Source organism: Teleopsis dalmanni, chromosome 2, assembly GCF_002237135.1.
Source record: "Teleopsis dalmanni isolate 2A chromosome 2, ASM223713v2, whole genome shotgun sequence".
Classification (NCBI taxonomy): Eukaryota; Metazoa; Arthropoda; class Insecta; order Diptera; family Diopsidae; genus Teleopsis; species Teleopsis dalmanni.
The window spans coordinates 162,386,573-162,501,806 of record NC_051847.1 but is presented as its reverse complement, the minus strand read 5'-3'; the positions used below and the strand labels follow the sequence as shown (position 1 = coordinate 162,501,806).

Below are 115,234 nucleotides of genomic sequence, written 5' to 3'. Positions count from 1 at the left end.
ATCTTCAATTGAAACCACGCTCACCACTTTTCCCTAATCCTTCCACCATCAAGCAACCCCCATTCACATCCATGTAATTGTTTTGTAAATCCTTTCGTGTGATCTGCTTTCAGTTCCCCATAGGTCACAACAACTACAACACAACAAAGATTAGGATTTGATAGTGTGTGATTAGAGTGAGAAGAGGGAGTGTTGTTTGTGATAATAGCTGGAGTGAATGCTTCGTTTATTTTTTCAAGTTTCTTGATTTTAACGATAATGCCGGCAATTGTCAGATAATAGAGTTAACAGATAGAATGCCTAAGGGCACATATAGAATATATAAACCAAAAAATTAATAAAAGGTTACTGAAATCTTCCTGTATAGAATAATTAATAAAATGCAAAGAATTTCAGACATTTATATGTAAATGTGATTCTCTCGCATTAAAAAATAGTTAACGAACACGAGATCCCATCAAGGTATCAGTCATACAGTAGGGATTCAGGTTATTCTCAATTAAGAGATTTCATATTTCCTTAACTGATTCCTGCCACTGTTGTGAAAAAAATTAAAAAAGAAATTCTGAAAATGCTGAATTGAAGGAGAGAAAAGTTTTTTATTTGTAGTAAAATAGTAATTAATAGGTTATATGGCTTCCAATGGAATTGAGTACTATGACTATGGGAAAAATTTGTGCTTAACAGTAATAATATAGCTATATGCTTATATAGAAACTTGACTGATCTTCAGTCTACTCCAGCTAAAAACAGGAGTGGCACGTCTTCTGCATTTTGTGACAAAGTAAACCTATCCGTGAAATTGGGGTGTCAATGCTCCTGAACGAGTGATTATTCTGTCTGCTTATCATTATGATTAATATAGGTACAATATGTATTTAAACTTCTTCGACATATGAGTTTTAAATTACAAAATTAATTTAAGTGACTGCATTTGACTGCGTTACGTTTTAATTTAATTTAAATAAATTCATAGTAACTAAGACATTATAATGAAATAAAATATAAACTTTTCTAAAACAACTAATATAAAACAAAGTATGTAGGAGTTTTAACATTAATCGGATTTAAGCCATTCACCTATATTGACTGATAAAAATGAATGCTAATAATACCCATCTTTAATTTCTCTCCTATAACACTTCATACTCATATCTCAGAAAATAGAAAAATATTATATCTAAATTTTACTCTCTAATTTAATTTTACTAAAATATATAATTTATTACTCTAAAATCGGTAATAACGAATGTGGAACGGCTTCTTTACAATGAATTTATATACTAGTATATACTTCTTCTGATTATATTATCCTCTTTTCCCATCAGGCCTCCAACTAGTATGTACTGATAGCTTTGAATTAAAACTTGTTGGAAGCACACAAGTTTTATTATTATTTTATTATCATAAAATAATATAACTGAACATCAATTGATAACATATTATTAATAATAATTATTATTATAATAAAAGTGTTATTACCAAATATCGGTTCGTTGCCAACATAATAAAGTGATTAATAATAATTATGTTTTTTTTTTTTTATTTTTAATATTTTCTTAATAACAATGATTCACTATAATCTAAATTATCTATATACAATTTTTACTATTGACTATTTTGTATGACTACTCATACGAAATATCCTTAAAACTAAGTCTTAAATTAAAGAAACGATTAACGCTTCAAAAGGAAGCTAGTGTTGGAATTTACAGATTAAAATATTGCACAAATTATAAACGAAATTATTTAAATATAAATTTTATATAAAATGTTTGTTGGTTTCTTGATGAAGTTTTGATTCTTCGACATCCCGCTGCCATTGATTACGTGCTGCTTGCATAATTAGATCTTGGAAGGAACCAAATTCAGTATTGTGATGGGTTTTAGCTGGAACGCCCAAGTCTCCTTGATCTTCATACAAATTTTCATACATATAATCACTATCCTTACCGGAGGACAATGGCAATGCATGATCTTTATAATCCATATAATCATCTTGATCACTTGATTCCGCACTGGAATCAATGTCAGAGTCAATTCCATGTCGTTTATTGAATATTTTCAAAAGTTGATCAATTTCATTGGTTGGCATATCAGAAACCATTTTTACAGCAATTTTCCTCGGCGAACGTTTTAGTTCCTTTTTTGGTTTATCAGCTAACTCAAATCTTAACGATGTTTTTAAGGTCCTCTTCGACTTTTTCAATTGGTTGAGTAGAGATTTATAGAAATCATCAAAAGAGTTTGTGACTTGTGTCCTGCTTTTAGTGTTGGGAATTGTGATGTACTTTGAATTTTCATTAATATAACGCTTCACCAAATCCTTGATGGCTGGTTGATCATCATGTGACTTTAATAAATCAACTGTAAATAATAAGAAATAATTTATTAGTTTATTTATATATTATATTGATTTATAAGAAAAATAAAAATTCTAATTGTTTAAATATTAACTATGAAGTATGACAAAACTTTTTAATTATACAAAGCTTACCTTTATCTTGTGGTAATCCGAGCATTTGTTGAATACTTTTCCATTCGTCGGTATCCTCATTTTCAGTTTTAATTTCCGGTTGTTTAGCAGCGTTTTTATTTACAGTTGGTTTTATATATAATCCAACTGCAGAGTGCGCTAAGCACATTAATAAAATAATGAAGATATACGTATTTAGCATTGTTGAAAATTTTTAAATCTTCGAAGTTGTTACTTCTGCGATAGTCAATTTTGAACTGATGTCCAAATTCTATCAACGGTATGTTTTATACCCGTTCGATGTTCTGAAGAATTATGCTCAACTATTTTGCACATACAGCTAAGTCCGCTAATTACGCGTCCGGCCGGTCGGTCGCCAGTGTATTTTTTTACAGATGTGTCTATGTACACATTTAACAGTAGCCGAACTTGTGCCAATCATTGCGCTCACCAGCCAGACAAAAGCCAAATTAATTTATTTTACACAGGAGACAAGTGCCGTGAATTGCTAAATTGTATCCCGTATCCCGAATCACTTTTACTCACTTTTCGCTAAACAAATCCGTTTCAAGGCAATTAAATGCTGCAAGTAAATATTAATATTTTTATAGATTGCAGTCTTCGTGCAATAGCTACAGGTAACCATCAGTCAGGCTCGACCAAACGTACCCATCCGCCAGGCTAACTGCGTAAAGTGTGTGTACAATATTCGCGTCTCTTGTCTCTTCGGCTGCTTTATTGCAGTATTTTTAATGAGGGTTAAGCGGTTTTTATCAATGCACGGCATTACTTTTACCGAACAGGTATATAAACACATACAATTGTCAACTCGCCAGTACACAAGCGACACTTGACCTGAACCAATTTTACAGAAGTGAAGGAATTAATGCCGTGAGTGTTGTAGCGCCAGTCATAAAGGACTCGATTGTTTTGATCTGTAAATGGCAGATTAAAAGTCGTTAAGATACAAAGTGCTGGTCGGATTGCTCAAGTTAATTGAAGTCGGATTGATTGCAAATATTTTGGTTATTAATAATGCAACCACCAAATGGATTTTAAACTACCAATTGAGAGGAATAATTACGTTAAAGTAGATATATATATATATATTAACAACATGCTAATATATATAAATGTATATTAACAACATATTAATATATGTAGATATATATTCATAGATATATATGTATAGAAGAACACAGAATATTATATCTAAATCATATGTTTTATATATTAACAACATGCTAATATATATGGATGCATATTAACAACATGCTAATATATATGGATGTATATTAACAACATACTAATATATATAGATATACATTAAAAACATATAGCGGAGGAACACAGAATCTTATTCAAATCATGTTTTAAGCAAAAAGTCTATGCCATGTTCTTATTTATGATTTAATGAAAATATTAAAAATAAAAAAATTTAATTAATTAAATTAATTAAGAAAGTGAAATCTTTAAAAAATTCTAAAAATAAAAACAATAATTAATCAATAATCTATAGTCAATGTAGTAATATCCCAACAGTAAGATCGTGTCCGAAGAGCTATTAAAAATGGCTTCGTTATAATAATAAAATATTAATATTTTAATATTTTTTTCAATATGAAAAATAAATATTATATTATAAATAAAAATTATATTATTTGATCCCATCAAAAAATACATAAAGGATAGAGCCCTGAAATTATTTGCGAAATCTGACAGACTTACCAACACCGCGTTATCAAATCTTAGAATGGTTACAGGCTCCTCGGGGAGGTATGCAGATCTGAGGTCAATTATTGCTTAGTCTGATGAAGTGATAAACAATAATCTAGTCAAGGCGCAAAGAGGGGTTTTGAAGAAACCTCGCAGTTAATAGAGAGTAAAAGTGCTCAGGTGCACTGACTCAACTAGCCTTAACATAATTAATTAACATATAAATATGACAGTATATGGCAATAACATATCACGTAAAAGGATGCATAGAGTACAATTAAATATATATTAAATTTATATTACTATTTTTTATATTTTATTAGGAGATATTATTTTTTATTTTATTTTTTATCAGGAGTGCAAAATTTTATCCCTTTGTTGAAGGCGTATGTCAGCAGCATCAAGCTCCAGAATTTTACGTGAATACTTGCCGTGAAGGCTTAACACTACGGTGTTCTTCATCCACGCATTAGTATATTGCGCCGATGGCCGCCCCATTGTAACTCCGAGGAACTCCGCCAGTACCAGTTGAAGTTATGTATTTGGATACAATTTCCTCCTTGGTAAGGAGCAAAGCCTATCCAACACCTCTGGTGATTTTGAGTCACAGTAACCGTTTGGAAAATGCAATTTTACATCGAATGATTTTAAATGAACACAATCATTCTGGTCGCGTAAGTTTGGGTTTTAAATACAATACCACCACACCCCCTTTAAGAAGCCAACCTACTTGCGAAATCAGTGATAATTTCCGCAACGATTATCATGTCATAAATATAATTGACGCTTCCTTCTATACCTTTCATAAGTTACTGTAAATATATAGAACAGAGCTATCCAGACCAGATTCGATCGCGAGCCAATACAAATCCCAGTATACGTAGATTGGAGGAAAAAAATAAAAATTTTCATTATTTATTTGGAATAAAATAAAAACACGGTGATAATGTTGTATTACAATAATAATGTTATAATGTTACATTTATATGTGATACCATTTAAATGAAATACTGACATTACTAAAATATACTAAAGGAAAATTAACGTAATTATGGTGGATTAGAAACATGTCGTGGGCCGCACAAATATAAGGCACAGGCCGCATGCAACCTTTGGGCCGTGCATAGGACAGTCCTAATATAGACCATAGAGCGTTAAAATATAGAGCATTATGGTAATATATAAGTTCTATAAGCCAAGTGATGACACTGAAAAGCCTAAGTGGGAGATAGACCATTAAAACTTTTAACGCTTCCTCATCTAACTCCATTTGGAGGACAATCTTCAAGTCGATTTTAGAGAAAATCTATGAAGTACGCTTTTGTGAATCGGCAGTGGATATTAAACAACAACAATTTACAAATACTAAGAGAGTCAACTGGTTTTGTTACTAATACAATATGTGACATCCACACATATTGGCTTTCAAATACCACTATCCGTAAAGCATTTTGCTTTTGTTTTAAATTAAATGTTTAAATTTTGAAAAATTTAAGTTTTTCAAATACGTATGGTTGCAAATATATACTAATTTTGATTTGCTTGATTATTTATATATTATTTATATTACAATAATGACACATCTTGCTCTAAGCATTATTATCTCTATTCGTTTAGGATAATCTAATTAACCTAGACTTAGAGCAAATAGTGCTTAGATTATCCTAAGTTAACCTGAACCCAAATAAGCTGTATTCACAACCTATTAATATCCTTTGAAAAACACTATGGACCTTCTCCTTATCAATGTGATATTCATTGACACTGGACACATAAGCAGATAAGATAGGAGAATGTGTCACACTACACTGTTAAGCAGTCGCATTGCTATTCGTTAAACAGAGGTTCACGCCTGAAAGGCGACTAGGTATATATCTATACAGATAGTGAAATTAATATTTTACTTTAAAACGGTAATTTAAATTAAAATTTATTTTTCACTAAGTGTTAGCATAAGTATGTAAATCAGTGGATTTCAATTGAATAGATAAATACACCAAGGAAACTTGGAAATTCTCTTCAAGACTTCGAAAACATTATTTTCTAGCACTATCGCTATCAGCGAACCTTATTAATTAGATTAACTAATTATATGTTAAGTTAAGCATCACTCTGGAATTATTGGCAATATTTCTATAATTTTTTAATTCATTAGGAAATTGATATGCCACAATTTCTTTGATATTGTTTAGTCTAACATTATATTTCTTGAAAAATAATTATAAAGACAATTTGTGTTCAATTTCAGTCCAATAAAATAAAAAAATTGATAGTGATTTTAATGGAAGATTATTTAAGATATTAATATGCAATCAAAAATTTAAAATTTAAATTTTTAATATCTGAGGTTACAGGCTACACAATTTACTGTGAAAAAATTCGCTGAAAGTATTTCAAGCGGTGAAATCTTCATGAAATTAAATAATTTTGGTGTTGACAGCGCTGATTGGTTTTCCGCTTACACAGACAGATGATGAATTTCAATATAATTATTTTGTAGGTTTCGACTGAGTTTTTATTTTATTTGTACATTTTCCTTTTATTAACATCATGCTTACGACTCCAGCAATCAATGCTCCAGCCATCACATCATTGCTCCAATCACTTCTCCACTCTAACTACGCAATCCAATGCACTGTTTATTTTGTGAAGGTCTGACTGGGCCTGATTCATTTCGAGAAATCGAGGAAATTGAAACGGGAATGTAAATGGAAAATGTGGAATAATATTTTCGCAATAATTCGATTGAAACCAAAATTGCACTTCAAATTAAATGTGACATAACAATTTTTATTTAATTTCTTATTTATTTCGACTTTAATAATATTAATTTAATTCATTCTCACATTCCCGATGCTCATGAGTTACTGCGAAATTGATTGATATACGAATATCAATAATATTATTTTGTTTTGGGATTGTAGTTACTTAATCACATGATATGATCAAGTAATGATTAAGTAGTGGGGTCTATCACTGAAACCAACTTAAACGACCCTTTAACTACTATACAACAGTCCCTAAGTGTAGTGGTAGTGATGTTTTAAATCAACTGACTTAATATTCAAATTTATATATAATTATTATAAAAATTAAAAAATATAAATTAACATTTACAGAAATCTGCAAATCATCATTGTTGAAAAGTCCATCAAAGAACAAAGCATTAAAACTATTTAACGAGATAGATAAGTGAAGGTTCTTCACTCTGTGCTCTTTTCAATAAGCTGGTTATCTTTCCCTATATAAAAAGAAAGATATATATCTACACGCTACCATACAAAATCGTATATCATAATACTGAACAGTGAGACATAACTATTTACGTCTCTAAACAATAAAGCGTGAAGTATATACTGTTTGATACCAACTGGACTCAACCCAGGCTTGAACTTATACATTTAAAATATGAGGTTATGCAGAATGAAGTGTTTTTAGTTGTGGGGCACTTGGACCTCTAACATCAAGGTGCTATTGAGATCATATTTCTTTTGCTCTATTGGAAGTATCATTAGTTTTAAATTGTTATTATTATTATAAAATAAATTATTTATTTAGTATAAAATTTATATCATTAATTTAGTCTATAATTCATATTTATATGTTTAGAATACACTGCACAGCAAGTGAAATAATTGCTAATGATTAAAATTATTAAAACTCTGCATTTAAATATATTACTATTAAATTAATTGTATAGTAAATAATTTAAACAGTTAAATTAGTTATATTGACTTCATCTGTTTACACACGGTTAATAGGTTTTAGTTTCTGACCCATGTAATCCAATTATGTAAGTGCAATCACATCAATATATGTTTCCAAAGACCACTGATAATGGATATTTCGCGGTTCTGAAAAGGGTTGAAAGGTATTTGACACTCCAAAAATTCAGTTGAATAAAACTCTTAAAAATTTTTTAGTATTCCTAAAAATATTGCAAATTTAAAAAAAATTTTTTTTATTAATACTCCCATTCCTATTTAAAATAGATTTCCTATTGGAAAACATAAAAGTCTTACTTAAAATAAATTACTTTTAAAAAATAATGTTTTAATGACGAATTAAAAATCAGTCGGTTTATTAATAAATTAAAATCTATAAAAAATTATAAAATGATAAAATCATACATATAATCATATCATATTGTAATATGATGAAACTTTATAAAAAATTCATACTTATGATGATGTCAATTTAAAAATATGTTGAGGCAATATCTTCATATGTACTAATCCTTAATTGTCTAATGGAAGCATTTTGTAACAAAATTACTGAAGCATCAGATGCAGTTTTAGCTATCATGACGACAAGTGCAGCGGTCGTAAAACAAATAGTGAAGTCCATCAAGTTTGATTTTGCCCATGACAAAATCCTAAAGCATTTATGGTTTCCTAATTATGGATAAACTGATGCCGGCAGAAATGGAACCAAAAATATTAATACGTTTAGCAATGCGATACATAATAGCATTGGCATTCACAGGGCATGTCAGATCATTTTCGCATAGTCCAAAACGAAATTTTGTAGTGCGGTATCAGTAGAGGTTGAAAATTGAGAAGAAAAAAAAACTAATTAAAATTCCCACGTTGGTAGCCATTTCAGGCCATGCATTGTCGAATTGGGCTCATTAGCAGTCGGTCCGCTCATTCCGTATGCAAGCGGCGAGAATAGTATGAAGCTGTAAGCCAATATCGACAGCAGAGTACCGAGCAGTGCGTGCTGCAGCCATCTTGGCAACCAGCCAGTTAAAAAGTTGAACATGACACCTAAAAATAAACAAAATTTTCTAAAATTAACAACGGCAGGAATTCAACAAAAATGCTGCAAAAATTTCAAATAATAAAACGAAATAAAATTCTAAATTGTTTAGCTGTCTATGCTAAGCGTTAAAACAAAACTCGAAACTCTAAACTCCAAATTATTCAAAACCATTTTACTAATTGATGTTCCCGTACTCTCAAACCCCCACAAACCCCACACACAGTGCACTTTATTTTTAAAGACAATTATTGCGGGGTTGGGGAGTATGGTGGTTGAATTTTTTACACAAAACAATGCAGAAAAACCACCAAAGTTCCCGTCCGATCTGCTCTGGGTCTATAGCAGAGCTGGTGAAAATTAGGCGCCTGCAGCAGTGCGTGAAATTCAATAAAATTGCAAAATATTCTGCCGGTTTCATGCCTAATTTGGCACTTAAATATATTTTATAGATTAAATTTGCTTTAATAGCGAATTTCCTTTCGAATTTATTGCATTTCATTGACGCTGTTTTACTTGACGCCGTTGAAAAATTTATTAAATTTACATTTCGGCTCGCGCACCGAGCATTCGCCACTCGCAAAAATCCTTGCAGCCATTTTAAATTGAAATTTCTGCTGTTGTGATTGCGTCCTTTGCGTTCATCTGCACGTGTGCTCCCTTCATTTACATAGGAACTCATGCGGTCCTGCGTGAGTTTGCCGTAGATATTTCGCAATTTCCATATAGATATTCGTATTTGCTTATAACTTTCAAAAATTCATTTTATTTGATATTTTTTTATATATGTTATTCTTCTTTCTCTGTTGCATTCAATAAAACTCTTCATCACCTCCAATATTCCATACGTTTGGGTTTTTGTTGCATCTGCATGGTTACAGGGGATATTTATATTTGATATTATAATAAATTTAATACATTTTAGAAAAGATAGTGGAATGAGTTGAAATTAGCCGCCTTCAACTGTTCAAATTAAAGATCCCACAAAAAGGTAATCTATTCCATATAATGTTAGATAAACTGCAGACTACTTTTTATTAATTTTATTTATATATTTAGATGTAATATTACAACATATCGATACTGTGTATTCATATTAATAAAAACGTGAGATTAGGTTTTTTCTCTGTGCGGAAAAAGGGTCTAAAAATGGCAAACGCATTGTCACTATGCTGTCACAATAGTAACATAGTATGCTCGGTTTGTACGGACTAAAAACAATCCACCTCGTGGGCCAGATGGTTGCTACCCTGGGAATACAATTTCAATTCAATCATTTTATATAAATTTTCTTGTTTTAGTAAATTTTGCTTCAATTAAATTAAATACGTTTTGTGATACCTGTCGCGATTCTAGAAAAGACGTAAAAAATGTCTCCCTCCAGGTTTAACATAGTCTGCGCATTATGGCATCGACAATTTATCGTGCCAAGCTCCTACGTTTCACAGTATCTTAGTCAGCTCTAAGATATGTCTTTAAAGAACATTTAAGGTTTTGCCATGGGTACAAGGTTTAAGTTTTGTTAGATGTCACAATGGGCCAAAGACCGAAGTGAATCATCTAATCATCAGGATCACCGATATAACCTAACCTATATCATTTAATTAATTCTACCACTGTTATTTTTTTTACACGGTATTTTATAACATATCACAATAGACGCAAGATTGTAATAGATCGCCTAGAAGATCGCCGGTATAAGCTAACATAACCTATTTTAATTAATTCTGCAGTTATTATTTTTATATATTTCATTTTTATATGGTATTTCGTACGATAGACGCAAAACCTAAGTAAATCACCTAAAGAACCGCTGGTATAATATAATTTAGCCTATTTTTATTAGTTTCATTGTACGATCGTTATTCTGTTTATATGATACTTTATCAAAATTCCATAATATATATTCATAGTCCTAAGAAAATTACTTGATTTATACTTTAATCAGAATATTTCGAAGGGAAAATAGACAATAGGTAATAAAAAAGAAATGTTCATGATCAATGAATTTCTCTTTAAAATATTGAAGAGATTTCAATATTTTGCAACTAATTGCTTAGATTTTCAACGTCATAAACTAAATTGTATATTAATTAGGATGGATAGACAAGAAGCTTATCACATAGAAATCACGTTAAATATTACAAAATTACCAATTTCTCTATCCGAAAACCCTATGTTCAGGTGCTAAAACTGTTGAGAATACTTTTTTATCTTTGGCATTACTTGATGTTTTGAGCTTTGTTCAACGTAATTAATATTTTTTGTTCTTATATGAATTCACCTGTTAACATGGAGTTAAATATTAAAGCTGGAAAATAATGATGAAAATAGAGCACACGTCCCATCCCCCAAAATGGAAAATAATGAAGCGCCCAACCAATGAACAACCAGGTGGCTGCTTTGAGTGACCTTCTCTGGGAACCTGCAAAAGAATAAAAAATTAAAAATTTTATTTAAATTTTAAAAAAGCTAATGGTACTTTATGCTCTTATTTTATTATTAATCACAAAAATTATTTATACTTTTTTGTAAATTAAAATTATATTTTACATGATGCTTCACTACTCATCAAGGTTGTATTCGTTTAAATCAAATAAAATGGGGAGAAATGTTAAGAATATAATTTTTGTTTATATAAAAAACATTTATATATTTATTTGTTTTATTTTAAATTAATTAAAATTTTAAAAAACTCATAAATTTATATGACGATTTATGATTTAATGAAATAAAAAATATAGTGTATTAAAATTATAGACTTTTCTTATAACTGATAATATAAATAAAGAGGTTTTATGTATCAAATTTATACCGTGTTTTTAGCGCTATTAGCTAGCACTTTCATAATACACATTTTTTTAAATCTTATTTTAATTTATTATTTTTTTTTTATATTATATATATTGTATATTATATAAAAGTACAGTATATTAGTATATTATTATATTATATATATTGCGATTATAACATATTCCATTATTTTAATATATAATTATAATTACATTGTGACCGAAAGGTTTTCGGAGGTTCTCATTTAAAATTCGCGCGCTGTATATTTTTCGATATTTTAAGTTTATGTAGTTTTGGCAGCACTGTCCTTAATTACTATGCCAAAAATGAGGCGCGATCTGTCAGGACAGTTCGTTTACGGCAGCTGTTGAAACCAGTTCACCTCAGTAGTGCGTTGCGAAAAAAACAATGGAAAAAAATATTGAACAAAGAGTTTGCATCAAATTTTGTTTTTCGAACGAAATTTCGTGTGCAGAATCGTTGCGAATGCTACAAAAGGCTTATGGGGAATCAGTTTTATCGAAAACTCAAGTTTATGAGTGGTACAAAGCCTTTCAGGACTGTCGTACGACCGTCGAAGACATGCCGCGTTCTGGACGACCTTCGACCTCTACCACCGACGAAAACATTGAAAAGGCAAAGGAAATCGTGTTCAAAAATCCTCATGTGAGTGTTAGAGAGATAGCACGAGAGCTAGGCATCGGTCGTGAGATGGCTCGTTTGATTTTGGTGGACAATTTGTGTATGCGACGTGTCAACGCCCGGCTTGTTCCGATTCACCTCAATTTGTTCAACATTATCAACGATTTTAAGGCCAAACATTCAATAAATACCATCGAACAGCCACCGTATTCACCTGATCTTGCACCGTGTGACTTTTTCCTGTTTCCCAACCTCAAATTACCACTCAGAGGAACGCGTTTTGAATCCATAGAAGACGTAAAACAGAATTCGCAGAGGGAACTCAAAGCCATACCGGAAAGCGCCTATAAAAAATGTTTTGATGATTGGAAGAAACGTTGGCATTTGTGTATCGCTTCTAATGGAGCATATTTTGAAGGAGATAAAATAAATATATTGATGAAGATTAAGAATTTTGCGTTTTATTTATTTATGACCGGAAACTTTTCGGTCACAATGTATAATAATTTTTAATATATTGTGTATATTATTCTTAATATATGTATATTATAACATATAATGAGATATAAGAGATTACAGAAAAATTCAATTATAAAAAAGCTTAATTAAAAAATTCTAATATAAGCCAAAAATATATACTTCAAAACCACGATTCCTACATCAGTTAATAGTTAAATAAGATTTTATATTACAAAAAAAAATATTTTAGAAATCTTATGTTTCACAGTTGAATTTTCTAAATATTCTCTGCATACATTTTAATAAAGTTATCTCAAATTTTATTTATATTTCATTCAACGATGTCTGATCACCAACTAAATATTTTTTTGCAAGACCTACTTACACTTATTACGACTACAAATGATTACAAAGATAGCTATATATTTAAATGGAAATTCTTTTAATCACTCTCTAGACTCACAGTTCTACGAAAGAGGAAGTACCTTCCGTAAGTCACTGCTAATGAGGTGCGTTGACGGTACAATTATTTCCCTTAAAATATCTAACTCGATCAGTTGATGAGGCAATATTGGGCTTTTACGACTTTTTAATTAGTCTTCACACAGGGATTATTTTTGATAATTATTTTATATGCAAACGAAAGCGAACAAAACCTCATCAGTTAACATAGATAATATTATATTACACCGTATTTTTATGGGAGCTAAACGCTGGTTCAGTTAACCCGTACACGTCTCTCTTAATATCTTTTAAGTACGCCTCAACAATAGTAATAAATTGTTACCATAGCACTATTCATATCTTTTAAAGGATGGTTTTAAAAATAAATTTGTATGCGAACTATAGTATATAACTATAGTATATCTGGATTTATAAAAAATTCTTACACAAACTGTTACTGGTGTGTCTCAAAGACTCTGTGCTAATTTTTCTAATAAGTTTATCTGCAGCGATTCAAACTTACGACAGAAAATCAAGAGAGGTAGAGAATTAAAGTAGATAAACTGGTTGACAAGTTGACAGGCGGGTAGATAACCCGATAGACAATTATCACCCCATACTGATGAAGAGCAGATTTATGTATAGAATTGGATGATATCCGACATTTGTGTCAAGTAACTAACCAAACCTAATAACGACTTAATATATAATATAACAACTTTTATTGTTTTAATTATATTAATAATTTTTAATTAGAATTTAATTATTATTCAAAATTTTTTATGTTTTAGAATTTAATAATTTTCAATCTAACGAACAAAAATTTTAAACTCATGGTACCAAAATAATAAATTAAATAACAATATTATATCTAATACCTTAGACCTACCTAACTATAACAAGTTTTTGGACAGCTATTTATCTATTATGAAGTTTGGTCACACAATCTAAGTCAGCTCTTCTCCTGTACAATTTATTGAAGTTTCGGTCATCAGATCAGAACAGATAAGTTATGATCTGACCTTTGAGAAAAATACACTATTTCATTAAATAGATTTATTCTTTCGCAATATTCAAGAAAATATACGTAATCTGCCCTATATTTTTCTATTTCCGTTGCAAACTGAGTGACAAGGTTAATATATCTCTCCTATCGCGGTGAAGATAATAAAAATTAAAAAATTTAAATTTTTTTTACTGCATCACCAAATTGGAAGCAAGTCCATCCATTTTTAATATAAAAATTTTTAAAACTGCAATGAAAAGTTGCTCATGCGATATTTCATTTCTATTTACTTTTTATAATTATTTTCCTCTTTTGTTTTATTTTTTCATGTTTTTTTTTCTTTAGTGAATAATAACCTTTTTTAATGAGTGTTAAGTAAGAATAGTTAGCAATATTTTACCGTTTTCATTTCCATTTTTATTATTAACAGCAGAATTGTCCACATCCGGTTCAAGTGCCTCACAGGCGACATGTCCTTTTGGAAATTCATTAAAAGTGTTTTCTTTTTCTTGTTTGCTTGCCAGTTCTTCTTGTTGTTCTTCCTCTTGTTGTTGCTGTTGTTGTTGTTGTTCGTCCTGTTTCGACTTCTGATTTTGACGCTGTTCTACTTGAAGTTGTTTCAGTCGTTCCTGTAATAGGCGTTGCCCCGCCATCCTACGTTCCTTAATAGCCATAACAAAGAAAACGATTAAAAAGAGCGCCAGGAAAACTAGATTGCTCCACCAGATTATTGGATTTCCTAACAAGTAAATGCGATAAACACTACCCGAGAAAAATTGGCCCTGTTACATCATCATTGTTTTTGTTGTTGTTTTATAATTTAATGTTATTGTTGTAGTAGTAGTCGTAGTAGTAGTAGTTGTTGTTGTTGTTGTTGTTGTTGAGTATATTATAGAACGGTGTTATAATTTTTAGAGTCAAACAACAATGCAATTTGTGTTCATTGACGGAAGTAATTATTAACAGCAAATGGGATGGAAAATAAAAATAAAATTAATATTTATTATTTTAAATTATGATGAAAAATATTAAATTTATGTTTTTAATATCAAAAGGATATAATATAGGATATACTATAGAAGTCCTTATAAAGATATTCTGTTGAAAAGTTGAAAACATACAATGTACAATAATAATTAACTTATAATCTTATATTTATTGTTAAATAAACTATTAATTAATATAACATATAAATTATGTTAATTAAATTATTGAAATTGTTAAATTAACCAATTTATGTATTTGATAATATTTTGTTTATATTACTTTATTAACTATTACTTTGTTTGCTACTTAATATATAATCCATTTTATATATGCTGACTTATTTTAATAAGCTTTATTATAGATGAATGTTGGGCTATTAGTCACATTTTTTTGATTTGGTTTTTTAATAAAAAAAAATCGAAACGTCGGAAATATATATTAAATAAACAAAACAATAAAAAACTTTTATTAAAAAGCCAAATCAAAAAAATCTGACTAATAGCCCAACACTCATCTATAATAAAGCTTAATATATAATATATATCAATATATTTAATATATATATTATTTTAATATATTTTTTCAATATAAAGTAATAGTCCAAAACAAATTGAAGTTTTTATCAGTGACCGATCAACTTGGAGAAATGACGGAATTATTTTAAAGCACTTGTACACTGATGGGTCCAAAATGGAAGATAGCAGTATAGGAGCAGGAATTATAGGACTGAAATTCCAGGCAAAGGTCCATGCCTTAGAGCTATGACATAAATTAATACATAATTGCTTAAGAAACCAGCTGTAGTTTTGGCTCGAACTAGGTAACAAAAGAAGTATTCCTTTCTCCTCCAACAATTTTCATTAATTATCTCTATTGTGGTGTATTGGGTAAATTGGTAAATTATATTCAACTTCTGTTTCCTAAACATGAGTTTAGACTAAATAAAAACAAGTGAGAAATAATTTAAGTTATTTTATTATTTTAAAGCCTTAGTTTAACGAATTTGACCAATACGATCAATACGACATAATAATAATAATTTTGATTATAAAATAATATATATTCAATATTTCTTCAATAATAGAAATAAAAGCAAGTTTTAACCATGACTTATGACATTTGAAAATTTATTATATTCATTCTCCTTATAGCAAAAATAGGCTACATCGGGGTTTGTAATATATATGTGGCAAAATACATATTTCTTTATCACTTAAAGATAGAAAGAAAGCATCCTATTACTCATTAAGAACTCTTAGTTACTCCATGAATGCTTATATATGTATGTTTACTAGCACAGAATATAGAGTTACAATAATAAATTAAAACATATCAATATATGGTATAATAAATTTTAAATTGAAATCTTCATTTTCAGCAGACCCATTGTAATTCTAGCATCAAGTTTACCATTTTATTTCCCTACAATAGAAGTCTATTACTATTGTTTATTATTGATTCAAAAAATTCATACAGCATTTACAAAAATTATAGAATTTTACAGAAAATCTAAATTGACAATAACATATTTGTTCTGTCTATAGTCACACAAGTCTATTGTTAGGAGTCTATTGTTAGAAGTCTATTGTTAGGAGTCTATTGTTAGAAGTCTATTGTTTTCAAGGAATATCTACCAGATTCTTTATAAGCAGGCCTTTTTAGTCTTGAACCGTAGTCATTGTATATCCAAAGGTTTTACTTCAAGTGAGACTATATTGAAAACTGTTCATCCATTATCTATACTAGAAAATTATTTTTGTTAGTTAAGTCTGTAAAAATGTCTTGCATCCAATAAAAGAAAATGAAAATAATAAATTAATTTCAAAATTGTTGGTGCCATTAATCAATTTGTGTTTATAATGCATTAACAACCATAGATCTTCATTTGTATATAAAATAACATAAAAATCAAATATAATAAAAATTTAACCAAATACTTCATACTGTGGTCATATATCAAAATAATAAATACCACAAAAAATATATCTTTCCATTTCAGTGCAATTTCATTTATCCACTTAGTATTCTACACTTTAGCTATACCAAACCATATCTGTGAACTCAATAGTGTTTAGTAAGACAAAACATACTAAATTTCGACATCCCTCCGAAATACTCTCAATTACTGCCTTGTAGGTCATTCAAACGACACATCAATTTCAATTTAAGAAAATCCTTGTCAAATTTATATTACACGCACAGAATCACAAAACCTAAAAGAAACTTTTATTGCTCGAATACTGAATAATTTCCGAACACTTCCATAAATATACTTCTAACAACTTTTTTCATTTAAAATAAATGCTTATATTCTACATATGTTTTTCCCCCCTCCACCAAAAAGTATTACTAAGTTTTTCGTCTATTTTTTTGCATGAAGAGAAAAAATATATGAACGTTGCTACTTACTTTACGCACAGACAATACTCATTCATTGAGTGCATTTAATATTCCCTCATACATACCCGGTAATTAATAGGCCATTGCCATGGTCTGCTGGTAATTTCTCCTTCTTTCGGTTTAAGTCCAGCGTTGCCTTGAAACATCACAGCGTGCGATTCAATAAATCTCGCAAAAAATCCTGGTGCGTAGACATTAAAGTTCACTTTGGGCACTGAAATTCATTAAAATTAGTTAAAGAAATTATAAAATATTTTAGAGTGTTAATATAAAATAAATATAAAATATATGAAGGTGTGACTTCATGTCATAAAACTTGACCGCCAAGAGAAAAAAGTTCAAATGAACTAGGTAAGGTTTTAACTACCATATTAGAAAAAGACAGCTTTTACGTTGCCCCTTTATAGGTATCTACTGAAGATCAATACAGAAAACAAATGTAGAAAATCCTCCAATTATAGAGTTTTCGGAATTGAAAGAAGTTATAACTAACATTAACGCCTGGGCAAGACCAAATAAATGGGAAAATGATTAAAAACTTGCCGCACACAGCGATCGTCTTAATTCTCACCATTTTTAACAACATTTTGTCACTTGGGTACTACCCGACGTATTAGAAAACATCGTCGATTAAAATGATCCCACAGCCTGGAAAAGATCCTTCAGTTGCTACATCATATCGACCAATAAATCTATTACTACAAATTTCAAAATTTTCGAAAAACTTCTAATAAAATAAATTCTGATTTCCTCATCGATAGAAAACTTAATTCCGGACCATCCATATGGATTTCGCAGAGGCATGCAACAATTGAACAGGTCCTTAGAATAGCTAACGAAATACACTTAGCTTTATACTCAAAACAATATTGTACAGCAGTTTTTCTTGATGCAGCGCAAGCATTTGATAAAGTGTGGCTTAAAGGACTTTTATTTAATATAACGCACTCGCTTCCAGTAAACGTTCATAAACTTCTAAAATCCTACGTGACTCAACGAAAATATAAGGTTAGACACAAATCTTTTACTTCGAAAGAGTACGACATAAACGTTGAATTTCCTCAGGGTAGTGTTCTTAGGTCGTTTCTATACTTAATCTATGGAGCTGACATTCCACAATACCCAAACAATTTGCTGACAACGTTCGCTGACGACAATGCTATAGTCAGTACCGATCGTGACTGCACTATAGCTTCACATAATTTATCCAGGCATCTTGGTTTGATTGAAGAAGGCTTGAAGGCTTGCAAAATAGAGAATCAAGGTGAATGAAACTAAATGCGTTCAAGTAACTTTTACAGAGAAACATGCACTGCTGTTAAAATTATTAATGAGGTTATAGCTGAATCACATTCTGTGAAATATATGGAAATTCATCTAGATAGAAGGCTCACGTGGACAAGTCATGTTGAACCCAAAAGATGTCAATTGAATCTTAAATATAAGGAATTGTACTGGCTTTTAAATCGCAACTCTAAACACAGTCTTGATAACAAATTGTTAATTTACAAGTCAATATTAAAGTCACTTTGGACCTATGGTATAGAACTGTGGTGTTCAGCGTGAAATCCACCACCACAGTACACAAATATAGAAAAAATCCAGAGAGTACAAAATAAAATTCTCCGTCAAGCTGCGCTAAAGAAGAATATTTTCATAAAAATATATCCTGAAATATTGTGCTCTTTTTATATCTTTTATATCATAACCTTTTGTTATAATGTACAATATTTTTTAAGGTTTGTGATGAACAGAGGGACTGCCATCGTCGGAACGGTGTGCCTAACATATTAATATGTAGTATACAGACTTAAACACTCTCTCTTTAGAGACACTTATTTCCCACTAAACCGCTTTCGCATTTCTTCGGGTAATAATGTACAACATTAACGAATAAAATGGAATCCAACTCATTCACTAATCGCTAATTGAAGTCAATAGAAAGTTATTTGTGTGGCCTGCCACTACAACCAAATAATCAAACGTCCACTAATACTTACACTTTTTATGATGATTGTCTTCAAAGTTCCAATAGGCGTATTTATCGCGTAAGTTTGGATTGCAAGATACTTCCTGCTGTTCGAAACCCCACTTTGGTAACTGCTTTCCACTTGCAGTAAGAGCGCAATTCTGAAGCACATGGATGAACATGACTTTGGTTGTAACCGTTTTCACTGTGTTATTCACTTTGCCACCAACAATGACAACTCTCCAAATATCATTTGCATCGCCAACTCCATTCTACAAGACAAAATAATTAAAGAAAAATCAAATAAATTTTTCATATACAAATACTTTTTTGTATAGGAATCGAACCACTTACATCCCCATAACCAGTCACTTGTATGTGTTTTTTGGTCACTGGCGCCGGTTCAGCATGCGAATGTAAATTCCTCTTGGTGGCAACGTGTTCCAAACGTATTTGATCGCCGTTTTTCAGTAATTTCAAATCAGTTACGGTTTCCTTATTGTACGGTTTCAAAAGCCATTTGTTGTTATCGTCCTTGTGTGTGTATGTGGTAATCTAATCGAAGAAATGCCAGTTTCAATATAAACAATAGAGCCATAGAGCCATAAACCCATAAACCCATAGAGCGAAGGCAGCAAAGAAGCGTGTATGCAAAAAATTAAAAAAAATATTAAGCAAAAAAAGAGTAAGCAAAGTAAAGACTGTAATAAAATGACAAAAAGGAGCGGGCAAACTTTTCGAAGGATATTGGTTTAGAATGTGGCATGCACATACGGACTGAACAGACTGAACAATGCAAGGAGCGGCAGGAAAAAGTCACTGCTTTTTTCGTTTAAGAGGCACTGTTTAAACAGGATTAAAAAGCCAATTGAGCTGTAACCTCATGCACTGACCAAAAGCCGTGCGACACTAGAATTAATTAAATCCATTGGAGTTCCTTTTTGCTTTATTTCCTTGTACTTGTCATACAAGTACCACCAATTTCGAGGCTTTGTATTTATTATTTTTGCTCTTTTACTTTTGAGACGACATAGAAACAACAAAAATAATGGGTTACTCTTAAGTTACTCTTTAGTTATATAGTTACTTTAGTGGATGGCAGTAAAAATCTATACATGGAATTTGATTTGTAGTACCACGAAAATTAATAGTGCGGGTAATGGCGGTAATAAGTAAACACTTTAGAGTTCTAAAATGCTCGATATCTTGCTATGAAAGATATATTAATATTATTACATGTTTATGTATGGTATATGTCTATTCTGTGTTATTCTCTTATCACCAACAACAACAACTATCCAAATAACATTAGCCAACTCATATATCAATATATCAAAAATACCTAAGATTTCATTTTGATGCTGAAATGAATCAGACATTTGAAGTCTGAACTAACGAAGATACACACTAAACCGCGTCGGTGGCTACACCAATCCAGGTAGAGTCCTTTCTTATAAGAACTCTACTTGGAGTCCTTATAAGTGCTACAAGCACTTCAAAAATCGAAAATATCTCTTCAAAAAAAAAAATTTTAAATTGAGTAATGAAAAAAGTAGAAAACGGTGATGGCGTTATAACGAGAAGATGTAATAGCTCAACAATGGACGCAGTATCACGGGAAGCCCATTGTTGCCCAGTATCTAGTGAGTTAGTGGACTAGTAGTAGTCTAACGTAAATAACTGATATTAAGGATTAAAGCCGCGATGCTCTGAACGCACTTATCAGTAAAATGCAACGATAAACGACTCTGTTGGAGTTTTAAAGAAGTTCGCCGATACCAATTAAAACTATATGTTTGGATATAGTTACCTGGTTATAAAATACAGTTCCACATCGAATGAAAGTAATGAAAACAGCCAGTCCAATAATTCCACGAGTCTCATAGTGGCCTCAATTATGTTAATTGTGGTCAAGACAAACAAAGTTATGGGTCCTGAAACCCATGGTATCATATTTACAACTCAAGTCGAGTGCCACAAATTGAACCCACTCACAAAACAATTATACGTTAAAAAGTGTCAGATGGTGCCTTCTGAATTTTAATCGCATTCTAGGACAGGCATTGCTTACCGCAACAATATTTTAACCTCCTTCCAGCGGGAGTAGCATCCCGATCAAATAATTTTCCGAATAACAATAATATTAAGAGATATTCAGAGCATCTATGAAAAATAAATAGTCCACTTCCAATAATTCTTAAGTTTCCCTAAGAAGAACTCAAACTATGGGGGGAAGATTTTCCAATATCTCTACTGTCATTAATCAAGAAAAGGAAGATTTTACAATACATTGAATTTTTTTTCCTCTAAGAGGGGGCAGTAGATATGCTAACTGTTACCAACTCCATTAATTTACTATTCACAATACAGAAAATGAGCTGAATATTTTCTGAAGAGTTGCTCAAATAAATAATTTTCAGATGAATATAAATTTCAGATGAAAATAATATAGCGAAAAGCACTAATTTTCCAATATAAAAATTAAAAAAATATTTAAAATTAAGTGAATACTAAACATATTCTTTGAATTTTCCTTAGCATTTACCTATACCAGAGTCATTTTAAAATAGCCTGCCTATTCCAAATAAGCAGCCCTCATTTCTTCTTAAGTCCATGGTTTTTATGTTTTCTAATGAAGTTCTGAGATTGTTTAAAGGATTTATTTTTAAAGATAAGCTTTTTTCCATTGAAAGCTTAAATAATTTATTCGATTACTCGCTTAATAACAGATGACTCATATTTCAGTGTATCGTAGCACTATTTTCTGTAAGTGAACGTGTATCTGCATACCTAGAGAAAAGTTTTTTCATTCACAATGTATCTTTTATTTGCAGAGTGATAGCAGTTAAAAAGTTATCTGATGAAATTACTTGGTCTGTGAGTTATCGACGTTGTGTGTTGTAGTAAATTTGTTGGGTAATTGTGGTTGCGTGGTTAGTTTTCAATTAAGGTGATGTAGCCATCACCCCAGAGGATGACTAATTGAAATAGCCACTTCCATGCTTTTAATGCCCCAAAAATTTGTTCCAGTTCGCATTACTAACAAAATTTCAATAAAAATCAATTTCGACATAAAAGAGAACATTCAAATGCACATTTTTATGGAATAAACTTAAATGCCAGTAGTGAAATGCATAAAGCACATATTCAGGAAGAGAGAATGTTTACACTTAAGTACATTCCGGAGTTTCAATTATTAAAAATACATACTGCACCATTCCCAATTAATATCTCTCAATAAAGGCATGAGGCGGCTAGATACTGAAATGTCAACTAGAATTAATAAGTCTGACTCTATTTTGGTTGTAGGGAATGCAAACAGAACATGGTATTACAGTAAAAATTATAAATAAATTATTTAAATCAATAGATACGTCTCAATAAATTCTCATCTTAAATATTGAATAAAATCAACTAATAGGAAAATTAATTTACCTGCTGTTGTCTGGCTCCAACACCTTTCGGATAGAGATGAAAATGCGAATGCAAATATCCTCCTCCAGTTTTATGATTCTTGATAGTTACAAGCGCGCCATATGCCACATTTCGTGGCAATGTTGCATTATACAAATTATTACCGATGAGACGAGACTGAAATGCAGAACTGTAGAAGCCATCGCCGTTTCCGCTGTGATTAAGCACAGTCAAGTGAATGTAGAAGAAGACCATGTACAGCAGGATTGGCCATAAAATTAATGTCAACGCACGACAGACAATTTGCTTAATAGTCTCCAGCTGAAAGGGAAATGGAAAAGCGTAAAGTGTAAAGTATAAGCAGAAGAGTAAGGAAATGGAGCAGGAGCAGGACCAGAAGCAGAAGCAGAGGAGTGAAACTAATGAAAACAGTTTATTTTGTTACACGGAAACGTTCGATATGTACGCCAGCTTCCATGCTCTTTTTGTGTGCAATTAATTGAAAAGAATGACATAAAACTCACAATTGGCTTACGTAAATCACCCAGGATAATCCACAGTTCGTTGGCTGTATTCAAGCCGACCAGCAGGACAACGAAGAGTCCGACAAATTTAACGCTGATGGTGCAAGATATCATAGTACCAGTAAAGAGTAGCCATAACCACCAACTGAACGTATACGAAGCTCCGTTGCTTGTAGTTTTTGACACCTTCACCATGCCCCACACAGAGGCTGTCATGAAAAACAGCAAAATCGGATCCAGGAGTATGTACTGATTAAGTGTCAGCATACCCACATCTGCGAATATTTAATCAATTTAAATTTTGTCATTCAAATTAACATTTTTCATTTAATTTTTAATTAATTAAACACTTTGGAAAAAAATCAATCTATAATTCGATAAATTAAATATCATTATTTATTATTGGACACTTATTGGTCTTTCCCTTAACTAAGCAACTGAACTAGAAATATACTTGCATTGATAAATTAACAAATATTTCCTTGATTAACTTTTGATTTAATTAACAAATTAATTAACATTACTAAATACCATAGTCTCGATTCATTATAGTGGAAAGGCAAGTATTTTATGGTTTGTTATTTAGAAGTCAAATAAAATCTGTATAAAGCAAAGTTAAGAAAAAAATCCAGGTTCAGGTAAAGAAAGGAGCTAATCTCAATCATCACTTAAGGCAGTGTCCAACATACAACATTTCAATTTATATTCAAATTTTTGAGAAACCTTTTGAATATTTATATATTATCTGGAAGACCAATAAGGAAATGGATGAATAAAACTGCGACTCTTCAATAAAGGAAGCTTTCTATCTCCTTTTCTTAGGCAGGATTATATGCTATTTATCCAGTGTATTTTAAAACGCACAGAAGAGAAAAAACAGGTTTTTTTTCATATAAAATTGGTATTGGAAAATGACATATATATGTACAGATATATGATATTATTTCTTAGTAGATAAAAATGTCTTTTAAATATACTCCTATTCCTTATTATTATTACTATTAATATTATTATTATTATATTTTTGTTATATTATATTATTATATTATTATACTACTATTATTATATTGAGGACTTTGCACTGAAACCTATAAATCTATTACGTTCCCTTTATGAATATTTTATCAAGTTTGATTTCCTCGATAAATTGTAGTATTCAACCTTAATCATTCACTTAACTTATTATTTTGCTTCTGCATCAATATCTGGAAAATACCCATACCATCAAGGCGTTCTTTGAGATCTCGTTCTCTTCCCTACAAGTCGTTCAAGTTTTATTAAAGTAAGTATCCAGTTTCGCAAAATGATAGTTTAACTTACAATTAAAGTCAAAATTTCTGTTATCAAATCTTATTTACTTAGTTCGATATAAACCTAAAATCGTTTAAGGTTGAACGTCCCTATAAATGATTTTGATAGAGTCATCTTTGATGGATTTCTTAGTATATCTTTCTCTTAGTTTCGAATTAGTGAGAAGAAATTACCTCTTTCCAATCCACAGATTGGTTTTGAGTGTACAAGAAGAGAGGTTGATTCTGTGTCAGGGTCTACAAACAGCGATGCTGCTTCTCTCCTGACAAGTTTGTTTCGTACACGATAACTATAGCGCGATCCTAAATCTATGTGATCCATATCTGATTGTTTTCGTCTAGGATATACAGCTCATCAAAACACTATATCACTTATCTTGATGTTATCTGGTGAGAGTTTAGAACCTTTATTGCTGCCTAGCTACTACTTAGGATAGCTCTTATATAGTTCTGATATTTAAGTTCGAGGTTGAACTATTTTTGAATGTTTTGTTTAAAAAATAGTTGTGCATTTACAACAGATTTCACAGATAGTGCTGTATTATTGTATTTACTAATAATTACAATAATAATGAAAGCAAAGAAAAGCAATGTCTTGGTTGAGAAACAGTCCTAATCAAGATAAAGCTAAGCAGGACTTAATTTATAAATTGTAATGAATAAAAATTGTTAGTATGCTGAAATGTTGAAGGAAAACAGATTTTTCATTAACATAAAGACATGGTTACACAGACTATATCTAATATAAAAACTGATGGTATTCTTAACTATAATATTATACAACTTTTCGTATAAGCTGTCAACTTACTATAAATGCTATTTACGCAAATTAGAAATTTTTGAATTCAATTATTTAAATTATAAATTTTTTAATTTAATTATATTTAATCTTTTGTCAGATGCTAAGTTTCTTAGTATTAATAGGTATGACAACCTAGTAAAACTGTTATAACCTCATTGTAAGTTTATTGTACATATATTAATAATCTGAAGAGATCTTTATAATTGATATTTCATTCCTGTTTTCCGGAAAACTTTTTCACAATTAGCAGAATAGGCTTTATTTTTCTTTTTATATACCACTTACCAAAAATTAGATAGGCCGCCGATATAACTGCCGCCACATTGGATCGCGTCATATCGTGAACAATGTCAAAGGCCATCGGCATTATAAGTGCACCCAGTGTTGTGCAGAACTAAAAAAATAGAAGATATATTATTCAAATCAGACAAGGAAATATAATAAAATATGAAAAAGTTATATAGCTAATGCAATATGTAAATATACGCTAGGATAATCTTATGAATACCTTATAGGTAAATCTTATTATGTGTTTTATATGTTATATGTATTATTATATGCATGATATTATGTTTACATTTCAAATGATCGAACTTCTGTAGCATATCTGAATTTTGTATAAATATTGTAAAAAAAATAACATATATTGCCACATATTTTTCCAGATAGGTACGAAAGGCTAAATACAGCAGTGAAAGCCATATTATAGGTAGGATATCATTTTCAAATTAGCTGAATATATTATCCATATATTGAAGTACTAAATGGCAAATGTGATTTTAATAAGCATATTCCCAGCAAAGAAAAGAAGAGGACAACTCATAACAAGATGAAACTATGAAGTAAGTTACTCGAATCATTGGTATAGACCGCTGGAGACACTCATCAGATAGCTTGAAGTCGACTATTGATGAATTTCAATGCTTAACTAGTATAATTGCGTTAATAGAAGAAGAATCAGTTTAAGATCCCCTCATTAGTTTATCGATCTATAACTTTCCACAGTCCGTACTGCGATTTTATAATAAAAATATCATGAAATAACAGCTTCGACATAGAAGTCCCTGAGCTATAACCGTGTTACAATTAAATTTTAAAAAAGGGACAACAGTTCTTATAGCTTACATAGCGCATTCCTTCATATTTCGTGCCATTGTATTTGTCACCAGGTTTTTCAAATGGATATGTACCATTGTACCCTGTAAGGTAGCCGGAGAGACCAATAAGCATCTATAAGATGAGATAAAACAAAGTTTAACTCAATGTTTTTGGAAGGCTAGGACAGAGATACTCACTTTACCAAGTGGCGGGTGCACATCGAAGAAAAAAGTTCGATTTATGTACCAACTGCCCATTTTACCGAAATGCGTCTCATCCCAACTGAAATGAAGCATAATATCTTTTTCTTTATTTTTTCCAAAGCAGTAAGACTTAACACTAACAAAAAAGACTCACCATATATGGTCGGGTTCTGTTACCTTGTAAAAGCGGGTACTCAGTGTCAATAAGACAACAACACCGAAGATTAGCCACCAATTTCTGTACAAAAAACAACAAAAACAATATGTTTTAATTTTTTTAAATAAAACAATATATTAAAAAACATAATAATTAACTCTCAAGTTTATCTTTTTATGTCAAAAAATTACTGAAGCTTATTTTAAAGTAAATAAATAATTGTTCTAGAAAAATGTTTATAAATCATTATTTAATATATGTTTGCTTCGCAAAATATTAATTCACTTGTAACTATAATTATTGGCACCATCACAACACTATTGGGAACTAGAGGGTTAATTAGAATGCAAGTTCGTTGCTTAAGTCTTCTGTGGCGCAGTTAACTTACAATTTGGCGTCCATAGTTTTGGCCTCAACTTTTGCTATATTTTCCACTTTTGTGGCTGCTGTTTTAGATTTGTTGTGTTTATTCATTTTTATTTAAAATATATTTTTGAAATTGAATTTCATTTAAAATATTAATTCCAATAAGTAAACAAAACCAATCAGAAAACCACGAAACACTGCAGCAAATGACGTGTCGATGAAGAACTAAAAAAGACTTTCTTATTATGTTGTGCCGTTCTTGTATTTTCTTCTTCTCTTCATCTTTCTTTTGCTGTCTTAACTTTCTAAAACGCAGCTGATCGACGCTTCAATGTAAAAACAAAAAGCAGAAAAACCGTATCAAAATGGAATAACAACAAAAACAACACAAAAAACATCAGAACAGAAATGGCAATGTGACGAAATTTCTGTTATTTTAATTAATTTTTAACTAATTTTTAAAATTTTTTATTTAATTTGTCTTTGGAATTATATTTTTCGTATTTTAAATTTTGATTAAATTTTATTCAGAAATTTCCAATTCTTTTTCTTTGCGTGTTTGCTTCCATTTATTGTGTTCCTACTTAGTTAATACACACACCTTCATGTGTGTAATGGGGAGAGTTTCCACCACAGAACTTCTCGTTTGGAGTTAGCACATATCGAAACCAAAATTTGTGTGCTCTGCGATTGAATGTAGCGCCATATGCATGCAACAGGGAATAGAAAACCCTACAATGTATTTAAATGAGTAATGACCGTAATTGTAGTATTTTATGACAGCAGACAAAGACCGTAATATTGTAAAAGGACTGTCAAAGACCGTTATATTCTGATACGGTCTTTGACTTAACAAGTCAGTAACGTGGGTGGATTTGTTAATCATTTTTGAAGTTTTTTTATACTTAAACGCAAGTTAAAGCAACTTATTAATATTAATATACTTATAATATATCTACCCGTTGCTTTGTTTATCGTTTGTAGAATATATATCACGTATTATACATACATATAATATGATAGTCACCAATATGCTGATAAGTGTGTTACAACACATTACAATATATACTTTTGCAGTCCATCTAATGATAATAATAAGGTTAACGTTTGAAAACGTTAACTCACCGTATTATATATAGCTTAAGATTATAATTATATATAAGTAATTATATATAGCTTAAGAATGTACATTTTAAATATACATATATAAATATTAAAAACATGCTAAAAAGCAAGTGAATGATTGAAAATAGTTTACTATGCTTTTGTTAATCGAGAAAATACTCCGTCAACTCATAAGGAAATCAATTGAAACTTTGCGAAAAATCTTTTCGTATACAAATTATGAAAAAAGATTCTGATTTCCCAAACACCACGATTTGATGACGGATTTCTATAAAACTTGGTACTCTATGCAACTTTTCCATCAAACTCTGTATCGATATAGATTGATTCTTCAAATATTGAAGCTTAAAGCTGTCTAATTTATATGAAGAACAACAAAAGCAGATATTCCAGCTATACGATTATTGACAATCATTGTGTGTGTTATAAATAATATATTAATGTGATTAATATATTAATATGTAAAATAAAAAAATAAATAATAAATATTTGTTGCCACTAGATAGCGCATGGAAGTGCAAAGACCGTAATGTCACTGTCTCATAAAAGCGTTTAATGTTTAAAGTTCATAACTTCAAAACTCTATGTTCTATGTATATGGACATGTGGTGTGGTAGAAAAAAAATTATAGGAATATTGAAATTTACAAAATTGTAATAAAAACCAAAGGTGTTTAATCGGAAAATAATCGGCCTTCAAAAGTAATCACTTGAAATGTTTAAAAACTTTCCGTTTAGGTTTGCTAAATAAAACTTTTGTTCAAGATTTAGTGGTTCTAAGCTCAACTACTTTTTGAAATCAGTTGCATTCTTACCTTCTTTAACTAACAGTATTTTTTACATTCAGTACTAGATGGCTCACAAATATGTACTAAAAATGCAATATCGTAAAAGTGAAATTAGTTTCATAATCCGTAATTTTTAATCACATACACAAACCCACAAATAATTTTAAACGCATTTTGTGGTTCGGTCAAAATCCACAATATTACGCTCTTTATTTGTGTATTAATACGGTCTTCCCATACAGACAATATAAAGACCGTATTAATAAATTTTCTTGTACGATATTTGATGGTTAATAATATAATTTATATCCCAACAAACCAGAACACCATAAATCTATCATTAATGCATTATTACTTGAGAATAAAGTACGTGACTATTTTTTATCAGGGAGTTGTGCCGTAATAAAATGACAGCCAATTGGGAAATTCATTTCATCCTATTTGAATAATCATTTGTTTTTTCTTATCATTTTTTATAAAACTTTAAATGTGATCATCACCTGAACTGCGTCCTGGATACCCACACAATAGCTCCAGTGAAAACATTGAAGACAATATTAATACCAATCAAAGCTTCTCAAGCTTACGTTATTCTATATATACAAACAGATAGTTGTCTCGTTTGAATTGATTGAATTTAGACATTTGTCTACATACGAAAGCAACTTGAAAAAATGTTAAAAAATATCAAAAAGTTGCCACTTTTTAAAATTTATATAGGTTTTTCATTAGTGAAACTGCCAGTGTATAGTATTATCCTACGAACTTATCAGTCACAATCTGTTATTATATATATTTTATAATCAACTGACTCGACCCAAGATATATGATATATAAGGAAATATTAAGGATTTGTTAACTTTTGTGTGCGTCCTCGTTACCGGTTCGGATGCAAAACAGAGCGAAGCTTGATTGCGTTCTGTTTTTATACCATCCTTAGGTTGTGATACCACAATGTTGCCATCATGCTTTTCGCGTGTTATAAACTATTTGTGGTTGCCGTATCCGCCACAAGGTCTTCTCATGTCCCAAATGCTGTAATATAAAATCCATAAATGAAAACTAATGAAATAGAAAACTGTTATGAATTAAGACACAATCGTTGTATCTACGGATGATTTGCTGCTTCTTGCAGACAACGAACACGTTTCCTTGTTGGTATTTAGCTTTGAAACAATATCTTACATATATAAAGAAAGCCTAAGCAGAAAAATAAAGATCTAAAGGATAACCAGCTACTTACTTATATGAAATCCAACTATCTATCATTAAACTTAGCAACTCTTTTAGTTTGCATCTTTAGAGTCTTTACTCTTGAAGCAAAATTGATAATATAGCGATGTCTTGAATAGGGATGCCTTTAAAACTGCTTAAAGTCTTTGATACTTCAAACCCGTTTATACTCCTATACTTACATGATTGTTGAAATACACATCCAGAAAGTCAGTACAACAATTTCACCTAAAATATCCAGCCCATATCTTAACTTCCCATCGTAAATGGTCGTGACATTGAATGATCAGTCGTGTATATCTCTTTTAGGGAGCGCATATACTATTTAATGGTAAATAAAACGTATAAAGTAGTTAGCCGTAAGAAATTAAAATTAATTTAATAATAGTAATATTTATAATTTTTCCAATCCATTATCTTTAAAAGTAAATTAAATGCTGAACTCTATATCACCTTGTACACACCTTCACTTCTTTTACCAGCAGATGGCGTTTTTGCTGTCAAATTAAAAAAAATAAAATTCAAATTACGTTGACGACGAATAAATAAAAATAAACAAATTTTGTTTATTTTTTGTTGATTGTGTCTTCTTGGCTTAGTTGAGTTTCGAAGCAGTCGGGTAACTAAACATTCACTGAAATGGCTCCCAAACCAAAGCAAAAAGTGACGATTCATATCGATCCAAATAAATGGAGTGAACAAATCAAAGAAATTGAAAAGTCTCACTTGGAAGAGGACCAATCAGCAGGGGGAGAAGGCGACTACGATTTGGAATGGTTGGATAATGAGGAGGAGGAGGAGGAGGAAACCGTATTGAAATTGTACGAACCTTCAGAACCAAGTGTTAATATTGGTCGCATTGACTTGTCATTTCCAGAGACCACACAAGAGTTTGCAAACACTGCAGAATGTTATCTTCCAAGTTATTATACTCATTCGTCGAAGGAGCGACTAATTCTACTCTATGCTGAAAACTTTCGTAGACAATTTTGTTTTCTATTCCCAAAACGTCGTCCACTGGTTCTTGCACCGTACAACGAATGCAATATACAGGTAAGATAATGGAATATAGTTCATATTTTGTACATCGATTTTAATATTTTTTTTTCATATTTTCAGAAATTTGTTTGCACAACGATTCGACCAACCGCTTTTGCTTATGTGCCACTGATTGCAGACGAGGTGGGAATCGCTAGATTTGTATCGGATTTTATAGTCTATGAACCATTGAAAGACATTATTGAAACCGTAAGTTAAACAAAGCGATTGCTCATTCGAAAACTTTAATATTTAATGAATTAAATAGAATTTTCGTCACATTTTAAAATAATATTAAAATCATTGTGGATCATTACAAAAAAAATAATGATTTAGTGATCCCTGCAAAAATTGAAAGTTCGTCTAATTCTAGACAGATGTTAGATTGATATTCGTTTGAATATTACCCTCAAAATTTTCTGAAAGCAGTATTTTCACTAAACTAACAAGTAAATGGTTTTTTTACTCTATTGAAAACAATTTGAGTCTTTATAGTTTACAGAGATCTCTCACTTAACTACGAGAAGTAAACTACCCACAGATAATATTAAAAATATTATGTTTAACTAGGGTTGGATCAGTGGGGTTTCTACATATATAAGAAGAACACGTTTTTGATTCTTAAAAATTTGTAATATAAAATAATTGTACATAGTATGTGAAAAATTAAAGCTCAATTCTAGTACAATATTCTCCAGTTAATGTGAATGTGTCCTGTCCTTATCTCTAGCACAACTGTGTACTATATTTGTATGACGTATGACATTCTAGACCTATATTTTCAACTACTTTTACGTAAAATTGTAGTAGATTTTTAAAGTGGGTGCCTTTTAGTCCTCGGCCCTCTATCACTATCGCTAGATAAATCAAGAAAGACAAAATAACGTTTCTGTAACCGAAATACGAGGGGATTTGATCAACTTAAGGATTAAAAAATGTTCAAAACCTTTATTTCAAAGAAATGGAAACATACAAGCCTTTTAATTTGGCAAAGGTGTAATAAGCACCTTACAATCTCCATTTCCATATTATCCACTCTCTTCTCTTAGTGAAGAAGAAGAAAGACTTTCATCTTTCTCACAGCCTATTTAGATGAAATGATACTCTTAAATACATCGAGTTCTTTCTCTTGTTATCCTTTTCCATGGCAGTTTTAAATATGTATATAATCAAGAAAGTTTTTAATTTATTATCGGATTGTAATTTATTTCCAAGCATGTTGAAAGTTAACTACGGTACCAAACCAAAGCTAATATTTGCCATCAATTCAATTGAATCAAGAAGATTTACATGAAAGAGAATGCAGATTCAACGTTGGTCGTTAGAGATGAAGAGAAATATGACTATCTTGTTTTTTGTCAGAAGAACATATATTTGTCAAAATACATATTTTAAATATATATGTCAGCTCCCTTTGCAATATTATCTTTTTCATTATCGCATAGTGCGTGAGGAGTTTTTACATCTGCATTATTTCATCAAGAATGCAAAAGGATCAATTCCGCACTAGCTTAAAAATATATATTTCCTTTATCGATCAGAATTTTCGATCAGACTGAATAGAATGGGGCACAAAAGTCTGTAACTATTCCTAGGCAATGCTTAATAGTACTGATATCTGGTTGTTAGTCTTATCATAGAAGACATTAAATTCATAACTGTGGTGGATAAGGTATGTAGATAAAACGTAAGCATTTGTTCTTTCACTTAATGTGAATTTGCATTTTTTACCCGGGTGCTAAAACCTAACAGCATATTAGGAATAGATCATATCTAGCACCTAGATATGCCTTGCTTCTCATCAAGCACTTCCTTCTTGTTGAGGAAGTTATATATCCAAATATAGAACATAGATTGGCACAGGTGGAAATTCTTTCCAATAAGTGCCTTTATGGGGGAATTATTCAAATAACTTAACCAACTGTCTCTTTTATATTTTATGTGGTCTAAATGTCTAACCCCTGCTTGTAAAGAAATAGTTTTGATTATGAACTTGCAAGCCAGTATTTATGCTGCAGATTATCAAGAAATATCAGAATAGCAAATACGATAAGCAAAATCCGTCATACATACTTTAATACTTTATCTAACTGAATTTAACAAATACAGATATTATTTAATAGTATGCAATCAAGCAAAAAATCTGATCCTAAACGATTCGGATAAATACATCGATTTCTCTCTTGATAGCCTTTTCCACGGTACTTCCAGATGTGGTGTATACTACATCTACTTTACTACATCTATTGTACCAATGCGCTACATTCACATATAGATACCTTCGAATTTTATGAATTGTCACTAGATCTTAATTACCACCAACAACACTACGAATCAGCAGACCTAAGTGGATCTACACGATCACCATAACAACGTAGTAACTAATAAATATGATATACGGATATCAATGTCTGATTACTGTTATCAATGATTAAACTATTCTCCTTAATTATCATGCCTCTTATTCTAAATGAAGGAAGAAGTTTAATGGATGTGAACTCTTCTGTTTGTGAAGTTATTAATACACTAGAACCACAAACAAAATGTTTGTTTGGAGATCTGTTGACATTCAGCAAATAGTTTACTTTCATTTTCTGAAAGAAAATTGTGATGCTCAATTGAGAGCTCTTCCGTTTAATCGAAATTTGTTTTCTTCACTGTTAAGCCTACCAAAAAATTCTACATTTTTCAAAATTCTGTATTTGAAGTCTACATTTTTCAAAACTGGAATAACATAAAATTTGCTGGAGTGTTGTTGATAAAATGTAAAACCATTTGATAAAAAACCCATTGATAAAATGTAAAATGTATAGTACCATTTGTCTTCTTCTGGGAAAGGTACTCCGTTAAACATAAATCGCACTATAACCGCCATAAATGTTCAATTCCAGTTCTTTTAGGTGCCATCACATTTAGTATGAAAAAGTATGAAAAATACCACTTAATTTGGTAAGATCCATACGCCCATCCTGGATAGCTCATGTGCATATTAAACGACATTGGTTCCTGTATGATATATATATATCTTGAAGTTATAAAAATGGAATTAAAACAAATTGTATAAATTTTTGTTTATTTATTTGATAATAATAATCAGTGAATAAAATTTAGTTGCTATTCTATTGTAATTAATTTTTTTTTATATTCCAATTTTTGTTTTTGTTTTTTTTTTGGTATTGTAATTTGATGATGAGTTTACTATAAAAAGATATATCAATTTTTGTTTGGTTTTTGATTGATCTCTGATGGAGTGGCAATCACGGGGAAAAACGCATGAGCCAATCTCAGCTTCGGTCAAAGGATAAATTATTCTAACAACATTTAATAATTTCTTTATATAACATTTTCTAAACTTTTTTAAGTAAAATCTTACATAATTGAGAAGAATCCAAAATTACAAAATGAAGATGTTTAACTTAAACTAGAAACGTCTGAGAATATATATAGATATATATATTTACAGTAAATTAAGTTCATTTATGTTATATAAATCGGTAAACGTATATAACTAAAATACATATAGAGCTTTCTCTTTTTAGTAACTAATAAGCGCAATTCTGTTCCTATGCAAGCCTAAAATTATGCTAAGATTCTGTTATTTACATGAGATTTTTGATCATTTAATAATTATAATTATTTATGAATGATCGATTGATCGATCCATAATTATTTGGAAGTACATAAATTGTTAAATTTTTTTCTTATAATTAAAATAAATATATTTTTATATAATAATAATATTATAGCATTATTATGTGGTATTAAATGAGTCAATGTTATTCAGTAATTTGATCAAGTTTCGTCAATTTCATTTACTTGCTGATATTCGCCAGTTATTTGGCAATCATCTTGGTCGTCCTCTAGAAAGTCGCACTGTACAAATTCATAGGGCGGGAAGAATAGCGAGTTGAGCAGAGTAGCAGAGGATTGGTAAATGGCTGGGGTGAATTGGTGATGATAGCGTTGAAATTCATCTGTGCCGGGACCACTTGGCAGCTGTCGCAATTTCTCTGAATTGCGGACATATATTTTTGTTTTTATTAAGTCGTTGCTTTGTGTCTTACCAGTTTGCCTTGGCTCCGTAGATGCCAGTTTTGGTTGATCCTATTTACGACGACGAACCTTATTGCGACAGGTCTCTTCAACCGAATCCTCTGTTTCTGACAGTGACGTACTAGCCAAGTTATTGCACTCCTTAATAGCTTTTGGATCAGCGTTGGACTTGACAGCGGCAATCAGGAATCTCAGCTGCATTAGTTGCACACTAGTTACACGCGGATTGCTGCAGTTCTCCAACCATTTCAAGAACTTTTCTCCATGCTTGATAGCCTCGTCATCATCTTCGTCGCTGTTGTCACCGAATTTGATACGTTCCTCTTCATCGGTCTTGTTGGAGTTGTTGTTGTTGTTATTATTATTTGCACTAATATCGTTATTGTTCGTTTGTCCTTCGCTATTGTAGCTAAGATCGGAATCGTTGCTGACTTCCATGCTTCCGGGTGTATCAACTTTTGGTATTGCTGAACTTGGATTGCTGTTTATTTTGTAAAGTAAATTATCGAGTACATCTTTGCAGTCGGCAACGCTGCCCGCACTCCCCTCGTTAGCGCTAGTAACCGTGTCTGCTTCGGAACGCCTGACTGGACTATGTGTTGGACTCGGTGTTGGTGTGTGAGTTTGTGTGGGACTTTGATCTGGAGTTGGAAGACTAGGCGCTGGACTGATGGTTTTCGCAGACTTTGCTGAGAGATCTTCGGGTTTGCTGGTAGAATCGGCGTTGCTAGTGACTTCGTTGTTGTGCATATTATCGACTGAACTAGTGCTCTGTAGGGATGGACTACTGGTGTCTTTTGTCAGTTGTGAATATAGAATATTTTCGAAAGGTGGCTTCTGATTAGTTAAGCTAGTTGGATTTCCGGAAGATGATTGTGATTGTTGCAAGGGATTGGTTTGTAGAGCAACTGCTGTTGCTGGTGCGAGTGAATTGAGGCTAGCGCCGAATGCTTTGCACCAATTGAACCAGGCAGCATTTTTGTCATCGAGACTGCCAGACGGAGTGGATGATGGTGTCAGTGGGGTGGAAGTAGGCGGTGTATTTGCATGTGTGCTTGGCAGCTGTGGTGTGGAGGACCTGATGGGTGGGCTTGTAGCACCGATTTGATGTGGAGGATATATGTTATTGAGCCCTAACATTGCTTGCTGTGATTTTAACCAATAGAGTAGTGGATCGTCAGGGATAGTGGGCAATGGCGGCAAGTTAGCGCCGATTGATGGTGCCAAAGAAGGACTTGGACACTTAATCTTGTTTTTATCAGTTTGGCTCAAGTTGAGACCGTAATTCGATTCGCTTGAACCAGTGTTAGGCTTTTGCTTGGCCCAGTTCTTGACGGCGATACCTTGCTGACGATCGCTATTTTCGCTGTGCGGGCTTTGTGGTTGGGGTCTGGTTTTTACATTACGTAAAGTATTTGCAGTGGCTGCTAAGCTATTCAAACCTGACATCGCAGCCAGGCCAGGATTCAATTGCGCCAACAAATTGAGATTTGATGTGAGTTCATTAAAACTGATGGCTAAGGGAGACTGTGTGATGCCAGTCAGACCAGAGAGATGTGATAAGCTGGAGAGCGGGCTTATAGCGGCAATTGAAGGATCAGTTTGACGTGATATATCAGCACCAAAGACTTTATTCTTGACAGCTCCATTGAAGGCTACATAATCAGGTGTCAAGCTACCAAAACTTAGATCGGTTAAAGCTTTATTAGTGCTGTAATCCAAACCATTGATGGGTGAACGTTTAAAGTTCATTTCATCAAATTTTATTTTATTGGAAAAGTTCAATGGCAACGATGAGTCTAACTTTTGACGTTTTTCTGGTGGACCGCCAAGTAGCACGCTGGACCCATCGAGTTTTTCAGACAGCGAATCCGCTGCCATTTTGTCCGAGGCTGACTGCCGTGACATAAAACGTAATTTATCTTCATTTTTACACCAACCGCGCAATGTAGACTCCGGAACACCAATGTCTCGAGCCACAGATGCCTTCGACTCCCCATCGTGTATGCGTTGTATGGCATGTATCTTGTCACTAGGTGTCAAGCTCCGCAGCGGACGCTTGCCCTTGGTGCTCATTCTGATGTTCATGTGCGGATAGCTGGAAATATCCAACTTTAAGCCGTTGTCGAACAGTTTGGTATCTGCAAAGAAGACAAAAATAACACAATTAGTTGATTTGGCTGAAATCATTTATTGCTACAACTAATTCTTATTCGTCAAATGAAAGTAAATATATGGAACATTATGTACAAGGGTTGTTTCACGGTGCAAGGAGGCATACTTGACAATTGTATCCAATAAAAACGGTTCGCGTCTCGACTCTTCATCGCGAGTTGATGACACACGCAGACACAACGCAACAACATTACGCGTGGTTGTACCTATTCACGTCGACAATTACATGAAAGCTCATCAGTGTGTGCTCGCACTGAAGGATGGTGGGGCATACTTGTATTTCAGACCATGTATTCGTCAACGCCTGCTGTGCCACACTTAATTTGCATACACTTCAACGCACACACACACACACACACACACACACAGACATTCGTTTTCCTTGCATTTAAAAGTGAGGGTTCGGCACTGAAATACTTAAATATCCACGCAAAAACAATGAAACTCAAAATGGAAAATGCTAATTGGCGCACTTCCTTCACTACATCTGCATTTTATGTCCAACGTTGGTGTTGGGAGCGCGCAACATTTCGCGAAATCACGAATGAGCACAAAGCGTCGGTAAAACCGCGCTCATGTCACGTGCTGCACAAGATTTACGACTTGTTTACCTGTTGTACGAGCACGCAATCATCCCCAAAATATTCACACCACACACACACACACACACATACGAACCGTAAGCAGCAAGGTGTTCTCTCCTCGCCTAACTACTGCTAGTTGGAGCAGCGAAAGCAACAACAGCAACAACAGCAACTGCAACACCAAATTTAGCTCCGCCTTCGAACAAAAATAAAAGAACATTGGCAGGGGACAGGCTTATACCAATGTGTGAGTGTGTGTGTGTGTTTGTTTGTATTTGAATTCTGTTGCGCAGAAGTTGAAATGCGAATATGCAAAACATTGCTGTGGCTGTTGTTTTAAGAGTTCACAGGCGAAGGTAAAGAGCGCAGTTAAGAGTGCCGCCAACCGCAAGGAGATAAATGTTGTGCCATCTGTGAATTCGCCTGTTTGCCTTTTGTTAGTGAATAGTTTTTTCTCGCAAGCATGAGATATGAGATATGATATATTTTAATAATAATCACACATGTAAATGGAGATAAATAGTTTTTATGAGAAAAAAGAAAGACACGACTCGTTTATAGGTCAAAGTTCAAATCGAAGTTAGAAATTAATTATATTAATTTTCTAATACTTTTGTATACATAAAACGGAATCACACTTGCACCTATCGGTGCTGGCATATGTGTGTGTGTGTAGTAGTGCGACCAGCACGTGCTTTTCACATACGTACGTATGCAATTGCCTATAGAAAAATCCATGCATGTGCGTTGCTGTGTGTGTTTGCTGACAGAAGTAGGTGCTGCTGCTGCAAGTAAGGAAGGCATGTGGTGTTGAGTCGCTTAAAACTGAGTCAGAGTACATAAATATAAATTATTAATTGGCATAAAAATTAGCACAGACACACTTTAATCTTATATGCATGCATGGACATTTGTGTGTGTGTGTGTGTGTGTGCATTTGTTTATTTGTTTGCTGTTTTGCATCGCGTCCATGCAATGCATACCATGATGCCGTGTACCATGATGTCTGCTACTGTATGCTTACTCCACTTATTGGAATAAAAGTTTAACTTTAACATAAAAAAAAAATTTTTGCAAGGACTCTTTGTGATGGCCAAGGGTTCTTTCGTCTTTCGTCTTATTTACACAAATTTTCTACTTTCTCTTTCAGTTGCTGTTGTCTTATTTTTATTTTTATTTATATTTTTATTTATATTTTTATTTATATTTTTTTATTAGTTTAAAAAAAGTTTATTTTTCATTTTTCAAAATTAAAAGAGTGCAATAGCAGTTATCATAAACACATAAAATCCTTATTGTTTTGCTTTTTGTTGCTTTTTGTGATTTTTGTGATTTTTGTTATTGTAATTTGAATTCTTTCTATATTCTGCATTCATTCCTGCGACTCTGTGTATGTTGACTGCATATGTACGTATGATTCTGTTAGAATATTATTATATTTTTATCGTTCACCATGTTTGAGGCCATAAACACTCACACACACTCACTCACACTCACACTAAGCAAAGAAGTCTGGGAAATAAAGGTCAACAGTAGAACTATTTAATGTTTGTGCAAAAAAAAAAAAGAAATAACACATAAAGAACTTAATAAAATCGAAAATCAAAATAAAAGTAAAAATGTGTTAGTAAAACTTTTTTCAGGCATCTCTGTCTGTCCATCTGTCCGCATGTGCTTCCATGCTTTTCGAATTATATTATTATATTTGTTGCTTTCTGATTTTGCTATTATTGTATATTTACTTTACGCTTATTACATACACATGCATAAATAAATACGTGTGTTGAGTTTTATACATTTGTTTTGCGTCTAAAAGAAGGAAAGAAAACAATATCAGAAAATGCAATAAAACAAAACTAAACTTTTGGCCAACGTTTTTCCTTTTTCTTTTTTTTTGTTTTCTTATTTTACTATTTCTTTTTTTATTTACTCCTAAAATCTTCATTCTTTTAATGATAATTTTTCTTTGCAAATAAAATATTTTAATGTGTTTATGTCTGTCTGCTGCTTCTTCATGTTCATGTTCAGTTGTATTTTCGCTTTATGAATGAAATCAGCTGTTCGTGCGAGCAAACGTGATTCGCAATTATTATGACTTCCACATTTGATTGATTAAAGAGAATTCATTTAAATTCCACTTATAAATCCTTTTCTATAAACTTTGAAAAACAATTTTATAATAATCCCTTAAATCTATAAAAATTAAAAGTTTAATATGTCTTTAAATGAATCGTAGAGACATGGATCATTTCAAGTTGTCATAGACGGATTTACAAAACAATCTACACAGACCCCTTAGGGTGGCGTTTAAATTATGGAAGATTTTTCAAAGGTTGCTATATGTATTTAATGGTAAATAAATGTTAAAACAGTATTATTTAAATACATAATACATATTAAGTAAAATACCAATTTACTAACAGTCAAAAGCAAAGTTAAAAATATATGATCAAAATTAGAATTCAATTAAAATCGGTAACGTACTGAGTCTATAATTCGTTTAAGAAAGAAAACAGTACCTAGGCTAGGTTATTTTAGGGTGGCGGCTCAAAGCTCACTTGGGTTCAAACAACGCCCAATTACCTAAGTATCAAGTACCCTTATTAAATGCAAATATTTCAAAAATATGAAACTATAATAATCCATTAAAATCATCAATGCTAAAAAAACAAACTTTAAAATAATCTACAATTCTATAGTTTATAATAATATTGCAAATGAATCATATAATTAAATCTAGAAAATGACGAAAAATGGACATTAAAAACTTTAAAGTTCATATTGAGTCTATAAGCATCATATCACAATATTTATTCAAGTAATATTGTATTATAATGAGTAACATTTACGTTGAAAATTCTAAAACGATATTTCGATTCCATTTTTTAGTATATATGATCTTTTTCTAAAACAATAAGGTGTCCAATTTGAGCAAAAACTAAAGCTAAAAGATATTGAAGTTATTCAATTAATACATGTTTTCATGTATATGAATTTACTATAATATATCAAATTTAAGTTATATACGTGTCTACACAACTCTTCAACAAATAACTTTCCATTGATCTTAATTAGCAATTTTTCGCCATTTCACTACCACATTTCTTGCAATAATCCTTAAGATATAAGCAGATAAAAATTAAATCCGTCTTAAGGAATTTAGATAACAAAATAGATCTTTTATCCTTCCGAATAAATAGTCTGCCAAACTGTTAAAAATGTACTTCTCTAAAAACCTACTTCCTTAAGAGGCCGAAACCAGGCAATCACAGAGAAAATGCTTGCTAGTTTCTTTTTCACAACTTCTGCAATCAATAACAAAAGGAATACGCAGTTCTTCTTTGTGGGTTTCCATACGGCAGTGACCAGAGAGAACTGCAGTAAGCCTTGCAATATTCATGCAGTCCCTTTCAATAAGTTCTTAAGGTCTTGTCTTAGTAGTTTCGAAAATAATCAAAAAGTATGTGGCACAAATGACGAAAAAATTTCTTTGGGTAATCTTTTCATAATATATAGAAAATTCAAAAACTTATATGTTTAATAAAATAAATAAGGCATCTAAATATACATGAGAATTATTAACAGAGTCTGTTAATAACATGATCCTTTAATTAGCTCCTTAACATTTGTGTTGCACTACATTTTTATCTGAACCTAGTTGTCATGCGTAAAGATAAGAGAAAAATGTACAAAGTAAAGATATTCATTAATACACGAGGATTAAATATATACAATAAATATATATATTTTATATAAGTATAAAATATACAAATATTATAAGCTAGACTTGGTATACATACTCTATGTTAAAAAATATAAATCAAAAGCCATGGTTAATTTCAAAATATAAACAGCAAAATTAATTTTTAATTGCAAGGCACAATGGACTGTAAAACACTAGACTGATCGTGTCATACGAACATGTCGTATGTTGCATTGACTTAATTGAACGTGTGTGACATAACGTTTTCACCGTTTCAAACAAGACTGCATACATGTATGTGCATGTGCATGTTATTCACAATTATGTGCTCTACTCTCAATATGTTTTTGGGCACTCTTCTCTTACCAATATGAGACATAAGACATGTTCGTACGACAAGATCAACCAACGGCCGTTTGATTAGGATCATCAAATAAAGCTTAATAGATTTGTTTAATGAATGGAACTAATGTGAGTTGATCTAACTCTCTTTATCAATTTAAACGTAACGAAAAAACAGTATTTCTATTATTCTTGGATGATAGATTCTAAAGGTAGATGCAGTTTTTGATTTCGACCGAAGTTTGCTGCAAACATAGATAGGGTCCAATTGTATATAATATCTCTTCTTAAAAATTCACTAAAATCTCTATCTGCAAATCTAATATTTTTAGATTTACCTACTCTAACAAGGTAGCTAAGAGTTCACTAACAAAGACTTTAGTCAATAAAACTCAAGTTCAATGATATCTCAAAAGAAATAGCAAAGGATGAAATTTTTGGGGAAAATTTTTGGTTTACTGAAATTTTGTCTGAACCATAAATTTATCATCCATATCGGTAATGCCAATATTTGACTCTTTACTTATTCAAAATTTAAAAGAGGAAGAGGGAGTAAAAATTGTTATATTCTAAGGTGATATTATAAATCACATCTCAATAAAATTTATATCTATTTATGAGCAATAAGCGCAATTTTTTTATATTGATAAATAGACATCATCATCCTTGACATAACATTCGTTAAAGGACTCAAGCCTATCTGTTAGTTACATAGTATAAATTAAAATATTTTTATAATACAAAATTTATTAAAACTTATATTAAAAAGTAATCTAAATCAGGATCATTTCTTATTGATCAATTCGTATAACAATTAATCTATAGAATCTATTTAATATATATATATTAATTTATATTTAAATTAATTATATTTATATTTTAATATAATAAATAATAAATATTAGTAAATAATGAAAATATATATTTGCTGAAGTAATTCAGTTTATATAATATTTCAAAGTCTAGTTTCGGTTAGTTTAAGTTAGATTAGAGCGATCATCACGGAGATTCAATTATACATTGGCCTAATGTGATACTATATAAAACTCAAAAAGGTTCAAAAGCATTCGGAACCTGTAATAAAGCCTAATCTTAAGTGGCTCGTATTATGGGACGTTATTAAAAGCGTTATTAAAATATTAGTTTAACCAGAAAACTATTAATAGAAAATACAGCACTAGGCGGAAAAGTATGCTGTGAAATAAGAAGGTTGCGTAGATCTACGCTCTTGCTGAACTTAATCATTTGAATATGGTTAGGCATAGATCTAAGCCTTAAAAACTTACTGGACTTTAACAGGCGAATACGAATAGACACATTAAAAGAAACGTTGAATCATATCCTACAAATAGAAACACAATTGTTCTGATAAGTAAGATAGAAGTGTACTGCCGTCCGTACATTATCAAATGATCTCATCAGATGAATATGGTTAAGCACAGATCTAAGCTCAATAGACTTACAGGACTTCATCAAGCGAATGCGGCTAAGCATAAAATATCATATCCTTGAAATGGAAAGACATTAGTATTGATAAATAGGTAAAACAGTATATAGACGACCCCACATTATCTTATTATATTGCTTAATACGATATATTGCTTAATAGCCTTATACTATGAATAAATTCGATCATTTACCTATGAATTTGTAATCTTCTATGGAATCATAAAAATGTTTCTAGGAGATCTTGTGTTTAGTAGAAAAAAGAGATGATAGCATACATTTATCTGAATTAGATTATCTATTTCCTTAACTTTTAAAATTTTTGTTTAGATAGCACTATACAAAATTTTTATTAATATTTTTATTTTTATTATTTTTTTATGACTATTATTTTATTACCATATATATCTAAAAGTTATAAAAGATAAGCTTTTAAGATTTATTTAATTTTAATAAGATTTTTTAAAAAAGTTCCAATATTTTTTTGTAATTACTTTCATTCATAATTGTGTATACATACAATCAATCAAAATTAAAAAAAAAAACTTCAATGTCAGTAATATATTATGGTGATAAATTATAAAGAATTAGAAGAAAATAAAATAATTTTATAATATAATAAGTTTCAGTGATAAATCATTAAAGACTAAAATAAAAAATAATAATTTTGTTATGAATTATCTCAGACAAAGAATTATTAATGTTAACATATAAAAACCGATAAAAAAACTATGATAGTCTATATCAAATATATCGAAGTTTAATCTCTTTGATAACTTCCAACATGAGCTGTGAATAGTTAAACTATATAATCAAAAACGACAGTAGCGGAAGGTTTGGAGACACTCGGTTGCTATAACGAATTTCAAAGATTTTTTATTTATCTTTTTTAATCTTTTATATAAGCTTTTCATGAAATCTATAACTATCAATTTTAAAATATTTAAATTTGTTTTTATTTTATAAAATATTTATACAGAATTTTTTTCTTCATTTTCCTATATACCACAATTTTAGTGCAGTTTGCTACCACTTTTTGATCACAGTCTTTTTGTTGTTTACTTTTTTTCTATTTTTTTATAGTTTTTAGCTAATATTAATTTGATTTTTATTTACTTTTTATTATACATTAAATTTTTATATTATTATAAATTCTTCTTCTTTCCTTTTTAGTGCTGTTAGCTAATATTAAATTGATTTTTATTTATTTATATATATTAAAATTAAATGTTAAAGTAATTGCAAGCAAGAACGAAGGGGTTTAGTAAAGAGATTTTATGCAATTTGACATTTTTAATATGTAACTTATATACTTTATCGGATATGTTGAGGTTTTTTTATATATAAAAATAAACTAATAAATTTTATTTTTACTGTGAAACTTTAATTTTTTAATTTTCTTATTTTGGGAGGCCTACGCTATACTATAGTGCTATACCAAAAAAAAAAACGATTTGATAAAATAAGGAAAATATAATTTTGATTTATACACTTTATAATAGTTTAAAAATTAATATTATTAATTTTAATTAATTGCTTAATTAATAATATTAATTAATATTTTTAGCAAAATTTATACTTTATAAAATGTTTTTATGGAACTAACTATTTTAGGATTAGACTATATGAACTGCTTAGGGATTAGATTTCTCCTTCCTTTCGACTTACTGATGACACAATTAGTTATTAGGCATACAAAATTCTAAATAATGAAGATTTTATTCTCAATTATTTAAATTAAATTTATTTATATCAAAAATTTAATTAAATTTTTTTAAAGATACATGAATAATACAATGTTATTTCCATAATTTTATAAATAAAGCATAATTATATAAGTAATATTTTTTTAGTAATAAAAAAAAAAATATAGATATATTAATAAAATGTGTGTATACAAGCATATAATATATAATATCTCCAAATTCTCACTATATGATTATATTTTTTAGTATTAAAAAACAATATATATATAAATAAAATATATGTATACAAGCATATAATATGTAATATCTCCAAATTCTCACTATTTAATAATATTTTTTAAGTATTAAAAAATAATATATATATATAAATAAAATGTGTGTATACAAGCATATAATATATAATATCTCCAAATTCTCACTATATTTTAATATTTTTCAAGTATTAAAAAATAATATATATGTATATATAAATAAAATGTGTGTATACAAGCATTTAATATATAATATCACCAAATTCTCACTATATGATAATTAATATGATGGGTTGTAAATAATAAATGCATACTCAAAAATCAATCTCACATCATGATCATTATAAAAACCACTTTATTTACATATTAAAGAAGAAGGCTGGTAACTACAGCTTATAAGGAAACTATTATATATCAGTACTGATTTTTTTTATATGTATATCGGTATTTATTATTAATAAAGTAATCGGATAATTTATGCTTATTGCGCATACGCCAAAAACAATTGTCGATGGATCGCAAATATTAAAAGACACTTTGACACTCAGAGACTTAAGTTTACATTATACATGCATATATGTATGTACATAATAATATAAAATTTATATAATTAATATATGTATGTATAATTAATAAAGATATAGATTAATTAATTAAAATTAAATTAATTTTTTTTTAAATATTATACGAAATGAGCTGCAAAGTATCACAAATATTATGAATAAAACTAACCAAAAACAACAAAAGAATATAATAAAAATAAAGTCATTTGGGTCTGGGTGCCGGTCATTTTCTATATGAGTTATATTTCTTAGAACACTGCTTTGGAGACACTCAATTTTTTTTTTTGTTTTGAATAAGAACACAATATTTTTTCCTTAATATTTTTTCCTTAATACAATATTTAATTAGAGAATGAATTTTTTTAAAAAAGATTAAATTAATTTATATAAAAAGAATTAAGTAAATTAATTTTATTTTTAGAATTTATAAAAAAATCAAATAACGTCAATGTTATATTTATATTATAATAATTTTTAATTAATAAATAACTCTTATTTATTAATATTTATATGCGGAAGAGAGCACGTGTTTATTTACTCACCTTTATATTAAGCCGATTTAAAGAAAATATTTTCAATACGAAATTCGTGGAGTAATTATTCTGGAATTATTGAAGCGCGTATGCCTTAAGCATAGCCGGGTATTGCAAGTAAATTTAAATTCGGTTCTAATGTTTAGTGATAGTATATATAAAAATTTCTTCTTTTATAATTTAATATCACTTATAAGCAGCAAGAAAAAATACTATTTCTTTAAAAATAATTCAATAAATTATTCTAATGCACTTATATTCAGTTAATTATCCCAGCAAATGCCAAATTCACAAAAATTGAATTATTAATTAATTAACTATTTTTTTTTCTGTTGAAATGGCATGCACCAAACAAATTTTTATTCACACTTTATTAGAAATAAAATCGCACAAATTGTCGCACTGCGCTCAAAATCCTTCATTAACCGTCGTTCAATGTTGTCTCGCTCGAGTGTCAAGACGATATGCTTGTACGTTCGCAATTATATTTTTGCCATGCAAACATGCAAGTTCGCGCACAGCAACAAACTACGCGGTTGAGCAAAGCGGGGAAAAAGGATTTGCACGGTTCTTGCTGCCTTGCTGTGTTGCTGTGTTGCTGCCTTGCTGTGTTGCTGCTTCATACCAACTCACACACAACATGTATGTAGCATTGTACAACACAATATATGCTCGCTCGTTGTAGGTTTCGAGTTGTGTTCCTGCTTTTTGTTTTTGTTATTTGCGCGCGCTGCTCTTGTCATCAAACCGTGCACCAAAGCCGAAAGCCCGACAAATGTGTAATGATTAACGGCGAAGAAGGCGACGAAGAAATCATTCGCAACAGAATCCTTACAGGCCTATGTTTTTTGCTTTGTTGCTTTGCTTGACCGTTTCAGAGAAAATACACGTATATACATGCATGCATATGCGCGAGTACATACACAACTACACAACTGCACAACTGCACAAGTATGAATGTGACAATCGTGAGCAGATGGATAGCTGTGTGTATGTATATATGTAGGTAGGTTGTATATATGCCAGACTGACGAACACATTTCTGTTCTGTGTGCGTTGAATTGCGAAAAATGTTGGAAAAGGTAGCAACAACCGTTATGTGGCACTGTGCGGCGTCCTACGAAGTTATGAAATAACGTCTCGCCCCTTTTTTACTTGAAACGAATGCAATGCACATATATATACATATATATGCATATGTATGTATGTATGTATGTATGTGCATGTAAGAAATAGAAAAATAACTTTAAGAAATTATTGGAGACTGTTTTGTGTATGTAAATTATTATTGTTCAGTTAGGACACAAGTTGAGATGCACGTATGTATGTATGTATGTATGTATGTACGTATGTGGCTGCATGTTGCATTAATTGTTTGTATTTGATTTTTGTTTAGGCATAGCAGAACACCTCCCTCTGTTTGCAATAGTTTTATTATTACAGTTTTCGTTTTCTTATTTTCCTTCGCAATAGTTTTTGGACATCGTCTTAATTTCTCTTCGTTCTCTATCTTCTATCCATGAAAACTGTGAAAACTGTGAGAGTAATGAAAAAGGACAAGAAAATTTCTATAAGTAAAGATTTTTGTTATGTTTGTTGTTTTGCAAACTTGACCGAACTATGTGCGTTGTTTGAGTATGAAACATACATTCGTACGACTTGGGTTGGAGTTGAGTATGTAGTATCACGTCACACATATGGCACGTTCTACGTATTTATATGTGCATGCGCCTGTTAATATTGCTGAACTGAACACGTTGCCGTTTGCAGCAAAAAACTACACTTGAAAAAATTTTCTGTAAAAAACAATTTTAACGGATCGACTTTTTGATATTTAAGACAAATTTTAATTTATAAAAAACATTTTAATTTATATAAAATAGACTATATTTTTTTGTCTGTGGTGAAGTGAACTTTATGAATGAGTTAGCGTTTTTACAACAATAACTAATAAATATTTATTTACAGTTCCCCCCTATAACGCGGTACCCTTATAACGTGTTTTCATATTACGCGATTTCAATCCGCCATATAACACGAGGATTTGTACAGTTCATAATTAGCTTCGCGTACATTTGCACGTGTGTATACGGGAATACTACTCCCTACTCCCTTATATATATTTCCTATAATGGAGAACCAATCTACCGCGTTATAGGGGGGATTACTGTATATATATTATACTAATATTCAAAATTTCTATTTGTTAATAAGAATTGTGATTAAAAAATTTATTTTATATTTATAAGATTTTATATACAATTCACATCATTTTACTTGATTTGTTAAAAAATTTTAATCCTGTTAGAGAGATTTCGACAAGTAGTGAACTAGAGAAACAAAAATTATTTTTATATTATTTCAATTAACTGAATTTTTGGCTGACTATACAGCTGTTTCGAGTATTACCAAATACCTATCGTCAGTGGTTTTGGAAACAATTCTTGTGTTTAATTATTTGTATATAATTTATTGATCCTTCAATAATTGATTGTATGATCCTATTAGAATGTGTAGGTGCTTAGATTCATCATATGCCTTACTGCAGACCTAGAAAAAAAGATTGCGTGGAGTAAAGCAATCAGTCAAAAAATAAAAAATTATGAAAATGTATCAATAGTAAATATTTTTTCCATAAACACAATGAAACTTCGACCCGCCATTGGCCTTACTTAATGAGTTTTACATTTTTTTAACAAGTAAATGAGCCAATAGTCCATTTCAGAGTACTCTGATGTCTATAGTCGAAATATTGGTGAAAATAAAATATAATTTTTAAAAATAATCAATATTTGACCAAATAACCTATTTCAAAACTAAAAATGATTGGTCAGATTTTGGTCATTAATGCAATATATTAATAAAGTACGTGTTATATTGACATGCTATTCAAAAGCACTAAAAATGTATACTCCGCTTTGTGATCTAACGCCTAATTATATAAATACATAGATTATAATTGCGCTTAAATTATCTGAATTATATTAAAAAAACATAATTTTCTGAAACATTATAATTTGAACATGTTCACCTCATTAACAAAATATTATCGGCAAAGAAAAGAATTATATAATCCTTAGGTTAATATATTAATATAATTATAATGAGTTTAAAAGATTTACATCCTCCTTAACTTAATACATTGAAATTATTATAATAAGTTTAGGAGACTTACATTATCCTTAATCTATTGTATTGAAATGATTTGAAATAAGCGCAATTCATTGAGTAATATAGATTTATTTATAATTACTAAGGTTGTTTTTTTTTACTAATAAGTAAAATTTTATAAAAATATGTCTTAAATATAAAATATTGCATTTTCACAGTGTATTTGTATATATTAAGATTGAGAATTAATGAGACCAAACAGAAAGAACATAACTTGCACAATCGACTCTCTTAAAATTTGATTTGCGTGGACGTTGTAAGTTCGACTGCCACTTAAGTCACACACCAAGAAGCTGAGTTTTGTTTGAGAGGCGGGCAAGTAGGTAAGTATCTTTTTTATGCCTGTTACTGTAATTAAAAAGCATAACAATTCCATAGTTCAAAGTTCTTGTGCGTATATTCAGCCATCCTTAATGCATTGCTCTGCGAATTGCACAACGCATCATATGTGACTCTTTAATTCTTCGTTGTCATTCAATTCATCTTCGCAGCCGTCATCTAATTTATGTAGATGTATCTGCGTACATCTACAACTGCGAATGCACTACTTCGCTTACTTTGCCGTTAATGTTTTCTGTTTCTCAACAGATATGAATATCTCCGATTCATTCTTACGTACGGCAGTCCACGTTTACGTTTACTAATCAGCATTTGGTTTAGTGTTGACCGCTGTCCGTTTTGTTTTTGTTGTTTCTCAATTTCTTATCATCGATTTCGACATTTGCATATGAATTCACATGTAAAATGGGGACGAATTCTCACGGCAAAATTGCAGATTTGCTCACGTTTTTGTCCAACGAGTCTTACTCCATACTCGATACTCCATACTGGCCGCACTTAGTGAGCACATAAGAATATGCAAATGACCATACAAAGATGAGGACTTCGGGTACAAACTCCTCGACTTGCGAATGCTGTGGTTTTTGTTTACACACATACGATACTGGTATGCAATATGAAATATACGTTTGTATGTAATTCCTTAAGTTTGGCACAACAACGAAATCCAATTGTTAAGGATGAAGAAGGTGAGCAGGCAGCGAGAATGACGAATAGTTGCGTTGAACTCCAGAAAGGATTAAGTTTGTGTAGAATGCCGCATTGCTTCAAATTACGTATGAGTACGAATTTAGCATTTGTGCTGGCAGCTGCTGGTCGTGGTCATGTGGAAGCAGTGGGTGAAGTCTTCTTTCCCATTGTGACGCGTTTTCCAAACTCTATTTTATTGCAGAAGTAGTTTTTTGGTCTGTGCTCAGAAAACAATTTGGATTTCTTGCGTATTTGTGCGTGCAATCCTGTCGTGGACAGTCTCCTCTGCGACTTCGTTGTTTCGTTGTACTTTAAAGCACATTCTCTCCTTTTCTTGCTCTCATCTTATGTGATGTACTTGTCCGAGCATCTGGTGTTATTCCAAAACATTTTCATCCATTTTCATATTCGTGCGTTTTCGTTTTTGTTAGCAACAAATTTTCTTATTGTTTTTATTTGTTGTTATGGCAGCAGTAGCCACTTGAAACTCCAATACATGGTGCCTATTTACATTACATGGACATTGATTTAATTTAGACTTGATCAAAACTATACACTTATTAACAATTAAGTAATATGATAAAACTAATATAGTATCTTTTAGATACGAACTTTAAGATAAAATTCGATTTGATGCCTTAACATAGTTTGTTTCGTTACTACATTTTGTTACCATACCTGTGCCTTCTTTGTAGAACACTTTATTTATGCCCACTTTCGGTAATCCCTTCTTTGGGACCAAATTTCTTTTAGCTAGAAACCAAATCTGGAGAACAATTCAAAGTCTTTGTTAATGTTGTTATTGACCTGTGATATAATGTATCGTTCTTAATTTGGATTCATTTTCTTTACAATATCACTTTATAATTAGTGCTTTTCAATGTTTTTTGATGAATAACTTACTCTGCCCATCTGAAAATATGGAGACTAATAACTTAGCAGTCAAAATTTGTATATTTGATTACTTTCGACGGCTACTAACAGTGCTCGGATATTCTGCAGAAATATCTTTACTATGTGCGGTTTAGAATTGAAATTTGAACACATATATAAAACATATTGGCGAATATTTTGAACCAAAGAGCTTTAATTACGTTATAGTAATCAATTGTTCAGCGAAATCGAATTATTTAAGATACTAATAAGGCTATTGTGATGCTGTTAGTTATAGTCATTCTTCTCTTTTTAATATATGTTACAACTGCTTGCAAAGTGGTGTAAGAACACTGATTAATTAGTAGTTATCTTTATATTTCTTCAGTTCTAGTTTGAAGAAACAATCCTTATAACTTAACTTTAAAACTGGGTATTCCTCTTATTGTAATAAGATGGCTTCAGGTAAATTACAATCTTCCACGAGTTTTCATAACTTTCGATTAGTAATATAATTCAATTTTTAAACTGGTTATTGATTTTTTTATAACAAGATACCTAAAGATATAGGATGTACTTAAAGCGTATACTAGAACCCCCTTTTTAAATCAAGAATTAATTTTCATATATGTTTCCATGTTTTCTATGTATTATATTGCTACCGGTTGTTTATATTGTCTTGTTTCAAGTCGGATATCCATTATACCACTTTTGTACCTGAACTATTTTTAAGAAACTTAGATTCATTTAAAATGAAATATATGAAGCTGAGTAATAATTAAAAACTTCTATATATAGCCATTGCAATATTTTTTTACATATATTTTACATATCTTTATGAGAGTAATAGGTTATTCCAGTAGAGCACCTTCTCTTAAAATGAGTAAAATATAATTAATCAAAGAACGGCCGGAGCTACGCTCTGTGTTCGACCAATAAGTGCCTTCAACATTCACCAAGGGCACAACACAAACAGTTCCTTGCTTCAAGAGTTTAAAATGTTTTTACATTTTATAGAAGCAAATTCTCTGTTTCGGAATGTAAGATATACATAACTCAACCTCTTGGTACTGACCAAAATATATGTCCTTAATATTACCTTTTAATCTTAGAAAAACTATTTTGGTTACCTTACATATATCTATCGAATCAAAGATAGGGTTTATAGTCTTGGATTGTACATTTTCTATTAAATAAAATTATTAATGTAAATTTATTATAATAAACTATAAAGTTAAAGTTTTCAAAACTTTAAGTTAAGTTATAGAAAACTCACTTTGTCCTATAACGACCAATACACAGCACTGAAAATGGAAAATTTCTTAAGCCATTGCTTTATGACTTACTTATTTCAATTCACCTATTAAAGTTTGGACCACTATAAAATATCTTGCAAATAATAAGATTATTTTTTTTTACAAACTACTTCTCAGAAGCATCGTTATATAAATTCTTAAAGGATTTTGCAACCCGATCATTTTCATTTTAAACCAATATATATATATGTATGTATATAAGTTCCGACCACTTTATCCAAAACAATTATCTATCAAAGATCTATAAATCACTAATATATCTTTAGATATTATGTATGGTATATGCAAGTACTATAGGATAGCGTAATTAAACTGTTGCCACCACAGCAAAACTTGTAAACTGGTGACAACATTGCGTATATATTTTACCATATAAGATCTGATTATACTGTTAATGAGTAAAAGGTGGCTTTCACGTCTCAGTTTCTTGTTTATAAAATAAATTCATAAACCTATAATACTGTGATATTGTTGTACTGTGATATGTTTAAACGGAGAACAATAGGTGAAACTTAAACATCTCAAGGTGAATAAATCTTTTGGGTCTTAAAACACGTTTTTACCAAATTGAATATCGTGCAAGACATTATTTAAATAAATTTATAAAAATATTCTTAATTAGAAATCAATATTATTTCAAAATACTTTAATCATTTTGAATGATACTAAAATATATTTAAGTTTCAAATTATATCAGATCTTAGATTTAATCTACAAAAAATGGATTAAAAGTTTCTTAAGTTAAATTATTCCGATTTGATTTTCTTTATTAACATAATTGAATATAAGAGACGTTGTAGTTCTATGACTACAACTTATATATATAAAAATGATAAAAAACAATTTTCTTTACATTAAAAAATCGAATAAAAAACTATATATAAAATATTTACTTAGGTAAATATGTAAATATACAGTATGTGCTGTGTGCTTATAAGGAGATCTGAAGTGATAATGGGATCTGTCACCGTGTTTTGATGTAGAATTATGATTAAATACGTAACTCTCTGTACATAAATTATGTTTCAATCTTAATTATAATTATATCGTTTTTGATTGGCAAATCTTGGGTAACTTTTTCGCAGGAAATTTACTTTCAGTACTGTCTACATATTGCTTAATTCCAGACAAAATCTATAATATCGAGATTAATTTATAACACTCTACATATTTTTTCAGAATAATAAAAATAAGATTGAAATTAACAGCTGTTTTATGTTATTTGACAATAATATTTAATATTTTAGGGTTATGTTATGTTTAGGGTCATCCTAAACATATTCGACTAAGCCACAAATTTCGTATAAAAAATAATAGATTGAGACCAAATCTAGTTTTGCCAATCGAAAAGGAGATTAGTTTAAAATAATAGAATAGATAGATAATAAATTTATATTTTAAAATAGATAGATAGATAATAAATTTAATAATAGAAAAAAAACATTTCAAATTATTTTTTTGTTTTTTGTTCTTCTGTTTTGTACTTCTTTATTTATTTTATATTTATTTTATTTTATTCTTTACTTTACTTTATTTAATTTTAATTTGTCTCCATGCATTTATTTTATTGATTTATTTTTAATTAATCATTAAACCAAATCGGTTGATTGACCCTGTATAAAAGAAGTCCATAATGAAGAATCTAAAATTGTATCGAATGTGGCGAGAGAAAGGGTAAATCTTCTACCAAAAGTTGTGTCGCATACACTCGTACGACGTCCCTTACCACCATTTCACTGCTGACCATTGCCTGTATTACTTACTTTTGCTTTTAGTTTAGTAGTCCTCATCTATGCATATGTACTCAAACATACTCGCTACTAGGTATTTGCGCGGTATGTGCAATCGAAGTCAGTTTCTAGTTTCTAGTCCTCACTAACAATAACAATAACAATAACAACTACAACAACAGCAGCAGCAGCAACAATAACAACAAAAACGAGAATTGTATCCCAAAAAGCTGAATGCTGGCCACATGCGCCTTCATCATTCGATTTACGCGAAAATTTTCTTTAAATATAGGTGTGAGGTGAGATGTAAAAATATGTAAATTTACGCTGGATATTACATTTGATGTTTGTTAGAAGGAAGAGTGGGAGACACAAGCAGACGACAGTTACACATATATACAAACACATGTTGTGTGCGTTTGCAATACTCGTAATACACAGAAAGTCCTGCATGTGTGGCAGTGTGTGTGTGTGTGTGTGTGTTGACGGTGTAGTGTGCAAGAAAGACGGAAAATTCTCCGTCATCTACAACGTTGCGGACGTTGCGGACGTTGGTCAAAACTGTTTCGTAGGAAAATCTAAAGAGTGCGCGCTGCGATAAATCAGAAATTCTATAAGAGTAGCTGTGGATTCTGGATTGGAATGAGCTCCTCCTGGCACGATTTGTTATGTTTGTTCATTTTTGCATAGTTTTCAGAGGCCCTCCTTAGCGTTTTCTCGAATTTATTAGTGTCGAGTGAGCACTTCTCATAAGGATGGTTCGTTGTCTGTGATGCTGTCGTTAATATAACTGACGTTGTTGCTGTTTTAGTTGTTTAAGTTGTTATTGTTTTAGTTGTTGGTGAGGCCGTTCTTGCCGTTGTTGCCGTTTTTGCCGTTGTTGTTGTTATTATTTGTCTTGTATATGACAGTGGAAGGAGAAACAATAATGTCCTGTTGCGACGCGATAGATGTTTCTTTGGTCATCATAGATAAATACATACAAACATACCTACTTCAGCAACGAACTTTGCATACGGCTTCCATCTCTTTTGTTTTTGTCTTTTTACATAAACTTTATATTTAGAGCTCTCCAAGAGTCTGTCGGCTGTTTTTATGTATGTATATTTTGCGTGTTGGTTTCTATGTAAACTTCTAATGTCCATCTGAATTTCATTTCATTTTAAAATAGAGGAAAGTAAAGACGTAGAAGTAAATGACTATGTGCGTAGTACGTTAGGTGGACACACTCTGGCACAAACATTTTATATACAAGAAGTGTAGGGACGCACAAATGTGCAAAATACGAAAAGGTATGTTTCATGCTAATAATCTTTTTGCTTAACTCACATATTTTTCTTGACAACGTCATGACGGTATTATTTGCCTTGTCTCTGTCTCTGCAGCATCTTGTAAGAAGACTATAAGTGTTAGTACATAGTTTCTTATATCCACACACAGAGATATGCGCTTAGAAAAGAACAGGTATTTACTACATATACACACTAATCCTTAATATACCCATATATATATATATATATATATACATCTATTCCTATAATGACTTGATACAATTTTTAATTTTCATCCTTATGGACCATGTACGATTGTTTCAGTTCTCAATCGAATTTCATTTCACATTTTTTTCATTAAGCTAAATTAGAATTAATTAACTAAATTAATTATAGTTTAAGTATCAATACGAGTTGTAAACAATAATATTAGTAATACAAAAACAAAAAATTAATATTAGCTTCATAATTCCCATACTTATAAATCGTCTTATTCATCATCAAGATCATCATCAACATCAACTTATATATATTTCAGAAGATTGCATCCTATTCTATATTATTTAAATTCAAAATATCAATAATGTTATATACTGAATATTTTAGTTCCGAAGATCGCTCTTAATAATATATGATCTATAATGTTTAAAAAAATTATTTTATCATGAATCACAAAATCTAAGTTGATCCGACAGACAGGAATCTAATATCTTACTTGACTGGTATGAGCTACTACAAATATTGTAACATTCATCTGGTTGCTTCTTAAGGAGAAATTCTAAAATAATGAAACAACTGCGAAACCTGCAATTTAAGAGCAGAGGGATGACTAATTCTTTCTAATGATGTAGGCATTTAATATAAGCAATAACAAATATCTTGCTATGTTTTTCATTTTTAACATATCTGACCTTGATAAGTTACTTGTTGATCTTCTGGACGATTTTTTTTTTTAAAATGATTTTTAAAAACCTTAACATTCGCATATTCTATAAAACGCAGAGTGAAACGTTAAAAACAACTCATTAGAACGTATCCTGAGATTAATAGAAAATGAGTTCAGTACCCCATATGGAGGTACTAAATCACTGATATTACTTTATTTAATATCCTTAATTTGACCATCTTTAAAAGACTTCTTCAAGCGTAGCACAATTCACCTAATGATTCGCAATGTACCATTCTTATTATTAGAAAAGTCTAATAATACTAATTTTAATAAGCTTAAGAATATTTGACTTTAATTTAAATAAAAAGCAAGTAAATAACCCATTGCGATCGAAAGTCATTCTCCTTTGATCTCCATTCCAGATTCTAACGTCAAGGTTAATTGGAATCTTAACCGCAAAAACTTTTCAGTGACAGAACATCCATATTTTAACAAGATTCTACACATATAACGTGCCAACCTACTAAACTGAGACACAAAGTTGAACATATAACGACTTCAACGACTCAAATTGGTCTCTCGACCACTTGAAATAGAACGTTTTTTGAAAACTATTACAAATACATGAATTTAAATACAACGTCTGTCGTTATAATAGAATAAAGATTCCATAAGTTGCATTCATACAGTATGCGACTTATTTGTCATCCGATTTAGTCCTTGTTTACGCTAAAGCGTTCTGTAAAATTTATTTGCTTTCCAATAGTTTTTTCTGTTAAAATTACAAATTAATAAATTTTTTAAAAGTTGAAGTAAAATTGGGTCACCCTGTAGTATTCAAACACATAAAACTATGAAAGTCGTTAATCCTACACATTTCCATGAAAAAATGAAAAGTGGATTTGAAAATCAAATTCAAAGCAAAGACATTGTGATATTAATTAACTAAATATGTTGCTTAATTCTGTTAAGGATATTTTATATAAAACGTAAAACCTATTATATATGAATTATATATGAATATGAATATTATATATGAATGTAAAACCTATTCCGTTTTATAGAAGTTTAATCGAAATCTGGAATCAAAAACAAAAAAATCTCTATTGGTTGTTATCAAAATAGAGAAAGATATGTCAGTTACAGACGAATACAGATTTGAAAAGTATTCGATTCGGAAACATGAACATTTCTTATAATAGTAAACATAATATGCAATGGATCATGTGGCGATATGATACCTTACAATATATGTAGAACGTACTCAGATTCATATTTGAAATATATTTACTTCTATGTCTGAAAATCCATTTTATTACATATTTATAAATGTAAATATACATAATACATATACATATACAATTAGCACTAAATACTTTTAGAGAATATTTTAAAGAAATATATAGTTAAATTTTGGTTTTTAGTAATATTTATGACCATTTATTTCTGACCTATTCATAATACATATGAACTCGTAATTCGAAAATCAAAATCGATTTAGTTTGCTTGATTAATATCTTATCTTTCCAGAATTGTGTCGATCTAAATATATATGCTTTCCCATGCCTATTTTATATGTTCTTTAAAATACCAATTCAACAATAACATCATTAAAAACAATGGGCTGATTTAATTGGATTGTTGTAAGACAGCGGAGCCGAGATCTATAATACTCCAATTTTTATTTTCAGGATTATAATGGCCTGCATGCAGTGGAATGGAGTGTTTTAGACTTAACCACGTAAATAAGAATTTTACAATTACAAACTTTCCGTGAATGAAAGAAATCCCAAGAGGGAATCTTTGATTTATGGACAAATTTAGTGCCAGAAACACTTTTATCACCCATGTTGAATATTTTCATTGTTTTAATAACTTTCCATTCCCAAAACAAGCTAGCACCCTGGATTTTCTAACAAGATTATCTTAGTGATTTTCTTTTTATAATTTTTTCGAGCACTAATCTTGAATGCCAATTGGTATAATAGTATTATTGTCATTTAAAGTTTAAAAATAGGCAGTATTATTATTGAGTGGTATACACGCGATTTCCTACTAGTTAGTGTTAGTACCCATATATCTGGCAACAATAACCCGAATACATCAAACGAACCTGTATTTGAAGAGTGACTTTTTAAGCTACATTTTTCGTAAATGTAGCTGTGTTAAATATTACTTGTCTAAAAAGTTATGTTGGTTTAAAATTGGCTGAAGAAATATCTGATGAAATGCACAATATTAGGCTTTTTTACTATAAAAAGGAGAAAGTAAAAACATGCTGGTTTATGGTAAGGATGCTATGTGTGAACGTTGGGCCCGGGAATGCTCGATTCTATTACAGGAACTACAAAGTGAAATATGCTAGCAAGGTTATATAAAGCGTTTGATGGGATTGGAACGAAATTGTCTATTACGAACTGCTTCAACCTTGCACAATGGTTAATTTAGTCCTCTACTGCTCTCACTTCAACCTTTTAAATGAAACAAGGAAAAACTAACAGAATTAGCTAACAGAAAAGGAGTTATATCCCATTAAGGGAATTTGGTTGGGAAGTTTTGATCCATTTACTGTGTAGCCCCTAACCTTGCATTGCCTGACTACGATTTGTTTTCGTATCAGAATAACTATTAACTATTAATTAACTATAAATAAATAATGATTAAAATTATTTAATCATAATCATAATGATGTTTTCATCTCAGCATATCTATTAATAATAATGATATCATAATAGAAAATGATAGAAATGATAATGATAAATGAATAAATAAATGAATAATTATTAATTATAACTCATTGGCCGTAAGACCATTAAAAATCACTTAAAAATCAAAGAAGATCTATATTGATGTAATTATAAAGCTACCCGAAAATTGGTGAAAGGTTATAAATACTAATAGACATGAATTTAATTAAAATCAATTTTCAATAAAAAAAATTTATTTTCAAAAATATATCAAAAAACGGCGGATATTTTTTAGATCACTTAAAATATTTGATAATAGTATTCTATTGCAATGTTTCTCCACAAATATTCATTCTTTTCAGTTCTTAGGACTTAGTTCGATAGTTTCACAGAATTTAAATTTCTTATTTCTGAGCATTTACCATATAGATGTTGGTCTTTAAGTTCAATATATTTCACATCATTTATTTCACGTTGTTTTGTTGTACGTGTTTTGTAATCTCTTCAATTTCTTTTGTAATATATGACTTCGGAAAGCTCTTCTAGATGCTGAACCCAAAAGGTGGCCAACAAGCCCTACTTTTTTTATTAATCTAATTAAGTAAATCCTTGAAGAGTTTTTTTTTTGTATAATATCGAAATAATATGATGTGTTTTATTTTTCTAATATCATCGTTTCAGACTAAACCTGTTCAAGTGCAGAATATAGGATTTATAGTATATTCAATACAAAGTAGTCAGGCAATATTGTTACTTGCCATATACCATGAATTACTAAATATCGCTTTGGTATCAAATTTTTTCATCTATATGCTTGAACTCCAGTATATGTTCAATATATGTTTTCAATTCCATAATTCTATACTCACACAAGAGATGAAAAATATATTTTTATCTAAATAACATTTACATTTAACTTACTTAAAATATATTTACCGGTGTCGTTTAGAAGAATAATATTCTGTGAATTCTACAGTTTATAACTATTATTATAGTAAATTTTGGCATGTCTTGTGTTAAGGAATGTCTGATATATGAAGGAATTGAAATAAATTATTTGCAATCGCCACATATCAGTGCTAAACATTTGTTACAAAGCATGTTGTATGATATATGATGTATCATTATGATATGTTTTGTGATAAAAATAAACTTGCTTTATTAAAGAAAGCAAATCTATTCAGTTCCGAAGAGGTATTTTATGGATGGAAATAAAATAAATAAGTTTTTATGGTTTATCGAATAATTTCTGGTTTTTAAGTTGGTTCCCAAATATTACTATGCTCTATGTCTAGAGTATAGTATCTGTCGAAAGCACTAATTCTGTCTAAATATTAATATTGCTAATAGAAAGCTGTATTAATTCTTCCCCAACATAATAATAAATTATTTAGTGTATTTTCTTTATTCTCAGCATACAGATAATGTTTATCAGTTTATTCTACTGACTAAGATAGTTCGAGATACTCAATAAAAGTTTTAAAGTGTGAAGATCTTCTTAATTTTTTTCTTTATTATAGATTTTTCGGATATTGTGCATTGTATATTAATAGATTAAGTTGCTGACGTTATGAGATAGAATGATCCTTTTCAAGAATTAGTAGACCCATGGATGGGATTTCATTTCTCCTACATGAAGAAAAGTGAAATAGTACCATTTTCATCACATTACAAGTTATTTTGCAGAAAGTTTTGTTTAGTAAGATAGTTATTAAATCTAGTGAATACTTTAAACGTACTTGTACTATAGGAAACGCTTATGGAGTTAAACAATAACAAGCTAAAAGATACAGCTGAAGAATATGAACGAGCCTAACATTTAATAATTATCAGATAATAATGTATAAAAAATAAAAGTAATAAGCAGTAATAATAAGCAACAAATAGTCTTTTATAGAGTTCAGAAGTGCTCATAAATATATCTCTTGTATATGAAACGTAAAAGTATTAGAATGTGTTTATATTCAAACTATTAAGATGTCACTAATAAAAAAGTTATGTTCTACATATAAAAATCAAAGATCTTATAAACTTCATGTATATTTTAATTGTTCAAATATCAAATATCAAGTTTATATCAAGTACAACTTACCACCTTCAAAAAAAGTTTCTTGTCGTCCTAAATCCAATTGGCACATTCACGGATTATGTTGCTTACTTATCACTAGTTTTAACAACTATTTTTCACTGTTAAGCACACCATTAAAAGCATTTCAAGAAATGGACCTTAACAACAAGAATTCCGTTTAAAGGCTTTCCGCGGACAAACTTATAAAACGTACTGAATTCGCGATGTTCTTAATAGGACACAATAGCTTGATTTTTCCTGTGAGTTTATTTTTTGATTTTTTTTCAGCGTTCTGATAGCACATGCTCAAAACTCTTACAATTTGCACTTCGAAAGAAGCTTACTCGACCCAATAGAATGCAAAGTAAAATCTTGTACGAGTAAAGGACACTACACTGAAATCAAAATAGGAAAGTAATTGAAGAAATAATTTGAAAGGCATTTATAATAATATAATAAAACTAAATTAGTGAAACTCTTAATTATAATCAAATAAAAAAAATAGTTTAAAAAAATGTTTAATATAATTTAAATTTTAAAAATAACTGAAATATTTTTCAGAGTGTACCTACGACTTCATTCATACCCTTACATATGTGAGCTACCAGCGAAACGTTAGATTGCCACCAAGCCTTTTAGTTGGTGGCTTGTTATGGAAGCACATTGAGAATAGTGTAAGTGGCACAGCACAAAGTGCAGAAGACTGAGCTGGGAGATGCTCATATGATGGTACACACATGAAAGTCATCAAGAATGTCCACCATCTCTATGGCCAATGTAGCACACAGGATGTATTGGAAAAGGCGCGAAATGTCGCAACGTCATTTGGTTTTTGTTATTCACTTGACTGAACAGGAAAAAATTGAAGAGTTGAGATGCCAAAGGAAATATATTTTTATTTTTTATATTTATTTTAAGCTTTTTATGCTTTGGAGCTTTCCTTCTTAGGAGACTATTTTTTCAACAGAACTGAATATGGTATTTTGAAATATTCTGCAGCATTTGTTTTCTATGCAACTTCCTCCTCATTGCATAAATTTGAAAAAGTCCACTTGTATCGTGGACTTGTGAGAATAAAACAATATTGAAAATCTATGCCGAAGTACGCGAATTTAATGCGGTTTTGGCTATGATTTCTGATTATGGATGCATATTCTACTTAAGTACATTAAAGAGATGACAACTGCTGTATTCCTTAAGAATCTTGTAAAATGAAAATTTTTTTCTTACATATTTGCTAAGTAAATTTGCCGTATTTTTGTTCATAAATTTGAAGAAAATAATATTAATTACTTTAAGCAAATACAATTTGTTTAGTTGAATTTGCAATGATGGCAACTCTGTTTCTATCAGTTGAATGCACACAATCGCGAATTTTCATCGAAATGGAAAACTGCATCCGTGCCAAAAGACGGACAAGTAGAAGGTAACATAAATAAAAAACAAAGCACATCTCAACCATTTCTCTGCAAGAGTTCAGCATCAGTGCACGTTCAATCTACCACCCATTTAAGTGCCTGAATAAAGAAGAGTGTTTCGCCCATCGACGACAGTGATGTGACGTCTCGGCCATGTACCAGTACGTGCATGCAAGCCAGGCACATCAGCGAACAAATAACCGTATGTGCAAACCACTTGCTGTTAGTATACTAGGCACCAGTTCCACATTTTTTTTTATGCATTTATTTTAGGTTTTGGTTTTGCTTCTGCTTCTACTTCTGCTTTTCACTCACAAAGAAATATTCTAGTTCGAATGCTTCCATACCGCAGCTTTTATCTTGTGTCCAGCATGGATTGTCCCCGTAATAACGGCAGCATATTCTTTAAAACAAATAGTGGAAAAACATTGCCACTTCCCACGTTTACTGCAGTACACGTATTCTTAGCGAAGCAAATATCCAAGCTGCGGGCATTACTGCGACATGTGCTAAGTGTCCAATCAGTTCTCCAGCCCCATCTCTATTTCCTTGCTTTCCTGCTTTCAACTGTACGATTTGAGGCAAAACTTGTGTAAGGCGATGTGTGCTAATGTGAGCTGCCGTTTGTGTCGATGTGTGCGAATAATTTGCGATAGTAAGCAATGTTACACCACTCATGGTCCTCGACGACGTCATTTAAATAATCGCAACGATGGCGTTCGAGTCATTTTCAATACGTTCAATAGGACGTACATCGTACATCGTTTGGGTTGATAAGGCGAACAACATTCAATATATTGCAGAGTTTCAGATTTCTGGTCAAGTATTTCGCGGTGCTGAACGTTGCTTCCGGTTTGAAGCTTAAAATTTCGCATTATTAAATTACACAGAATTACGAAGCAAAGTAAACATTATAAAATCATTTTAAAATGTATAATTGGCCATTGGTCACTACATCTCTTAAGGTTTAAGTGGCAATAAATCAAAATATTAAACAACAAGTCTATAGGTACACAATTAGAACTCATCAAAATTTTTAAAAATTTTCGTTAAATTTTTTGCTCTTCTGTATCTTATTTATAATTTAAATAGAATGCTTCAATTTGTTTGAAAGCAAAAGTGAGCACCTTTATGGATTTATAATTTCATTATACTTCATTTAATAGAAAGAATCTATTTAGGCCGCAATAGTTCACCCCAGTGGAAAATTAAGTTCTGTTCGACTGAAATATCAACAGAAAGGGCTCTACAAGGGTCGTTTCTAAAATTAATCGATTTAGTTCAGCAGTTCGTACTATAAGATATGTATAGTATATATAACACGTAAGTCCCTATAATTCACAATTTTGTTATATTTAATATTATTAACTTTCAGTGACGAATATTCGAATCAGCTTTTACTTATGTGTACTATATATACAATGCTTAGAAACTAAGCAATATGTTGATAATAAAAATAAATACTTTTAAATTATTTGAAAGGTTTTCACCAATAAAAATAAAAACTCATAGTAAAAATCTCAACAAAATCACATTTAACTGCACTGAGGTACATCTTGATTGTGTACTAAAACAATAGTAAGCAGGGTTCTCAGCAAATTGATCTTGAGTCGAATTCGCAAATAGTCTGCAATTTATTATTGAGGGCACTACTTTATTGTATCTCATCTTTAAGGATGAGATATATCTCATCTCTAAAGAAAAACGTTCGTTGCTATTAAAAGTGAAGTGGTTTTGAACGCACTGGAAATTAAAGAAGTTTCCGCGTATTGTCACTTTGATTGAAAGACAGTATTAAAAATCAAAAGACAGAAATCAGAATTCAGAATCTACATCGTAGATATGTCAACGGACTTTTTGCTATAGTGGCAGGAGTCCAGCAGAGATGCCCTATATTTCTTCGCATAGCGACAAATTTACTGATAAGACCCTAACACTCGAAAATGATGACGTCACTCGAAAACTGTTAATAGCATAATTTTTTAATAAAATTTGAACTTTATATATGTGTACATATCTATAAGTATCTTCTGTTCATTAATATTAAGTTTTTGTTTTAATATGAAAGACTGTAATCGCAGATGTGATAAATTGATAAGAAAAATCAATAGATTCGTGAATACATGAATACATTTTCAAGAATCTATCTTGTTTAAATAAGAATTTAATATATTTTATTTTGAAATTTTTTATTTCACTTATCAGTCTTTTGTTTACTTTAAGATATCTAGGCAAGTGCCCTGCCAAAAATTGAATTCATCCGCATCAAAGCATCCTCACATATCCGCAGTGGCGTCTGCATAATATGTCAAACGTAGACTTCATTTCGGATTAGAACATCGCACATGGACACAAGCACACAAACACTCCCAATCCCAAGCAAATGTTGGCAGCAATTTCGAAAAATATTTAATTTTTTCTTGAATGCTTGTCTAAAACATGCAAGCAGCGAAAAGGAACAAAATGTATTGCAAAACTTGCGACAAAACGCCAAGGGCTATCCGCGAAGTAAAATCGCTGTCGCCGGACGGACCCTTGCCAATATTTATATTTGCTTTCTTTTTCCTATCGTTCCACATACTCACATACTCACATACTACAGAAGTTAATATACGACGCTATTTGTATGCGACAGTCAACCATTCTAGCCATTCACTGTTAGGTAACCCCCCTCACATGTTCCGCGTTTATAGACTGACTGCTGCTTTGTGCTGGACCACTCGCCTTTGCTATAAGAAATACCAACTTCCACATATGAGTTATCTGTGAGTCAATGTGCTTGTAGATGGCAGGCATGCTAACGTAAACGTGTCTTTTATTCAAAAGGACATTTGAAGCGCGTGAATGCCTTTCATTGCTTGCAGATAAAATAGGATGCGAAACGGTGCAAGTCCTTGGCGGCTATGGTATGATGTAAACATATTTACTCACAAATGTACCTCATAATGAAACGCGTCGATGTCCTGATTGTCATCGTCACAGACGCTGACAGTGGTGGTCTTTCCGCGAATTTTAATATTTTGTTGCGGGCATACATACGAGTTTAAGCAGAACTAAGCAGTACTTGTGTATTGCAAATAATGGTTATCTGGGGTGGAAAGCAGTAGTAGTGTGAGTTTGATGCGTCGCATGATTCTGCTGATATCGGTCGCGATTTTCTTCTGCATATCGCTTTTGTACTTTTCTCAATGGCGGTGGTGGTGGTACTCTACGACAGCACATTGTGCTATTGTGCTCTTGGATGATGAAAGGATATTTCAATAAATGAATGTTGTTTTAGTTAATTCAATGCATCCTCATCGCGATAGCTTTATGATGACTAAGACAACATATTGACTTTGACGAACGTGAATAACCCAGTACAAAATTGATTTTAAAGTAAGAAATTTTCATGTTTTGAATCTTGAAAATTTAATGTAATTCACTTCATCGTAGAAAGTGTATCCATGCCAAAAATTTAAAATATATAACACACACCAATGTTGAACGAAAATTGATTGATTGGTTTTGATTTTTTGCCTCTCTCAATGTATTAAGGGAGGAATGTAATTTTCAAAATAAATTAATGTCTCATGTATGTCTTCAGTTTTTTAGGGCCGCCGAAAATAAGTAGACCGATAAGTTTCTTACATAAAACGTTTTCAAACAGCAACTCTTTTATCCATTGAATCACTGGACAGCGTAAATGTATTATGTGTTACCCTACATATAAGGTTATCAACTCCCCTCTCCTGGCATCACAACGGACAATATATGCCTCCGAGTGGAAGTGCTGACAACTGTCACCACACGCCTTATGAATCTAAACTAACATAACCTACATATAGATATTGAAGCTCATTAAGGTAAATAACTGATCACACCAATGAAATTGGACAAAATATTTTCACCTACCGATACTGCTTAGAACTATAATTAAATCTTTAATAAAAATTTAATGTGATAAACTAAAGTTAATAGCATAACTTTTTTACTAACTTACTTAGTTGGCACAACAGACTTCCTTCAATCCGATCAGTTATTTTCTCTTTTCAGTTGGTTGTATCGAGTGCCTTTATATCGTTGGTTACCTAGTTTCTCCACCGAACAGGTAACCATTACTACAAATGTGACCTTAAAACTAAAATTTGATCACTGAGTTATATTTTTCTTTACTTTCCACACTTATTTTTATTTAGACTCATTCTCACATCAGTCAGTGCAATAGATCAGTGCAATTTTGATCATTTGTTTCCGGTTTCAGTGTTGCAAGCCAATATAAGAACCGTTAGTTCCAGGATAGGAGTAATGGCTTAGTATATAGATGTAAGGTAGTATATGAGATGTGTAGAATAATATAATGGTCCATATGTAGTAATTTTTCAGTCAATTCTAGACGTTATTTTATCAATTTGACCCAATAGGCACATGAAAGCTCAAATAAGATCTTAAAGATCTAAATTTTAGTAAGAAGATAAATTAACACAAAAAAGCATCTTAAAAATTTTTACCGTAACAATTGAACAACTTTTCCTATTTGCAGGTATATTGTATTGACTTTGATATTAGTTGTAATATACATCAATCAAATGGCTTTCAAATGGGAAATGGCTTTCTCGATGATTTGTAGGTATATAGTAGTCGTTCTCCAGACGTCAAAAATTTGAGAATTATCCGCATAAAAGAAAATTCCAGTGGTGACAAACTACATTATCTTAAAGCTCAATACACAATTCAACAATATGCCACTATACGATTGAGAAGTTTCTAAAACAGAACTGGAGATATTATCAGAGTTGCTACACTATCATTTGAGAACCACATACATTCCATATCTATACAAATAATTTTAAGATAAAAAAATTGAAAATTAATTTTTTTTTACCGGTTAAAATTGACGTTTATGCTATACTATCCTTTTTTTTTTAAAAAAAGAGTATGGTCTTGCCGCACTCCTGACCAAGTACCATGTGATATAATCACAGTTGCGACAATATTGTTTGTTGACATATATACTAAGCAAGAGTTTTACTGAAGAAAAATCAAAGCGCAAGATTATTGCCGTTTTCATTATTGCTACCTTTTAGAACTTTCACACGTTCAGCAGTTGTTAAACGATTCATATCATAATAAGGCAAACCTTAGGCAAATGCATGATGCCTACGATGACAGTTTTGCTTGAGACATTTGACTGAAACAGTGTTATCATATCTAGACTATGAAATAGATAAGCCTTTGTTAGAAAGCAATTTTTGTGATGTTTTTATTTAAAAGAGTAGTAACTAAATATATATTGTGTTTCGCTTTACAGTGCTTTACATTTTTCCTTATGACGTTCTGTCTACATGATTTATTGTCGAAAAGTTTTCTTTCACTTTATAATAGTTGGAGTATACTAAACTAAAATTTGTACTAAAATGACTACGTATTTTCAGTGCGATTTGTAATAAATGTATAGAATGTACTTTACAGATTTCTGCTCTGCTTTTATTTAATCAGCCATAATCGAATCCACCCGCACTACATTTACTCACATACGTGAAACTTATATGGCTTTTTTACGATAAAAATCATTTTCAGAAAACTAGAATATTTCGATATTTTCCACCCCAAATTCGCTTCAAGAGATCTAAGCGCTAAAAGGGACCAGGGACCGTTTCGTCCATTTTCAATAGAAAAGGGTCGATGATGATAAAGCATCTATCGCGTTTAACGCGAAACTAAACTAATTAAAATACGGGCATGTGTGCCATATTAAATTTTCGCGTAGTGTTTTTACAACAAACACACGTAATGTCCTCTCCAGTGCGCGTCTGCATCCGTTGCACGTATGACGCGGGTGGATTGTAATAGAGCTACATTCAGTTTTATTACCCCTCTCTAATGGTAACAGTTTTTGATTATTTTCTTTCAAGTAACTATTTTAATTATGAAGATGATTATTACATTAATTCACTATTTGCAACAGAGCACGTGAGCTGTGCCAGGCTTAACCCAAAATTACATAACAAAATATTCAAACCAGAAAGGAACGGAATATTAATAAAATAAAATTTGACTGAACTATAATGGAGAATTCATTATTTTTAGTATTCATCCCGTTTCATGTTGTCCTTCTTTTGAAGTATTATGAGGAGCAGAAAAGCTTATCAAAATTCACTTACAACAGCAGCAACAATCAAAATTGTTGGTACGTGAAAAGATTTCATTCCAGGCTCCAATTTAATTTTCTTCTTATTTTTACTATCCAAATTACCAAATTACCAACTTACCAACTCACCAACTCAACTTTCTGCAACACCTCCGTTTGGATCCCTTTTGGTTGCTCGCGGGAGTAATCAGTCTAAGGAACCTTTACTTTTACTGTCAAAATGACGGGCATATCAAAACTATTATCAAAGATTAGCCATTATTATCCTTCAAGAATGTTTATGAATAAAACTTAAAACAAAGAAATCTCAAAATTGTTACATTTTCATATTGTCCTTTATATGGTAGAAATAATAAAGGCATTTCTCGCCTCGCGCAAATTGCTTTGTTTTAATGATACCTCCCATAACGTCTACTTCCGCTGATGCCGTTGGCTTAGTTTGCCGCGTTCATGTCTTAATCCTTATTACGCTTATTAAGCTCGCGTGTTATTACATTTGTTTCTTAACTGTTTTGATGGACTGCATGGGTTCAAACATAAGACAGTGCCTTGGTGCACATAGCTCCCTTCGGACGGTATCATTCACGAAGCAGGATATGTGATACTTGACACAATGGAGGTGGTTGTGTCTCATTATTGTCTGTGATTACACGGGAACGCATAAGTACAGCACATGTGTATTAATATTGGGGCTATACATTTAGTGGGTATGTGCATGTGTGGATTTATATGACTACTTATATATTTGCATTGAGTAGTGAAGTGTCCTTTTGTCCTAAGGACAATAGCTGCTTGGTGTGTTACATTATCATAAAGGGGTTAAGTCGCACACTTTCAATGCATGAATTCATTGTGTGTTGTGTGTTCTTTTGCAAATTTATTTTATCCTTCTCGCTTTCTTTTCCATCTTAAACTTTTTGTGTTAGAGGCAAATTGTGTTAGAGGAATCGCGCAACTTTTCGCTGAGCTGACTTTTCCGTTTTGTTATAATGTTTTGTGATAAGCACTCATCGCATATCCCATGTGTGTCCTTTTGCCTGAGGTTGGTCGATGGTAGATTCGTTAAAAAGCGTTGAATTTTGTTGATATTTCTTGCTTTTATCATCATTAGGTAAAAATGTATCCTTGTGCAGGGCATTGTGTGGCGTTCATTAAGAAATGGTGCGGGTAGTCAGCGACGAGCTCATGTGATGTGCTTACTTAGAAGTATTTGTTTTACTTGTTCCATGTTGGTATTATTTTTCTGCTTTCCACCCTATTTTTTCTTGCTTTTATGTTCTTGCGTGAAACCTTGCCCTGCAAAAATCCTTTTTCGCAATTTGTTTCGCACTAGAGAACGGAATAATATCACGCGCTGCTATTACCTTACTAGCGTACCGAACTTCCATGCTAAACTTAAGCAAAAATTTTGTAGTCTTTCGCGTAATTTGAGATGTTTACTGCATTCATTTCCAAAAGTCCCTCCTCCTTCCGTCGATAACGTATTGTTTATTTCGCTCATTCGTCGCGTTTTGGACTAAGTCCTAATTTAACACGTAAGGATTATTGAAGTGCAACGCAACTGAATGGTTTGAATTTCGCGTCGCAATATATTATTCACACATTCGAAAGGGTTCGGTTCAGTGTATTGCTTTATTCCAGACCATGATACGTGCCACATTCCATTCAGTGTTCGATTATTCGCCCAAGTATTATTAATGAACATGAAACTTGTGTGCAATAATAATCAATCAATGTACGGCTTCTTTAAAGAAGAAGAAGAAACTGTCGTTTCAGAGCGTTTCTTCAAAAATATTTAAAAATTTTGTATTATAGAGAATAAAAATTGCATAGAAAATTTAATTTTCTTAAACTATTTCACCGGATTCGATTTCTAAACAATTAAAAAACAATGAACTAAAGTTGGCCAATGCTGAAAATTGTTTTAAATTTCAAATGAAATGGTTGACAGTGAACCCATATGGGAATGTTATACGATGGTTGCAGAATAGTATCTAGAAGTCCTATAACAATTTTTAATCAGTATTTGATTACTTCATTTCATTATGACTTTTTTGTTGCACGATAATGCTATTATGGAATGTGTGCTCTTGGCCAAAATGAGCATCGATTATCTGTTCTATTTACTTGATTTAGCTCTGTTCGACTTCCGATAAAAGGTAATCTTTCCAAAATCAACCTATTCATTTAAGCTGGAGTATTAAAAGGACGGAAAAGAAATGAAGAGAAAGTTCTGTACCTTAGTTGTAGTCAAGTATTTTTACTAGTATACATTCTAGCTGTGGTTGGTTATACTATTATATATAATAAAAAACAATATAATCAAATTTTGTTTTTACCGTTTGAACAAGGATCTAACTGCAATTAAAAATACCTTTATGTTATGCTAAGTTTAGTTTAGAGAGGGATTTGCAGGTTTTATCTTAAACTTCTTCATTCGTCCATGCTACTACTATTATATACTTAATGCAAATGAATTCAATAAAACAACTTCAGAACTTCCTACTAATATTTTATTGGAAAATATTTATTAAATATTATTTGAAAACTATTACATTAATATAAAAACGCTTTATAGTGTTTACATTTATTTTTATTTATTTATTTATATCTTTTCTATCTATATAAATATTGTGGATTTTTCGAAGTCTTTTGACTTCTTTACGAGTATCAGCATAACTATTACATATATATATATATCTATTTATCTATATATATATATATATCTATATATATCTATATATATATCTATATCTATAACTATTCTATATATATATATATACTATATATATATATATGGTTTTTTATTTTAAAAGTTTACATTAATAGCCTTTAAATAATAAATAAATAAATTACTTAAAATAAGTAAACTCAAAACAAAAAAAAACTATATTTATGGAGTTTTCCTTTAGTAAAATAAATTACTAAGTCCATCTCTTAGTTACCTTCCTGAAACAACGTGATTCTCAAATGATCTCCTCCTACAAGTCACATACAAGTTAATTTACAATATGTAGTTAATACTTATTTATCGGTCCAAACCCCTTTTTTGGCTTCAATAAAAAGGACATAAAGTATCACGCCAAAAAATGGATCCAACAAAAAAAGCGCAGCATATTGGAATAGAATTAAAGGTGTAAATCACTCTAAAAAATTCTTGAATTTTAACTCAAAAAGAATAAACTTTGTTGTCAATCTAAACAAGAAGAGTCTAAACTCACTCTCTGGTACAGGCCATTCCGCCTACACAGAATGGATAATCCAACACAAATATTCTGCTGTGATGAGCAAGAGTCTATGCAACATCTAATCACCAACTGTGTGATACACAGGACAAACAAAATTCCAGGTGCATGTCAACTAGAGGATGAAGATCTTCAAAAGTTCCCTCCGAAAGAGTTGCTTCATTTCTTCGAGAAACTAAACTTCTAAATTCAAAGGCGTACACATCACCAACTGTGATGCACTAGATACTAAAACTTCTAAATACTAGATAGAGATACTAAACTTCTAAATACTATAGTGATCAAACTGGTCGCAATGCATACAGGCCTAAGTCTAACCCATAAAACACTACATTACATTAGTTATTACTCTAAGCACTCGAAGTAAATAAGTCATCGATTATAATTGACAATCCTATAGAATTTCATTATAACATGAATGTATATTTATTAGTTTTTATTTTTTTTAAATAAAACAAAAGTTATATGATTTTAATTGAACTATTCAGAACCTTATTTACTCTACTTATAATATTATTTGCTGTTCTAAAACGGGTTTTAAGATATGCACATGTCTGAAACTTCTTCCTTCCAACCACGTAAATAAGTAAATAAATATTTTGATATATTTTAAAGTAAATAATAGGGTACGCTCGCTTAAAATTCATACTTTGAGGATATTTCTTTTCTTTGTGTAATATTAAAATCGCCAAATTAAAAAGGATATTAGCTCCAAGTAAAAGAGAAGTAAGGATTCTAATAATTTCTTTACATTGTTGAGATGTTTATTCAGCATGTGATTATACGAGTAGGTATACTGCAGGTAAGTGAAGTATTTCAGAACCTTTTCCATTTCCAATACGAGTGTATGAATGTATTAGCAATTGCCTTTAAACTGGATAAACAAACGAAAACTAATACCGGTACTGTAAGGACTACGCGCAACACCAATGTGGGTCAAACATTCGCGCTATTTACATTTTCCACCGTTTTTCTGTTTGTTTGAAGTATTTAGAATGTGGTTTGCGAAATATCCTTTTTTAAATCGTTTCGCATTGTTGCACATTATCCTAAAGGCTGGATGTTAAAAAGAAATCCAAATCTGCTTACATTTGTAATTATTGTTTTTTTCTTTTTTCTTATTATACTTTCATATTTGACAGAGGCAAAGGTAAATAACAAAATAATAAGACGACGGAAGTTATCGGCAAATTTAAGGATTTTTTCTCTATTTTTTTATGTATTTGGTTCTCCGAATTCGGTCTTGGGTTAGTAATTTGACAAAATTTTGGAAAATGTGTGCTTATTTCATGTTTATTGTTCTACAATTCTTACAGTTTTAAAACTCATTTTTTATGAATTGATTTTATGGAAAAATTGCATACCAGCCACTAATGGTGGCGAATGTGAATGAATTTCTTCACATTACAAAGATTTCAGTCCTTTTAAGTCGTTTGATTGTGAAGAGAAAAATTGTCTAATCCATGATGTATGCGAATTTATTTGTTTAATAATTTTTTTCTCGTTCCTCTAAATACCACACATCTAAATTTATAAAAATATTTAATTTTAAATTTAAATTTAATTTTTTTTAAAATTAATTAAAATGTCTATAAAAGTATCTAGAATCTAGAATTTAATTAAAAACAATGCAGCATAACAGTTGTCTTCCCTGAGATAATTAATAAAATATACTCCCCGTTTTATTTCTCATAATTACTTAAAATAATTCATTAGAAATATATATTTTAAATAAATTTGAATAAAAAAAGTATACAGCATTAAAGTTAGTTTAAACAAAATTTGATAAAAATTATTTACCATCAAAACTACAAGTTATAGTCATAAGTGCCACGTAAGGCTATCTATATTTCGTATTAAAGCAACTAGAAATATTTTGAAATATTTAAATTTTTTATATATTCAAAACAACATATAATAAAGTTGTATTTGTTTTTATTAAAGTTGTCTTAATTAGGAATTCTCCCGATGAAGGCAAAACCAGATTTGCCGAAATACGTATAGAAATATACTAAAAATAACGCTCGAAATAAAAGTTAATATTCTAAAAAATCAAAAACGATATTACTTTAAATAAATTTGCTGTTAAAAATTAAAAATAATAAACATATTTTTACATTATTACGATTTTATTTTAATTTTTATAGTAGTTGAAATAAATCAAAATGATCAAAAGTCTTTTCATCACCAAAAAATACTTCACTTACCTACAATTATTTTAATATATATCATCATTCTTGTGGACAATCCTTATTTTCTCAAAGGATTTTAGATTTTAGAGGATTCATACAAGACTTGTATTTATTAGAAAAAACATCTCATTATATCAAGTAATTAGTTTAATAGCAGATAAACTATATATGCAACATCCAGTTTGCAGAATAAGATGTCACTAGAGTATTGTATGGAGTAATGTCTGTTACATCAGAATTTATATTATTAGTTCAAAAAGTTTAGACCTAAAATATCATATTGGTAAACATAGGCCAATTTGACAAATATTTGGATACATTGAATAGGAAGGAACATCTCGTCTTTTCATCATGTGATGCCTTTCTGCCATTACAGAGAAATACATAGTTAGCAAACTAATATGCCATCGGGTTTATGCCATCATATAAGGCCTAAAGCATTGCTAGGTATTTTATTCCATACGAACTTAATTACTTAGTTGGCTAACTTACTTACTTACTAAAACTTAAGTCGTCCTTTGCAACGTTGAGTAACCTCCGCCGCCTACAAGCCCGATCAATTGTTTGCTGTCGCCAGTTGGTAGTACCTAACGCCCGCAAATCTTTGGTCACCTGGTCCTGGTACTATTCAACTAAACTAAACTAAAAGTGAATTAGTCTCTGTTTCTCACGATCTATCATAATTTCTTCTTGATTTGAAACGCGATCCAAAATGTCATTATGTTGGAAAGGATATTTCGTAATAGGATTTCTTCAGGATATACGACAAAATTTATCCGAGACATTCTGAAATATGCTCAAAACTATAGTGTACTGATATTATTGAAGACTTTAACGTTGAGTACTTTGTATATATTATATACAATATGTGTAATATATATATTGTGTATTTTGGTAATAAAATTCTAGACGAATCCTATGAATTTATATATATTAATAATTCTTCAGTTTTCAACTTATTTAAGCCTATAATGAAAAATCGTATTTAAAAAAGTTATTGATAACTATTTGATTTTTTGATTAATTGATTTACTGTTGCAAAACTTCTTTTTTATCCAAGTAACGCATTACGCATATCCTTGACAAAGGAGATTAATTTTTTTTACATCTATGTTAAGGATGTCTGCCAGGCCCCTTTGCTTAGTTTTTACTTCCATGTATATGAAATACTCCTGACTAAAGATCTGAAACGAAACTACATTTATTGCAGATGTGTACTTAAACCAATCAATGAAATCATTATAACGCACTTCACTCCAATAATAACGATTAATCGCTAAATTCGGTACCTCAACATAGACAAGTTAATAAACTTATTAGTATTACCCATGGAATAGTCATGAAATAAAAATCTCCACACATCAAAATAAGAATTTTGGCGCACCGTTTTGTTGGGAATGAAAATTATAACAGAATGGATGGGTTGTATAACACCAAAAAAAAAAAAAATTTTTTTAACAATTGAATAATATATATTAGGTAAAATTGTAATAGTCACGAGTTTTATGGCCTAACACCAACAGCTTCCTATATTCAATCCTATTGTTCCTCTTGTTCTCCTTTTTAATTTTTGTCGCCATGAAGTGGTATCATTGATTATCTTTCTTGCATCCAGAAGATGCAATTTAGGACGGTGCTATAAAAGCACATGGATAAATGCTCTTTTTACGGAAAAATATAAAATTTTTTTACTAATCATCCCTATATGATATTAATATGAAGGAATTCATTCAAATGAAATGTGACATTTTAAGATCCGTAAATGATTTCTCGCGTATCGAACAGTGTCAACTATATCGGTGAACAAACAAACCTAACCAAAAGGATGTTTTCTGTATAAAAGTATTTGTTTTTGTAAGATATTAAAAATCAAGGAGAATGACAAAGCATTAAAAAGATACAAAATAAAGCATAAAAATCAGAAAGGCGGTTGTGATAATAGCAAAAATTCACATTTAGAAAACAAAACAGAATAAAGGAAGAGCATTGAAAGGCAATGCTCGTAGAAAGATACAAATGCAAAATAGAAAACAGAAAATACGAAATACAAAATTTGCCTGAGAATGAGAAGATTTTTTCTCAATAGGATGGAATATGTCCCCGAAAATCGCACATTGCGTGCACAGCAGTAGAGCGATTAAGAATAGTGGAAAGCGGATTGCAGCGTCGTTGCGGAGGTGTATGCAGCATAATTGCAAGACACGCAAACGTCAAGAGCGACTGTAACTGCTGCTACTTTGTTACGCTTAGTAGTCCGCAAGCGCGCGCTTTTCCCTCACAGCGAAAAAGGAATAAAAAATACAACAAAAATCTCACCGATTCTTCACATTAACATGAAGAATATGAAATTGTCACAGCAGGACATTCGCTCACAGTTGGTCATGATCACAGCAGGCACACGTTCGTGTGTACTGTACACACCATAATGTGTGTGTATATATGCCACATATAAGCATCGTTGTTTTTGCACTTTTTTTCAAACACATAACATGAAATTAGTTTTACGTCCTTGGTTCTTTTCCAAAAGAAATCGTTTTTTCGTACGTTGATGTGTGCCATTGTGTGGATTTTCACTTGCAAATGATTGACTGTGGCTCTGTTTTTTTGCTGCATCTGAAAGATGATTCGCTTTTAGCTATTCATCTTTGACATAATCCAATCAATCACATTATACGAATCAATAAAACTGAACTAAATATCATGTATTTGGTATAATTTCTATCAAAATACTTTAATTTTACTAATGTTGAAGTTAAGCAGCTAAGCAGTTAAGTGGTTGTTATATACTTATACTAGGGGTGCTTAATAAGTCAATGGAATAAAAAATTTATTAACGTACATATTCAATATATGTATACACTTTTTTAGTATTTGTGGTTAATTTTCAATTAATATACATCACTCAGTCTGAGACTAATAACTGATAATCTATATTTTTTTTTTTATATAAATCTAAATTATTTATCAATATACATTTCCTTACCAGCAACACAGTCACTCCAATGCTTCAACATTAATATAGTAATTTCAAAGCTTTCAATATATTCACCAATATATGTGTTGCATCTACAATAGCAACATAGTCCATCCCATGCGTCTCTAACATTTCGATAGGCGGTTAGTATATTAAAATAACTACACATGTTTCCATACACAGAAAAAATATTGTTGTCAGTATTAATGCAATCACGAGAGAAAACCGAAATTCTTACCGCTTAACTCTCTAACAAAGTGAGTAAACAACACTTCTGTCCTGATAATACCGACAGACAATAAGGATATATCTTTCTCTCCCTACGCGCTACAGAAGAAGATATACTTGCTTGCCAACATTGCGATGCCAATGGTATGATATGGAGTGCCCCCCAAACTATTGCTGCGAAGAAACCGGCCTTTAAAAGGATCAATGGGAAGCAATGAGCAGCTATGCAGGCCGTGTACGAAGAATAACTGAGTACAAGGAAGGAAGACAGGTGGGTCTTCAGAAAGACAAAACGAGATCAGCAAAGGCGCAAGCAAGAAGAAATTGAGATATATAGAAACAAGAATGATAACCGTAAGTTATACTTTAAACTCAAACGTCTACCTCAAGACCGAAATACTTGAACATCAACTGATTTTATATGATTTTGTAAATTTCTTATTGGAATAGGTGTTGTCATAAACTCCTACAGAGTTTAGCGTATAGTTCAGCTAAACGCAAACTAGTAATTCATTTGTATAGAAAATAGACCTCATAACAACCATTAACATACTGAGAACTAACATAGAATTATTTTTTATTAAAAAATAATCAGGCCTATTCTGAATACTCCCAGCGAAAAAACTCCCTATTCCCACGCTGTTCCCGAACACACAGCTCCCTTATTCTGAATCGCTAGGGAGACAGCAGTTTCGTGAACAACAACAATTTCAAATTTGTTTTGTTAAATTTTGGCAACCATGCCACTTTTTTATGACGAAAAGTGAGAAAATGAGCAAAACAAAAAAAACAGTTGCATATCATATGTTGATTTAAATGTTAAAATCGCATTATTTGTTTGCTGCACAAATTATTAGAAATAAATATAAATAATTTTATAAGTGATTAATGAAAAACTTTTATTTTAATGAGAAAAATAAACATATAAAAAGAATTGTGCAGTTGTTGGTGTTTATTTATATAAAAAATTTTTAAAAACTTTAAAAATGCATTCAATTGCATTTCGAATATTAGCGGAGGATTTGGCTCAAGAACATGAGCAAGAAATTTTGAAACAGAGGATCCATCGGAGAAACTTGAGAGACGCAGCAAATCCACTTGAGCTGCCTAATTTCTTGTAAGTACAAATGTAAATTTAATTTGGTTTTAAAATAAACTTTTTTTCATTATAGATTTCAAAAATATTACAGAGTAAATAAACCAGCATTTATTTACCTGTTAGAGGAACTTACTGAGGAACTACAACCAGCAAAGAAGCAGTTTGCAGTTGCTCCAATTGTGAAATTGTGCGCTTGTTTGCGTTTCTTTGCTGAAGGAGCTTATCAGACGTCAGACATTAAATATCACATTAAAATATATTCGAAAAATTTATTATTATTGGTTACTTAAATGTTAAATTTAACTCTTTTCTAAATTTTTAACTAATTAAAAAAAACCTTACGTTATGATATCAATTCTTCAATGTCTTTATTTTCAAACATTCACTGCTTTTATATAAAATTTGCGTAAATGATAATTTACTTTTTTTATATAATTAGGATAGAAATGTCCTTCATGCTTCAATTAATGAACTAATAATAGTTTATACCTGTGCAGATCTTACAATAAAAAAAAAGCAATGTTTTACCTGCACATAATTGCAGTTTATTTTAACTTATTCTAGGAATCCATTTATTTCAGAATTTGGTTTCCTTTCATTTTTCTATTGTTTTAAAAACAATAGTTAACACTTTAATTAGTGGAAAAAACCCGTGTGAATAAAATAAATAAATAAAAATTTAAATATTTCAAATTTGTTATACTTTTATTAAAATAATAATTTTAATAAAATATATTAAATGAAAATTTTGTTATATTAAATTTATTAAAATATATTCGGAAAACTAATCAAAAAATAAAACTTTGAAAATATTAAATTTATTGTAATAATTTTATTATAATAATAATTTTATTAAAATATATTCAAAAATCTGATCATTTTCAGTTACTTTTATATTAAATTAAACCATTTTTAATACTTTTTTAACTTGTCTCCCCAACAATTTGGTAGGGAGAGAATTTGTGCAAAATTAGGAAAAAACTCCCATTCGCATGCGATTCAGAATAGGGGAATTGGGAACAGGGAACATACCAAATTTATTCAGAATAGGGGAATTGGGAACAGGGAAAAAACTCCCATTCCCTTGCGATTCAGAATAGGCCTGAATATTTAATCAAGACACAAATAATTTATTCTTCCATTCACATCATATACCAGACATAAACTCACTTAAGCATCTAGAATGTAATAACTAGCAAACTGAATATTATAAAATTTCGATACGTATCTCTTGATAGTTGTCATGCTTATTATTTTTGTCACAAAGAGTTCTATTTGTATGTATTATAACACCGGAGACATATCATTATTTTACAGATCCAGAACTTTCAATTGCGATAAATATGATTTATATTTTTATTTTTTTGTTAGGAGTCCGTTTCAAAAATAAAAATAAAATAAAAAATTAACATAATATTACTATGGTACTATGATTTTGGTACAATTGAATACCTTTTATTCATCTATTAGTTAATATGGTATATTTTAGATTTGAATAAAATAAATCACACTCATAACCATATTCCAACCAGTTCAAGAAGTAAAGAATCTTTTATTTATTAATAGAATCTTAAATATTTTATAAATATTTTGCGAACTGAAATTTTTTTTAATCATTTTTAATTAGTTTTCTTTGTTTTCACATAAACCTGTAAGTCCTTGTAAGAACACAGTTTGTCTTTTGTATAGAAACGTGAGTACAGGCAGATTTAATTTTCTGAGTTTTTTGTCTGCTGCGCCCCGTGCTATGCAGTTTTGGTGGCTTCGGTTTCCACAGAAACTCACACGCTGTGAAAGTAAGTATTGAAATTGCAGTTTTACAAATCTGTTGAATTTATTAAAAAAGAATCTCATAGAGAGTTAGAAACAAATTTTAAAAATGTCCAATTTTAAATATATAATAACAGTTTCTAACAAATACATGAGACAGTTCCTATTTTAGATACATTAATGTTAAAAATATCATTATAATTCAAATGAATCACAGAAATTACAAATTTTTATCACAAGTTAATTATCCTTATTTACAACCAAAAGGATTTTTTATTTATTTTTTTATTTATTTTTTTTTTTTTGCTGTGCATCACAAAAGTATCTCAACATTATTAATATGACGTGTGTTTTGCTAGAAAAGGAAGTTGGTTTATGCCAAAGAGTACGTTTATCTTTTCATATTATGTTCCGTTTTTATAAGATGATGCTGATTTTTGATTCAATAAGGATTTGCGATTGATCATCATTGCTATCTTCCGGTGATAGTTTCGAATCGGAAATTTTTCTTGGACAAAAATGTCCTGTTTAAGATAATGAGAAATAAATAAGTTAAATTTTTTTGGCATTTTTTCATACGAGATTTTACAATTTTTTAGTCCAAATACAATATAAGAATTAAAAATTGTAATTATGTACTTATAAATAAAATTCAATGTGGTTTCAATATTTTTTTCATCTTAATTATTATGAATCTTTTAGTTAGCATGGGACCTATTAACAATAATCGTTATTTATTATTGAGTGAGAAATCAATTAAGATTCCAGCTCAATTAATTTATTTTATAGTTTGTTAGTAATATGTTCAATCCTCAATATTTTAATTTAAAACGAAATAAAAATGTATGTAGAGATCAATTAAGTTTAATCACATTATAGATACTTTATACCATGACTGGTAAGCAAACTTTGTCAAACCCAAAGTTTTGACCCAAATGACTGATGGAATGTTTTTTCTTCTCATGATGACATTACTTTTTGTAAATCAGTGACATTTCCAAAAGGAGGTAAATAATTAGAAAATGAATCACACTTTATTAATACAATCTACAGAGAATACAATTTATACATACTTATATATACCTCTTTCCTATAGTTCTAGTTGCGAATCTGTTAAAATGTAAAATGTGTTGAATGCATTGGTTTGCAGTTCATCTTTCTATAAACCGAAAAGAAACTACTCAGTTCTTCTATTGTCGCAATAAGACATCCAAACGGGATGCAATGTTTATATCACATGAACTTCTCAAAGCAATTTTCTGATTCATATTTTGAGGTTAGAATCAGATTATGCTTTCGAAACGAAATAATATCATTTTTTTGTTTAAGTTATTTGAGCCAGTGCACTTGAACACTTTTCCTCTTTCTCAACTTGAGGTATTTTACAAAACGCTTTGACTAAATTATTATTTGCCACTTCATCAGACTAAGCAATAATTGGCCTAAAATCTGCATACCTCCACGAGGAGCCGGTTTAAAATGATATAAAAAGCTATAAATAATCCACATCTTATCAAATTTTGGTTAATATAAACAACAACTTAACTTTCTCTGAATATTCCTATATAGTTAAAACTATAAATAGTAAACAAGCATAGTAAGAACCATCAATGGATTATTTTAAAACGCAGGACTTTTCGTTGAAAAGTCCATATGAAAAATATATGTTGAATCCAAAAACTTAACATAAAAATAAAATCTCTTTACATATAAATATAAATAAATAGCGAATAACCAACCATCGTGTGTAAAATTTATAGTTGAATTAAAGTTGATTGCTCCGCATAGACAATCATTCTAAAAGTTTTAAATAATCAATTGGGTCTTCTATGATAATCAAATAGTATGGACTTTACTTTGCAAATATGCGAGGACGATCTCGTTAAGAATAATTAAAGTGAACGTTGAATAATGTCTTGAACTCATACTCGTACAAATAATTATCTCAACTTCAGCAGCAAATCATTCAAGACGTCTTTAAGAATTATAAGACCACTTTAAAAAAAAACTAACTCATCTTTGAACGCTTTTTTTGAAATACTGATTTACTTGATGTGTATAACGTTTCGTTTTGTTTTTCCATTGTCATTAAACATTTTTTATAAAGAATTTAATTACTTGCAGTAGTTAATTTTTTTTCATTTTTACAACATTTTGGCTATAACTTTATGAAATTTGAAATATTACAATGGCAAGTAAATATAAAATCTTCATGTACCTATGCAATATTTTACGGGTACCTTTAAAAATTGTTAAGTTGTTAAATTGTCATTTGGTGCTATAGTAGACTAAACATACGACTACACTGGCAAGACTTTGGTAAGTTTTTTTTGATACACTCTCAAATTTTCATTGTCAAACAAATCTTTTATTTGTAAATAAACTTCAAAAACAATAAATATTTGCATTCCAACATGCAAGTCCTGCCAAAGTTTATTCAGTGTATCTGCCGAGTTAGCTTTGGCTATTGCAATTGTAATGACTAGTTCAATAAAATTTCTAAGTGATATCTTCTCATCAATAGTTTACATGAAATTTATATTCGATAAAGTTTTTTAATAGTGACATTCCCATTAAAAAACAAGTTATTACATTGCTTCTAAAAGTGGTTGCATTGCGAGCAGCAATAATTAGAATAAAAATTAAAAAAAAAATTAATTGAGAAAAATATGTAGAATATAAAAAATAATATAATAAATAGCAGAGGTCATGTTTCTATTAAAAAAATTTTTAATTTAAAAAAATAAGATTTTTAAATTAGAATAGGATATATTTTTAGTAAAAATGATGTAATAAAAATTTAAGAAAAATTATATGCAATATCAAATTAAGTGAAATGCTCAGCAAATTAAACTGAAACTTAATTCGAACTCATTTGTATTCTGGGTAGGAATTCCCTCGCACTTAATATGACTTTTATCAAGTTCATCAATGAATAATAAGGCATTAAACAGAATATATAAAATAAAATATGCTCAAGAAGAACAGTAGGACAAAGTCATAAAACTGACCTTACACAAAAAGATTCTGGTTAGGAAATTCGTATGAACAATAATAAAAATAAAATCAAAATGAAAAAATTGCAATAAAAAAGAAATATACGAATAAGGAAAAATCACAAATCCTAGCGCTCGATTGAAGCATGGTACGGCAAGGGGGCAAGGAGCGGAAAGGAACTATAAAACTTTCAATGTCTGAATATAAAAATATTTATGCCACAATTTATCCAAAAAATATACAAAGCTACAAGTTCGAATATATTTGCATGTACGAGCATGTATCTGCTTGTATGTGCATGCATATTTGTATGTCCTTACAACAGGACACATACAGAGGTAGACGTACGTACGTACATATGTAGTTGTATTAATGGGGCTTATGTATCAAATTATCAGAAAAACATATTAAACTAAAAAGGAAAAAGTATCGAAATGGGAAAGTGTTTAAAAGCAACAGATATCGTATTTGTGTATATGAATGAAAATACTTTTATATATGCACATAAATACTTAAATGTATATATAGTATTGCATATAGAGAATTGATAAGAAAAAATAAAAATAAAAACAAAAAAAAAACACATGGCTAAACCGGCATTTGTGAATTGAATATAAAAACAAACATAAAAGCATTATATTGCTTATGGTAGGGACTACATTGCCACCTATTAGGAGTCGAACTCTACCATCATCATCACTAACACTAGAAATATCACCACCATTGCCACCATCGCCACCAACTTCACCATCATCCTCCTGCTCTATTGTGCAGTACGTTTACTAGTCTGCTACTTAGTTTTGCTGGCAAAGGAAGACAATTTTATGTGCTTTGCTCACCAAGTAAGTGTACTACCAACAGCTGAACAGCTGAACAGCACAGACATGCAGACTAAGTCTGCTCGTAAAAGTGCAAACGAAAAATTGGTTTTATGATTCAAGGACATAAATCTCATTATTTTTCCAGCAGGAAGATACCCACATACAATTGTTAGGTTAATGGGGTGGCTGGCTACATGAACTTGAATAGTCTGCTGTAAAAACTGTGAACGTGTTCTTTCTTCTACGAGTAGTACATTTTTAATATTCTTTTTCTATTTCTATTTCTATTTCTTTTACATTTTTATTATTTAAGTTTTATTTTATTCTTTTATTTTCTTTGACTTCTTTTGCTCTGTTGCAATATTTTAAATCCAACATTTTTATTGCTACATAAGTGGAGCAAGTTTCACTTTCGTTGGTGCTAAAGTTGAGGCTGGGTAGCATTTAGTGCATAGGACCCTACTGTCTGGACCAAGAGTCTATTAATTTTTTTCTTTTATTACTTTAGTCTACTCACTCGCTCCTTCGAACAGGAAGACGATTCTGTTTATGTTTCTTTCATTGTTTAAGTTATTGACATTGAAATTTTTATATAATTTTCTTTTATTTCTTTTACAATTTCATATCATTTTTTTTATATTTTATTTACTATTAGGAAATTCTTTTTAATTTTTATTGTTTAAAATCGAAACGTGTGTTGTTGTTATATGTATGGGATTGTGCTTCTCTGAAAGGGAGCAGTTACTGACCGGCAAATTCTGTTATGACGTCACTGTTGGTGGGTGGCTCATAACGGTTAGGATGCTTAAAAGATTGGAACTGTAGTTAGAAACACACATCGCAGACATTGTAAGCGTTTTGGTTTGTGGTCATTTCCATTTGATTCACTTCGATCTTAAAGTTTTGTTTGGAAACTATTTTTTATTCAAACATTATTTCATGGTAAATATTCAAGTATCTTTATTCGAAATAGTTAAAAGAAATATTTAGTTTGTTAAGTCTGAAAGAATGCTCAGCATTGTAAGAAAGTATTGAATATAAAAATATTTTTACAAATTCATTTATTTAACTTTTATCATGTCTCTTGTTGCTTTTTTACTTATTTCTATTAAAAGTTTTCCCATTAAATAAAAAAAGTACTTTCTACCAGAAAAGGAGAGATGAGGGATTGAAATACTTTACTTTACAATAATGTTTTGAAGAAACATGCATTAATAATATTAACTTTATTTCAATTTTAGTATAAAGTGTGTTGAAAATTGTCTCAGAAATCTTCTTTTAAAACATAAAAAGTAACTTTTACGACTGACTTTGGTGTCATCCTAAAAGATATTGAACTTGAAAGTAAAAAGTTTCATTAGGTCAAGGCAGTATCCTAACAGTACTATTCTCATTGATTATTAAACAACTTTTGCCTCTGTTCTGTTATTTATTTCAAAAATTTTTAACAACAACGAAAATAGTTTTAAATATTAAATATTTACTGTTTTTATTTTTTTGTTTTTATATTATATAAAACCATCACATTGAATTCTATTTTTTAAAAATAAAAATATTTTTAAATTAATTAGTTTAATTTTTTTTTTTTTTTGAAAAACTCAGCGATATAAATTTTATAAAAGTTTTAATGTAAATTTTTTACTTATTTTCAAAATGTTTTAGAATTGTTTTTTATTTTATTTTAAAAACCTATATATTTAAATTTATTTTTTATAAATTAAAATGTTTTCAAATTGTTTTATTTTTATTTTTTGTTTTAAAAACCTATCGATATAACTTTATTTTTTATAAAATTAAAATGTTTTATAATTGTTTTATATCCATTTTTTGGTTTTTTGAAACCTAATCGTATAAATATATACAATATAATTATAATATACAATTATAATATATTGAACTGCAGTCTTAGTGTTATGTAGTCTTAAATGGTGTATAGTAGTAACATCCGGTGTTCACCGAATTATTTTTTAACCTCTTTAGGGATACCTCAAATCTTTGACTAACTAAGATTCACACATTTATAATTAGTATTAAGTATTACAATATATTAATCTATAGATCAACTTTGATTTCGTTCATAAAATGAGTATTGAACCAACATTAATCTCCATCCGATATATAATGCCCACTTTAGTATATCATTCGTTCATGCATTCGTAGCAGACATGCTTTACAGTTTCATTCGTCTTATAAAACTTGTTACTTTCATTAGAATCAGTGTGATTTTAATCGTTCTTTAAGGTGCAGTAATTAAAGCACTAAGTAAATAATCATTTGTATCTGAATGAGAAAAAATAACTTCTTCCTAAGCTACAGCATGTTTCTGACTTACAAGCAGTTTATTTCCTAGAAAGTTTGTCTGTAATTTCTTTCCCCAAAACTCCAGCTTAAACTTAAACGATCAGTTTATTTATTTTGTCCGCAATTTTGATGTCACCAGATGGGAGTTCAAACCTTTATTGCTGCCTGACTATCAGCAACAATTGCCTCTAATAGTTACTCTAATAGTTACGCCAGCATTGAAGTATACGTTTCCGAGTTCGTCAGGCTCTATTCACTAAAGTTTATCTTTATGATAACCAATAATATAATTCCGTTTATCTCGTAAGCTTTCTAAATGTCATCCCAATAATTTTCATTATTAAATTTATTTTAAATAATTTTATGAAACTTAACTTCGTGAGCATGGTGTGTCGTAAAGCACAGAACACACCATCACAAGCCATAAACTTCTTATGATTGAAATAACTATGCGAACCGATATTAACTTTGAATATCCTTGTTTTGTTTGGATTTGAATAAAAGTATGAGTTCTAAAGCGATTTTAATGAATGCCATAAAAAATGTTCGCATACCTTCCATAATACTTATTCATGCTAGTCTTTCTGTCCGGCTATTTACTGCTTTGTATAATTCGCCGGACAATTACTTCATAAGAAATCATGGATCTGTAATAAGTAATCATGCTGTATTAATCTACGGTAATCATTTGGATATAATACTTCAATTTTTCTCTGCTATATATTTGACAAAATTTTTTACTATTTCTTTATTATTTTCTAAAGAAATTTTATATAAAATATTATTCTCAAAAACATTGGTTCTTTCTGTTGTACAGAAAATTCTGGGCTAGTCTATTTTACTTTCTTGTGTATCTGATAATGAACGTTAATAAAGCAGAGTTGCGATTTACACTTTGATTAAACTTTTAGTTTAGAATATTGTCTGGAGCTTGTCATTAACAGCTAAGGGCAATATCATTAAAACCTCTTCCACGTAACATTCTACAGTACTGGATCTTTTTGAAATAATATGCGATGATAAGTCGTCACTTAGCTGCCAGTATTTGGGCAATAACTTCGTTAATGTTACTTTTAGTTAATGTTAGACTCTGAGAATTGTCTATATAATATGATTTAGTGTGTAATACAACAAAAAAGAATCCAATGATGATAAATCAATTGCATGATAATGATGACTAATAAACATTATATATGTAATAACCAACAAAATTTTAAAACAATCCATTAGTTGTTTTACATATCAGCATTTTTTATTATTATTATTAATTTTCTTAAATAGTTAAATTGAAATTCCTGTGGTCCACTGCTCTTTGTAATTATGATTAGTCGTTTAACCTTGAAATCATATATATTAGTTCAGGTATGCTAAAAACTATTTCAAAAACTGAATGATTCGTTCATAAATGATGTGAAGGAAACTGTGTAAAATGGCTGAAGCCATTGGGGTCTACAAGTTTCTACATGAAACCAGAAACTAATGGCTACAAGGTACAACAGATTTGACTTAAATATTAACTTTATAAGTTATTCCAATATATAATCAACCTATATGTAGGCTATATACTTATCTGGAATCAACTGATAAAAGTGGAATTCATCCTATGATATTAATAATAATAAGGAGAAGGTGAAACGTTCGATTATCAACTGAATTTGCTGGAAGATCGCCGAAACGATTCCCTGTAAATTGGAAATTTTAAAGGAAGTGATGTTACCGGCGAACTTCGTTTCAAAGGAAGGCTTAGTTTATTGGAGTAGTACACAATCTCTGAATCATTTTTTATCTCATCAATTCTTTTCAGTTTGACTGAAAATTAAACCTATGTGAAAATTTTTAGTATTACCATATATGAGCATATAAAACGTGAAGCATGTATTCAACATTGAATTTTATTTATTCACATATTTGTTAAGAACTTGACCAATCTTTAATTATTTTTATTTTATGGAGCTACAAGGCGTATGAGTGACATCATTAGAACAAATTCACTATATTGTTATTGTGTAAAAATTATGATAGGATTTAAATTAACGAATATAGTCTAGTATTTCATATAGCTAAGTGTGTTAATGTTAAGTCACGTTATATACATTCAAAATAATAAAGATTAAAGTATTTTTAAATACAATAATTTTAAATATATGTGTAATTAAAATTCTTGTTGTTAATTCAGAAATTAATTACAACTTAAATAAATTTGCTATTATCGATCAATTATTTCAATGCCCAAATCATATTAAAAAAAAAAAAATAACAATTGAGTTTTGAATTTCAATTTTCTAACTTATATATAATGCAAATCTCATTCACATATCCGTGAATCCAAAAATACCATACTAGATACAATAGAGCATGCTGGTGCGGTTTACTTGTCTTAGCAGTGATATGAAATGATTTTAATAATTGCTGTTGAGATGTGCCTGCAAGTGTGTTGAATAATAGTGGGACTTTCTGCAGTTCCCGCATAGAGTTTAACAAAAGTTACGTATTTTCCGCACACAATCAGTAAATCGCAAACGAAATCGAATATATAACAAAATTGCAGTAGCTGCATAATGAACGTTAACGTTCTAAGTAAAATTTCCAGCTTTGAATTTGGTCAGAAAAGCATCATATCGCATCCTTTGTGTTGGATGAGATATGCCAAGTAAAGTATGCCTTCAACTTGGTTCCAGCTAAAAATATAATCTTACAGCAGTATGGCCAAGGATGTGTGGGTTTAAGAGCTCGTGCATTTATGTGATGATACAAGTCTGTCGCTGTGCATGTATACCGACTGTTGTTATTCATTTGAATGTTCGTAGTTGAACAAAGGCTACTTAGAAAGTCCTTACCGTCGTCATCACATTCTCGGCGTCGTATGCACGGACATCGCAGCCTTCGGACACGTCGCCACAATCATCGTTGTTCTTGTTTTTGTAGTAGAACTCACTATCGATGCCGCTGTTTTTGTTGTGAGGACTTTTGTGTATTGTTGTTGTGCCATAAAGCAATATCGCATCTATTTCGTATTTAATTTGTTCACTGCAGCAGTTGCGAATGGAGAACGTTAGAACGCTGTGTGGCTTTTGTTGGATTCGCTGGCAGTTATTTTCTACAACAGGCAGGATGCGGGTTACTGGTACTGGTATTCGTACTGTAGTGCATAGTGGGCCGCATCTCAAACTCGACTTGCTATTAACTTATTCGTATAACAAAATTCTGTCGGTTCTTGCATATTAAACGGACATTCGCATGTGAGAAACATGCAAAGGCGACCAATACTACCAGCAAATGCATTACAAGGACCATCAACGATATGAACTTAAGCGCACGAAACAGAAAGAGAAATATCACAACAACAAGCATTAGCATTTGTACGGTAATAATGAAGGGCCAAGAAGTTGGCATGGCCGAGATGATAGCCAGCAAAATGTTAAAAACGAATTGAAACGAATAACCAAATAACCAAACAACCATGCAACCATCTAACTACAACCAACCTCCCAGTAGCTCATTCGCCTATATACAAATGCATTGCAATAAGCAAGTGAATAAGCAAACGCAAGACAAAATAGCAAATCCCGGGCATTGAAGTGGTCGTACTGCAAGCATACAATACTATGCCAGCCTGCGATGATGCTTAAGAATGTTTTCGATGTGGCTAAGATCAACCAAACCTGCATATATTGTCATATTCGTATACGGGGAATGTATGCGATATATATGTATGCATGTCTGCGCTCTTGAACATACAAACATTTTCATCTTTTGTGTTCGGACCACTGTGCTGATGCACTTGCTCCTGCTGGTTCTGCAACCGTAATATGTATGACTTAACCCTGCACAGTGGTACAATAAACAACAACTTAGTATGCTCCTTCAATTCAAATAATTTATATCGCAGTGCAGGGTTTGAGTTATCAGTTCGAGTACGACGAGTACGGCTTTTGATGTTCGAATTTTTTTTTTATTCGACGAGTTTAAGTTGTAAGATTTGTAGTCCAAAGAATTTTTTGGAGCAGTTTTTCTTTAATTTGCATGATGAAATCTGCCGAAACACAGGAACTTTTATTTATCTTCTGTAAATTATATTTCAGGCGACCTAGACTCAACACGAAGCTCGATACAGACCATCAAACGTGCTTAGGTGTGTTTGTTTCTATGTAATGTATTTGGTTTTCCAGGTGTGCAGTCACTAAGAATGCAACTAAGGAGAAAATGAAATGCGTACCTGTTTGCCTTATTCCGAACTTTCAAAAATTCTTATGAGGTTTTATACTTTTAGAGAACTTCAGAATACAACATACAAGTCGAATAAACAATGTACATGCAAGAGAAAAGTATAAGAGAAAGGGTAGGGACTCTGTCAAGCATTTCATTCGAACTAGGAAAATTGAAGGGAGCAAGATAAAGGTGATGAAGTTCTTGGGACATTCCATATTTTGCAGGTAATTGCTGCATCTTCGGTCAGCGCTATGCTGGGCTGCAGTTACTATTGGCTATGACCAACTGTTAAGACAGCTAAGCATGTTACCAAAAACGATGGAAAGTATTCGACCATATTTTGAATTCAATTTAAAATAAATTTGTACGCCTTTCTGTGTGTAGCTAACTTTCGGCAAGAAATCCTACTTATGCAAGCTCAAAGATATGTAAATTGTTAAAAAAACTGAAAACACACAGGTATACGTACTTAGAAATATGCGTATATACGATTATATCTACTTACACACATTTAGATATGTACACAAAGTGCGTGTAGACACATTTGACTATCATATGCATGTAAGATAGATGCCTCTAACCTGTGTACATTAATCAATTTGAATACCTTTCAACTACTTGTATGTATATATAATAAAATAAAAATAGGAGTTTGATTTATTAACGTAGCTTTGTACAAACACAATGCCACATAAAATTTACAAGCAACTATGTAGATGAAATTTATGCTTATTTACTAAGCACCTAAAAAGATCTTTACGTACTTGTAAGCTTCAGTAAATAAAGTTCAATTAAACATTTATTAATTGAATACTATTTCATTAAACTCAGCTTTTCGAATTATGAATAATTAAATTAAAGTCGGAAAGTCTAAATTTATTTTTGACGCTTATAATTAGTAAAGGTTTGCTGAGAACAAACTAGATAATCTTACCAAGGACCAAACTGACTAAGGAAGAAAAGTACCACAGTTATGCTTGTCAATGTTATGATTTTTATATATATACACAATACACAATGAAAATACCCAATAACAAGTAATATTTTCTAGAAAATTAGTCCTGGATGCATTTTCAATATCAAAGTAGATCGGTATTTATAATGTTAAACATAGGGTTAAGTTAAGTTATGTTGAAAAGGTGCTTAGTGATACGAACAGCAAGACTTGAACTCGAAAATGAGTCTTGTACATTATGATGCCATTGTTTTCAACATATCTGCTTGTATTAATCTTCCAGATGAAGTTAGAATCCGATGATCCGATGAATCTAACTTTATTATCACTACCAGGCCAATAAAACTATCATTCCCTTGACATTATACCCACTCTGCCTGCAGTTTCCCACAGAAACATTGAAATGGTTCACAGACTCGAATTCTTTCTCATCATCGCAATTTCTATACATCATAATATGTTTGCACAATAGCACAGTTCCCTCGATGGTCCTCCAATAAGAATACTCATGGTGCTTAACATTCATTGGTCAGATGTGACTCTACATTAAAACAAAAGCATAATATTGGCAGCATTTTTAATGTCATATATCTCATCCTAATAAAGACTACAAGTACTAAAAAAATTGTGAGACTATATCTACTACTTTTTTTTTATCTTTGAATCATCTATGTAAATGGTACCTGCCACTTTTGCTGTTGACTCGTAACTTTTTCTAGTTGGATGAAGGTTATGAATATGTCAAGTAGTCTGTACCTGTTATCAAATCAGACTCGCCCAAATCACCGCCTTTTCTTTAGTTTCATCCAGACTTTTACTTTGACTATAGTTATTCGATTTTCATACACTGAGCCCATATAATCGGAGATCATTTTTGACAACGCAGACCTGAACAAACACCTACAGTGTTAAGAGATTAAATATTATATATTATATCCCGAGACATTTTCTAAATTTTGTACTTTTCTTTTGCGTTAATAAATCTAACCTTTTCCCGTTTTAATCTGTTTTGGCATCCATTTTAGAAAATAGAATTTCCCTAAACTTATACCAAAATCCTAAAGAATCTGAAATCCGCCGATCGAAAATTTTCATTCAACTTGTTTGCAGTTTGAATAATGTAAATTATTTTAGTTGATTATTGATATTTATAAGATATCCTGAATATTTTGAAATGTAGTACATTTGTTTCTTAAGAGTATATCAGTCGTATTTTGCGAATAATTTCACGAGTAAAATTAAAAGTGAAGCCCACCATCTTCAATAAAATATTATCATTGTACTTTTTATTATTTTTTTTATCAATTTGATTGAAACAGTGTAATCGGAAAGTAGGAGGTGCTAATGGCAAACTCAAACTTTTACTAGTTATAAATCCATATCAGTATCCTAAAATTTAAGGCCATCTTTCCGGCGTATGTTGAATTTATATTTTCGTTTCATAAAAATCGAATAATATTGAAATTATTGTGATTGACGAGATTGTTCCATTTCAATTAAAATCTTGTAAAATCTAAAGTAAGAATTATTAAGTTTATACAAATATAACATAACATAATATATAACATATAATATATAACATAAAGTATCTTGGAAAATCTTTTTTCGAGTTATAAAACTGCCAGATACGATTTGTAAAAAATTATTTTAGTTAATTTGATAACAGTTCTTCTACAATCGGAAATGCACATATTGCAGGTACCTTCTTTACATAGAATTATAAATAAAAGAGGAGTATTTCTTAAATCAGGTCTACATTTATTGCAGATTCCTCCTTTACATAGAACACTAAATCACTAGAAGGAAAGAAATCTGATTCGAATGGAACCATAACCAGACTCATAAACATAATCTAACCAATATTAATATAATTACTGAAAGGCACAATTTTACACCAAGGTATTTTTTAGAAGTTCTATTACACTATTCCCATCTAAACTTAGCTGAACTTACTGCTAAATAATATCAGACACATTGGTTGAGGTTTTCACAACTTTTTAGTCCAATAAAATTCAAATAAAATTATGGGATGTTTTTTCTTACTTAGCAAAAAAATATATAGATAAATCTTTCTTCAACGCTATATTCGAAGATAGCATTTTGAATCCTATTTTTATTGATAATAGAAATTAGAAATACGTCCTACAATTAATATGATCTATTTACACTAAACAAATCAACATCATTTTTATTTCTGACATAAATGAACTATCAAAATGCATAAAACTGGACTGTTCAGACCAGATATGATCGCGGGCCAATACAAATCGCTGAATAGGTTGGGGGCCACAGAAATAAATACATACGTTCATTATTTTTTCGGAGAAAACTAAAAATACAGAGATAATGATAAATTTACTTCTTTTCTATTCTATTAAATTAACATGAAGCGTAATAAATTATTAAAAACATTTTAGTTCATTTATTTGGGATATCATAAAAATAAAATAATGTGATGTTAATAAATTACAACAAAGAAAAATTTGCCAAATTTTAGTAGATTAGAAATATGTCGCGGACCGCATAAGGCCCATTTTGGATGTTAATCACATTGTTCGGAATAGTTCTTTTGGATATTACAATCATGTATTTCGACAAATGGGGATCCCATTGGAATGTTACAGTTCTATAAAAATAATATCAGTTAGCATTGAACTGTTTGTGCCTAACAATCCAGAGATATGTATAAGAATTATATATAGCTCTGGACTAACTCCCATTTCAAGACTAATAATTTAAACAATTTTTATGAAACAAACAGCTTGGAAAATATTGAATTTGAACTGATAAGATAATTAATTGCTTTTTATATTTTAATTAACTGATTGATGGACTATTAAATTAATATTTTTAGAAAATATTACTTTCTATACATAGTTTGGTATATTTAACTTGTTGCAAAGTAAAATAATTGCAGAAATTTCAATTTTATAAGAAGAGATTACTTTGCGGGAGCCTATCATCCTTCAGAAAAGCAATTTGCATTTTTAAAAGTAAATAGCCCAACCTCGGAAAGTATGAGTAAATGAATCTGGACAAAGGTTCAAAGGAATTGCTTTGATGTTCACAAGGACAAAGATTTTTTAACATAAAAATGCAGAACAAATAAAAATTAGAGAAGAAATTGCGATAAAAGCCAAAAACAACATAGGCCAGTCCGCCTGTTTTGTTTTAGAATTTTAGTAATTTTTTTACATGGCCCTTTTGTATCTGAACGTCTGCACAACTATTTCTATTTGTATCTAACAGATAGTGTATCCTAGATATGCGCACTTCAGAGTGGAAAAAAAAACATAACTTTGGCATTTTTTCATTTCTGCCCATTTCAATATTTTTTATTTATTATTATTCTTATTTTTTCTTGTAAAAATGAAAATTTCTTTTGTCTTAAACTCTTTCGTGTTGGTTCTGATGATTGTTTTTCATGTTCCCAATGAACACGAAAATTGAAGAATGAATGAATAAAAACTATGTTGAGACATACTTACAAATACTTTTATATATACTATATTTATGGACAGAGGTATGTGCAGTATCTCCTGCAGTATTCTATGAGTTTTTTCATGTATAGCTGCATTGCATGCGCCTGCCTGTACTTCAGAAATCATTCTTTGGATGATGATAAAATGGATACGTTGCCTACGGCAAAATGCCACTTTTCAAATGATTTATTGATTTTCTTTTTATGCTTAAAAATGCTGCACCATCGGACGTGAATAATACCGCGTTGTATCTACTACCACAACTGCCATTACAGCACATAGGAGACATTCTGTCAACTACACTGTGCAATGTGTTTCTTGATGTGGGGGCCAAACAGTGCGACATTTTTCTAAATTCTTTGTTTCGCTCATCAACCTCAATTTGCAATGTGTGGCGCGATGGGTTTCCTTAGTAAAAATGGGGCTCACATTGTTTGCAAGTAAAAAGAAACGTTTCTTCTTAAACAATTCTTTGCGCAGTGCTTTATTAATGAAACAAACTATTTCATTTCAGCCCACAACTTTAATATCGCCTGCGACTCTACTAAGACGACGCCGTGGCACTAGCTTCGAAATGGCCACTCTTCTTTGTAGCATGTTAATAGGAGCTCGATTTCCAGCTATGGTTGTTTCAGGAGTTGCTAAACATAGAACAATTATGAATGATACTACGGCCCTGCCATATCCATTTCCTATTGAGGACTTCGAAATAGAAGAAGAAGTCGAATCAAAAAATGTGAAATGCGTGAAGTACAAACTTCGTCCTATACCCGATATTCACAGCCATTTGGAAGAAATTATGTTAGAGAATGATAAGATAAAAGCTGAAGAAGATAAGGCACGTGAAGCGGAAGCAAGAAAAAGGGTTCAAGAGGTAAGTTTATTTACTTTACTTTTTATCGATATTTATAGAAAAGGTCTATCAAAATTTTGAACTATTCAATTAAGAATAATGTTACTTTGATCAAGTGACATTTAGATTTAAATAAAAAAAAACGATCTATAAAAATCGCTGTTACAAAATTAGCATTAGAAAATATTTCAATGAAAAGAACTCAAACTCTTGAATTTTTATTAAAAAACAATTTAAGTGTTTCATTATTATTTTTAAGTTTAATAATTTAACTAGTCAGTAGTAATAAAAATTTTTATTCATATTTCAGCTTCATGAACTTATACCTATAGATAGGTTTCACTATAGACGTTCACATGCTTGGGTCGTCATTGTACAAAATGCTCCATGGACTCGAAAACCAATAATCATGGTGGAGAACGAATTTGGTGACACTGTGGAGGCACAACCAAAACCAATTTTCATCGAACCAGCTAGTGGTTACATATTTGAGCAAAGTAGTGATTACATATTAATTGACAGTGTTTGGGACAACAAAAATTATTATGTCAATAAACAGGATTATAAACGTGTTCGTGAGATACGCTGGGACTTCAATAATATGGACGATTGGGAGCATTTACTACTAGGCGAGCCACGGGAGCTTGTCAAATTGAATGTAAAGTCTGATGAAAATGTAACTGATGTACCAATTTTGGTAGATAAGCACTTAGATATAGACCAATCCTGGGTTATGAGACTTCATATTGGTGAAGCAGATTTTGAACAGAGATATCCAGATTTACAGAAAACAGTACGCTATCACAAAGTGGTGCATGAAAATTTTTCACCGTATTCACAGCGTGATGGTAAAATTGAACAAATTTTGATTTATGGTACTAGTGATTATAGGAAACCAGTAATGCGGTACGAATATTATAAAAATCGTAGTGATAAATTGGAAAAAATAAAGTATGACCATGATACGTCGATTATACTTGAAGTATTTGGGAAGGGACGTAACGATAATCTACATTGTAATGCTTGATTGGAATCTTGAATACATACAAATTTTTAAAATGTTAACTAATTTTAGATATGGAACATAAACTTGACGTGGATGAAGATAAGCGTTTATACTTTTACTCTGAATCACGTTTGGATTCATTGAAATATTTAGAAGTGCGATCGAACTGCTTACTACTTACATATGGTAAGCGCATTGATCGTTGCATTGCACATGAGTTTGATTTTAAACCACATGTTCAAGTGTTAAAGGTAAAAACACTAATATTAAAATACTTGTCATTGTCAAATGATTTTAAATTAATATTACTTAAAAAATGTAAAAAAGTTATAATTCATTTTAACCAAATTTAAAATTTTCTCACATAGAAAATAACCGAGAAATTTAGTCGAAATCATGATATACCTCACTATCAGGATATAAGTCAGCGCACATATATATTTAACCAACGCAAAGTAGTCCTGAAATTTCACTATGCGCCTGGAGCATTAACAGCGTCTACGAGAGAGTTTATAAAACCAATGAAACCAAACTATGGCGAAGAACTAAAATTTGATCCGAGTCTAACCAAATTTTACAAGGTACTACAATGCCTATTAACATTTGATAACTTAGCTTCAATATTGATTTATCACAATGATTAGGCAAATCCCGAAGACCCGGATGCCCCACCATTAGATTTATACCTACTTCTACTTGAGCAATTGAAACAAGAAGAGAAGTTAATTAAATTGTTCGAAAAAGTTTGGGATGACATGAATGCTACACTTGACTTACGTTTGTCTGAAGTCATGAATCCAAAACTGAAATTCAGCATATTCGACCCACTGCGCAATGGAGCCGCACGAGCTATTCACATAAAGCAGGCAAGTATTAATGCAGTTAATTATTCTTCAATTAGAAATAATGTTAAATTAATCAATATTGTATCTTCCCACACATAAACTTGTGATTTTAAACTGTTTACTTTCCTTTTTAATACTAATTTATACAATAAAGCTTCCGTCAATGAAATTATATTGGCAAATATTATTGTCTAGCAATGAAAATAAATAAATTATCTCCTCACATAGAAGTATCCTTGAGCAGGAGTAAATAATGCGCAGTGCATAGGAAGCTGTGTGTCTCATTACTGCTCCTTGTAAATATGTTTTTTAATGCACATTTATGTGCATAAGCTCATTAGAGCACGCACTTTGGCAACTAATGAATCAGGGGACCTTGAACTTAAATATCCAAGTAAATGAACTTCACTTATTGTCCACATGACACAGATAGTAGACTCGTATTATGTATTTAACGAATTCGAAATAGTGTGTTCACATGCATCCTTCATAATTCGTGATTCACCAATTATACAAATGTCTATGAGTATATAAACTGCCTATGTATACGAGTATAAGTAAATGCAATTATAATAATTATTTACTAGGTTGGAGTGTGCAAACTACTAATCATAACTTAGCATTTGTGTCTGTCCACTTGTGTTGCCTTTATACGTCGAGAGCCAAGTTCCAAGTGCCAAATGCTCCTATTGTCACGAATGCTTAAAATACTTAAGAAAATAATTATTTGCTAAGCAAAGTCAATAATCCTTGCGTATACGTGTGCAGTCTACTCATAATCTACATTTAATTTTATTATTTGATGTGCAGTTTTACACTTACACTTATTTATATTTATTCATTTACAGTATGAAGATGAAGAAGCTTATAGACTAAAAGTTGAAAGCAATCCACCAGATTTCTTGGCGCCTTATTTGGTTGCATACGATAATGAAATAACTCCAAAAGAATCTTATGTGGCCTTTACGTCCTGCTTGCTTGATTTAAGGACTCGGTTCGTTACATTGCTTAATTGTCTGCAACGACAATATGAAGAAGTAAGGCTTTTGTATTGAATCCGATAAAGTATATTCGTAATAATTAAAAAAAATGTATTTATATTTTTATTAGTTGACGGCAGAAGCAAAAGCATTGCAACGCTTCCTCAGTAAATTTCAGGATCAATTCAGTAATTATGACTATGAGAGACTTGTAAATGAAGGCAATAGTCTTGAACTTAACAAGCGTATGATACAACAACGTTTAACCCTGACTCACGAAGAAGCGCAAAAGAAATATGAGGAAGTCAGAGCGTCCTTGTTCAAAGATCCTCGTTTGAAACTAACTCCTGAAGTACTTAGTCGCATACAATTGAAAGGATTCTAAAATAATTCCTTATTTATTTTGTAAATGGTTAATTATTATTATCAAAATATATTTCTAAACCAATTTAAGGAACTCTGATTATTTATTTCAGTAGGAACATGCTTACGAGTAGAAGATAACATTTATCTCCCTTATAATTGTTAATGATTCTAACAATTATCTAAGACTATTATGGGGTCTATTGCTAAAGAAATAATGAGACAATTGCTAAAAATCTAAATTAGGTCTTAATGAAATTGTTATAATAAAATGATTAAATATTTTTTCATACCTAAATAACTATAATTAATGTTTGTTATCAGAACACTTCATAATAGCTATATCAGCAAGTGTCCTTTCTATAGGACACTGCAAACTATGTATAAATCCTTAAATATTGGTTTGCTTTTCATGATTGAAAATTATTTACAATAACTTACTATTTTCATTCAAATTATTTTAAAAATAGTTCGAAATACAATTTATTAAAGTTCTTAGAAAATTCAGTGAACTTTAATGTATTATTTAAAAACTAATACATTTCCCATACCTTTAATAATTAATTACCCACCATTACTACTAATTTCCTGAACTCCTTCTGGAGATAGAACTTCCACCATTGATTTAAATCGTGTTCTATTAGAAGTTGTTCTTGTGACATCATTCTAAGTAAATACGATATCTTTTAATTCTTTTTCAATTGTTCTTCGCTATATTCTTGGTGGTGCACCGGATCGTCGACTACCTTAAGGGTTCCATCGCAGTACTTGCTTTACTATATTATTTGTGGGTCATCGAAGTGTATGTCCCTTCCAGAACCATTCACGTTTTTTTATCTCCGTTGTAACTTGAGATTGATTTATTCTCCCCCATGATTCGGTTTTCGATATTCTTTTTGACCAACGGATTTAAAGAACTTGATGGAGAGACTTGTTGAGAAACACTTGCAGCTTAGTTTGCTTTCTTTAAAATTTTCTCTGTCTTGCATGCATAGAAAAATACTGATTTGACATTTGAGTTAAACACGCGAAGCTTTTTTTTAAAGAAATTTGGCAGAGAGTCCATATCTTGGACAGTTGATTGAAAACTAACCACGCTTTGAAAATACGATTATGGACATCTTCGTCAGCTACGCTTTTGTTCGTAATAATTATCCACTATTACTTCATAACAAATATCAAATGTTAGGGCTTCTAACATTTGTTCCGATTTTAATAGATTTTCTTTTAAAGAAATTTTTCAAGTGAATTTGACAAGAAAATTTTATAATCGGAATATAGTCAATCTATCAAATATATTGAATCCACCAGTAATTTCTAACATAACTTTGCAATTTTTCTGTTTCATTACCAAAGCAAGTAATGCGGTATTATCGTGACGCAATATATTATACATCTTTTGAAGAATTATTTTATCTACAATATTTATGTCTTACATATTGTATTTGTATAACAAGTATAATATATAACATAGTTCATCATTAAATTATGACACAATTTTGGTGACTTTAACATCGTGTTATGGAACTCAAATGACCTGTAGTGACACTAACTATATAACACTATTGCCAAAAAAATTTATTAATAATATCTATATGCTAATTATAATAGTAAATCATTCAGATACGTATATATATATACACATGTTTATATAAATATTTCATATCAATATATTTACATTACATTATATAATATTATTATTAAATATTAAAAATAGTAACCACAGTATACTAAAGTATTGATATAAAGCCGTTAATCCAGCTTTCTTTAAGTCATAACATCTAAGTTAGATCGCAGTTATCAAAATAGTTCTAAAAACAAACATTTATTTATTGAAAACGTTTAGTTAAAACGTTTCTTTTACAATATATTTGTATGTACACCTTCTACTTCTTTCATATCAAGTCCCTTTACTGACGTATCCGGGATGCGTGAGTCTTCCAAAATTGCTTCCATTCATTTCTGTATCGTGTTCTTCTTCTTAATATGACGATAATGTATTCTATTTTTCCATTGGCTTTGAAGCTTTGTCTTCAAATGTTAGTTTTGACCACCCAATATTGAACAGTTGGAATATAGCGCGATGTATGGATATTTACTTTCTTAAAATGATAGAAAATATTGAAACAATCTATAAAAATTAAAAATTTTTGCGATCTGCTGAACTTTGTGTTTATCAGCGACACTTGAGAAAATTTTTATTTAAAAATTAATTTATTTTATGTTTATATTTATTAAGAAAAGTACATATATACTATATACGCATATAAAGTAGCCGCCGAAATACTTCTAAGATTGGGTCAAAAACAAAACTGGTAAGAACCGAATAATGAAACGAAAAATGTTCCTTTTTCTGAGTTTGTGCTTTTCATAGATGTAAACAATATTTGCCAAAAAATAACAGATTTTGTTTATATATGTACATGCATGTGTATTCATGTGTAAATGTATATGTGGAGGTCCATATGACACATACATATACGCATTTATAAAGATTATAAATAAAAAACTGGTGGAGTTTAGGGTCAAAACCCCAAAGGATGACCATGACAACGGCAAAAAATACAAGACAGAATTTCAGAAAAAAATGAGAAAAAAATGGCAAATGGAAAATGAAGCTACCGAAGCAGAGCCAGGAGTTGTGCCAGAGGAAAAGGAAAAAAGTATCAGCGTTTCAAGAAACGAAATTACGCGTACATGTCCAAATTGCTTTCGCAAAAATGTATAAACAAAAAACATGACTATCCATATATACTTATTCACATATATGTGCGTATCTATTTGTATAAGTATTTTGTGAAGATATTCACATAGATACAGTTCGTACCTCTGAACAATGAAAATATTGTATATAAAAGCGGGATACATGACGTGAACAAACTTGACACATGATGCGTCCCAACGCCAACTCCCGTACCTAGCCCATTGTCCGATGATGATTTTCGTTCGATATTTGTTTCTCTCTATTTGGCTTAGGGTGACATGAAAGAAAGTGAATTCTTTAAGATGCCTTCGCATTCAACGTGGGTTTACTTTAGAGCAGGCGGTAAACAGACGCGAAATTTATAAGCCGAAAATGTGTATTCCTTGCGCGATGTACAAAAAACAGAACATATTACTTAACTTATTTCAGAAACATAAAACTTAAACTTATGATGCAGAAGACGTCAAATTCAGTTAAGTTTGACAGAAGTCAGTTTCGTACTCGCAATTTATGATATGGCTGTATTACAACATCGGCAGTATAAACTGCGAATATATGAATAAGATTATATCAACCAACTCTAATAGCTTATATTTTTTATCCCCTCTGTATTAATATGAAGGTCAAAATATTATTTTTCATATATTAGGAGTAACTTCAATAAATTTAATGCAAGTATCAAAAGACGTGGTAAGTTTTTAGTAAGAATAGAGCAACAGCGCTCTTTAAACCTTTTGGTAAATATGTTTATGTCTATGAACATCCACTCTGGAAACAATAAAATCGTCAACGATGATGCGTGTTTGAGTTCCAAACGATTTAGGTTACAAGAATATAATTAACCTTAAATTTTGTGTTCGCATTAAATTTCCTCCTTAAGTACAAATGGTCTTATAGGTGAACTAAATATATATATATAAATATATATTATGTCATCTAGTCAAGTTCTAGATGTAGTACTCTACTCTTTCGGACAAAGATATTGAAACATTATTTAATAATTCGGCGAACAGGATCCTTAACTCTTTATTATAGCGTTTGTATTGCTCTTATTGGTACCTACTCCTCAACTCATTAGTTATTGTAAATGGCCACTTTTTTAACTACTTAGTTTCGTGAATAACTGGTTAAAAATTACCAGTAATCTTCAAACTTTTACTAATGAAATATTTCAATGGATCTTTTGTATCATTAAGCAAAAAATATAAAATGATTCTGAACTTCAGGACAAATAAGAAATTAAGAAATATCAAACGTCCTGAATGTCAAAATGATTATCCAGTATTTTTACCGGAAAAACAAGATAAACGAAGGAATATAATTCAATTTCTGGAATTTGCTACCCATATGTCGAATTTGTCGCCTAAAATAGATTGTAAACATAAATCGGATAAAACTATGTAAACTAATTCTGCTCTTTACTTAATATATTGTACGTAAGAGGAGCGGATATCCACAGAGATCTGAGAGTCGATTCAGTCGAAAAATACATTAAAGATCGTGCTCTGAAACTGTTCAATATAATTGACAGTCACAATAATCCAACACTTAGCATCCTAAAAATACAGCGAAATTTCATAAACACAGGCAAAGACATCAGATCCATCATATTATAAAACCCCGTATTCAGTTATTCTTAGTGTGACTTGAAACTGTCCACAGATAAAATAGAATAAAGGTGCTGATTCACCAACTCAGACATCTGAATATCAAAAAAAAAAAGTATAAGAAAGTATAAAGAGTTATCCATTTCCAGCTCCTGCTCTACAAGCACTGTTTTAGAAACATTGGTCAAAAAAAACTACCTTCCAATGTATCATGGATTTTGTAATGCATAGAATATTACATTCTAATATTTTCGAATGTATAATAATTTCACATTTTGGTAATGTGCTCATGTTTATCTATCAAGATTATGCTGTTTGTCACCACTGGATTCTTCTTTTTTTTTTGTGAAGCAGATTCGTGTTTATACGAATAATCTTCAAACTCTTCAAATCATTAGAAGCGAACATCATCAGATTATTGCCGAGCTATTATTAGCTCAATGCCAAGTGACCAGTACTAGAACCCAATGGCAAGATCCAAACAATATATTGAAACAAACAATTTTTTATCGTTATTGTCAATTATCATGAGTGGTCTAAATATTAGATCATTTGAAAACTTCTCCGTTATATTACGATGGAAAGAATCGCAAACAGTTTTTTTTATCAATTGAAGTGCTAATAAGTTTGAATTCCAATCTAAATAAAATTCTTTTTAAAAAACTGTGGTGTATGTACTTTCGTATATAGACTTTCAAACAATGAAATCTGTTTTGATGAGACGATATGTGAACACAGTGTTGCCACAAGTTTAACTCGATTCAGCCTAAAATTTTTCTCAGAAACCGTGGTCAGCTACTGTTATATGTACTTCTATATAATGAAATTGGCTTTCATCAGGCGAAATGTGGACACAGCGTTGCCACAAGATTGAAAATTTCAACAGTTTAAAGTTTGTTATAATTTAATTAGGCTATCCTGTACACGTTATAAAATTATAATTTAGAAGTAATATTGCTGAATATTGTCAATTTAAATTATTAAAGATATTTTGGTCAATTCTTTATAAAATTGAAATACTATATTGCACTGTGTTGTATATATATATATATATATATATAGGACTCTTGAAGGAACGAATATTTTGCTGCTATTTTCTAATGCGACATTATGAACAGAGCTCTGCGATTTTAAAGAAGAAATTTGGTCGAAATCTCCATCAGACGATGCTGAATTGGTAATTTCTTGTCCCAGTCGAAATGGATTTCGGCAACGACGTTAAATTTTTCGATAAGTTCAGACACTCAAATATGAACACACAGGCATTGTGTTCCTTTAAAACTAATGTGGCCATCACATGGACAGCAGCCCAAGGAACAACAAAAAATGGATAAGTACGACAATGGCATTACTTGAAGCCGACCACACACAGACACAGAAATACATTTGCACAAAGCAATTTATGTTCTTACACACACATATATGAGCTCTCCAGCAATACACATGTGGAATCTTAAATGCGAATATTCTCGCGAAAATGGCTTATTTCTCCCCCACCCCCGTGCAACTGTATTTTGTATTTTGTGCTTAGTTGTAAGGTTCGAATTTAGGCAATAACATGCAATGTTGCTTGATTAGGAAAGGGAGTTAAGAAGGGAAGGGAAGGCATGAGCAGAGATAAATGCTTGAGTGAAATCTAAAATGTAAGCACAGAAGGTAACGTTGCTCGGAAAACAAATTTCTTTAGCCAAGTGACCGTTCAGAAAATGAACGCTTATGTCGCAGTAGCCACAATCGCCATCACCGCTGCTATTGCCGCTGCCGCTGTTGTTGTCGTGTCAGCCTCATTCGACTTAGCCCAGAGGCTGACATAACGCAAGTTGACGTCGGTATGTATAGACGAATGCACATATGTATATATAAGTATGCTCCTAAATGGCCGTGTGTTGTGGGCCATGTATATATGCGCCCTTCTTCGGCGCTTGGCTATGTGTGCAGACGTACGTGCAAAGGATGCCCGTAAGATGAAAGCATTGGCCGATTTACATTGTTAGAAATTTGCTCATGGCATGAACAGATGTGGCGTAATGTTCGTCATGAAATCCCATTTTTTCCTTTAGTATAGAGCGAAAATAAAATATTTAAAAAAATTATTCGCGATACACTTCAAGTAATATTATACTTAAAACGATAAAAGCCAATTATTTTGAAAACAATGCTCGAGTCCAATGATTACTTCATTATTTTTTCTTCCTAAAAAAAGTGCCAGAGAACAAAAGACGAATTGATTATTATTTTGGGATGCCGATTGCAACAAATTTGAATTTTTTTTTGTAGCCTTATAGTTTAACGACTGTACAGTTATGCTTGTGCAATTTAATCCCCTGCAAATATCGTCCAAGCTAAGAATTTTTGCCGCCATTCGCAATCGTCGCGTAATCAGGGACTTAAATATTTGCGCGAAGAAAATGCTGCCATCCACCGTACAACGTGCGTTCTGCTTCGTACTGGACGTTTGTTTTAGCTAATGTGTGTTTTGTTCGTATCTTATGGAGGTAGAAAAATATTCGTTTTTACATATACACATATGTATGTGGATATATCGCAGTGATCCCTTTCACTCAATCCAAAATGTCCTTCTTTGAATATTTTAACTAAGTAAGCGCTCCCGATTATTCCGGCGCACTTTGTTTTGTTGCTTAGCCACTGTTTCAGTTGCGATGTGTGAGGTATTGTGTTGTGTCCTTACAATGCTCGTTCGTACCTTACACGGAGATGCGGAGCGAAGAAAGTTTAACTTTTAGCACGGCGCATTTATTTTCTTTTCTACTTATAATATATGTCAGAAACAGGATACGTGCATTATACACACTCATATGGGCAAACCTATTCGCTAGATATTTATTTTGTATTCGAACACGGGCGGCTGGCTGAGTGATGCTATTGAAATTGTAAGCCTCAAGTGTATGATGTGGGTGACGTGGGTGATGTGGGTGATTAGGCGATGGTGAGGCGATGGTAAAGCAATGGTGAGGAGAGTAGTGTTGGGGTGCTTGTGTTTTGCGCGGACAGCGACGGACATTGAAAAATGGCGTGAATACACATGGGTGATTCACGCGTCGTTGTATATTCGTTATAATATAAGTGACGATAGCAAAAAGGAATATTTTCTTTTTTTCAATTTTCTTTTTTCAATATTTTCCTTTTTCTACAAAACAACGGTTCGGGCCCATCTCACGTTATAAATTTTTGCCAGGGGATGATAGCAAATTGTATTCGTCAGGCAATCAAACGATCGATAATTTCCAATAGAGCATTATAAACAATTAGAGTAAAGGAACGGATACGCAGTCACAAAAACTCAACTTTGTTTAGCATTTAAAATTTTATATGCGAGTATTTGATGTAGTTTTTAAAATTTTTTAACACATATCCATCCAACATACGATGGACGAAATCTGAAATTGTTTATGACAGGCAATTATAATTTAGCTGGCATATATATCTAGAAAGTGAAATTTTGTTCCATTAATAATTTCCTGTTGTTAAATTTTATCTATGCTTCAGCTAATTTTATTCTCAAACAGTAAAAAATTCTGTTTAGCTAATGCGACTATTAGTAGATACTATTGGAATAATGAAAGAAACTCTCAATATGCAACACGAAAAAAGTCAATACTTAATTGACATGTCAAACTTGATAATTACTATGAAATATGCTTATAATACTCACCTTATTTTTCTTGGATTATTTGGAAAGCATCGAAAAACATATATGACTTGAACCTACTAAAACCACAAATAAGGAATGAACTTATGAAAAATTAGAACTGCATTTAGCGATTGAACCACCATTCGCGTAATGAGGGGCTAAAAGCAAAGCAGATAAGCTCAGTATTCAGCAATCCAAATTTATCAAAGCCCGAAAAACATGGTTGAAAGTAGTGTGGAGAGTGTTTACAGATGAGGGAAATGGATATGTGGAGAGTCTAAGCACAGAACTTGGCGGGTAGATAAGCTTCTCTTTAAAATAAATTGCAAGTAATTGAGTGAGCTTGTGCCTCATGATCTCAAACAATACGGTAGGAAGCGGGTCTACTTGGAGGAAGTCGGAAAGATTCCGACTCCATATAAAATATTTTCTAGCAATTGAAAAGAGATACTCGTCAATTCGAGTAACCTTGGCAGAGTTGAGAACTAAGGAATTGCGGTAGTGTTTGACACATATTCTGCGTCTGTAGTTCATACAAACAAAGAACTCTGCTTTCAAATATCCAGATAAATTCCATCTGGTGAGTGCTAAGTCCGTACAGTAAGTAGATTCTTTTGACGAGAAATTTTTTGTGAAAAAAAAATCAAAACTGAACAAGTAGTGTAACTTACGTACTATCCTGTTGAGACTACATATCTTACACATCTAATCTTCACCTACATTCCAATAAACAGCAAAAACAAAAAAAATATAATTCATGTACCTCACCGATCAGTATTTATGATCTATGGCCTACCTTCATCATTTTAAAAAAGGATAGGTCTGTCACACCTTCAGACCAAATATTAGCCCACGCAATGACTTTAATGGGATGCAATGGTATTAGTTCACTAACCAAATGCCAATAATAATCATTTTAGTTATTAACACATCTACTAAGCAAAATATTAGCCTCATCACTAAACAAAATTCGGTGGTCATCGTTTTTGTATTAAGTTCTAATACTTTTAAGATGCTCTGCGGTTATTAAGTGACATGTATTGCATAAAAGCAAACATATTCGAAATATCATACTGACACAATGCTACCACATCGGGATCAAGAAATCAATACCTCTTTATATATAATTATTATAAGGTAAATTTATTTTTTGAATTTATTTTTGCCTCTTTTTTTAGTAGAAGTTCCGAATGTAGCGACTTAAAAGTACTTAAGTGTAAATATAATATATAAATATAAATATACACTAACCACTTACATATCCTCATATCGTTTCTAAAAGCCAGAATATAAGATCTGTTGATTTGATGTAAATGAATAGTTCATTAAAAAGAATAGTTTGTCACGCTATGACTTACTGAAATGTAGTATGAAATTTTTTTCAAATTGGAAAGTTGTTCTACTACTACTAAATTATGATTTTGTTAACAATTATCATTATATTTTTAAATTATATACATTTTAACAATCATTATACATTTAGTTGTAACACGGTATAAATATTTCTATTTAATTCAAATCGAAAACAACAAATACTTCTTGTTTATATAAAGTCCTTGAATTATTCACTTCTTCAATTTGTAAGAATATATACTCAGTTCTATCTGTACTTATATGTATACCTAAATATAATCTTTTGAGCTTAGCAGACTGTTTGTTAATACAGCATCATAGGAAAGAATGCTTGCTTGCCTAGCAGCGAAACATTTAACTTACAGAGACCATCATCCGGTGGCTTGGTTACCTCGACAAATGGATGCAGTTGGACAAGACTGACCAAAAACGAACCAAATCAAAGGATACACAGCTCAGCGCTTTCAAGTGCGGTTTACTTTCAAAGCTTATTTCTCGAAATATTCTTCAATTATATACCTTAATATAAGGAGCACAATGGAATACATGCAAGCACAGAAAGATAAAACATAAGAATATTCCAAAATGACTACGAAGGAGCGTCATACTTGCACTGAGACTGATATAGATACAAGCACAAATACATAAACACCCACAAACCAAATTCTAATAATGACGAATCCTGGCAACAATCTGCAGGACATAAACTAAAGCAAGTCATTTAAATAGTTTTGTACAACAGTACTAGATAAGTACATATACTCACACACACATGCGAACAACTGACATAGAAGTAGTCTAATAGTCTTCAGAGGTTGAACAAACTGCAGCAGCTGCATCCAAGGCACAGAAAAGCACTGTTCAGTGGATTTCGGTTGCGCTGAGTCGGGCTGAGTCGAGCTGAATGGAACAGCAAAATAGCTCAAATGGTTATTATTCACATTAGTTTTGGACCGTCAAAGGTATGGTGACTCGTGGTGTTTGTTGCAAGGATATTTCCTAAATGCTGGTCAAGAAAGTCAAAATACAAGTGCACTAATATACAAATGGGTAAAGGCGGAGAGTGCGGTGGTTAGTTATGCTGATGCTGAAATTAAATATGCTTATGCAAGTAGTATAAAACTGTGGCCATTATGCAGTCAAGAAAATTCATTATTTTATCCAAAGTGTAAAGCACATAGAGGAAGTATTTAAATATTGATTCGTTTCTCACTGCAACCCACTACACACACATACACATACTACCAACACATCTATGAGATATAATAGCATTACTGAATCTATTTCGAACCTCAACCATTTTGTTAATAAAAGCCTTTTCTATACAAAGCCATACACACATCATTATTAATGAAATATATTAATGCAAATATGCACCTTTATTTATTATATATTTATTTTATATAAAATTTCACTCCACAATAAAATTCTTGTGAACGTACTTCCTTAAACTAAAATATTTTCTTTAATTTTTCTTAACTTTTCGAGAAAATGTTATGTTTACATTTTTCATGTGGTCAGCAAAAACTAAATTCATTACGCCTAACAAGCAAACTAATATGGTTCGGTGCACTTGCAAATATATACTCATATGCATTTATGTACTTCAAATATATTATGTAATGAACATTACAATTATGTTAGCATATAGAAACACACTTTCAGCTACATGCGTATCGAACATATTTCTCCATATATAGATATGGCTAAGTATTGATATAGAAGCCATGGAACACATGAAGTGAATTTGTTTCCTACCAAAAAGCATTGATTGCAGCAAATGTTAACTGCACATCGCAACTATAACCTTATGTCTTAAGAGTATGACCAACGGGAAGACATGCTTCTAACAACAATGCAAGAAGATGCGTATTCATCTAAGCACACAGCGATGGATGTATCTGACTGAGAGCAAGTAAATGAATGAATGCACTGCAGCTCAATATTGACTTGCCTACAATAGTTTGCATGTATTCACCTCACCGAACTCTTCCATGGAAACTCGTTAACTAAAATTGTCTTAAAATTTTGGTCATGTAAAATATACAACTGCGTCTTCGAGGAGTTTTAAACAACAACAAATACGCATTACATCCAAACAAATGAATACTGCCAAATTGTACTTACAAAATGCATCAGCTTTATAACTGGAAATAAGAATTTCTAGAAAATATGCGACTGTCTGCTCCTCTGTAAAAAATTTTATAAATTAAATAAAAATTTTGAAAAATATTTTATAATATAATATCAAACATTCGGATCCTGAATTTTATAAGTATATTCACTTTTTATTCAATTCGATATGCTCAACTCTAAAAGAATATTTAAAATTTTTATTGTTTTGAAAATGACTTCATATTAGAATATCATATAAAATTTAAATTACTATAAAATATTGAATATCGTATTTATTAATAAACTGCTTACGAAATTCTTCTTAGAAAATAAAATCAATATAATGGTGTTATTTCTACCATTTCAATCTTTTTGTCAAATATTTAAGGTCCCAGAAAGTAAATATACAAATCTTTATTTATTTGTCTCGAAAATTGAAACAATATTTTATAAAATATTATGTATTCACTTCTCAAAAGATCGATATACAAATCGTTATTTATTTATATGCCTCAAAAAGTGGGAAGATATTTGGCATTGAAAGAGATAAAGTAAAAGGAAAACTTGCTCAATATTATTGCATTAATCAAGAATGGAAAATTCTATCTCATGAGAAGTGACGCGAAGTTGCAAACTTTCACCCTGCTATCAACAGTAATCAAGATGTCATGGAGTATTCCTTATTGAATAACAACAAAATATATATACAAATGACACCATTCTTATAGCTGAGAGTCTAATAGTCCTATAAGAGTTAATAAACAAGAATAATTATTCAATTTATATAACGAAAAATTTGGTGTTTGATTTAATATTCATAAAACCACTGCATATATAAATATTATATACAATAATAAAATTTACTTGAAACGCCATATCTTTGAAAAATGGGATCGTGCTAAAGAAAGAAAATGTCGAATACAAATGCCTTTATCAACCATAAAACCAAGATCAAATTCTATAAAAAGTCTATACTGTTCTATACTGTCTGTATGGTTTCTTTGCTATGAAAACCTGGTCTTTCATAACAACGGAAATCAATTAGCTCGACTTATTTAAGTTTTATATATATCGACTATGTCACAAACAATAAAATTTTATTGAGTATCAACTAAGATCGAGCGCTATTGATAGCCGTAAAAAAAGATATGTACTGTTTACGATATATCATTGAAAATCGATTTACGAACTTTTACATATTTTTATCTGAAACAATTTTAATGGTCGAAAACATTTTTACTGGCTGCGAGACATCCAACAATGGACTGAAATACAAATATTGGCAATCTTAAAGATGAGATTAGAAACAAAGCAAGAATCCTGCAGTGTTGAGAACTTATAAATGTACCATAATAAATATAACGATAAAGATAATGTTATGCATTCGTCAATACTGGTAATCAAGTTGACAAATGATCAAAAAGAAGTATTAATATATGTATATGTATGTAATTATTATCGTTCATACTTTTATTATAATAGTTTTTTATAGTTATGTCTATTATAATTGATTAACTCATTTAACATTAGGTGCCCCAAATAAGATTTTTCCACTAATAAATAATATGGTATAAGATTCTGATAAGTATCTCTCTGAGGTTTTCGGTACACCTTCGCATTCCTAATATACTATATACAATCATACAATGAAACACTTTAATAACTTATTTGGATTCGAAATCAAATAATTTCTTAATAATGATTATCAGTGAATCACTTATACTTTCATTTTTTATTATTTACATATATCAATATGTATTTGCAATAATCTACTGACCAATACAAAAGACATACCCAAACAAAAAGTATGACTCGCCGACTCGTTAACACAAATCGCCAAACAAATACGTAACAAAAAACCGTTTAAGGACTTAGAAGCAGTGGTAAAAAATCAAAAATTGTCATAGAATTTTGGATTTGAATTTTTTTCGAAAATGTGGCAGCGTCCATAAACCCTCAGAGGCAGTTAACTCTTCATTCGACGGCCTGTTGCATTGCCACTGTATTTTTTTATCATTCATGCTAAATTCTGCATTTGCCTATGCAAGGGTATCATATGCTGAAATGCAATCGAGTATCCTCCGTAAGGCGAAAAACAAAAAAAATGCATTGGCTTGCATATTTTTAGATTATTGCATTGAAAAAGCCTTCACTGGTTAGTTCGTGCGTCTGAATGACCATTCTTCTGAAGTTGATATTCCACTTTTTTCACGAAGGTGTTGAATGCAGTATGTTACATATTTTGTTGATGTTATCCTTGTTACTGTTGTTTATGAATTAAGTCGTAGATTCACTAGGACTTGTAAAAACAATTTTCAGTTTATTCACGAAAATTTTACAGGGGCTGAAGAATGAGTTTTATTATTCGGTAATAGCTCTTATTTTGTTTAAAGTGAATATGAATCTTTTACTTCAGAACTTATATTATGGATTTTATATTTTTCCACTACTGTATAATTTTTAAAATCATTTATTAAATTAACAATTAATCACAATGTAATTAAATATTATTAAACATTCCTTTGGTTTTACTTACTTATCCCCTTCCATCAGAAGTAGCTGCACATATTCAAGAACAAGTGATACAACTTCATTTGATAATACTCGTAGTTTCCTCTTCTTTCAAATATTTTGACTGCAGCCCTGAACAATTTTCAAAATTGAAATCATTTTTTTTTTTTTGTGCCTGTTAACTGAGTTGCACTGTCATCAGTGGTCAATTCAGTGGCACCTCAAATCACTTTGCATCTATTCCTTGATTTCAGTTGTTTTTCTTTTCGGAATAACGCAGTTTTGCATTTCAATATTTGTTTGTCTACAGCATGCAATCCTACTCAAGAGCCGCCACTAGCCATTCAACACTTGGATGCTAATGCAGTGACGGCCTGCAGTCCATGAGGGATTTTTTTTCCTGCCATGTGAAGTGAATGGAGTTTTCAAAAAATGCATATGCGAAAAAAGCTGAACAATTAAACGGTGCTGGTACCATTTATTCATATGCAACAGTGTAAAGACCGAAAAAGGAAACGTCATTTTTTCAGCGCTTCCTAGTGCAATTCATAACTGAAAAGAAGAGAAGAATGAATTGGGAAAGCTGATATTTTAGTGAAGCTGTGGTCTATAAACGGCTAAATGGCCTTTAATGCAACTGTTTGCTTAAACGTTGTTAACACTTTGATTTATTGTTCAAAAAATACAGGAACGTGGTTTTTTAATTTTGCAAGAATTTATTTCAATGGTCTCTTTTCTGCTGGCTTTAAGGTTGCGTTTTAATAATAATAATAATCAACTAAATTCATACAAATAATTTTGAAAAAAATTATAAAAAATATTTAAAATTAATTAATAAATTAATAAATAATAAAAAATAAAAAATGTTTGTTGTTGCAATTCACTACTACGTCTCTATTAAAATAATAGTTTTTATAAAGAAACATGGTTGCTTTCATCATAAATCATTTTTAAAATCAAATTTAATTTAAAATTAAATTTTTTTTCCATTTTTATCCCACAGCAAGGAATTTAATTGTAAAATCAAACTGAACTCACGATTCTTGCAATATTTTTCTATGTTTTGGAAAGGCAAATTGTTGCAATAGGTGCCAGTACTACTTTGTCACAGATATAATGATCAGAAAATCAAGATATTGTTTCCAATATTTTGGTGGACCTTTCACACTTCTATTATATATACTACCATGACATCGTGCAAAGTACTGTATACCAATTGACTAAAGAAGAAGAAAAAATAAACTAAGATTTATAACTGAAACCTATTTCATTAAAGGTACTTAAAAAACTTCTGAGCAAGTATAATACCTGACTCGATCATAAC

At 30.7% G+C, this 115,234-nt stretch overlaps 3 protein-coding genes and 1 pseudogene across 3 annotated transcripts; 1 reads left to right on the top strand and 3 right to left on the bottom strand.

Moving 5' to 3' along the window:
- Positions 1–1,762: 1,762 nt before the first annotated feature.
- On the bottom strand, positions 1,763–2,645 carry LOC119676052. Its single transcript, XM_038087276.1, has 2 exons — positions 2,498–2,645; positions 1,763–2,367 (listed from the first exon to the last, which is right to left on the bottom strand). The coding sequence occupies exons 1-2, from the start codon at positions 2,643–2,645 to the stop codon at positions 1,763–1,765; spliced, it is 753 nt and encodes a 250-aa protein (XP_037943204.1).
- A 5,611-nt stretch (positions 2,646–8,256) lies between these two features.
- Positions 8,257–27,922, bottom strand: LOC119682751 (protein O-mannosyl-transferase 2-like). Its single transcript, XM_038096254.1, has 13 exons — positions 27,550–27,922; positions 27,159–27,242; positions 26,999–27,083; positions 26,829–26,933; positions 25,989–26,097; positions 23,592–23,866; positions 23,089–23,388; positions 20,008–20,208; positions 19,685–19,925; positions 17,750–17,898; positions 14,698–15,079; positions 11,238–11,378; positions 8,257–8,961 (listed from the first exon to the last, which is right to left on the bottom strand). Exons 1-13 carry the CDS (start codon positions 27,633–27,635, stop codon positions 8,768–8,770), a joined length of 2,352 nt encoding a protein of 783 aa, XP_037952182.1. The 5' UTR covers positions 27,636–27,922; the 3' UTR covers positions 8,257–8,767.
- Positions 27,923–31,199: 3,277 nt separating this feature from the next.
- Positions 31,200–100,058, top strand: LOC119679067 (coiled-coil domain-containing protein lobo). Its single transcript, XM_038091218.1, has 9 exons — positions 31,200–31,725; positions 31,792–31,920; positions 96,436–96,795; positions 97,085–97,790; positions 97,850–98,031; positions 98,149–98,361; positions 98,425–98,646; positions 99,474–99,662; positions 99,736–100,058. The coding sequence occupies exons 1-9, from the start codon at positions 31,312–31,314 to the stop codon at positions 99,988–99,990; spliced, it is 2,670 nt and encodes an 889-aa protein (XP_037947146.1). The 5' UTR covers positions 31,200–31,311; the 3' UTR covers positions 99,991–100,058.
- Positions 35,476–47,180, bottom strand: LOC119679068 (annotated as a pseudogene).
- Positions 100,059–115,234: the final 15,176 nt, after the last annotated feature.

What these genes read in the sequence shown, in the direction of transcription:
- LOC119679067 (XM_038091218.1), top strand. Translation starts at nt 31,312, where the DNA reads ATGGCTCCCAAACCAAAGCAAAAAGTGACGATTCATATCGATCCAAAT. An exon ending in TGAAAGACATTATTGAAACC is followed by an intron (nt 31,921 to 96,435) that starts GTAAGTTAAACA and finishes ATTTCATTTCAG; the next exon opens with CCCACAACTTTAATATCGCC. An exon ending in CAAGAAAAAGGGTTCAAGAG is followed by an intron (nt 96,796 to 97,084) that starts GTAAGTTTATTT and finishes TTCATATTTCAG; the next exon opens with CTTCATGAACTTATACCTAT.
- LOC119676052 (XM_038087276.1), bottom strand. Translation starts at nt 2,645, where the DNA reads ATGTGCTTAGCGCACTCTGCAGTTGGATTATATATAAAACCAACTGTA. An exon ending in CGGATTACCACAAGATAAAG is followed by an intron (nt 2,368 to 2,497) that starts GTAAGCTTTGTA and finishes TATTATTTACAG; the next exon opens with TTGATTTATTAAAGTCACAT.
- LOC119682751 (XM_038096254.1), bottom strand. Translation starts at nt 27,635, where the DNA reads ATGAATAAACACAACAAATCTAAAACAGCAGCCACAAAAGTGGAAAAT. An exon ending in GGCGGCCTATCTAATTTTTG is followed by an intron (nt 23,867 to 25,988) that starts GTAAGTGGTATA and finishes AAATATTCGCAG; the next exon opens with ATGTGGGTATGCTGACACTT. An exon ending in TAAAAATGGAAATGAAAACG is followed by an intron (nt 11,379 to 14,697) that starts GTAAAATATTGC and finishes ATTCTTTTGCAG; the next exon opens with GTTCCCAGAGAAGGTCACTC.